This window comes from Megalobrama amblycephala, linkage group LG9 (assembly GCF_018812025.1).
Source record: "Megalobrama amblycephala isolate DHTTF-2021 linkage group LG9, ASM1881202v1, whole genome shotgun sequence".
Classification (NCBI taxonomy): domain Eukaryota; kingdom Metazoa; phylum Chordata; class Actinopteri; order Cypriniformes; family Xenocyprididae; genus Megalobrama; species Megalobrama amblycephala.
In genome coordinates this window covers 40,361,968-40,506,146 of record NC_063052.1, presented here as the reverse complement: position 1 = coordinate 40,506,146, position 144,179 = coordinate 40,361,968, and the positions used below count along the sequence as shown (strand labels likewise).

General features: G+C 41.5%; 3 protein-coding genes across 14 annotated transcripts in view; 2 read left to right on the top strand and 1 right to left on the bottom strand.

The window, feature by feature from the left end:
- LOC125276275 overlaps window positions 1-20,666 on the top strand; it is a 21,091-nt gene extending 425 nt beyond the window's left edge. The window contains exons 2-21 of the mRNA XM_048203776.1: window positions 2,784-2,913; window positions 5,538-5,577; window positions 8,150-8,342; window positions 9,852-9,983; window positions 10,100-10,243; window positions 10,486-10,624; window positions 11,362-11,515; window positions 14,416-14,493; window positions 14,946-15,009; window positions 15,105-15,311; window positions 15,456-15,601; window positions 15,734-15,852; window positions 16,804-16,928; window positions 17,072-17,166; window positions 17,551-17,687; window positions 19,151-19,275; window positions 19,494-19,639; window positions 19,745-19,847; window positions 19,936-20,078; window positions 20,254-20,666. Of these exons, the coding sequence (XP_048059733.1) occupies window positions 2,784-2,913; window positions 5,538-5,577; window positions 8,150-8,342; window positions 9,852-9,983; window positions 10,100-10,243; window positions 10,486-10,624; window positions 11,362-11,515; window positions 14,416-14,493; window positions 14,946-15,009; window positions 15,105-15,311; window positions 15,456-15,601; window positions 15,734-15,852; window positions 16,804-16,928; window positions 17,072-17,166; window positions 17,551-17,687; window positions 19,151-19,275; window positions 19,494-19,639; window positions 19,745-19,847; window positions 19,936-20,078; window positions 20,254-20,377 (2,544 nt within the window). The 3' untranslated portion in view covers window positions 20,378-20,666. The remainder of the gene's footprint in view (window positions 1-2,783; window positions 2,914-5,537; window positions 5,578-8,149; window positions 8,343-9,851; window positions 9,984-10,099; window positions 10,244-10,485; window positions 10,625-11,361; window positions 11,516-14,415; window positions 14,494-14,945; window positions 15,010-15,104; window positions 15,312-15,455; window positions 15,602-15,733; window positions 15,853-16,803; window positions 16,929-17,071; window positions 17,167-17,550; window positions 17,688-19,150; window positions 19,276-19,493; window positions 19,640-19,744; window positions 19,848-19,935; window positions 20,079-20,253) is intronic.
- A 4,529-nt stretch (window positions 20,667-25,195) lies between these two features.
- LOC125275915 lies at window positions 25,196-28,406 on the bottom strand. The gene is made up of 2 exons (XM_048203257.1): window positions 28,216-28,406; window positions 25,196-28,134 (listed from the first exon to the last, which is right to left on the bottom strand). The coding sequence occupies exon 2, from the start codon at window positions 28,005-28,007 to the stop codon at window positions 26,289-26,291; it is 1,719 nt and encodes a 572-aa protein (XP_048059214.1). The 5' UTR covers window positions 28,008-28,134; window positions 28,216-28,406; the 3' UTR covers window positions 25,196-26,288.
- A 17,872-nt stretch (window positions 28,407-46,278) lies between these two features.
- LOC125275914 (hereditary hemochromatosis protein homolog) lies at window positions 46,279-133,969 on the top strand. Of its 12 annotated transcripts, none has more exons than XM_048203248.1 (33): window positions 46,305-46,490; window positions 46,721-46,891; window positions 49,559-49,669; window positions 49,894-49,965; window positions 56,440-56,502; window positions 56,584-56,622; window positions 56,701-56,766; window positions 57,549-57,566; window positions 58,213-58,227; window positions 66,039-66,068; window positions 66,497-66,550; window positions 69,662-69,679; window positions 69,803-69,820; window positions 70,439-70,453; window positions 70,812-70,841; window positions 71,278-71,331; window positions 71,502-71,543; window positions 72,218-72,283; window positions 72,984-73,001; window positions 80,255-80,272; window positions 80,426-80,443; window positions 81,026-81,043; window positions 81,972-82,037; window positions 82,707-82,724; window positions 82,879-82,896; window positions 83,217-83,246; window positions 83,524-83,577; window positions 83,693-83,779; window positions 83,915-83,977; window positions 84,059-84,097; window positions 84,174-84,239; window positions 132,559-132,597; window positions 132,768-133,969. In XM_048203248.1, the coding sequence occupies exons 1-33, from the start codon at window positions 46,478-46,480 to the stop codon at window positions 132,800-132,802; spliced, it is 1,482 nt and encodes a 493-aa protein (XP_048059205.1). In that variant the 5' UTR covers window positions 46,305-46,477; the 3' UTR covers window positions 132,803-133,969. The 12 variants fall into 12 exon arrangements, 11 of the variants coding, with proteins under 11 accessions (XP_048059205.1, XP_048059203.1, XP_048059211.1 ...); XM_048203246.1 differs by lacking the exons at window positions 132,559-132,597; window positions 132,768-133,969 and adding exons at window positions 84,357-84,395; window positions 84,568-85,762; XM_048203249.1 differs by lacking the exons at window positions 132,559-132,597; window positions 132,768-133,969 and adding exons at window positions 84,357-84,395; window positions 84,568-85,762 and having other exon boundaries at window positions 46,306-46,490; window positions 46,651-46,891.
- Window positions 133,970-144,179: the final 10,210 nt, after the last annotated feature.

Genomic DNA, 144,179 nt, shown 5'->3' with positions numbered 1-144,179 from the left:
TTCATGTCTTTCTTTTTTCAGTCGAAAAAAAAATTAAGGTTTTTGATGAAAACATTCCAGGATTTTTCTCCATATAATGGTCTCCAAAAGGTCAAAATTACAGTTTCAGTGCAGCTTCAAAGGGCTTTAAACGATACCAGACGAGGAATAAGGGTCTTATCTAGAGAAACCATCGATATGTTAACGATCAAACTGTATATGCTTTATAAACAAATTAATTAACAAATTAACTTCCCTTTATAATGCGATATTTTTCCTTAGAATGACTTCCTGGAAATACCTATTATACTTTTGTAAGGACTTTTTTTCTAACCTTATTAAATGTCATCTTTTATAACAAATTCATAAATGTATGTTTATGAATTGAGTTAGAATAATAAGACACAATCAGGAAGAATAAGTTACTCAAATCATGCATCAACAAAATTCATCTGCACTGCAGAGTTGGCATAGAAGAACAAAAAAGGTATACAGATTGTTTAATGAGGCTCAGAAGTGGCATGAATGCATTTAAATTCATGATAACAATTAAGGGATTCATTTTTTTAAATAGAAAGTTTTTAAATAAATATTTTGAAGGAATATTAAATGATTTTAAATAACTGAAATTATACTTTAAAATGAAACTAAACCCGCCAGTAGGGGGCGTCAAATCACTGTCTTTGTCACTGAATCATTCATTCAGTCGATTCGTTCAAATGGCTGATTCATTCAGTAACAAAGCAAGTGTCTTACTGTTTATATGACTGGGTCATTGAATCATTGATTCACTGGATTTGTTTGAAAATGCAGATTCATTCACAAACTAAACAACTGTGTTTGCTCTGAGATGCACAGCGGTTCAGCTGTGATTTTTTTTTTTTTTAAATAACTATTTTCGTTGATGAAATAGAGCAAAATCTGACAATACTGTTGCTAAAATGTAAGTCACTTAATATTAACTTGATGTTTATTGAATTGAATTTATTGAATTGTTGTATAAAAGCAATATTACACTTCCATAATCATTAATAAAGGTGTCACTATTCTCAGTTCATCGCGATCTCACAAACTTCTGTTATAATGAAATTGTCTGCACAGTGAATTTACATCGTGTTTGTACTCTGTTTGTTATAATGAGGGGATTCGTGAGCTTGCATAACTCGGCTCTGAACAAACTCCAGCGTGTTGAGTGGCGTTACTTAAACACCTCTGATTGGCTCTTTCCACACTCTCCAGAATGCAAACACAAATACGCACTGGCGCGTTTGCAAATTCTGTTTGACCTTTTTTGCACCGTCTGGCACCCCCGCAGAACCGGTCCTGATCGGGTTAGTCTCGCGGGTGCTCCTAAATACTTTTTCACATTCGCACACATTTATTTTCTGTCGCAAAAATAAACTAGAAAGAATTTATTCATTTATTCTATGTAATGTTTTTTTTTAAACAGTTGGGTGAGGGCAATGTCAGCTCTTGTAATGGCGCCAAAAAAAGTCTGCTTGGACAGGAAAGTTCAATATACTAAATTTAATATCTAGTAAATGCATACAATTATGTACACTTATTCATGTGTTTATACTTGTTGGCAGTTGGCAAAAAGTATACAATTTGTTTAACGATTATGAACACAAATTAGGGTGCCATGGCAAACCAAATTAATAGAAAATTGAGTATCGGATGTATGAATATAAATACAACATAATTGGTTGTTATTTTATTGTAAATAAGCTAAATTATGTGACACTGACGTTGTTTCTGGGTCAGCTCTAGCTTTCTTACACACCAGTGAGCGATTTCAGACACTGCATTGAGAGTCGATTCCCCATCACTACTTTTGAGACTTTTTTTCAAAATCCTAGTGACAAATCTAGCAACTTCTTGGAAAAACTTACTCTAGATTATGTGACTCGCCCACTGAACTATATTTATATTAATATAGATCAGTGGACTCACCAGTATGACGTCATCCAGTGACAATTAACGATCAGTTTTGGCTACTTTCAGCAGAAAGCAATTGACAACACTGCCAACGATCCTGAGATCCATGGATAGTGACATGCTGCCAGGAATCGCATTTCCTGACATTTATATGATTTCAATGCGGGAGAAATACATAAAGCAAATTTGCTTGTAAACACTTTGCTTGTAAAATAAATACAATATAGGTAGGTCTAAATCCGGGTAACCACTTATATCAATGTTATATCCACTCGTCCAGCCCAAGTTTTTGTCAGTGTTTGTTTAAAAACATCCAATAATGCAGAATATAAGATGGTAAATATGTAATTGATGAGTTATCAATACAATATATTACAAAACAATATATAGGGTATGATTTTACCACAAAATTCAACATATTGACACAAAATGATATCTGCAAATCCATGTCTCACTCCCTTGAGTTCAGTTATTTCTGTGAATTGCAGTGATTCATTTGCTTTTTTCTGTAGCTTTCAGCAGTCTGTAAAAATATACCTCAGATTTCTTGTCAAATCCCAATTTAACCCCTGCATGAGAAGTACAATGAATAAGAAAAATAAAAATAAATAAATAATGAAACTTTCTATAAAATAAGTAGAGTAATTTGATTGTATAATGATCAAATTAATTAATAGCCAAACATGGGCAAATTTATTATCTAGAAGCCAAGCTATAAGAGTAAACTGTTACTGCATTATTGATATTCCTCACATGCAGCCCGTGTCTATAACATTAATACCAAAAATATGCATTTTTTTTTTAAATGTTGATATTTTCTGTAGGTAAATAAAATGCACTCATTATAAATTCAATGTGTATTTCAGATGGATAAAGTATTCAAGCTTTTGGAAAACTACAAACTAGAGAAGTTTTACAACCAATTTGTTGAACATGGGATTGAGGAGGTGCAGGATTTCATTGACGGGGTCACTGATGAGGACTTGGACAACATGAGTAAGATTTATGTACAGATTTATCTGGAAAAATGTATTGCTATATAAGTTGTCACATGACATTACTACAACAATTATTCAAATTATAAAAATTGTTACATTATTAAATTACATTCTTTGCTTTGTGCCTCCCAAGAGTTTAAGAAAGTTCAGAAGAACAGATTTAAAAGCATGATAGATAAGATTCAGAGACTTGGTTTAGCTCCTCCCCATGAAGGATCATTGAAGAAATCGCTACAGGCATATCGCCTGTATTATTCATTTCCAAAATGTCAAGGACACAAAGAAATACTTGGTAAGTATTTTGGTAAATCCCTTAAACTTGAAAGACATAATGACTTCTTTTGTGTGTGATCATAATTTTGAGTTGTTTGCACAGATATGGATCCATTACAAAACACAGTGGAGGATCTTATTCTGAGGATTAGCTTTCACGAGAACATTAGTGACAACATGACTGTGTGCCTGTTCACTGCTGATGGAATGCCTTTGACAGATGATCCATTTTTCAATACATGTTAGTGGTTATTGATATTTTCTTATATATATATATATATATTATTACTAATGTGCTACTGTAACTAGGGGTGTAACGATACACTCAGCTCACGATTGGATGCGTATCATAATACAGTTAGACGTGCTGATATTCAGTAATACAATATATCACGATAATGAATATGCACAATATTATCGCTCTTAAAAATACCATGAATATTTATTACGAATTATTAAAATTTTATATTCCCCTTCAACTGTCTAAAATGCACAACACCGCTGTATGCTGCGTCAAAGGGACACACGCACTCATATGTAAACAAGCCCAACGTGCACGAGAATCACATGGCTGTGAATCATTTTATTACTTTTAGTGTTAGTGTCGATCAATAGTGGATAATAATAGGCTGTATAATGTACTGACGATAACAAGTTTGCACTGTTGAGGCTCGCGCAAATGGAAACATGAGCGAAGCGCACAAAAAGAAACTCAGTTAAACATACTGAGGTAAAAATGTGGTAAAACTTGATATTGGTAAGCAAAATCACGACCAAGAATGATGTTTTCCTAAATAGACTACCATCATGATTAAAAACGTGATACTGATTTCATACAACAGTTCAGTTAACAAATAGTTAATGTCAAGCCACTTGCATTTTAGAAGGAACAGTGACTGTTTTTGTTCTATTTTAGCAGCAACAATAGTTTCAAACAAAGATCACAGCAGTACCAAAGCTCAACACTCAGCCTTGTTTTCATTACTGAATGATTCAGCGTTGAGTCAAAGATTCAATGACTCATTCATAAACAACTGCCTCATTCTTGAATGAATCAGCCATTGAAATGAATCGTTTGAATGAATCAATCAATGATCCACTCTTTAAGATGGTTAGTTGCCGCCACCTACTGGTGTTTTAGTTTCATTTTTAAAATTATCATTTCCCCCCAACATTTCATATTTGTATTTTCAAAAAATATTTAAAACAATCCCATAACATTAATGTAGTTGTAATCAATTAAAAATATGCAGATTTACAAATGTCATGAAACCTGTAGAAACCCTGGACTAGTAAACATCACTATACCTATAAGTTGCCTTGTGATATAGTTGCAGTACAAATAAAAAACATAGTTGTACTCAAAGTTTACTACTGTTACACTTAAAGTATACCAAAAAGTATAGTTTTAAACACTAATAAGTGAGCCAATTTAGTCCCAAGTAGTTTTGAAATGGTACACTTACAGGTGTATACTTCTAGTATAGTAGTACACTTACTACACAAAGTATACTTAAAAATATTCTTGAACTTTACTTAAGTATACTTAATAAAATTAACTTGAAGTATACTAATATTTTAGGGTTGGCTGACCAATCTTGATTCCAGGTGCAACTCACTCATGGTGCTCATTAAAACAAACCAAATATTTGAAATATTAGCAGTGGGTCAGAATTACAGTAAATAAAGACAAACCATTTGTCATGTTGTACTTGATCACAGTGTTTGTAGTGTGCATAATGGTGTTCCATTTGTACTTGGAAGTGGGAAATGTGTAGTTCCCAGTAGGAACTTTTAATTGGAAACCCCCTCAAGTCAGAGTTGGAACTGGGAAACTTGGGGAAAGTGCAACAACCCCAACTTCAGAATCTAATATTGCATCTCAGCACATCAACCATAATAAAACGGTAGTAATATCTATTGTTTATTACTGTAACGCCTCTGTCAACTCAGGTGTGACGTCATGCATAGCTCCAACATCCCTCTTCTGAGATAAATGGAACACGACATAATCTTTCCTTAAGAAAATGCTTCAGCATCCGTCATGTTGAGCCCCAATTACTTTTTTTCATGCAAGCCAAGCATTTGTGTAGCGGATATGAAATGCATTAACCAGAATCTGATGATTTTATAGACAGTGTTTTCAGCATCTGCTTTCAATTATTACTGAACGCAATTGTTCTGAACGGATTAATTGAATAACTTACAATCGATAAGCTTAAATGATTTAATAAAATTGTTGTTCAGTGATTAATCATCAATATCTCTATTTAGAGTGTTCAGACTGCTTTGAGATTCTCCATTTAATGTAACTGAAATTGTCTTTACATTTCTTTTTTTTTGTCACAGGGTCCCTGAAAGACCGGCACATTGAAAATGGGAGTGAACTGTATGCCATATTCACACCAAAAGAGAATTTAAGAGGAACTGCCAGACACTCCCAGAAAAATGACATAAGAAATGAAGGCCCAAATAGTGTCTTCTGTCATGTGATGCTTAAGGTAACAAGACAAAAAGAAATTTATCAATTGAAGTGCAGCTTAATACATTTTATATTTCATTTATTGAAAGTGTCACAATTTTAATTGTCACCCCTTCTTTGGGTTTAAGGGGTCTGACCATGTGCCACTGGTTAAATGTCATCCTACAGTGTGCACGATTCTTTGAAATTAATTTTCACACCTTTCCTTTAGATGTGATATATCAGTAATTTAAAGTCCTCTCAAAAATGAAAATTCTCTCATCATTTACTCACTCTCATTCCAGTTCATATATGGCTTTCTTTCTTCCACAAGACTGTAGGGCAGGGATGAGCCACTGTTCCACAGAGTTCCACAGATCACATACACATGAAAAATCAAAAACCAAAAATGGGCAAAAGCCGCAGGGACCAGGGTCTAAATTAAGTTCCATGTAAACATTTCCCCCTTCAAAAGTCCCTGCTCGTGAGGTAGTACTTCAGGGGTGGGACTTGGGCGCTGAACATGCTGATTGGTTGAATTCGCACAGTATTTTATTTCAACCACCATTTTTAAATGTCTGTTGCGGTGCAAACAACTCAGTGAGAGTTGTTTGCCATTTAAATCAACAATATGGGCCGACGCCGATGTTTATTAAGCTTATATGTGGAGGATAAAATCCAGGGGAAACTGGAAAGTTGTGCGCAGTCTTATGTCACCCGACTAATTTGGCTAATCTTCACAGTCCTTTAGACCGCAATGGAAACACAGACAGAAAATCCCAGCAAACATTGGTCTGATGCCAATGTTGTATCCCTGGCCAAAAAGGCGGTAGGACTGCATAAATCAGTAAAAATATGTAACAGATCATTTCCTAAAAATGCATTCAGATACGTTTGTACATGTATACAATTCACTGGGGTTGCATGTATAATTATGTAGTTTATGTAGTTAATGTAGTTTAATATATAATACTTAAGATAACGTCTAAGACTTAAGTTCAAATTTTATTTTGGAACTATTTTTCAACCATGACAGGATGTCAGAAGGACGTCTTTTCATCTGTCATTAAATGTCCAAATGTTTGCTGGGATGATAGGTGTGTGTATGGACGCTTTCGAAACACTTGTGCAAAACTTTTATTTTGAATAAGTGGTTTGGCAAAGACCATAACAGAATCTAATAAAAACAGGAACAAATTCAGTTTTATAATTTTAGATAATTTTTCATGAATGCAATTGTATAATTTGGTGTTGGGCCATTGTGGGCCAAGCGCCTGGCCCCCCTGTGGAGCCGGGATTGGTGTGTGTGTGTGTGTGTGTGTGTGTGTGTGTGGTCCCATAGACTGTAAAAAAAAAAAAAGACCAGGGGGAAATCTAAATGTTTTGGCTTCACTTTACAGGACTTGTGCTGCACTCTTATATATGCGTTATATGTTAAATATTGCTGTTTGGATGCTTTCGTTGGCTGGGTTTAACTGGAACGGCATGAGTATAAATGCTGAGAGAATATACATTTTTCAGTGGACTATACCTAATTGTGGTGTTTATCAAGAAAATGGGGTATAGTGCGAAAACACCTAAATTATACGGCATCAGCCATCAATAAACCATCATAGAAGGTTTATTAACACACATTTGAGTGATTCTGAGAATGTCTGATTGGCTCTAACCAACCATATACAAAATTATTCAACCCCCAAAATTCAAATTTTTACTCTTTATAACCTTAAATAAACATTGCCGCTGGTCACATGGTCTGTAGTACTATATATTTTAAACTTACAAACATTGCTGCCAACTGTGTCTCTAGAAATTTCTAGAGTCTTGAACATCCATAGCCTTTTTGTAGCTTTTTCTTGTAGCTTTTATGAGAGCTCCTTTGTCTGGGCCATATTTTCTATATTTTTTATACATGTATAGCAAATTAAGTGTTGTCAGAATTACCAAAGGCTTGTGTTTCAACACAATTTCGTTCTCTACCATTCTAGTAAGTGACTTAAAAATAGAAATGTTGAATAATTATCACATAAAAAAATCATATAATTCAGATGTATAACATTGACATTAATACTTTATAATTTGCCACACGTTATGTCTATTTTTTTTATTTTTTATCTCAGGATCTTTAGAAAAGCTTACATTTGTACATTTTTACAGTCTCTGTGTGGTTGAATAATTCTGATTGCAAGTGTATATGCATGTAGATATGGACAACTAATGTACATGTATATGTACACATACAACTATTAACAAACAGGGCAGGTTTGAAATCCATGTGGACTTGGATTGTGAAACATTGATTGACTTGAGAGGACGGCTTTCACTTGAGAGTGGAATACCTTCACATGTGCTTTACCTTAAGTAATTTGCTTCATTTTAATACAGAATATCAGAGATCAAAAGACACTACAAAATATCCTAAATACTATATTGTGGATTTTGTCCCAGTGGTTAAATCTCTCTAAATGTAATCAATATTTAATCTTGCTCTCTTTTATAGGGACTATGAATGGACTGTCAGTGAAACACTACATGATCTTGGAATCAGTGAAGACACAGTGCTGCAAATCTCTTTGTCTTCATTTCATGATAAAGTACCGCACATGATCGAATTCTGCCAAAGTGATATCACACCATCAGTGAAACAAACAGAGAAGGGCCTCAGTGCCTTTTTCTCAGCTTTGAATGCCATTGTAAGTTTCCCTTTATGATTACTCTTTACTTTTTTTTTAGTATTAAAGCAATTACCTCACATCACATTCAAAATATTTGTTTTAAGCTCTCATGTTAGTTCATGTTTAATGCTCTAGAATCAGAATCACACATTTACTATGGTGTATATGGCAATTGACAATGGTATATATGGCAAATATAGTGTACTATATAGGTGATAGGGAGCGATTCAGATAGTTTAAACATGTTAATTGAAGTGAATGTTGTCCGGTTATCTGTCAGTGTAACTCAAATCTCGGTGTGCTCTGGTAAAGAGACATGATAGCACAGAGTGGATCTTCACAAGTCAAAATGTGTCAGATTATTTTATTAATTAGTATAATAGAATTAATTATTGTCTTCATTCTAAACAGAATGATGTATATTAAAATGTAATAGAGATCAAACAGTGCATTATAAACAGCAGTGATGAGAAGAGAGAACACTGGTGCCATGCACCAGAAAATATTACTTGTTTTTCAAACTCATCGTCATCTTCATTACTAAAAATTATCACTACTTTTTCTAGTAGTAACAGTTCCATATATTAAATCTAAAGGGTGAATCTGTTACACTTCATTTTCAAGAAAACTGTAAGTGTCAAAAGCTGTAAAATGCTGCTTTGCCTCGCTGTGAAGTAAACAAAACACTATCTGACTTTTTGTTTCAGTGGAAATTATGTCAACAGAATGAATAATGCTGTGCATTTCAAACCATTTCAGTGGGATTTTTGAAAAGAATATAAAATATATTGAAAATAAGTATCACTTCTATACGGTGGCTGAGAGAGCTCAACATTCTGCAACTGGAGAAAACATGCAAATAGAAACATTAAGAGAACCTCTTCATCAGTTTGACAACATGTGTGTTTCTGTATTTGGTTGCGTTGTGAGTATTTTCAGCACACATTTTCAAACTAATAAATATGTTTTCTTAAAGGGTTAGTTCACCCAAAAATAAAAATTCTGTCATTTATTACTTACCCTCATGCCTTTTCACACCCGTAAGACCTTCGTTCATCTTCAGAACACAAATTAAGATATTTTAGTTGAAATCCAATGGCTCCGTGAGGCCTTCATAGGGAGCAATGATATTTCCTCTCTCAAGATCCATAAAGACACTAAAAACACATCTAAATCAATTCATGTGAGTACAGTGGTTCAGTATTAATATTATAAATTTTTATACTTTTCTGGGTCTTACGGGTGTGAAACGGCATGAGGGTGAGTAATAAATGACAGAATTTTCATTTTTGGTTGAATTAACCTTTTAACTTGTTGTTCTGTCTATTTGCGTGCGTTTTCTTCAGTTGCAGCACATTGAGCTGTCTTTGCCACACGTACTTCTGGCAAGCATAGCACAACAAAATACATGGTTCATAAATGGATAGCCTACATTAATAGTTAATAATATCATGAATAGGCTACTGTTTTGCTCATAGTGTATAATCTAATACTATGCTTTCACTCAATCTAATTCTGAACATCTAGAGAATGCAAAATGGAGGAGTTTGGTTCAAGAAAGTGATTGCATACATTCGGAAAATCAGTGGATGCAATGCCTTGGCTCAGAGCTTGTTTCAGGTTGTGTGCCAAAACAGGACTGGTACACGGGTCCAGAAGGTAAAAATATGCTTAACATTTTTCATTAAATAAAATTTAACAAACGTTTTTCTATAAATATGTTATATATGTGCATTTTATAATGTCTTAATTTGTTATGCTGCCTATACTTACAGATTGCCATAGTTGAAGGACTCTACTATCTCTTCCGGGAGTTGTTACCCAGCCATACAAAAAGATCTGATGACAGGATAATCGAGGACATTGATGTTTTTGAGTATGCCCCAGTTTGCTGGGCCTACCTCTTGTCTCAAGCAAAGGTATATTTGCATTGTATAATGCACAGGTGTTTTCAAAGAAGTGTTTTGACAAGTTTGATGGCAAGTGTTAAAAGGTCATGCCAAAAATAAATAAATAAATGCCTTTTTTTTTTTTTTCCAAAGAAGCTTTTTAAGTTTACAACAAAGACAAATTTTCAGTGTCTTAAATATATTCACCCAATTGATGTTTAATTCATACCAATATTATTCCCATTCCCAAATTCATACCATTCTCCCTGCAGGACGTGAGCACAGAGCATGAAAACTATTCTCCAATTTCCCTGAAGGCACAGTCAACAGATCAGCGTTTTTCTGAGCCGGTGCGTGTACCGGACGTGCCTGAAGTTTTTGAGAGAGCGTATGTGCTGGATTTAATTAGAGGTAAAAGTCTTCACTTTTTATTTGATTGTTTATGCTGTGTGGCAGGTTATGTATGTTAAATGGATAGTTCACCCAAAAATTAAAATTATCCCATGATTTACTCACTGTCAAGTGTGTATGACTTTCTTCATTCAGCCTAACGCAATCGAAGTTATGTTAAAAATATTCCGACTTTTCCAAGCTTTATAATGGGTGTGAATGGGGACATGATTTTGAAGGCCAAAAAAGTGCATCCAATATAAAAATAAAATCCATACATCTGCAGGGGGTTAATAAAGGCCTTCTGAAGAAAAATATCCCTATTGAAATCTTTATAGCCTAAAATAAGTAGCTTCCGCCGACGGCCTACACAAGTCGACTTAAGCCAACAGAGTAACTTCTGGCACGGAAACGTAGAGGATAGAGCAAAACAAAACACTTGAAAGTCTAAAATGGGAATTTTTAAAGAGAAATATCAGTATAAGAGAAGAGGAGCTTGGGTTTGTTGCCCAGCTCTTTGCTCTTCCATGAGAGCCGTCTAAGCTTACAATACTCCTACATCCTTAAGAATTTAAATATGGATATTTTTCATACAAAAACCATCCCTTCGCTTTAAAAGGCCTTTATTTATTAACTCCCTGGAGCCGTATGGATTCAAACTTGCTTAAGGAGAAAAATATTCCTAACTCTGTTAAAGCAGTCTATCCTATGACAATACTTTTGTGTATTATTTGTTTGTTTGTTTGTTTGTGTTTTAGAGGGTGGTAGAATTCCAAACTGTAATGAGCTGAATCTTAAGGAGACGTCACTGAAAAAAGCCACTGATGTTGAAAAGATTTTGCTCAGTCTACCGCCATTTATTGAATCCTTCCCCCTTTGGACTGACTGTGATGGTACTACTCCTGATTCCAGGTATGACACATTTTCATGTGCTGAATCATTTTATTTTTTACAGGAATTTATTTTTTATTTTTTTACAATTGCTAGGGCACGTTTCTCAATACTTGGGTCATTTGTTCAAAACTTTTCACAAATTTCTCCTAACCAACTTTCAGCTCAGCACAGCATTTAATTTCACGGTCAAAATGCACTAAAACTACAAAAACACTTATTTCATGTCTGAAATCAATTCATTCTTCCAGAACAGGCTTTTACCCACCAAACACACTTTGTCATTCATAAAACAACAACCTAAAAACATTAACATTAACAGGGTACCATTTTATCCAATGCCATATAATATATATATACCATATATATATATATATATATATATATATATATATATATATATATATATATATATATATTTTTTTTTTTTTTTACAAAACAGAATGACACTTAGGGCCCTTATACCTTGCACTAAATTAAAAATTGAAAAAAGTTAATTCAATTCATTTGTAGAAACCGACTGCCTTGAAATTGACCAACTGAGACCAAATAAGATCCGAAAGTTTATAAATATCTTCTTTTCGTTACTAAGACAAAATACAAACATAAAGGTGATCGAGCCTTCTCTCGAGCTGGTCCTAAATTCGTTTAAAAAAAAAAATGCTGTATTTTTCATATAACGATCTCCCTGTTGCTATTAGATCCATCAAATCTTTACCTGTGTTTAAAGCCATGTTAAAATCACATTTGCTCAACTCTGACTGCAAGTTCTAATGATGAAAAGAGAGAACCTCTGATGTTTATTGTGTGTATGTTTTCTCAGAGGTTATATGTTTGTTTTATACTGTTTTATCTGTTTTTTTTGTTTGTTTTTTTTTTCTTTCTCTTTTTTTTGGGACTGTGAAGCACTTTGGACAACTAACGTTGTATTAAACAAAAGTCCAACAAAAAACAAAAATACTGTCCAAAAGTCAGCTTGGTTCCTTTTGCAAGTTGGTGTGTAGAGTAAAATTAATGTACACTACCAGTCAAAAGTTTGGAAACATTACTATTTTTAATGTTTTTGAACAAAGTCTCTTATGCTCATTAAGCCTGCATTTATTTCATAATAAATACAGAAAACATTATTAACCAGTTTGACTTTATATCTATCATACATTCATTCATTGTTGATGATTAACAAATGTTTAGTTTGTCACATTATGGTGATCAGTGTTCGTTTTAGTTGGACTCTTAATCCTTTAAGACTTTATAACATCTTTTTTTTTTCTCTGGCCACCTTAACTGTGTGTTAAGACATTTATTATAGCAAAACAATGATGTGAATGATGGTTAACAATGATAATGACATAACCATTATGTTCTTGATTCACTTATTTCATCCAGTTTTTAATCCATTTTCAGCCAAATAAAAATAATGATCCATAATGCTAATCCTGATGACAATATGCTCTTTTAGTTTTAACATCAATCCAGAGGAAACATTTGCCCAAATGAAAAAGAAAGTGGAAGATTATTCTCATTTGATTGTAACTCCACCTTTACAACTCAAGGATGTCGGAATTAGCGGACCACGCTTGATCCTCCTCAGTCACGGTAACTGATGTCACACATTGTTAACCTATGATATAATGTTAGGAGTGTTAGAACAGAGATGCCCAAACTAGGGCCCGTGGGCCAAAGTTGGCCCATGATGTAATTAGATTTGGCCCGCCATGTCATGAAGGGAAGAAAAAACTATGCCAAAAAAGATATGCACCATTTATGAGCGCTCTAATGCAAAAGCAAACAAAAACAAAAGCTACAATTAAATAATGAAGCTGCATTATCATTTGTTTATGCCTATTATTACAGCGTACATCTCCTGATTACACGTGCCACTGCACCAACAAACGTGGAGCATGCAAGATTGAGGAAACAAATGCACAAGTTAAATTATGAAAAATCGCTCTGCCAAGTTTTAATTTCTGCATTATTATTCATAAATGTGTGTCAGTTTTTAACCAAGTTCATTTTTTTTTTCATCCACATGCATATTATGCATAAGCGAAAGCATTTGGAGAACACTGCTGTAGAGCTGCAATCACTCCAGCTCCTCGTTCAGCTCCCGCAACACTCGGTCCTGCTCTGCTTCATACTACAGTAACGTTAATAATCACATCCATGAACATGAGTTCTTCCCGACTCCAATCCCTATTCTTTTGCACCGTCCGTTGAGATGGAGACCACATGTCCCAAGTTTCCGCTCTAAAACTTGGCGTCATCAAACTACGACTTTGTTTTGAAAACGCTTCTAGCGACCTCTAGCGGGAAAAAAAATATTACAGATTGTACCTTTAATGCCATTGTTACGCCAACAGGTGGCGACAAATTAATGTTAAAAATGTATTTGTCATTGAATCATTCTTTCAAGAGATGCGTTCAAAAACGCTGATTCATTCAACCAGTAATGAAGCAAGTGAGGTCTTTATGAGCGAGTCATTGAATCATTCTTTCAAACTGATTTTTTTTAAAAAAACCAATTAATTCTAATTAAATAATTTTAAATATTTTTAAAATTTTGCAACAATTAACATTTGTCAGAACCTCTAGGAAATTACATGTTGTTTTGTTTAGTTATCTGTTCAGAATCGTGGATTGTATATAATGAAAATAATGTAATGTAAATAATGAAATCATAAATCAACCAAAGTTTACCACTTAATATAAAAGTTTGATATAATGCAACTTTTACTTTCGGCCCACGGACCTCGATCAAGTTTGATTATTGGCTCTTCCTTGGGCACCTCTGTGTTAGAAGAACTGATAATAATAATCCACACTTTATTATTAGTAATAATATTAATATTTAATCAGCAGTGGCATTAACTAATGTTTTACTGTTACAGACAAATTTGGTGTGTACAGCCATAAAGATAAAGAACTCCTCAAAGAATTAATGTTTTCGACCCTCTTGCTGGAGAATACACCAGAGTGAATATTGATGAACTGGCTAATAAGTAAGTGTTCTTCTTTATTCATCATTTTAGTCAAGGGATAATTCACTGAAAAAAAAAAAAAAAAAATTGTCATTCCCAAACAAGATTTTTTTGAGGGTTTTTTTTTTTTTCCATACAATAAAAATCAATGGTCACAAAAATGCTTTCAGTATTCTTTAAAATATCTTATTTTGTGTAAATATAAGAAAGAATATCACACAATATTAGAGTGAGTAAATAATGACAGAATTAGCATTTTTGGGTAAACTATACTTTTTTATTAAAATGCCAGGGCTCATCTTGTTGGACCATATTTGTTAAGAGGTAATTTTATGTACATAAAATATTCTAAATACAGCAGATTTACAGCAACCACTGTAGAAATACTGCATACAGCGAGGTGCATAAACGTTAATATCATGTAAGCTTTACAAATTGCCATTTGACTGGTTTGATTATATATGTCTCCCTAGACTGAGAGACGTCAGAGATGATCTAACTCTCAAAGTCACCAAGACTCCAAAAGAAGCTATTGTGGTACGTTCACTATTATACATAAATGCATCAAAAATAAGAAGGTTCCATAAATTGTCATATTTAATGTAATCTGTGTGGCTTCTTTTTTTTTAAAGGTACTTCTTGATTCAAGTTCCTCCATGGGTGAGGAGTGTTTTGACAAAGACTGCAAAATGAAGCGAATTGAAGCCGTCAAAGAAATATTTGATAGCTTTGCCAACCGATGCATGGCTTATAATTTTGAACAAGTCATCTGCCTTGTGAAATTCGACTCTATAGTGAAAACTCTTCATACATTCACAGAAACAGTGGAAACATTTAAGGTAAATTTAGTGTTTTAGATTTTAGTTTTTCTTTAATGATTTTATATTTATTTTAATATATTTGAAGTGCTCAACACCCATATGTTATAACAACTGAAACAAAGTTAATTACATTTAATACATTAGGATTTCCTTGTTTTTTAGGAGCATGTTCATGGACTTCAGGCATCTGGAGCCACTTTACTGTATGATGCTTTAAATCGGGGATGCAAAGAACTTAAGCAAATCAGACAGAGATTTCCAGATTGCCGATGTCGCATTTTATGCCTGACAGATGGAAATGATTGTGGGTGAGTTTTTAATAACTCTCAGACACCAGTTTTAAAACACATTGCAGTCCCTGTGTGTGCTATTGTATAATTATTAACTGAATAAGATTAATGAGTATAATATTTAAAATGACATAATTGTCTTAAATACAGATCAATGTGTACACCGGTTGACACTGCAAAAAGGTTGATGGCTTCAAAAATTGTCGTTGATGCTGTGCTGATTGGTACAGTGGATAACGCTGAGTTGCATGGGATCAGCAATGTTACAGGTAACTTATATATAAAATATAAAATGGATAAATAGGTTTTTTATATACAACTGTGCTTAAAGGGTTAGTTCACCAAAAAATGAAAATAATGTCATTTATTATTCACCCTCATGTCGTTCCAAACCCGTAAGACCTTCGTTCATCTTTGGAACACAAATGAAGATATTTTTGATGAAATCCGATGGCTCAGTGAGGCCTCCATAGAGAGCAAGATCATTAACACTTTCAATGCTCAGAAAGCTACTAAAGATGTATTTAAAACAGTTCATGTGACTGCAGTGGTTCAATGTTATGAAGCAACGAGAATACTTTTTGTGCGCCAAAAAACTAATGACTTTATTCAAATATTTCAGAAACACTGCTTCATGAAGCTCTGAAGCTTTACAACTCTTTTGTTTCGATTCAGTGGTTCGGAGTGCGTATCAAACTGACAAAGTCACATGATTACAGTAAATGAAGATTCGTTATGTCATAAGTGTTTTGAAACGTTTCGAAATTTCATGTGACTTTGGTGGTTTGATACACGCTCTGAACCACTGAATCAAAACAAAAAGATTTGTGAAGCTTCATGAAGCAGTGTTTTGAGATTGCCAATTACTAGATATTGTGGAATAAAGTCTTATTTTGTTTTTGTGGCACACAAAAAGTATTCTCATCACTTTATAACATTAAGGTTGAACCACTGTAGTCACATGAACTGTTTTAAATACGTCTTTAGTAGCTTCCAGGGCATCTGAAAGTGTAAAGTCTTGCTGTCAATGCAGGCCTCACTGAGCCATCGGATTTGATCAAAAATATCTTAATCTGTGTTCTGAAGATGAACGAAGGTCTTACAAGTGTGGAACGACATGATGGTGAGTAATTAATGACATAATTTTTATTTTTGGGTGAACTAACCCTTTAATTTTGTTTTCATTGGCTAATTATTACTGCTAAATGTTTTGTTTTTAGGTGGTTACTGTTTTAAGCCTGAAACAAGCAAAGCAGCCTTGCAACTCTTTGAGATGGAAACAGTCTTGTCACTGGAACTAAGGAAGGAAAAGAAACACTTTGATATTTCATCTATTAACAAAGTGGTATATCATTTAGGATCACTTTTATTTCAGTTATATTGATTATGAATGTAGTTTGCTAAAATGTATGAAAAGAATAACAATAGACTAAAAATGTGATGCAATTTTAAGCTTTCTCACAGAATGTTTTTGTATGTATTTGACAGGATGACCTGAACATTTTTGGGACCTATGGTTATGATGTCAAACCAGAGGTTAAATTGCCTCCTCAGATACACAACAAAGTGACACTGACAAAGAAGTAAGCTAACATGGAGTTGAGCGACATCTAAAGCACATCCAAATTTCACAGTCATTTTACTATATTTTGGAGAATTTAGTTTAATGTACAAAGACATTGATTTATCAGTCTTAAATTAAAAGATTTTGAAAGGAATTAAAAAATTTCCATTCAACATTGAAGGCACTAAACGTACATTACTTGATAAAACGTTTGATATTTTGTCTAAATGTTTTCTTTTTTAATTCAAATTTTAAAAAATGTGCCTACTGTAATTTAGTGGTTGGATTTCTTTACACTGAGTCAAATTAACTGAATGGGATTGCAATATTCATCTTGAGGAACAAATAATATTGTAGATATGAAAATGTAAGTGTCTCATCTTCTATGCCAAATTTATTGCAGTGCTTTGAAAAACCGGATCAAGGAATCCAAGAGAATGTTCGTTTTTGAGAAGGACAAGAGGATTTTGGAAGAGCTCAAGAATCTTCATTGTGACCCTCACCCTTTCTGCACAGTGCTGCCCTCTGAGTCCGATTTCAGTAAGTAAGAAGTGGATGTGGGTTAATATTAGGGTCAATGCAAATAAGGTTTTTAAAAGTGTTAAAAAACATAATGGAGATATAATTAATTTAAGTTTTATTAAGTGTTAATGAGATTATGTGGTTTTTATAATCAATTAACAATGAAATTTTTTCACTTTTTATAAAATTTTGGTTTTACCGAATGACACTTTGGGTTATACCGAATAATATTTTTAAAGAATATTAACAGGCTAATAGGTAGCTAGTTAGCTTGCTAGCAAAAGGACAATCAAACATTTTATATTTAGTACAATTTTTTTTAAATATTACAACATTTTCCATGTTTTATAGCGGTTGAACCAAAAGACCTGAAGTTTCGGGACATGCGTATGAGCAAGTGAAACATGAATTTATCAAATAGTTGAAAGAGTTAGTTACTTTGCTTCATGACCATGTGGTCCTTTTCAGGTGTCTGAATGATGTCACATCCTGTCATATGATATTGACCACATGACTTGATCCAAAATGGTCCCTTTATATTGGTTACTCCGAATGACATCAATGAAATTGTTTTTTTCAAGACACTCTCATATCAAAGCAATGACTTCTACACATAATTTGCACTATGTTGAGATATGAGGTTATAAAATCAAGCCAGATTTATTACATTTTAAGATATTTTAATCACAAATGAAATGTCTGTATTGGCCTTTGGACGGTTAAACCGAATGACCTTTTGACACTTAAATCTTTAAAATACCTTTATATGTAACAAAATATAATTAAAACCTTTTGGATTCAATAAAAGAGATCTAGCTAATTCTACCTTACATACTTTAAATGTCATATTTTTGTTTATTATTATTATTATTATTAAGGCCTTTGGACAAAAAAAAAAGTCCCATCATTGATCCATTAATAATAACGAATTAACTTTTAATAATGGCTTGCATGAATTAAATAATTGAATAATAATTACAAAAATAAATAATTTGTTTATATGACTTCACATAGTTCATGTAGTCTGATATAGCAGCTTGACTGATTAAAAAGCAATCAAAAAGTTCAGAACCAGATTATTCTTACTTGCAGTAATTATCTGTGTACTAATTTATCTGTTTAAGTTATGTTACACATTCCACTACACTACTGTGAAAACAAATAAATTAAATAATAATGGCACAGTGGTCTCAAACAAATTCTGTATATCTTATAAAGATTTGATTTCACAAACACATACTAATCCAGTCACCTTTTTTTTCCTCAAAGGGATATACTGTATCAATATATCTAGACTTTTTCTAGAGGGACTAATAACAAAGTTTGTGTGCTTACTTTCAAAAGCTGTGTAAAGAGAACCAATATCAGTAATCCGTATCAATATAGGTCTGTGATTAACAAATACGTTTAGTTTAAATGTGTGAAATGTACCTGCAATATAAGCTAGTGTGCTGTTAAATAATACAGTTTTTGTTTTTCAGCCTTTTGGAAGATCCTGATGAGAGGTCCACCTGATACCCCTTATGAAGATGGAGTCTTTGAGCTGTATTGTGAGTTTGGTCCTGAATACCCTGTGAAACCACCTCTCATGAGATTCTTCACCCCTGTATCCTTTTTTCCACTGCTGTCCTCAAATTTGGTACATCCATACAAGATCTGGATGAACTAATAGATCGATTTTGAGTCTTCTTTCAGCAGTTACAGAGAGGTGACATTCATAGACATTCATCCTGTTTAAAAACCACAAAATGAGAATATTCACTCGAGCATAACAATAAATGAACATAAACATTTTTATTACAGTCCCTTAACTTCTTTATAAAGGTGTACCACTGCAATGTGAACAATGTGGGAAGAATCTGTCACAACGTTTTTGATCGAAACTACTCAGCCCACATTACCATGAGAGAGATCCTGGATGCGATATTTGGGCTCTTGATCGCTCCTGAACCAGATGATCCTCTTGACAGGTAAACAGAAAATATAGGCTGTTACAGGTTTTGAGATTTTAAAGTAGTAGCTGTTTAGATGTTTCATAAAGTAGTCATTCGGTAAGCATTATACTCTTTGTTAAGCATTCTGGCAGAAGAATTCCTGAGCAACAGACACAAATATGAGGAAGAAGCCAGGAAAAGTACAAAGATGTATGCCAGTTCCTCTCTGGATGACTTGGAAAAGGTAAATTCAAAACTGCAAGAAATTAACAAAAGCCTCCTATTACTACTAACCATATAAAGAGTAAGCATATTCTTTCTTTCTTTCCTAGAAATATGTAGGTCCAGAGTTACAGAAAACTGTCATTCCTCCTACTTTAACTTGTCCTCTGTCACACAAGTTGTTTGTTGATCCAGTGAAAACTACAGATGGGATGGTGTATGAGCGCAGTGCTATTGAGGATCATGTGAAGCAGTAAGTTAAATGTTAAACATTATCTCTAAATATAAAGCAGATTATTCTTGAATGTTTTTTTTTCCTCCCAGGATTTAAATTGATGAATTTATTAGATATACCAGATATATTTTCAGTTGGACAGATCTACATTAGAAAAATCTCTACATTTTTGACTTTTACATTATTATTTTAGGCATGGAAGTACTGATCCACTGACAGAGGATGTGCTACAAATCGCACACTTAAAGCCAGACCTGAATACAAAGAAGGCTGCTAAGGAATATCGCATGTCACAGATCAAGGAAACGCCCGTTTAGGGTTTTTCATTCAGATGCACCATTATGAAAATCTTGCGAATTATCAGAGCAGTTTGAATTGTTATTATCCCTGAATGGGACCCTTTGTTCTCAAGTTTTCTAAATATGGGGCTTGTTCGATCTTCCAATGTAAGATTTTACCCCTTTTATTTTAGCAATATATTATTGCATGTCTGTAATTCAAAATGTTGATTTTGGTTTAATGTTGGTTTGTGTGCTTTATGACTCACTGTCAGTTCTCTGTTAGTAACTGCTAAATTACAAATCAATAAAAGTAATATTAAAACTATGTGGGCTATTTTATATTAACAGAATCAGGTTTTCTATGTCAGTATCAGAAGGTAGTTAATATTACATGCAGTCTTCCCTAAATTACACACCCACAAAGAATAACTAAATATTGCCTGCATGGGCAAATATTGTGTGGCATGAAGCTTATAAAGTCTCACCACTGTCATTATAGTAAATGCCCACATCTTATGGAAAGCTGTTTTAACATTTAATCCTTAAAGGAGTGGTAGATTAGTTCACTTTTTTAACCTTAGTTAGTGTGTAATGTTGCTGTTTGATCATAAACAACATCTGTAAAGTTACGACATGCTGAAATTGCTTTTTAAGGACTACAACAAAAGGCTAGTAGGGACTATACAACAAATTCTTAGTGACATCACAAACCCTGAAATTAACATAAACCCCGCCCCCACAAACACACAACAAATGTCGCATCTGAGGCAACAGTGTTGCCAAGTCTGCAGTTGAAGCGACCCCAAATAACATGATATTTAGCCCCTGGAATGCGACTTTTACCTGGGGAGTCCTGCCAGATATGGGACCCCTCCAACCACCCTCCATCCCCCAACCCCTACATAGATTTTGTGGCTCAGATAAGGTCCAATTCTGGTTTATTTCAACATCCGTTTAAAGGACTGTCAGGTCAGTCATAGCGCACATCCCTAATGTAAATACTTGAAATTGCAAAAAAAAAAAAAAAAAATTCATTTATATTAAATAATTAAATGTGATTCACTGCAATGCAATATTAATCATTAATTTGAAGAAAAAAAAATGGTTTTGAGCAGCTGTATTGATTTTTTTTTTTACTTTCACTGTATATAACCCAGCAGTGCAATTCAAATTTTTGAACTGGGCCAAATTCTACTTTCCACGGTGGCAGGTCTGCAACAAGCATTTGAAAGCATTTGACAGTTGACCGTTTTATGGCAGTTTCTGCAAATTAAGTTAATTAACTTCTAATTTAGTGCAACTATGCTGCCAGCATGTACAGATAAAGTAGGCCTACAGGACAATGTTTTATAGTAAAAAAAAAAAAAAAAAAAAAAAAAAAAGTAAAAACAACAATACTTTGCAGGTGAAGCTGCTGCTGGTTAATAACTGCAATTTTACACAACAAAGTTTTACAGTGTAGCTACATTACCATAATCAGCACAGGGACAAGGGGTTACGTGTCTAATGTAGCTGGCCTGAAAGTAGAGATGGGCAGATCGAGGCTTCGTGAAACACTGAAGCAGTTGAAGCAAATGTGCCGTCATGTGTCGAGGCTTAGAAACCCGTCTCCACAGTGACCCCCTAGTGGTCAGAACAGTGTAAATGCAACAAAACATGCATTAAAACACCTTTTACAAATGTATTGCAAAGGTTTTATTGAAAGTAAAATCGATCAAATTCAATTAAGTAATCATCTAATAACATTAAATATAGAATGTCTGTATAATATGTTCTTTTATCAATTTTCAGGGCCTGTTTCTCTGTCCAATGGCTCAAGCTAAACAGGCAAATAAGATATTAATAACTACCATTATTTATTTTTAAATATTGTAATGTCCAATTAAAACATCTACAAATGTATAAAACTGATCAGGTAAAACCCATTGTTCAAAAGTTCTCAGTAAATCTGCATGATTCATGGGTTCACTTTATCATCGCCCTCTACCGGTGAACTACTCAAATCTCTAACTGTTTTTTTTTTTTTTTTGCATCACACAATGAACAGATACAAAGACAAAACAGACAGAACCTCTACAGGAATGCAATTACATAAAATCCTCATGTAAAGTTCCGCAAACAAATAAGAGAAAGGGGGAAAAAAAATAAATAATAACATCATAAACACATACAGAGGAAACAATATGCATCAGAGGCATTACCAAACAAATTATCATAAGATTTCAAAAATCTGTCACTTTTCTTGATTTATATCAATCTAAGAGAATTGAGAAATGCATCAATTTCAATTAAGAAATGTGAAAAAGTAGGCTGTGAGTTAGAGAATTGTTGCTTATGAAATAAAATGTCCAAATAAAATTTAAAAATTAACAATATAATTTATTGGAGTATTAGTTAACTTTATAGTAACAAATTATATCTTTTAATTGAAAGGATTTGGAAGAATCAAGATGCTTAGCTATATGAAGATACAAACTATTCCAATAGTTGAGAGTTTTTCACATTGGAAAAATAAATGGATCAGTGTTTCCTCATTATTCCCACAAAATGAGCAATAAATGTTAATCTCCATATATTTTGCCACAGATTCATTCACAGGATATATGTTATGTAATATCTTAAAATTAACGTTTTTGGTCTTATTTGGGATGCAGTAATGAGGTGACAGCCAGGTTTCCTTCCAGTCTATAGATTCAATAAGAGATGCCCAGTGAAATTTGCCTTTAGGAATGTTACATGTTTTATTTTGAAGGATTTGTCGAATATGCTTATTACATTTTTTGGTAATTATATTTATTCCATCTAAGATCAAATCAGGTTCTTTTGTGTCACTTTTACTAAAGTTAGATGACATTTAACAAGTTGAGTTAGACCGGAAGGAACCGCTTTATATTCTTTAAACGTTAAGGATAAATTATGAACACATATAAACTCTTCATAAGACAAAAAAATGACCTGCTTTATCAAAAATTGAAAGAAAAATTGTAGGTGTAGTATAACTTCAGTAGTTATTATGCTGGACGGAATGACAAAAATGATTAATTACTTTGACCTTTTGACCTTTTGGAAATGAAATGGTGATTGACCTTTGGCATGGGTTATGAATATGTCCATTGATTCTCTGCATTTTGAAATATCTATGGTATTGACCTGTGGGTCATTTGCAGGTGGAACAAATGGATGATGGATGATTTTTGAACTTTGATGCCATATTTGAAGTCCTGATGGTGATTTAGGAACTTTCAGGGTCAGACATTGCTAAAATAAATATTCCTTTACTTACATGAACACATTTCGAACTAAAAGCGATTGTTAACCCAATGGACATTGTTTTTCTCAGGTTTTTATTTAACTATAATAATCAGTCTCTGTAAATTTAGTAACTGTCATTATTCAGCGTGTTATAATATTTTGGAGATGTGAAGGTTTTTCACTTTTTGAAATGTGTGTACGTGTGTTTGTGTGTGTGTGTGTGATTTATCTTTTGTCTGTGTTTTATCTATTTTATAAAATATACCATGTTTATTCTTTTGTTATTTTGATCCGGCTGTTTCTTCATTAAAATCTTATTTTTATATAACTCATGTCTGACCCTGAAAGTTCCTAAATCACCATCAGGACTTCAAATATGGCATCAAAATTAAAAAATCATCCATCATCCATTTGTTCCACCTGCAAATGACCCACAGGTCAATACCATAGATATTTCAAAATGCAGAGAATCAATGGACATATTCATAACCCATGTCAAAGGTCAATCACCATTTAATTTCCATAACCCCAAGGTCATGGAGTTCATATAACGGTCAACTATGGGGGGATGGGATATTATTTGGGTGGTCCTGTGGGGGAGGGGTCAAGTTCATACGTCAAAGGTCAAAAGGTCAAAGTAATTAATCATTTTTTTGTCATTCCATCCAGGGTAATTACTGCTTACCTACTCATTATTAGTTATCCCACATTTTAGAATAATGGAAAAGTCATCAGAACAATGAAACAAAGTTGAAGAACGGGAATTATTATAATAAATCAAAACTTTATTTTAGCTTCTTTAAAGTAGACAGTGGTTACATAAATTTGCAGAACTGTACAATTAGCATTTCCTCAAAAAGACTCAATAACAATACCAGACAGGATTCTTTTACAAAGCATCGGGGGTTTTGTGCTATTCCATCCATGTAAAAATAATACAAAATAGTTTTATAAAGAAAAACAGAAACACATAAACATATGTTTATCTACAAAATTAATTTCAAGCATTTAGGCATAAGCCCTCAGATCAAAAGGTTTAAGCATTATTGAATGGTTTGTATGTATATAGAAACGTACTGTACATATATGGGATTAACCATTAATGAAATCATTGCAGTCTTAGTCAAGCAGACTCTCTTTTCATTTACACATGTTCAGAAGATCAAACACAACTCATAATGCCATCATTTACTGTACACGTGTCAGATATAGGCAACCAAGTCCCAGACAGAGCTGTGAATCTAGATTCGATTCACGATTCATAGGTTTTCAAGAATTATTTTTTTGCAAGTTCAGAACAATTTGATTCAAGACGATTCTCAATTAAATTCGATGAGATTCGATTAATGATTTGATTCTGCATTGTTTAAGTGCATTCACAGGATTATTTAAAGTGATTGTCAATAGTTTGACCGAGAGAAAAGTAAAACTACCTCACTAAGTAAAACTACTTTACTTTAGCAGTAGTGGCCACGAGTAGCCTGAGGAGAGATTACACATTGGCTGCTCAGTCAGTGAGAACTATACGAACGGAGCGCAATCCTGTGACAGCATGCATTGCGGCATAAATAAAATAATGTGCTACTGAATTGTCTTATTTTCTTTTACTTGTTTTTATTTTGCTTTTATTTTTTTCTTGTTTTGTGATATTCAGAGTTGATCTGTTTATCCAAATCTGTTGATTGTCACCATTGTTGAGATTCATGATGTCTGCTTGATAAAGTAGTATAAACATTTTTGTTCAAATTAATCTTAACACTGTTATTTCTTAAGCTGCATCATGGACAATAACCTAAAACTAACTGTGGTGGTGTGGCCAAGAACAAACTGGACAGGTAGTAGGTGAAATGAGCAGGGTTTATTTGTTCCAACAAAAAGAATAAACTTAACAGGGAAGTTGAAAATCATTTCCAAAGTATATAAAATAAAATAACAAAAAATAAACAAGCAAAGTAAAGTAACTCTCCCCTGTAAATATCAAATAATAACTTTACCAAATAAACTCAAACAAAATAACAAAAATCACAGAATATATGCCATCATACCAAACATAATACAATCATCTAAAATAATCGAAGAAAATACTCAACCCAACAAAAAGATTGAATGACATAACAAAATAACATAACACCAAAGATCCCCTCTAACTCAAAACATGATGGTACAGTCCAACTTCCTCTGGCACAGCACAAATTAGGAGATTGAAGCACCGCCTCTCCCTTTGTCTGGTGCCACATGGAATGCGACCATCACTCCATGGACTCGAGCAATCTTGGACTCAGTTAAAGTTAATCAGCAAAGAATATGAGAAGTGTGCACCCATCTATACATTCAAGATTTTAATAAACTGTTAACTTGTTAAACTTGTTGTGTTTTTTTTTTTTTTTTTTTTTTTTTTGTAATAAGGGAATTTAACTCAATAAATCATCATTATCTAAACCTCTGTTCTAAGAAACTTTGTACACGTCTGACAGAAATAAAGTTAATAGTAATAATCCTCTGCTGGGATATTCAGAGATTTATTGTCTTCTCTTTTCTACAACTGATTTCAGGATGTGTGGCTTTTTTAATCAGTTGTAGTTGTGCAAGCATGATGTTGAGCCAACATCACATTGTAACATTGATTCAATGGCATTAAATTTCAACATTTATCTACATTAATTGCAGGTGCAAAAGTGATGTTGATTCAGTGTGGTTAATTGATCATTTTGATGTCTAGTGCAACAGTTTTTTTCCCTTGGTTTCCTGTCCACGTCCCCCTCTTTCTACAGTATGTCAGTTTGAGTTTGTTTACAGTAAATTTCAGTTTAGATATTTTCTGAATTTCTTGAATGGTCTTCTTGTATTTGCTTAATTCTTCTATTTTTTTTTCATATTTTTCCTTTGCGTTAGTTTGTTCTTCGCTGTCTTTTGATTCTTCTGGGTATTTTGATTCATCATTAGGCATCAGATAGCATTCTGGCTCTTCTACTGTCCCATTTTTATTCTCCACAATTATCACCTTAAAGTAGTGAGTTGGTACTACTTTATCAAATACCACCTTATATTCTGATTGTTCAGGTAGGTAAAGTGGTCCAGTGTACACATGGACATTATTGACTGAATCGATCAGTATTTTATTTCGACACTCCTTCTCCAGAAATTTCCACAAGCCCCTGTTTAATTTCATCACCTGTGGTGTGATGTTGCTCAAATAAAAAGTGTCCTTATAGGCTTCTTGACACCACTTGTGATTGGCAGCTGCAGCAAGATGACCTCTTTCATAGTTCTTCTCAGGTACTTTATTGCTTGAAACTGGATGGTGTGTTTCTGGTGTGTCCTCATCCTTAATAAATGCTTGTTTCTTTAAAACATTTAAAGTGTGAATGTTAAATATCTCATAGACCCATGTAGCATTATTTTTGTCTTTGTCGAATGACATGACATAAGATTTTCTCTTCCTTATCTCTGTTTCAGTACTTTCTTTAGTGTTTGAAGGTAATCCATCTATTAATTTATAGTTAGAGTCATCATCATCACAAAGCATTGAGATTTTTTTTGAATCACTGTCAAACAGTTGTGTGAATGGGATACGTATGCAGGTGGTGGATTTATCTTTTTTACTTTCTAATGCTGCACTGTCATCAGTCCTGGAGGGGCCTTTGGGAGCGCCACGATAACTCCCACTGCCATTTCTCCCGGCTGGAGATGCTTTTGCAGCCTTAATATTTTTAGAAAGCTTAGCTCCCCGAGCAGCTCTCCCTCTCTTCAGCACATTGCTTTGAGATGATCTGTCTTCTGAGTTTCTTTTCATTCTTGGTACTTTGCCATGAACTAGATTAATATTTGTTGACCGAAGAACATTTTCACAGCTTACATTCTCTTTATCATGCACATCTGCTACACACAACTCAAACTTTTCATGTAATGTTTGCTGCTCACAGTTGTTAACTGAATCATCCTCGTTCTCATTCACCGATTCAGAGTCACTGGTTTCACTATCGTTTGAATTTACCTCAGGATCTTTGTCTGTGCTAGACGTTATAGACTGATTTTCTGGTGCAACACTGGATTCCTCCTGTGCTGCGTTTTGTTCACTCTCATCACAAATGAATTGTTTTAACACCTGCAGCAATATCACACAAGCCCAGTGTTTTCTTCTGCTTGATTTCATATCCATTCTTTGTGTTTTTCCCCAAGCTCGTTTGATATCATCAGCTGGCCAGCAATTATGTCCATGCTCATTTTTAACATCGTATTTCTTTTCAATCTTTGTTTTAATCTCAGGTATTTGCTCAAACTCATTAAAATACAACAACAAATCCTTAGCTACATGATCTAAAGTGACATCAGGTGGGTTTTTACCCCCTTTCTCAAGAGTGGTTTTACTGTTTCCAGAAGATTTAGAAGGCCATTGGAAGCAGTTTAAACTCATGATGAAACAGAGCAATTTAGGAACAAAGTTATGGATTAATTCACCCTTCACTCAATCTGGTATTACTTCTTCAAGGTCTTCATCCACGGATCCTCTCTTCTTCCTGGCTAAAGTAATGTCTACACTTCTGTATTAAAAATAAACCTTTGTGTCAAAATTGTGCATAATTCAGGATTTCAGTTCATTAGAGACAGAAAGATATACTCACATTAACAGGTTGTGATCATCTGCTGCTCTGATTGATGTCAGATCTGTTCAACGCTGCACAAAACAAAGCAATTATTTTATGTACTGTTATTTTGTATTAAAACAGAACAATTTAAAAAAATTAAGACCATTGTCTCAGTGAAGGAACAACATTTACTGAGACTTACAATACATCCATCTCTTAAAATCCATTAAAGGGGAACTTATTCTAGAAGATTAAGAAGTTAAAATTTCATAACATCCTCTGAAATGCCTATGAATGATTTACCAACAGTGTTAAATGCTCTTTCTCAGTGTAGGTATGGAAACAAAACATAGTGTGGGTTTTATCTAGAAATCAGCCTCAAAAAAAGAGATAAAGATAATGGTTCTAAGCACACATATTTTATGTATATTTCTATATACTGAATATATATATATATATATATATATATATATATATATATATATATATATATATATATATATATATATATAATGTTAAAATGCATATTATATTTGCAGATTTTGAATTTGGTTATTTGTTGTGTGTGATGGAATTTTTTAATTAATCATAACTAACATTTATTTTTCCTTGCAGGAATAACATATGTTTTTGAAACATAAATGTACTAAAACTTTGGGCCTAAGTCAGTGTGTGTCTGAATCATGTCCAAAAATTAGAAAAGGGTGAATTAAACTTTGGGACAGCTAGACAACCAAATAAAATAGCCCCATGATATTGAGTAACCAACAAACTACTAAACAGATGATTTGGGCAGATCTTGCTTTAGTAACAGAAGGGTTTGACATATGAAGAACCAAACATATTGCAGAATGCTCCTATCCTATATAAACTGTTGTATTCTTCTTGCCGGTGGGATTCTCTGTGATTGATTCAAGGTCCTCCGGCCGTGAATAAAGCATATTCTACTTTGGAACTAATTACTTTGGAACTAAAGTCACTGTTTTTAATATTTTTCAGTGTGAAACATACACTTCAAACTTGACTGTACACTACACTTTTTCCACACTACAGTTTTCCAGAATTCTTCCAGAATTCCAGGTTTGTACTTGTATATGTACTTTTTGTAATGACCAAAACATATAGTATATTGCTGTGTGCTGCCAATATTTCAGTGAAACTAAACAAGGTGTTATATATTTATTCATTCATTCATTTACTTGCTTAGGACTGCAATCCTGAAGGAGCTGAGAGAGGAATTTCTGAGACCACTTTTTGTGACTTTTTGAAAACTTTCAAACTTCTGTAACAAATTGAAGACAGTATGATTGACGACACTAATTCAAATCAAGAGACTACACCTAATGCACCTTGGCTTCATTTAACTTCTGATATTTTTAAAGGGTTAGTTCACCTAAAAATGAAATTTCTGTCATTAATTACTCACCCTCATGTCGTTACACACACCATTTCATCTTCAGAACACAAATTAGGTTATTTTTGATGAAATCCGTGAGCTGTCTGACCTCAGATAGACTACAACACATCTACCGCTTTCAAGGCCCAGAAAGGTTAAAATGGTCAACGTGACTACAGTGGTTCAACCTTAATGAATAATGACTTTATACAAAATTTCTTCCCTTTTATGTCAGTCTCCTACGCAGTTGACGTTGTACACACATAATATCTTAATTTGTGGACTGAAGATTAATGAAGGTCTTAGGGGTTTGGAGCAACATTAGGGTGAGTAATTAATGGAAAAAAAAAAAAAAAAATTGGGTGAAGTAACCCTTTAACAGAGATTGTTAGCCCTTGTGCTATTCCTTGTCCAGGTTTGTACATCTGAATGTCTAAATGCTGATATGTGACAGACAACAGAAAACCTGTTATATGTAAGGTAAAATATAATCCTTCAGATTGCTTTTTTTTCCCCTAAGTGTCCTGATTGTGTCACGGTGCACACAAGAACAAGATGGTAAGATCCAAGTGCAGCATGAGTGTTTATTAAAGGGAACTCCAGAACACGTAATCCAAGGAACAGGCAAGAGGTCAAAATCACAGGAAATCAGTCCACAAAACAACAAGGCCAGAGAAACAAACAGTGCACGTAACAAATACAACAAACCACAACTGAGGACAGAAACAACTGAGATTAAATAGACAGACACTAATTACAAAACACAAATGACAGCTGGGTGCAATGAGTGATAAATGGATAATGAGTCCAGGGCAGTGCGTATATGGGAAAGTGTAGTCAATGGGGTGAAAACAGTCCAGGATGGAGTGCCCTCAAGTGGCTAATTCGGGCACTCTCACTGACGGTCGTGACATTACCCCCCCTCAAAGGAGCGGCTACCAGACGCTCCACCAGACAAAAAACAAAAACGAAAAACACAAACTCAGGAGGGAGGTGGACAGGAGGAGGATCAGGGGGAGGGATGGTGGGCCAGATCCAGGGTGCCCAACTGATAGCCAGGGCGGTGCTGGAGGAACTGACCAGGCTGGTTCCAGTGGTTCTGGAGTCCTGGCTGATTGCCAGGGTGGCGCTGGAGGAACTGACCAGGCTGGTTCCAGCGGGTCTGGAATCCTGGCTGATTGCCAGGGTGGTGCCGGAGGAACTGACCAGGCTGGTTCCAACGGTTCAGACGGCCTGGGCAGTGGCGGCAGGGCAGGAAGCCTGGACGACGGTGGCAGGACAGACGGCTTGGGACGGCGGCGGCAGGGCAGAAGGCTTGGACGGCGGCAGGGCAGTAGGCCAAGGGTGCTTCATGGCCATATCAGGGAGAGCGGGCAGCTCGGTAACGGTCTCCGTGGCCGTATCAGGGAGAGCGGAGGACTCAGGGACAGCAGCGGGCTCAGACTGGAACTGCTCAGGGACGGCAACGGTTCAGACTGGGGCTGCTCTGGGACGGCAGTGTGCTCAGACTGGGGCTGCTCTGGGACGGCAGCTGGCTCAGGCTGGGGCTGCTCTGGACGGCAGCGGCTCAGACTGGGCTGCTCTGGGACGGCAGCGTGCTCAGACTGGGGCTGCTCTGGGACGGCAGCGTGCTCAGACTGGGGCTGCTCTGGGACGGCAGCGTGCTCAGACTGGGGCTGCTCTGGGACGGCAGCGTGCTCAGACTGGGGCTGCTCTGGGACGGCAGCGTGCTCAGACTGGGGCTGCTCTGGGACGGCAGCGTGCTCAGACTGGGGCTGCTCTGGGACGGCAGCGGCTCAGACTGGGGCTGCTCTGGACGGCAGCGGGCTCAGGCTGGGGCTGCTCTGGACGGCAGCGTGCTCAGACTGGGGCTGCTCTGGGACGGCAGCTGGCTCAGGCTGGGGCTGCTCTGGACGGCAGCGTGCTCAGACTGGGGCTGCTCTGGGACGGCAGCGTGCTCAGACTGGGGCTGCTCTGGGACGGCAGCGGGCTCAGGCTGGGGCTGCTCTGGGACGGCAGCGGGCTCAGGCTGGGGCTGCTCTGGGACGGCAGCGGGCTCAGGCTGGGGCTGCTCTGGGACGGCAGCGGGCTCAGGCTGGGGCTGCTCTGGGACGGCAGCGGGCTCAGGCTGGGGCTGCTCTGGGACGGCAGCGGGCTCAGGCTGAGGCTGTTCTGAGAGCATCCTCCAGGCACGCAAGACCGCCAAAACATAGAACGTGAGGACAGCCCTCTTGGCTATCACCGGACTGATAGGGAGAGCATGCCGTACTGGAGCGGACTCACTGGCTGGAGCGGGCTCACTGGCTGGAGCGGCTCACTGGCTGGAGCGGGCTCACTGGCTGGAGCGGGCTCACTGGCTGGAGCGGCTCTGTAGTAGACTCACTGGCTGGAGCGGGCTCTGTAGTAGACTCACTGGCTGGAGCGGGCTCTGTAGTAGACTCACTGGCTGGAGCGGGCTCTGGAGTGGACTCACTGGCTGGAGCGGGCTCTGTAGTGACTCACTGCTGGAGCGGGCTCTGTAGTGGACTCACTGGCTGGAGCGGGCTCTGGAGTGGACTCACTGGCTGGAGTGGACTCACTGGCTGGAGTGGACTCACTGGCTGGAGCGGGCTCTGTAGTGGACTCACTGGCTGGAGCGGGCTCTGGAGTGGACTCACTGGCTGGAGCGGACTCACTGGCTGGAGCGGGCTCTGGAGTGGACTCACTGGCTGGAGCGGGCTCTGGAGTGGACTCACTGACTGGAGCGGGCTCTGGAGTGGACTCACTGGCTGGAGCGGACTCACTGGCTGGAGCGGGCTCTGGACTCACTGGCTGGAGCGGGCTCTGAGTGGACTCACTGGCTGAGCGGGCTCTGGAGTGGACTCACTGGCTGGAGCGGGCTCTGGAGTGGACTCACTGACTGAGCGGGCTCTGGAGTGGACTCACTGGCTGGAGCGGCTCTGGAGTGGACTCACTGGCTGGAGCGGACTCACTGGCTGGAGCGGGCTCTGGAGTGGACTCACTGGCTGGAGCGGGCTCTGGAGTGGACTCACTGGCTGGAGCGGGCTCTGGAGTGGACTCACTGGCTGGAGCGGACTCACTGGCTGGAGCGGGCTCTGGAGTGGACTCACTGGCTGGAGCGGGCTCTGGAGTGGACTCACTGGCTGGAGCGGGCTCTGGAGTGGACTCACTGGCTGGAGCGGACTCACTGGCTGGAGCGGGCTCTGGAGTGGACTCACTGGCTGGAGCGGGCTCTGGAGTGGACTCACTGACTGGAGCGGGCTCTGGAGTGGACTCACTGGCTGGAGCGGGCTCTGGAGTGGACTCACTGGCTGGAGCGGCTCTGGAGTGGACTCACTGGCTGGAGCGGACTCACTGGCTGGAGCGGGCTCTGGAGTGGACTCACTGGCTGGAGCGGGCTCTGGAGTGGACTCACTGGCTGGAGCGGACTCACTGGCTGGAGCGGGCTCTGAGTGGACTCACTGGCTGGAGCGGACTCACTGGCTGGAGCGGGCTCTGTAGTGGACTCACTGGCTGGAGCGGACTCACTGGCTGGAGCGGGCTCTGGAGTGGACTCACTGGCTGGAGCGGACTCACTGGCTGGAGCGGGCTCTGGAGTGGACTCACTGGCTGGAGCGGACTCACTGGCTGGAGCGGGCTCTGGAGTGGACTCACTGGCTGGAGCGGGCTCTGGAGTGGACTCACTGGCTGGAGCGGGCTGGAGGGACTCACTGGCTGGAGTGGACTCACTGGCTGGAGCGGGCTCTGGAGTGGACTCACTGGCTGGAGGACTCACTGGCTGGAGCGGACTCACTGGCTGGAGCGGGCTCTGGAGTGGACTCACTGGCTGGAGCGGGCTCTGGAGTGGACTCACTGGCTGGAGTGGACTCACTGGCTGGAGCGGGCTCTGGAGTGGACTCACTGGCTGGAGCTGACTCACTGGCTGGAGCTGACTCACTGGCTGGAGCGGGCTCTGGAGCGGACTCACTGGCTGGAGCGGCTCTGGAGCGGACTCACTGGCTGGAGCGGGCTCTGGAGCGGACTCACTGGCTGGAGCGGACTCACTGGCTGGAGCGGGCTCTGGACTCACTGGCTGGAGCGGACTCACTGGCTGGAGGACTCAGCTGGAGGACTCACTGGCTGGAGCGGGCTCTGGAGTGGACTCACTGGCTGGAGCGGACTCACTGGCTGGAGGACTCACTGGCTGGAGGACTCACTGGCTGGAGGACTCACTGGCTGGAGGACTCACTGGCTGGAGGACTCACTGGCTGGAGCGGGCTCTGGAGTGGACTCACTGGCTGGAGCTGGCTCTGGAGTGGACTCACTGGCTGGAGCGGGCTCTGGAGTGGACTCACTGGCTGGAGCTGGCTCTGAGCGGACTCACTGGCTGGAGCGGACTCACTGGCTGGAGCGGACTCACTGGCTGGAGGACTCACTGGCTGGAGGACTCACTGGCTGGAGGACTCACTGGCTGGAGCTGGACTCACTGGCTGGAGGACTCACTGGCTGGAGCGGGCTCTGGAGTGGACTCACTGGCTGGAGCTGGCTCTGGAGTGGACTCACTGGCTGGAGCGGGCTCTGGAGTGGACTCACTGGCTGGAGCTGGCTCTGTAGCGGACTCACTGGCTGGAGCGGACTCACTGGCTGGAGTGGACTCACTGGCTGGAGCTGGCTCTGGAGCGGACTCACTGGCTGGAGCGGACTCACTGGCTGGAGCTGGCTCTGGAGCGGACTCACTGGCTGGAGCGGACTCACTGGCTGGAGCTGGCTCTGGAGCGGACTCACTGGCTGGAGCGGACTCACTGGCTGGAGCGGACTCACTGGCTGGAGCTGGCTCTGGAGCGGACTCACTGGCTGGAGCTGGCTCTGGAGCGGACTCACTGGCTGGAGCTGGCTCTGGAGCGGACTCACTGGCTGGAGCTGGCTCTGGAGCGGACTCACTGGCTGGAGCTGGCTCTGGAGCGGACTCACTGGCTGGAGCTGGCTCTGGAGCGGACTCACTGGCTGGAGCGGACTCACTGGCTGGCTGGAGCGGACTCACTGGCTGGAGCGGGCTCTGGAGTGGACTCACTGACTGGAGCGGGCTCTGGAGTGGACTCACTGGCTGGAGCGGACTCACTGGCTGGAGCGGGCTCTGGAGTGGACTCACTGGCTGGAGCGGGCTCTGGAGTGGACTCACTGGCTGGAGCGGGCTCTGGAGTGGACTCACTGGCTGGAGCGGACTCACTGGCTGGAGCGGGCTCTGTAGTGGACTCACTGGCTGGAGCGGGCTCTGGAGTGGACTCACTGACTGGAGCGGGCTCTGGAGTGGACTCACTGGCTGGAGCGGGCTCTGGAGTGGACTCACTGGCTGGAGCGGGCTCTGGAGTGGACTCACTGGCTGGAGCGGACTCACTGGCTGGAGCGGGCTCTGGAGTGGACTCACTGGCTGGAGCGGGCTCTGGAGTGGACTCACTGGCTGGAGCGGGCTCTGGAGTGGACTCACTGGCTGGAGCGGACTCACTGGCTGGAGCGGGCTCTGGAGTGGACTCACTGGCTGGAGCGGGCTCTGGAGTGGACTCACTGGACTGGAGCGGGCTCTGGAGTGGACTCACTGGCTGGAGCGGGCTCTGGAGTGGACTCACTGGCTGGAGCGGGCTCTGGAGTGGACTCACTGGCTGGAGCGGGCTCTGGACTCACTGGCTGGAGCGGACTCACTGGCTGGAGCGGGCTCTGGAGTGGACTCACTGGCTGGAGCGGGCTCTGGAGTGGACTCACTGGCTGGAGCGGACTCACTGGCTGGAGCGGGCTCTGGAGTGGACTCACTGGCTGGAGCGGACTCACTGGCTGGAGCGGCTCTGGAGCGGACTCACTGGCTGGAGCGGACTCACTGGCTGGAGCGGCTCTGGAGCGGACTCACTGGCTGGAGCGGACTCACTGGCTGGAGCTGGCTCTGTAGCGGACTCACTGGCTGGAGCGGACTCACTGGCTGGAGCGGACTCACTGGCTGGAGCTGGCTCTGGAGCGGACTCACTGGCTGGAGCTGGCTCTGGAGCGGACTCACTGGCTGGAGCTGGCTCTGGAGCGGACTCACTGGCTGGAGCTGGCTCTGGAGCGGACTCACTGGCTGGAGCTGGCTCTGGAGCGGACTCACTGGCTGGAGCTGGCTCTGGAGCGGACTCACTGGCTGGAGCTGGCTCTGGAGCGGACTCACTGGCTGGAGCTGGCTCTGGAGCGGACTCACTGGCTGGAGCTGGCTCTGGAGCGGACTCACTGGCTGGAGCGGACTCACTGGCTGGAGCTGGCTCTGGAGCGGACTCACTGGCTGGAGCTGGCTCTGGAGCGGACTCACTGGCTGGAGCTGGCTCTGGAGCGGACTCACTGGCTGGAGCTGGCTCTGGAGCGGACTCACTGGCTGGAGCTGGCTCTGGAGCGGACTCACTGGCTGGAGCTGGCTCTGGAGCGGACTCACTGGCTGGAGCTGGCTCTGGAGCGGACTCACTGGCTGGAGCGGGCTCTGGAGCGGACTCACTGGCTGGAGCTGGCTCTGGAGCGGACTCACTGGCTGGAGCTGGCTCTGGAGCGGACTCACTGGCTGGAGCTGGCTCTGGAGCGGACTCACTGGCTGGAGCGGACTCACTGGCTGGAGCTGGCTCTGGAGCGGACTCACTGGCTGGAGCGGCTCTGGAGCGGACTCACTGGCTGGAGCGGACTCACTGGCTGGAGCGGCTCTGGAGCGGACTCACTGGCTGGAGCGGACTCACTGGCTGGAGCTGGCTCTGGAGCGGACTCACTGGCTGGAGCGGACTCACTGGCTGGAGCGGACTCACTGGCTGGAGCTGGCTCTGGAGCGGACTCACTGGCTGGAGCTGGCTCTGGAGCGGACTCACTGGCTGGAGCTGGCTCTGGAGCGGACTCACTGGCTGGAGCTGGACTCACTGGCTGGACTGGCTCTGGAGCGGACTCACTGGCTGGAGCGGCTCTGGAGCGGACTCACTGGCTGGAGCGGACTCACTGGCTGGAGCTGGCTCTGGAGCGGACTCACTGGCTGGAGCTGGCTCTGGAGCGGACTCACTGGCTGGAGCTGGCTCTGGAGCGGACTCACTGGCTGGAGCGGACTCACTGGCTGGAGCTGGCTCTGGAGCGGACTCACTGGCTGGAGCTGGCTCTGGAGCGGACTCACTGGCTGGAGCTGGCTCTGGAGCGGACTCACTGGCTGGAGCTGGCTCTGGAGCGGACTCACTGGCTGGAGCTGGCTCTGGAGCGGACTCACTGGCTGGAGCGGGCTCTGGAGCGGACTCACTGGCTGGAGCTGGCTCTGGAGCGGACTCACTGGCTGGAGCTGGCTCTGGAGCGGACTCACTGGCTGGAGCGGGCTCTGGAGCGGACTCACTGGCTGGAGCTGGCTCTGGAGCGGACTCACTGGCTGGAGCTGGCTCTGGAGCGGACTCACTGGCTGGAGCTGGCTCTGGAGCGGACTCACTGGCTGGAGCGGCTCTGGAGCGGACTCACTGGCTGGAGCTGGCTCTGGAGCGGACTCACTGGCTGGAGCTGGCTCTGGAGCGGACTCACTGGCTGGAGCTGGCTCTGGAGCGGACTCACTGGCTGGAGCTGGCTCTGGAGCGGACTCACTGGCTGGAGCGGACTCACTGGCTGGAGCTGGCTCTGGAGCGGACTCACTGGCTGGAGCTGGCTCTGGAGCGGACTCACTGGCTGGAGCGGCTCTGGAGCGGACTCACTGGCTGGAGCTGGCTCTGGAGCGGACTCACTGGCTGGAGCTGGCTCTGGAGCGGACTCACTGGCTGGAGCTGGCTCTGGAGCGGACTCACTGGCTGGAGCTGGCTCTGGAGCGGACTCACTGGCTGGAGCGGCTCTGGAGCGGACTCACTGGCTGGAGCTGGCTCTGGAGCGGACTCACTGGCTGGAGCTGGCTCTGGAGCGGACTCACTGGCTGGAGCGGACTCACTGGCTGGAGCGGCTCTGGAGCGGACTCACTGGCTGGAGCGGGCTCTGGAGCGGACTCACTGGCTGGAGCGGACTCACTGGCTGGAGCGGCTCTGGAGCGGACTCACTGGCTGGAGCGGACTCACTGGCTGGAGCTGGCTCTGGAGCGGACTCACTGGCTGGAGCGGACTCACTGGAGCGGACTCACTGGCTGGAGCTGGCTCTGGAGCGGACTCACTGGCTGGAGCTGGCTCTGGAGCGGACTCACTGGCTGGAGCTGGCTCTGGAGCGGACTCACTGGCTGGAGCTGGCTCTGGAGCGGACTCACTGGCTGGAGCTGGCTCTGGAGCGGACTCACTGGCTGGAGCGGACTCACTGGCTGGAGCTGGCTCTGGAGCGGACTCACTGGCTGGAGCTGGCTCTGGAGCGGACTCACTGGCTGGAGCTGGCTCTGGAGCGGACTCACTGGCTGGAGCTGGCTCTGGAGCGGACTCACTGGCTGGAGCGGACTCACTGGCTGGAGCGGCTCTGGAGCGGACTCACTGGCTGGAGCTGGCTCTGGAGCGGACTCACTGGCTGGAGCTGGCTCTGGAGCGGACTCACTGGCTGGAGCTGGCTCTGGAGCGGACTCACTGGCTGGAGCTGGCTCTGGAGCGGACTCACTGGCTGGAGCTGGCTCTGGAGCGGACTCACTGGCTGGAGCGGACTCACTGGCTGGAGCTGGCTCTGGAGCGGACTCACTGGCTGGAGCTGGCTCTGGAGCGGACTCACTGGCTGGAGCTGGCTCTGTAGCGGACTCACTGGCTGGAGCGGACTCACTGGCTGGACTGGCTGGAGCGGACTCACTGGCTGGAGCTGACTCACTGGCTGGAGCTGGCTCTGGAGCGGACTCACTGGCTGGAGCTGGCTCTGGAGCGGACTCACTGGCTGGAGCTGGCTCTGGAGCGGACTCACTGGCTGGAGCTGGCTCTGGAGCGGACTCACTGGCTGGAGCGGCTCTGGAGCGGACTCACTGGCTGGAGCTGGCTCTGGAGCGGACTCACTGGCTGGAGCTGGCTCTGGAGTGGACTCACTGGCTGGAGCGGACTCACTGGCTGGAGCTGGCTCTGGAGCGGACTCACTGGCTGGAGCTGGCTCTGGAGCGGACTCACTGGCTGGAGCGGCTCTGGAGCGGACTCACTGGCTGGAGCTGGCTCTGGAGCGGACTCACTGGCTGGAGCTGGCTCTGGAGCGGACTCACTGGCTGGAGCTGGCTCTGGAGCGGACTCACTGGCTGGAGCTGGCTCTGGAGCGGACTCACTGGCTGGAGCTGGCTCTGGAGCGGACTCACTGGCTGGAGCGGACTCACTGGCTGGAGCTGGCTCTGGAGCGGACTCACTGGCTGGAGCTGGCTCTGGAGCGGACTCACTGGCTGGAGCTGGCTCTGGAGCGGACTCACTGGCTGGAGCTGGCTCTGGAGCGGACTCACTGGCTGGAGCTGGCTCTGGAGCGGACTCACTGGCTGGAGCTGGCTCTGGAGCGGACTCACTGGCTGGAGCTGGCTCTGGAGCGGACTCACTGGCTGGAGCTGGCTCTGGAGCGGACTCACTGGCTGGAGCTGGCTCTGGAGCGGACTCACTGGCTGGAGCGGACTCACTGGCTGGAGCTGGCTCTGGAGCGGACTCACTGGCTGGAGCTGGCTCTGGAGCGGACTCACTGGCTGGAGCGGACTCACTGGCTGGAGCGGCTCTGGAGCGGACTCACTGGCTGGAGCGGACTCACTGGCTGGAGCTGGCTCTGTAGCGGACTCACTGGCTGGAGCGGACTCACTGGCTGGAGCGGACTCACTGGCTGGAGCTGGCTCTGGAGCGGACTCACTGGCTGGAGCTGGCTCTGGAGCGGACTCACTGGCTGGAGCTGGCTCTGGAGCGGACTCACTGGCTGGAGCTGGCTCTGGAGCGGACTCACTGGCTGGAGCGGCTCTGGAGCGGACTCACTGGCTGGAGCTGGCTCTGGAGCGGACTCACTGGCTGGAGCTGGCTCTGGAGCGGACTCACTGGCTGGAGCTGGCTCTGGAGCGGACTCACTGGCTGGAGCTGGCTCTGGAGCGGACTCACTGGCTGGAGCGGCTCTGGAGCGGACTCACTGGCTGGAGCTGGCTGGAGCGGACTCACTGGCTGGAGCTGGCTCTGTAGCGGACTCACTGGCTGTAGCGGACTCACTGGCTGGAGCTGACTCACTGGCTGGAGCTGGCTCTGGAGCGGACTCACTGGCTGGAGCTGGCTCTGGAGCGGACTCACTGGCTGGAGCGGACTCACTGGCTGGAGCTGGCTCTGGAGCGGACTCACTGGCTGGAGCTGGCTCTGGAGCGGACTCACTGGCTGGAGCTGGCTCTGGAGCGGACTCACTGGCTGGAGCGGACTCACTGGCTGGAGCTGGCTCTGGAGCGGACTCACTGGCTGGAGCTGGCTCTGGAGCGGACTCACTGGCTGGAGCTGGCTCTGGAGCGGACTCACTGGCTGGAGCTGGCTCTGGAGCGGACTCACTGGCTGGAGCTGGCTCTGGAGCGGACTCACTGGCTGGAGCTGGCTCTGGAGCGGACTCACTGGCTGGAGCTGGCTCTGGAGCGGACTCACTGGCTGGAGCTGGCTCTGGAGCGGACTCACTGGCTGGAGCTGGCTCTGGAGCGGACTCACTGGCTGGAGCTGGCTCTGGAGCGGACTCACTGGCTGGAGCTGGCTCTGGAGCGGACTCACTGGCTGGAGCTGGCTCTGGAGCGGACTCACTGGCTGGAGCTGGCTCTGGAGCGGACTCACTGGCTGGAGCTGGCTCTGGAGCGGACTCACTGGCTGGAGCTGGACTCACTGGCTGAGCTGGCTCTGGAGCGGACTCACTGGCTGGACTGGCTGGAGCGGACTCACTGGCTGGAGCGGACTCACTGGCTGGAGCTGGCTCTGGAGCGGACTCACTGGCTGGAGCTGGCTGGAGCGGACTCACTGGCTGGAGCGGACTCACTGGCTGGAGCTGACTCACTGGCTGGAGCTGGCTCTGGAGCGGACTCACTGGCTGGAGCGGACTCACTGGCTGGAGCTGGCTCTGGAGCGGACTCACTGGCTGGACTGGCTCTGGAGCGGACTCACTGGCTGGAGCTGGCTCTGGAGCGGACTCACTGGCTGGAGCTGGCTCTGGAGCGGACTCACTGGCTGGAGCGGACTCACTGGCTGGAGCTGGCTCTGGAGCGGACTCACTGGCTGGAGCTGGCTGGAGGACTCACTGGCTGGAGCGGACTCACTGGCTGGAGCGGCTCTGGAGCTGGACTCACTGGCTGGAGCGGACTCACTGGCTGGAGCTGGCTCTGGAGCGGACTCACTGGCTGTAGCGGACTCACTGGCTGGAGCGGACTCACTGGCTGGAGCTGGCTCTGGAGCGGACTCACTGGCTGGAGCTGGCTCTGGAGCGGACTCACTGGCTGGAGCTGGCTCTGGAGCGGACTCACTGGCTGGAGCTGGCTCTGGAGCGGACTCACTGGCTGGAGCTGGCTCTGGAGCGGACTCACTGGCTGGAGCTGGACTCTGGAGCGGACTCACTGGCTGGAGCTGGCTCTGGAGCGGACTCACTGGCTGGAGCTGGCTGGAGCGGACTCACTGGCTGGAGCTGGCTCTGGAGCGGACTCACTGGCTGGAGCGGCTCTGGAGCGGACTCACTGGCTGGAGCTGGCTCTGGAGCGGACTCACTGGCTGGAGCTGGCTCTGGAGCGGACTCAGCGGACTCACTGGCTGGAGCTGGCTCTGGAGCGGACTCACTGGCTGGAGCTGGCTCTGGAGCGGACTCACTGGCTGGAGCTGGCTCTGGAGCGGACTCACTGGCTGGAGCTGGACTCACTGGCTGGAGCGGACTCACTGGCTGGAGCTGGCTCTGGAGCGGACTCACTGGCTGGAGCTGGCTCTGGAGCGGACTCACTGGCTGGAGCTGGACTCACTGGCTGGAGCGGACTCACTGGCTGGAGCGGACTCACTGGCTGGAGCGGACTCACTGGCTGGAGCTGGACTCACTGGCTGGAGCGGACTCACTGGCTGGAGCTGGCTGGCTGGAGCGGACTCACTGGCTGGAGCTGGCTCTGGAGCGGACTCACTGGCTGGAGCTGGCTCTGGAGCGGACTCACTGGCTGGAGCGGACTCACTGGCTGGAGCTGACTCACTGGCTGGAGCTGGACTCACTGGCTGGAGCGGACTCACTGGCTGGAGCTGGCTCTGGAGTGGACTCACTGACACCTCTGAGTCCTAAACTTAACCTCAGTGTAAGTTTTTGGGATGTGCTGGAGGAGACTTTACAGAGTGCTTGACTCTTGCATTGTCAATACAAGATCTTGACCAAAAATTGATGCACCTCCTGATGGAAATAACATCACAACATTTATTTTCATCAAGAGGTGCATCAATTTTTGCTACATAAAACATGATATAAACATAATAATCACTGTAATAATGATCCATCCATAGACTCTCTAGTATTTGCCCATTAAAATCCAAACAGCGACTTTTTTTGTATAACTGGAAATATCAGAAGTTCAAAACACAATATACTCTTACATTCTGCAACACTCTCATGTAATCAGTCAAGTTGTGAATCAGAGATCAGGACTGTGTCATTAACCTTCATCTCTGTATCTTTTAGCCTTGGAATTAGATTGTCCACCTTCAGGTGAGTCCATGTACAGTATATAAAAATTTGAATATTTTAGGAAACTATTTGATAAATTCAGGTATATCAGTGCTGTTTTGATTTTTGTCAGATAAAAAAATTGTTTTAGTGTTCAAAAAGAATCAGAACTATCAGAATCATATTCTGTGCCAATAATGTTTCATATTTTGCATGAGCGGTTTATGAGTCAAGAATAAATCTTTACATCTCATAATGATAAACTGAAGTCAGATGAAGAGACTGACTGTTAAAATGTATTATTTCAGGTGATTTGCTGGAACTAACAATAGATGCGAGTAAATCGAACTCTTCAAAAGTACAAATCAGAATAAAATAACTTTTTTTGACAAATTAGGTGCATGAATTTGTGCTTTTAATCTTTTGCCATTGACATTATCATTTATAATCCTATATAAGATTCTGTAATGTATTTTACATCTACCTCACATTGATAATTCATTCTGTACTTTCATCCAGAGTGCTGACATGATCTTTTCTTTCTTTTAGGTTGTGACATTGAAAGATGTGAGTTTCCTGCACTAATATATATTTACTTTCTCTAATTGTTCAGTTTATTTAACTGCAACATAAAAATATATATATAGCATATATAAAGCAACATATCAATAAGAAACAAACTAAATCAATATTCACAACATTATTTCAGTCCATACAAACCAAAATGACTTTAAGTACAAAAATAACAAAAATGTCCTTAAACTCATCTTTATTTTTGGGTGTTTAGTTTCATTATGTCTCGTACATTTCAAAGGTGTTTTGCTCTTGATCTGTAATTCAACACTGTTTATATTCATTGTTTCAAGTGTTACGAGGCCTGTGGCTGGAACGTGAGTCTGAATTGTTAAAATTCTCAAATGTATTAATACATTTATTAATTTGTTATTATTTCCATGAGCAACTTTTGTGCGGACATGTTCATTTTTTTAGCTTATTTGAAAATGAAAATGTACGTTCACAATTTCACTCAACACAGACCAAAATTACTTTATGTACAAAAGTTAATCTTCAGAGATCACTCTGATCATAAACTGAAGTGGCAAGATATGATATAATATGTTATTTATTATTTCATGTGATTCTGCAGCGCTTCATAAAACACAGATGAAACCAGAACTGTTGGAGACAATAATTGAGTCTGAATTGCTAAAAAGCCCATAAATTAAAACCCTCTGATTTAAAAATGTTTGGTTTACTGTCACTGTACAGCTTCACTGTGTCCATGATGTTTAATAACCATCATTTGATTCATTTCATCATTTCATTCTGAACTCTCCAGCTTTAAACACTGATTTGGATGATAAAATCAGAGGAACAGAGGAGGTTCACAGTAGGTCCTGAACACACACACACACACACATGGTGTTTGGTACTCTGTAGTCACTGCATGGTATAAACAGAATCTTCTTCAGATGTTGTTCAGGTGTGTTTCATTAATGGTTTCTCTCTGTCTCTGTCAGCTGAGGAGGTTCATGACACTCAAAGTCTTTGTGACACTGAAGCGACTCCAGCAGCAGCTCGAGGTCAGAACATCTGAATTCATCTCTTATTCTTCATCTCACTCACTGAACGTGTCTGTAATGACTTTTCTAGGTGCAATGGGCTCCAAAATCATCTCTCTGCCTAACTTTGGTGAGTTACAGTGGGTTTAATGGTTTTTATTTTTAGTCAGACAGACACTGGATGTGATTTTTTTTTTCCAGCCATGGAGAGAGAAGACACTGATCAGAACACTGTTACCCAGAATGGTAAGAGCGATGACTCCAGTTAAAGATGTTCAGGTTGTTTTGAAGAATCAGATCTAGAGCTTTACTTCCATCATCAATGCCAAAAGAACATGGAAACCTGAACATCACAGTCATTTGTGCTTGTTTCATTATAAACCCGTGGCCATTAATGTGAGGATTTTACGTCTAAGAGCTTCAGGAGGTCAAACACCAGATCAACATCATGGACATTTGGACACATGCTCAATGAACCAGCAAAATGATGTTACATTTATTTACAGGAGTGTTTTTTAAACTCATGGCAGTCATTGTGTATGTTTGAATTAGAAATGTGTTAATTAATCACTAGTTCAAAAATCATTGATTTCAAAAGGTCATTTGTGTTTGTGTTGATTTATGTTCAAAAGAACTGCATTACATTAAGTCTATACATTATATTACACCTCAAAATTGAGTTTAAGAATTTAAGAACTGCTCTTAGTGCTCTAAGTTCTTTTTCATTTCCTGCAGCCTCTAAAAAGCTCTAAAATAAAGTTATGTTTTCTGAAAAAACAAAGACATTGTACATTTGGCTCATTATTGTGCCTTATTCACAGGAGTCATTTTGACTCGTTTAATTAACGTCACGCTCTTACTGTCTGTCTCAGTGAGTTTGTGTTTAGTTTAGTACCTTTGATGTAGAAGACTAATGCTGGAAACATCTTCTGGACCAATTTCTTTATTATAAAACTGAGATTAAATCATTAAATTCAAGCTGACCTTTCATGTCCCTCAAAATGACAAACTCTTGAAATGTTGAGTAAAATTAGAAGACTGATAAAAGTGAAGAAAATTCTCAGTAAATCTATTAGCTCAAGGTTTGTGTTCTTTGTTTCTTCTATTTTATGCACTCAAAAAAAAAATTAAACCTTTTTTTCGATTAATAGTGAATTCTATCAAATTAAATTGGATAATCCTTACATATTATGAATTAAGAATTTTAAATGAATAAAAAAAAGTAAAGTTTAATTAAACATTTTATATAAATATATATATATATATATATATATATATATATATATATATTAACTTTTTTTGTTTTGTTTATGAATTAATCACAAACTAAATGGTCCATTGCCTTGTTCCATTCAGATGTATTTGATTCTGTATTCAGTTCTGATTGTAACCAGCAGAGGGCAGCATGAATCTGTTTGTCTGAGAGTCCTGAACCTGCAGCTAACAAAAATTTTGTAAGAATGTTTTGCTGTCATTCCCATTACAGTCTGCTAAACACAGTTCTCTACATTAGATACATCACTCAAAACTAACAGCTGCTGTTTCATTTAGAAAACAAAACTTTCTAATTGAAAGTTTTCACTTAGAAATCAAAACTCAGTGTTTTGAGAAACAAATACATGTTTAACCCGTGCATTTTTTTTCATTTTGTAAATCAGCTTTATTTCTGTAGCACTTCACACGATACAGATGTTTCACAATAGTAACAAATTCAAATTCTGCTGTAAAGCAGCTCTAACATGCCAATATTGTCATTCTACAGCTCAAGTCAGTTCAGTGTTGATTCAGTTCAGTTCAATAACTGTAGTTTATCAGTTGTGCATACATATACAGTGTATTTGTGCATGTACATGTGACAAACTACTGCACTCTGAACAAGCAATAGAGAGTAGTGTTTTACATTTTTAAGTTACTACACAAAAACATCATTTTTAGAATACTTAAAATAGTTTTGAATTAAGTGTTTCTTTTGAAAGATATGTGTGATGTTTTACATTGTGTGCATGTTTTATGTGTAGAATTTTGAGAAATGGAGCCATATTTCAGAAATTGCGTTCTGAAAGCGTTCTGTATTTATGAATGTCCTCTGAATGTTCAAAATTCCATTTTTTATGTTTTCTGAACGTTATGAAACAAGTAACATTTACAAACGTTAGAAGGATGTCTAACATTGGAGGGTGAATAGATCATGTTTGTTAGAATAGATAGAATGTTAGAATATTAGAATGAATAGATCACTTTTGTGTTAAAGTTTTGAGAACATAATTAAAAACAACTTTTAACATTACTAATGAACATTGCCAGAACGTTAGTTTAGTTTTAAGAATGTTCCCTGTTCCCTAACTCAGCTTTGCGGGTTAGGCTAAAGTCCATGTCTGACGTTTTGAAGTCAACTAAAACGCCTAGTGAAGGCTAGTAAACATTTTTCGTGTTAAACAGGTTTTCTATGGTGTTTTGTCCACTCAAATACAAGTCTTGTGCATTGAATGTGATTTAAAGTCACCAGTTTCTGAAAATGTAAGCTATTTACATTTTTTTTTTAAGAGAAATATATTAAGGTAGCCTAGCCTTTAAGATCCTTGTCCTTCATTCTTTGTGAAAACAGAAGACACACACTCCAGTTTAACTGGGTTACAAGTCTCTGTAGTTCAAATGGAAATTTGAATATGCACGGGTAAAGTTACATGCACAGGTATGCGGATGTCCTGCTGTATCACATTCAACCCGAAACACGAGTATTTGTTCCTCAAAGTCAACGATTTCCGCTATTTTGCTGATTCACACTATTTCGCAGGAAAATATGAAAAAAAATGGTAAGAAATCTTCAATGTCTCCGTTATTTTAACTACATGAAACTTTGCATTCACCTGTAGTTGTAGTGGATTATGCTATATCCAAACTTTACAGCATTCTCTCAGAGCTCTTGAATGTGTTATGATCTTCACATAATAAGGCTAGCTGTTTGTTATATAGGCTATAGGCTAATTAATTACTAAAGCGTCTGGATCATCAGTCAAGCAGCTGCTGGTGTGTTTGGCCACAGGCTTCTACCCTAAACATGTGCAGATGGAGATCAGACACAATCAGACGCCGTTACCTGATGAGCAGCTGATCTCAGACTCGAACACGGAGTCTGGAAGACCATTGCGTCCACATTATAGTAACACGCCTAAACCACCCATCACCATCGGGGGAAACCATGATGATAGGACGGGTAGGTCAGAGTTTATCTTTCATAAATCAGTTCATTATAAGTGCCCGAGCACCGATGCTGTGTGAGGACTCTATTGCTGTCAGTTATTCTTCTTCTCCGAAATGTAGTGATGGGCAGATCGAGGCTTCGTGAAACACTGAAACAGTTGAATCAAATGTGCCGTAATGATTCGAGGCTTCGAAACAATCTGACACCCGTCTCCACGGTGACCCCTAATGGTCAGAATAGTGGAAATGTAACAAAAACACAGGCCAAACATGCATTAAAAATACCCTTTAACAAATGTATTGCAAAAGTTTTATTGAAAGTAAAATCAATCAAATGGAATAACTAATCATCTAATAAGATTAAATATAAAGTGTCTGTATAATATGTGTTCTTTTATCAATTTTAAAGGCTTGTTTCTTTGTTCCATGGCTCAAGCTAAACAGGCCAATAAGAGACTAATAACTACCATTATTAATTTTAATTATTCTAATGTATAATTAAAACATCTATAAATGTATAAAACTGATCGGAGATCAGGTAAAACCATAGGGTAAAGCCCTAGACACTTGTTCAGTAGTTCTCAGTGAATCTGCATGATTCATGGGCTCACTTTATCATCGCCCTCTATCGGTGAACCATTGAAATTTCAAACTGTTTCGAAACAGTGATGACGTTTACTAAAATCACGTGACTTTAGCAGTTTGATACACGCTCCGAATCACTGATTCGAAACAAAAGATTCATGAAGCTTCGGAGATTCATGAAGCAGTGTTTCGAAATCGGCCATCACTACCGAAATGATTCACACTTTTGAGGGCCTAAACATGTTCGAAAACTCACACGCGTCAGAATCTGATACTGGTTTCAGAATAAGGCCCCAAGTATAGGTGTGGCAAAATGGCTCGATAGCGCCACCTACAAAATTTAAATTAAGCGCCATTCGAGCAAGTATGAAATTGGGTAGACACATCTAACAATGCAATACCTACAAAAAAAGTCCCTGGGAGCAAAATCTGAAAACCCAACAGGAAGTGAGATATTTTTAATTTTCTCTGCAAAATTTGTGCATTTTTTGCCATTTCCAGATGTTGTACTTTGACGAACTCATCCTTGAGCTTTAATCGGATCAACATCATATTTGGTCAGTGTAATCTAAAGGCTTTTGCGAGGTAAAATTGCAAAGATCTTGAGTTTTTGTTAAACGGCGTGTCTGTGGCGGCCTGAAAAATTTATTAATATTTCTCCGACTGTGTTCATCAGAGAGAAGAGAGTCATATATAAATATTGGCTAATTTTCTTTTGAAAGTTAAGTAATCCTTTAACGCCACAAAACAGGAACTTTGTAACTCAAACATACAATGTCCAATCATCTTCATATGTTTGAGTAAGTGCCCGGGGGCCTGTACCATGAAGACGGATTAGCTGGCTAGGTAAGTTTCAGATTAATTTACTCCAATCCTGGGTTTTAGGTAAAATGACAGTGACTTGGCATTTAGCGGTGATTATCGCCATAGTAACTTACACTCCACAGCTAACCTGCTCCAACAGAAATTGGACCAATCAGATGTGAGCAAAGTGACACTGACACATCCAACGCAATAAAGTCACTCCCCCAGTTTCTTTTCCTCCAAATTAAAGGTCACTATAAATATATTCAACAATGAAATTGTCTGGCTTTAATGGTAATTACAATTATTTTATAATTTATATATGATTTATAAAAATACTATATGATCTATATTACTATTAATCCATTACAGATTAGTTTAACAGTTATTGTTAAGCATCTAGCATCTATTAATATATACAGATCATGTGTAATATAAATAAGCTGTAAATAAACTTTAAAAATGACTACATGTGACCTTACATGTTTGAGTCTTTATCGCTATAAATTATAAACTATACTTGCACTGACAGAGCAATTCCTTTTATTTGTCCTCTTTCATGGACAAGTATTTTCTTTAGTGTAATTGTGTTTAAATTCTTAATTTTCTTCAATCTCTTAACCTCAAAAGAGTTTTGAATGGCGCTGGCGCTCTCGCGAGAAGTGAATCATAGTTTCTCTCTGTTGCAAGGCATGTGATTGGCTGTTCACCACTGATGTCACGGATTCATGTGCACGCGCTCCACAAACTCAGGATCAAAGCCTAAGTCGACAGAGAAAGTTGATGATCAGCATCATGGTATCAACAAAGCCAGATTGGAGTGGTTTGGTTTTGTCAACTTGAAAACTAATCCTATAACCCTGAGTTTGTTTAACTACCATCATGCCCTGACAGCAACATAGTGTGGCCCAGATCCGGCCCACATCTGGTACATGTGGATTACATGCGGATCAGATGTGGGCCAGATCTGGGCTGACACTATGTTGCCGTCAGGGTGGTACAGGCCCCTGGTCTAAAGACATCTACATGCCAAAATGTAGTTATAGCGCCTCCAGCTGGTAGCAGGAAGTGTGGCAAATACAAATGACTGATGTAGTCCTCCTATATTTATAAACTTCAATACATATTGCCCACCGTGCTCTGTTTTCCTAAAGCCACCAGGTGGCGGTGGCACGGGTACGAGGGCTCTTTCATCATTGCTTGCAGCTTTAATTAATATTGCATTTGATTTTGCTCCATTATAACCGAAATAAATGTTGATGAGTGATGTATTTTTGTTTTTCTGTGACAGATAAAGTGAATGTCCTCCTGCCGCTGCTCATTGGATTTATAGTTGCTTTAGTTGTTCTTGCCATCATCATTCTTGTTTATTATCTGCTGAGAAAATGTGTTAAACGTAGAAGTGAGTATTATTCCTGTAAGTCCTTTATATGATGAATAGAAAGACAGAATGACTTAATATTTATAAAAAGCAGAATATAACTGGAAGCTTCAGTTATGACAGTTGTCTTGAGTGTGAAGTCTGTCAAGGTGTGAGTTTGACCTATAAGCGTCAGACATACATTCAGTCATGATGTGAATCAGAGAACAGGCCTGTGTCATTAAACATTCCTCTCTGTCTTTTAGACTTGTCAAGTATAACATCAATGTGTCTAAGAAAACCAGTTAATGAACCTACAGTCCCCCAAACACCTACAGGTGAGTCCATGTAACCTATATAAGTATTCTGTGCTGATAATGTATGTTCCACTTGCTGTTTAGCCACTGCAGTAAACATTAGAATACATTTGATTTAAAGTGCTTGATAAGATTATAGTGTATGTGATCATTCATTCCCTTTTATACTTTCACACAAAGCCCGAACCCCGAAAAGAATAACAAATTGTACAAGAATAATCAAAAATGTCTTTAAATTCAAACACTGGTGTTCAACAGAAGTGTCTTTAGTGCATATTGCAAGTTAAAAAAATTTTTCCAGATGAATATATAACCGTGTACGAAAATACCATATAAAAAGGTACTGCAGGATTTAAAAATGTTTAGCAGGACATAAGGGCATGAATTTAGTAGATAAAGTGACGGTCTCTGTAAAAAACACTTTTTTTTCCAGCGTCACGTCATTTTACGTCACGAGAGGGAGTCGTTCGCCGAGCTCTGTGTTGACTCAGTGCAGAGTAGATTGGTATTCACTGACAGCGGTCGTGAATAAGTGTGTTTTCGGTCATTTTTGTATTCTATTTATCTCGACATGGTAAATTATTGTGTTTGTGGAGGCTGCACAAACTCCAGCCTGTCAGGACAATGAGTCCAGAGGTTTAATAATAATAAAAAGGACGGTGCTATCTCGCTATCTTCCATGCCGGGGTGTGTTTTGTGCAGGTGAAGAGACGGGATTTCACTTCTGCATCTGCTTCGATAAACGCGTTCACTTTAGACTGGAGGATTATCATCCCGGCGATATGATGGAGTTCAACATTGTAATACTACTGTAAATTATTGAACGTATAGCCTATACATTCAAGTTCACACAACTATAATCATGACGTCATATACATCTTCACACTATCAGTGAATGGGCGTGGAATAAACTCATAATACAGAATTAATGAATAAAGGATAACATGAATCACATACAGTAACACTACGTTCGTCCACCGGCGGGAGACACGATCACGGATCCGTCAGAGATGCAGCTCGATGAAAACGTGAATTGACCCTTTGCCGGGAGTTTGATTGACAAGCGATCCAACCAATCAGAACGCAGAATCCGCCATTTTGTCCGACAAAGCAGTCAGGAGTTAGATGATTAACCTCGGTGGAGTTAAAACTTGAAAAACTGTGAATATTGACGTCTTTCTGCATTTGAAACAACATTCATTCTCATGTTCATTCATGTTTATTTGATGCTATAAATGGACCAGTAGGAAGATATGATCGGTTTACGAGCCTCTTGAGCCGAGGCGCTACAGCAATCTGTCACGACCATGGTCACGACACATCAAAGAGCCACAAAACGGTTTTTATTGTTTGAATTTCTTAAAAAAAGGACACAGTTTGAAAGCGGGGTCTTTGTTTAATATCATAAGTATCCTGCTCTGTCTTGTCTGTCGACGTGTTCTCAGTATCCTCTTTGCTCCGCGATGTATTTTTCACTGCGTGTGGCGTGACGAAGGGTCAATTGTGCAGTCTTGTTGTTTTTTTTTGTTTATTTGTTTGTTTTTGTTTGTTTTGTTTTTTACATTTGCATACTACCAAATCAGTCGTGATGAGAAACCGCTATATCACGTAACGTTAGTGTGGACGTATATTAACGAGTGTGACATACGCCTGATTTGTTTCTGTTATTAGTAATCAATAATGTTACTCCAGATGACCAATACCAGCTTTGCTGTTGCCTGATTCATGATAATAATCTGTACAATATTGTGATCTGAGCACAGTAGTTAACTAACGTGTATATACAGTGGGTACGGAAAGTATTCAGACCCCCTTAAATTTTTCAGTCTTTGTTATATTGCAGCCATTTGGTAAAATCATTTAAGTTCATTTTTTTCCCTCATTAATGTACACACAGCACCCCATATTGACAGAAAAACACAGAATTGTTGACATTTTTGCAGATTTATTCAAAAAGAAAAACTGAAATATCACATGGTCCTAAGTATTCAGACCCTTTGCTCAGTATTTAGTAGAAGCACCCTTTTGATCTAATACAGCCATGAGTCTTTTTGGGAAAGATGCAACAAGTTTTTCACACCTGGATTTGGGGATCCTCTGCCATTCCTCCTTGCAGTTCCTCTCCAGTTCTGTCAGGTTGGATGGTAAACGTTGATGGACAGCCATTTTTAGGTCTCTCCAGAGATGCTCAATTGGTTTTAAGTCAGGGCTCTGGCTGGGCCATTCAAGAACAGTCACGGAGTTGTTGTGAAGCCACTCCTTCGTTATTTTAGCTCTGTGCTTAGGGTCATTGTCTTGTTGGAAGGTAAACCTTCGGCCCAGTCTGAGGTCCTGAGCACTCTGGAGAAGGTTTTCATCCAGGATATCCCTGTACATGGCCGCATTCATCTTTCCCTTGATTGCAACCAGTCGTCCTGTCCCTGCAGCTGAAAAACACCCCCACAGCATGATGCTGCCACCACCATGCTTCACTGTTGGGACTGTATTGGACAGGTGATGAGCAGTGCCTGGTTTTCTCCACACATACCGCTTAGAATTAAGGCCAAAAAGTTCTATCTTGGTCTCATCAGACCAGAGAATCTTATTTCTCACCATCTTGGAGTCCTTCAGGTGGGCTTTCATGTGTCTTGCACTGAGGAGAGGCTTCCGTCGGGCCACTCTGCCATAAAGCCCCGACTGGTGGAAGGCTGCAGTGATGGTTGACTTTCTACAACTTTCTCCCATCTCCCGACTGCATCTCTGGAGCTCAGCCACAGTGATCTTTGGGTTCTTCTTTACCTCTCTCACCAAGGCTCTTCTCCCCCAATAGCTCAGTTTGGCCGGATGGCCAGCTCTAGGAAGGGTTCTGGTCATCCCAAACGTCTTCCATTTAAGGATTATGGAGGCCACTGTGCTCTTAGGAACCTTAAGTGCAGCAGAATTTTTTTTGTAACCATGGCCAGATCTGTGCCTTGCCACAATTCTGTCTCTGAGCTCTTCAGGCAGTTCCTTTGACCTCATGATTCTCATTTGCTCTGACATGCACTGTGAGCTGTAAGGTCTTATATAGACAGGTGTGTGGCTTTCCTAATCAAGTCCAATCAGTATAATCAAACACAGCTGGACTCAAATGAGGGTGTAGAACCATCTTAAGGATGATCAGAAGAAATGGACAGCACCTGAGTTAAATATATGAATGTCACAGCAAAAGGTCTGAATACTTAGGACCATGTGATATTTCAGTTTTTCTTTTTTAATAAATCTGCAAAAATGTCAACAATTCTATATTTTTCTGTCAATATGGGGTGCTGTTTGTACATTAATGAGGAAAAAAATGAACTTAAATGATTTTAGCAAATGGCTGCAATATAACAAAGAGTGAAAAATTTAAGGGGGTCTGAATACTTTCCATACCCACTGTATCTACGAGCTCTGCCCTGTTCTCCACTGGTTCTCCTCGCACAACAGCTCAGTTTGTCTCTTTTGACCGCTGTTGTCTAATTCTGGCCTGTCGCTGCTCTCTTGACCACATAGCAGGCTAATTGTATGGCTGTGGTCTGTTATACAAGTATGAATAAACATTTACAATTTCCTCAGCGTCCTGTCACTGCGATCCATTGTTTTCCTATTGTTTATATTGATCGCACTCCCTCCCATTACGTCACTTCTGATTTGGAATTTTTCAGATGCAGAAGTAAAATGTTCTCACAAAAAATGACTCCATAAGCCTAATTAGCAAATGTATACGTGTATTTTAAAGAAAATCTAATTCCTACACTATTTTTCTATACATTGAATCACTGAAGCTCTAACCTGCAATATGCCCTTTAAGTGTCTTCAGGTGTTCGGTTTGTGATACATTTTCCTGATTTTAGCAAATAATTCACCACACAAAACAGACATTAATACTAACATCAGATTAGAGGTCACACTTTATATTAGGTATCTTATACTATACTTATTTTTAGTATCTTCACTATAAATCAGACTACTACTTGAACTGAGTTTTGTCACGGTGCACACAAGAACAAGATGGTAAGATCCAAGTGCAGTGATGTTTATTAAAGGGAACTCCAAACACGTAATCCAAGGAACAGGCAAGGGTCAAAATCACAGAAACAGTCCACAAAACAAAAGGCCAGAGAAACAAACGGTGCACGTAACAAATACAACAAACCACAACTGAGGACAGAAACAACTGAGATTAAATGGACAGACACTGATTACAAAATACATGACAGCTGGGTGTAATGAAGTGATAAATGGATAATGAGTCCGGCAGTGCGTTATGGGTAGTGTAGTCAATGGGGTGAAAACAGTCCAGGATGGAGTGCCCTCAAGTGGCTAATTCGGGCACTCTCACTGACGGTCGTGACATTACCCCCCCTCAAAGGAGCGGCTACCAGACGCTCCACCAGACAAAACAAAAACGAAAAACACAAACTCAGGAGGGAGGTGGACAGGAGGAGGATCAGGGGGAGGGATGGTGGGCCAGATCCAGGGTGCCCAACTGATAGCCAGGGCGGTGCTGGAGGAACTGACCAGGCTGGTTCCAGTGGTTCTGGAGTCCTGGCTGATTGCCAGGGTGGCGCTGGAGGAACTGACCAGGCTGGTTCCAGCGGGTCTGGAATCCTGGCTGATTGCCAGGGTGGTGCCGGAGGAACTGACCAGGCTGGTTCCAACGGTTCAGACGGCCTGGGCAGTGGCGGCAGGGCAGAAAGCCTGGGCGGCGGCGGCAGGGCAGAAGGCTTGGACGGCGGCAGGCAGTAGGCCAAGGGTGCTTCATGGCCATATCAGGGAGAGCGGGCAGCTCGGTAACGGTCTCCGTGGCCGTATCAGGGAGAGCGGAGGACTCAGGGACAGCAGCGGGCTCAGACTGGAACTGCTCAGGGACGGCAACGTGTTCAGACTGGGGCTGCTCTGGGACGGCAGCTGGCTCAGGCTGGGGCTGCTCTTGGACGGCAGTGTGCTCAGGCTGGGGCTGCTCTGGGACGACAGCTGGCTCAGGCTGGGGCTGCTCTTGGACGGCAGCGTGCTCAGACTGGGGCTGCTCTGGGACGGCAGCGTGCTGAGTGCTCGACGGCATTGTGGGCTGCTCTGGGACGGCAGCGTGCTCAGACTGGGGCTGCTCTGGGACGGCAGCGTGCTCAGACTGGGGCTGCTCTGGGACGGCAGCGGGCTCAGGCAGCGGGCTCAGACTGGGGCTGCTCTGGGACGGCAGCTGGTGCTCAGACTGGGGCTGCTCTGGGACGGCAGCGGGCTCAGACTGGGGCTGCTCTGGACGGCAGCGGGCTCAGACTGGGGCTGCTCTGGGACGGCAGCGGGCTCAGACTGGGGCTGCTCTGGGACGGCAGCTGGCTCAGACTGGGGCTGCTCTGGGACGGCAGCGTGCTCAGACTGGGGCTGCTCTGGGACGGCAGCGTGCTCAGGCTGGGGCTGCTCTGGGACGGCAGCGGGCTCAGGCTGAGGCTGTTCTGAGAGCATCCTCCAGGCACGCAAGACCGCCAAAACATAGAACGTGAGGACAGCCTCTTGGCTATCACCGGACTGATAGGGAGAGCATGCCGTACTGGAGCGGACTCACTGGCTGGAGCGGGCTCACTGGCTGGAGCGGACTCACTGGCTGGAGCGGACTCACTGGCTGGAGCGGACTCACTGGCTGGAGCGGACTCACTGGCTGGACACTCATGGCTGGAGCTAGGACTCACTGGCTGGAGGAAACACAGGGTTTATATACACAGAGACATGAGGGGCTGTAGTGACTCACTGGCTGGAGCGGGCTCTGGAGTGGACTCACTGGCTGGAGCGGGCTCTGGAGTGGACTCACTGGCTGGAGCGGGCTCTGGAGTGGACTCACTGGCTGGAGCGGGCTCTGGAGTGGACTCACTGGCTGGAGCGGGCTCTGGAGGGACTGGAAACTGGCTGGAGCGGGCTCTGGAGTGGACTCACTGGCTGGAGCGGGCTCTGGAGTGGACTCACTGGCTGGAGCGGGCTCTGGAGTGGACTCACTGGCTGGAGCGGGCTCTGGAGTGGACTCACTGGCTGGAGCGGGCTCTGGAGTGGACTCACTGGCTGGAGCGGGCTCTGGAGTGGACTCACTGGCTGGAGCGGGCTCTGGAGTGTACATGTAACAGCTCTACAGCATCACTGGCTGGAGCGGGCTCTGGAGTGGACTCACTGGCTGGAGCGGGCTCTGGAGTGGACTCACTGGCTGGAGCGGGCTCTGAGTGGACTCACTGGCTACTGTGGAAAACTCATTGGAGCTGTAGCGGAGCTCTGTATGGACTATTCTGGAGCTCACTGGCTGGAGCGGACTCTGGATGTCACTGGCTGGAGCGGACTCTGGAATGGACTCACTGACTGGCGGGCTCTGGAGCTCACTGGCTGGAGCGGACTCACTGGCTGGAGCTGGCTGGAGCGGACTCTTCAGGCTGGATGTTCTGACTGAAGCGGGCTCAGATGTTGTGGAGCGGGCTCAGGTCTGTTTCATTAATGGTTTCTCTCCGTCTCTTTCAGCTGAGGAGGTTCATGACACTCAAAGTCTTTGTGACACTGAAGAGACTCCAGCAGCACCTCGAGGTCAGAACATCTGAATTCATCTCTTATCTGACGCTGATTCTTCATCTCACTCACTGAACGTGTCTGTAATGACTTTTCTAGGTGCAATGGGCTCCAAAATCTTCTCTCTGCCTAACTTTGGTGAGTTCAATTGGGTTTAATAGTTTTTATTTTCAGTCAGAGAGACACTGGATGTGAAATCTGTTTTTGTTTTTTCAGCCATGGAGAGAGAAGACACCGATCAGAACACTGTTACCCAGAATGCCCTGCTGTTACCACCGCCAAGTAAGATCAGTAGTTTCCCCTTAAATTACACTGACTTCATTGTTTTTAGAAACAGATTGTTTATATTAGCAATTTGATATATTTTCCTTTTATATTTTTTATATCTTCAATATAAATCAGACTACTTCTTGAACTGAGTTTAAGTTGACACTTGTCTCTCACATGGGACATCATCTTCATCTAACTGTCCATGTAAGAACACACAACATTGTAAACCTAGTGGTTACTCCAGGATACTACATTATTGTGTTGATGTTGTACTGTACTGTACTGTTTTACTGCTAGTGAGGTGTGATACTGGTCAGGTGAGGACAGGTTTGGTGGTATGGGAAGGTTTAAGGTGGGTTAAGGGGTAAAGGAAGGGTCAACAGTGTAATTGCAGAAACTAATTACAGATTATAGGAGATTATGCCTAGCGGATGAATGTGAGTCTGAATTGTTAAAACGACCAAAAATGTATTTTAAAAAGTCTCTACAGCATCACTGTTGTCACATATGATTTCTAGTACTGTAAAACATTCTTTAATGTATTTTACATCTACCTCACATTGATAATTCATTCTCTACTGTACTTTGATCCAGAGTGCTGAGAATGATCTTTTCTTTCTTTTAGGTCCTCCCATGAGAAGACATGAGTTCCATGCACTAATATATATTTACTTTGTCTAATCATTTATAGTCCTATATAACATTCTGTAATGTATTTTACTTCTACCTCACATTGATAATTAATTGTCTACTGTTTCAACCAGAGTGCTGACATGATCTTTTCTTTCTTTTAGGTCCTCCCATTAGAAGAGGTGAGTTTCTTTTAGCTTACTTGAATACGGAATGTGAGTTTCCTGCACTAATATATATTTACTTTCTCTAATTGTTCAGTTTATTTAACACAACAAAGCAACAAATGAAGAAGTATCAAGTTCAGAATTGCTAAAAACACAAACGACATTAAAAAGTTACTGTCAGTGTACAGCATCACTGTGTCCATGACTAAATGCATGAACATGTTTTTATACTGTACAAACTACATTCTCTCCCCCTACAAACCTACCCATCACAGGAAACTGTGCACATTTTTATTTCCTCAAAAACACTCATTCTGTATGATTTATAAGCTTTTTGAAAAATGGGGACATGAGGTAATGTCCTCATAAGTCACCATCTCCTTGTAATACCTATGTCATACCCATGTCATTATACACATTTGTCTCCTGATGTCACAAAAACTTACACACACACACACACACACACACACACACACACACACACACACACACACACACACACACACACACACACACACTGTTTGTTCTCTGCAGTCACTGGTATAAACAGAAGCTATCTTACATTCTATCTTACACTCTCATGTAATCAGTCAAGTTGTGAATCAGAGATCAGGACTGTGTCATTAACATTCATCTCTGTGTCCTTTTGCCTTGGAATTAGGTTGTCCACCTTCAGGTGAGTCCATGTACAGTATATAAAAGTGTGTATATTTTAGAAAACTATTTGTCATTTTGATAAATTTAGGTATATCAGTGCTGTTTAGGTTTGTGTCAGAATAAAACATTGTTTTAGTCTTCAAAAAGAATCAGAACAATCAGAATCATATTCTGTGCCAATAATGTTTCATATTTTGCATGAGCAGTTTATGAGTCAAGAATTGATCTGTCATTAAATCTTTACATCTCATTCTGATGATGATAAGCTGAAGTCAGATGAAGAGACTGACTGTTTAAATGTATAATTTCAGGTGATTTGCTGGAAGTAAATCTAAGTCTTTTCAAAAGTACAAATCAGAATAAAATAACTTTTTTTGTCTAATTAGGTGCATGAATTTGTGCTTTTAATCTTTTGCCATTGACATCATGATGTTACGTATTGGTGTACAGGTGCTGGTCATATAATTAGAATATCATCAAAAAGTTGATTTATTTCACTAATTCCATTCAAAAAGTGAAACTTGTATATTATATTCATTCATTACACACAGACTGATATATTTCAAATGTTTATTTCTTTTAAGTTTGATGATTATAACTGACAACTAAGGAAAATCCCAAATTCAGTATTTCAGAAAATTAGAATATTACTTAAGACCAATACAAAGAAAGGATTTTTAGAAATCTTGGCCAACTGAAAAGTATGAACATGAAAAGTATGAGCATGTACAGCACTCAATACTTAGTTGGGGCTCCTTTTGCCTGAATTACTGCAGCAATGCGGCGTGGCATGGAGTTGATCAGTCTGTGGCACTTCTCAGGTGTTATGAGAGCCCAGGTTGCTCTGATAGTGGCCTACAGCTCTTCTGCATTGTTGGGTCTGGCATGTCGCATCTTCCTCTTCACAATACCCCATAGATTTTCTATGGGGTTAAGGTCAGGCAAGTTTGCTGGCCAATTAAGAACAGGGATACCATGGTCCTTAAACCAGATACTGGTAGCTTTGGCACTGTGTGCAGGTGCCAAGTCCTGTTGGAAAATAAAATCTGCATCTCCATAAAGTTGATCAGCAGCAGGAAGCATGAAGTGCTCTAAAACTTCCTGGTATATACGGCTGCGTTGACCTTGGACCTCAGAAAACACAGTGGACCAACACCAGCAGATGACATGGCACCCCAAACCATCACTGACTGTGAAAACTTTACACTGGACCTCAAGCAATGCGGATTGTGTGCCTCTCCTCTCTTCCTCTAGACTCTGGGACCCTGATTTCCAAAGGAAATGCAAAATTTACTTTTCATCAGAGAACATAACTTTGGACCACTCAGCAGCAGTCCAGTCCTTTTTGTCTTTAGACGCTTCTGACGCTGTCTGTTGTTCAAGAGCGGCTTGACACAAGGAATGCGACAGCTGAAACCCATGTCTTGCATACGTCTGTGCGTAGTGGTTCTTGAAGCACTGACTCCAGCTGCAGTCAACTCTTTGTGAATCTCCCCCACATTTTTGAATGGGTTTTGTTTCACAATCCTCTCCAGGGTGCGGTTATCCCTATTGCTTGTACACTTTTTTTCTACCACATTTTTTCCTTCCCTTCGCCTCTCTATTAATGTGCTTAGACACAGAGCTCTGTGAACATCCAGCCTTTTTTGCAATGACCTTTTGTGTCTTGCCCTCCTTGTGCAAGGTGTCAATGGTCATCTTTTGGACAACTGTCAAGTCAGCAGTCTTCCCCATGATTTTGTAGCCTACAGAACTGGACTGAGAGACCATTTAAAGGCCTTTGCAGGTGTTTTTAGTTAATTAGCTGATTAGAATGTGGCACCAGGTGTCTTCAATATTGAACCTTTTCACAATTGTAACGTCTGGATGGATCCGTTCAGAGTCAATAAACTTTGGAGTTTTCAGAACGCTTTTAACCTGGTGAACTTTGTTTATAAATCACTAAATCGGCGCCGGACGGCTGTGACTTTCGGCAGGTTTGTGGGCCTGCGATGGTAAACAAAAAAAGTCCAACTTCCTCACTTTGGTGACTTCAAAGGAGCACCCCCCCCCAGAGACTGACCAGATCCACATTCCAACACCCCACACACACAGGGACACACAAAAACACACACACAGACACATACAGAAACACACAATCATACATTTTTAACTGTATATGTGAACTACCACTATGCTGGAATATATATATGATATATTTTAGAGCCTATGCATGTTTCCTAGTGTTTAAATGAGTGTATTTGTGCTAGTGTGCATTTTAATAGGGGAATCCCGTCTGTAAACCATAACTTCTTGTCTATGCGTTTCTGATCTGTCGAGTTTGATCTCGTTTTAAAGCTCCGGACTTGAGCTATTCATTGAGACATGTCACAAAACGGACAAATGCATTTTTCTATGTGTTTAATGATCCTGTGAAGAACACACTCCATCTCGAAATCCGATCTGATAGCCATTAAGTATGCAAATTCAGCTAGGAGACCAAACAAAGCAACTTTGCCCGCCAAATAGTGCTGCGCCTCTATTGGCTGCTACAATTCAGGAGGTGTGTTAGCTTGGGTTTCCATAAAGACAACGACACACACCTTCGCTCGCTCTCTTGTCTTTTCGCGCTTCGCTCTTCTTCTTCGCCTTTGTCTCCCGACTGACTCACGAGCACCTCGTGCACGGACGCCTCAGGTGACCGCGCTTCCCAACCACGCGCGCAGTTCGGGAGGACCACTTCCTTAGACTTTCTCTCTTTTTGGCTAAGTTACTTAAGCTTAAACCTCTTTTGAAAAGAGGTAGAAAGGACCAACCCAGCCAGGCGCATTGAAACTGCTACACACGGACTTGAACCAATAAGCAAGTATTATCATTTATCTGAATTTGTCTAAACTGATTTCTGTGCTGGCTCTCTCTCTCTCAAAAGGGTTTACGTTAACTGTGTAATTTGCCATCCTTTGATCATCTTTCTTTCCATGTCTTTTCTTCATTCTCACTCTTGTGTATATATATGTGTATACTTCTGTATATATTTTAGACGTATAATCTCGGTAGCCGTAGCTGCATATATTAAACACATAATTCATGCTCGATTGTTCTGTTGTTCTTTCAACTGAAGACCAAGTCACTTTAACGTTTTTCGATCGCTTTATGCTTTAGTTATTTTCATGGCCAGAAAATAACTCTGTTTATAATATTCTGTGAGGGACTTAGTTTTTTATTTTTATTTTTTTTTTATTTTTTTATTTTATTTGTTTATTTGACAGGGACAATGCAATCAAACATAGTTACAGAACAATGTTTGCAGCCGATGTGATGCACATAGAGTTTATAGCAAGTGCTAATTTTCAACTCCCGTCCCTGGATGGGCCTTTCTACTATAAAAACACAATATTCAGTTCTAAGAAAAAATACACAATGCCATTTTACATGTTCAGAACTCACTCATTCTAAAAACTCATTCTAAAAAGTACACAGTGCAATTTTACATATTCAAAACTCACTTATTCACATTCAGACATCTACAAAATGGGTACAGTTTTGGTTTGTTTTCAGCCAAGCCTTAAGCCTAGAGGTGAACATTTTAAACTCAGAAATGATCTTAATCTCTGTGGGCAATGAGTTTACAAGTTTACAGTTTACAAGCCCTGTAAGAAAAGGCTGATTTGCCAAAAGATGTTCTGCACTGTGGGATTTTACAGTTTTGATTTGAGGAACCTCTTGTCACTCTACTGCTGTTTGGTCTCTGGATAAATGTACTCAGGGGTTCAGGAGCCAAACTATTGATGCACTTAAATAACAATTTGAGAAAACATAAATTGCTAAAGCTTTCAAAACTTAATAAATTATATTTCTTAAAAATGTAGCAGTGATGAAAGCGAATAGGTTTTCTATCCATAATTTTAATTGCTTGGTTGTAAAGTGAACCAATGCGCTTTATTGCTGAGGGTGCTGCCTGGGCCCATGCTGTCATGCAGTATGAAATATGAGAAAAGATCATAACATGCATGTACAGCATGGCTGCCTGGTTCGGAATGTAATGTCGGATTATTTTGAAACAATTTAAATTTCGTTGTATTGTTTTTGATATTCTCTCAATATGTTTATCAAATTTTAGTTGGGGGTCAAGGACCAACCCAAGATACTTAAATTGAGTTACTAATTGTATTTTATCATTTTGCAAATGTATTTGAAATTTTTGTTCTAAATTGTGTTTTTTAATTGAAAAACACATAGAAACTGTTTTTGTAAGATTTAGAACCAACTTATTTTGAATGAGCCACTGACTAACCTCAGCCATGCATGCGGACAAAACCTCTGCAGCCTGCTCTGGTGTCTTGGCAGATACATAAAAAACGGCATCATCTGCATAAAGCTGGCAACGGACACCCGGGCAGATCAAGGGCAAGTCATTTATAAAGAGACCAAACAACAATGGTCCTAATATAGAACCCTGTGGTATGCCCATACGAATGTTTAAAAATGAGGATTTGTCCCTGGCCACTTTAACACACTGTTCCCGCCCCTGAAGAAATGAGGCAAACCAACCCACTGCCTCAGGGGAGATGTTAAACAATGACATTTTGGATAAAAGTAGGTGGTGACTGACCGTTTCAAAGGCTTTTTTAAGATCGAGAAATACTGCTCCTACCACCTCACCCCTGTCCATGGACTTCTTTAAGTTTTCAATGAAGCAGCAGTTTGCTATTTCGGTTGAGTAACCTGATCTAAAACCAAACTGCTGTGGGTGGAGGAGCTGGTTGACCTCAAAATGGTTAGTCAGCTGTATTGCTACGACTTTCTCCAGCACTTTAGATAATACGGGTAAAATTGATATTGGCCGGTAGTTGCATATAGAATCTTGACTTCCTGATTTAAAAATTGGCACAATCACTGCTTTTTTCCAGCCTGAGGGAAATTTACAATTTCTTATGGACAAATTGACAAGGTGTGTTAAAGGTTTAACAAGTTCTCTACTGTATTGTTTGAAAAAACAACAATTCAAATTATAAATGTCAGTTGATTTGGAATTTGAAAATTTTTGAATAATCTGCATGACTTCTGTCTCATTAACCTCTTCTATACAAAAGGAATCAGCAGAGGGTATTAGACATGGTTCATTCCCACCAACAATTTCTTTAAAATCTCTTGTTAATTCTTCTACTGACTGTACAAAATAGGTATTAAATCCATTAGCCATAGTTGCACTCTTATTAGTCCTCTTGCCATTTATGATGAGTTCTTGAATTCCCTTAGTCTTAATTGTTTTATTAGTTAGTGCATTTAAATGTTTCCAAAGGCAATTACTGTTACCCTTTGCGTTGCCTATAAGATTAGTATAATATGAAGCTTGTGCTTTTCTCAATTCTTGTACCACTTTATTTCTTAAACCTTTGAAGGCTAAATGATCGATGTTAAGTTTTGAATGTAAAAATTTCTTCAAGGCCAAATCTCGCTTCTTCATAAGTTTTCTTATTTCATTATTTATCCAGGGAAGAGTACCACCTTTTTGTTTGCACTTTTTTTGTTTCGTAAACTTGTCCACTAGTTTTGTGATGGCTGTCATCATAGAATTACAGCATTCGTCCACATCATCCATGGCAATAATCTGCTCCCAACTGAAATTTTTTAGTTCTCTTTCAAACTGTTGAATTTTAGATTTAGGGATGACTAACTTTATATCCTTGTCGGCATTACATGATTTACCAAAGTATTGTAGTCTTTTTTTAGTCAATTTCCTAACAGTCAAAGTCAAGTTATGATCTGATAGCCCTGTTATTAAATTATAAGTTCTTGTAATACGATCGGGTTTATTTTTAAAAGCCATGTCAATTAGAGTCTTAGTCTGTCTAGTAATCCTAGTGGGTCCTTTAATCATTTGTTGATAGTTAAATTTTGTCATTATTGTTTTCAGTTTGAATTTATAACTTTTATCGGACCAGTTGATATTATAATCACCATACAATATAGTTTCTCTATATACCTCTAGTTGTTTAACTACATGACTTAGTTCATCATAAAAAGACACATTAAAAGAAGGAGGATTGTAGAGAACAGCAATATTAAAATTCATTGATGGTGACAAAATTATATTCAAAGCTAAGCATTCAAGAGGAGTATTCAATTCAACTAAATCACATTTGAATTTATCTTTGATATAAATCAATACACCTCCACCCTTCCCAAACTTTCTGTCTTTTCTGAAGCATTGATATCCCTCAATTTCTATCATATTGGTTGGTATACTACTATGCAGCCAAGATTCAGTTAAACAGAGGTAGTCCAAGTTCGTTTGCTGGACAAACGAACAGTTTCTCTAGATAATTATTAAACCAGAACTAATCATATATGTAATTGATTATAATTCGTTGTAATTGATTCACAATATATGTTTAACTCCCCGTTGGGTTGATATATGAATCATAATTTATTCATAACCTTATGAATTATTATATTCATATTTCATCCATAAATTAATTAATAACTGTACGAACCGCTACATTCGTTACAATATTCTAATTTTCTCAGATACTAAATTTGGGATTTTCCTTAATTGTCAGTTATAATCATCAAAATTAAAAGAAATAAACATTTGAAATATATCAGTCTGTGTGTAAATGAATGAATATAATATGCAAGTTTCACTTTTTGAATGGAATTAGTGAAATAAATAAACTTTTTGATAATATTCTAATTATATGACCAGCACCTGTAGTAGAGATGAGGCGTTCACGGAAATCCACAATTAACGGGTATTTATTAACATCAAAAGAGAAGACACAACCAAACACATGTAACATAACATTAAGAACAGACAAAGAGTGAAGGGATGATGAAGTCTAGGTGCAGGTGATGAGTGCTGATGGGGAGATGACGAGGAAGTGAGTGCAGGTGTAGAAACAGGAGGATCATGGGAAATGAAGTCTGAGAACAGAGGGAACTGTGACAGTACCTCGCCCTCCCGGTAGGCGCGGCCTCGCGCCGTTGATGGAACAACTGGGGAGGGGGGGTGGGCGCCCTGAAGACCTCACGCAGGGGAAGGGAGAGGAGAGGACGAGAACGGAGGTCTCCAGGGCGGGTCTAGGAGTTCAGGCAGCCATGGCGGGTCTGGAGCCTTGGCAGGCCATGGCGGGACTGAAGCCTCGGCAGGCCATGGTGACACTGAAACCCCGCCCATGAGTTCCCCACCCACGGGCTCGTGGAAGCCTGGAGCGCGCTCGTGGGAGACTGGAGAGGGGTCTGGAGACGGAATCCATGACATACCCTCGTATTCGATCAATAGCCCCACTGGTACTGGGGGCTTCGGTGAGACAGCGGCCACCCTAATAGGCTGTCTGGACCTCGCGGTGGCTCTCCTCCTGGATGGCTTGGGTCTGGGGTCAGACAGGAACGCCGGGGAATGCCCACTGGAGCGGTAGGTGGAGGAAATCGGCGGCAGGTGAACTGGCCAGGCCACCTGACTTTCTGAGAGGGCTGGATGAGGAGAATACAACTCTTTTTGAACCTCTTGAATTTTGAACTTGGAACCATTAAGAAAGAGAATCAGATTAATAGACTCGACTAGGGAAAAGAGGCATTCTGGTTCAAAATACCAAATTGTATCCTTGTCAGTATCCTTAATGTTATGCTACATTATTTCAGTAATGTCATACAAACCAAAAAGACTTTAAGTACAAAGGTAACAAAAATGTCCTTGATTGCAAAGGTTTACATTTATTAATATGAACAGCTTTTGTAAAACTCATCTTTATTTTGGGTGTTTAGTTTCATTATGTCTTTTACATTTTAAAGGTGTTTTGCTCTTTGTCTGTAATTCAACACTGTCTGTGTTAATTTTCATTGTTTCAGATCAAGAGTTTCGAGGCCTGTGGCCAGAAAGTGAGTCTGAATTGTTAAAATCTTCAAAAAAAGTCTTAATGAATTTATTAATTTGTTATTTCCATGAACAGCTTTTGTAAAACACATCTTTATTAAAGTGAGTCTGAATTGTTAAAATTCTCAAATGTATTAATAAATATTAATTTATTAATTTGTTTTTATTTCCATGAACAACTTTTGTGTTCAGTTGTTTTCACAATAAGTAAGTTTACATCCAGTATTGTTTACTTTAATTGTTATATTTAGCACAACAAATCTAAATCTGAATATGATCAAATACAACATCATTTCACTCTCAACACGGATCAAAATGATCTTATGTGGAAAAGTTAATCTTCTGAAATCTGTACATAGATCACTCTGGTCATAAACTGAAGTGGCAAGATATGACATGAGGAGACTGACTGTCTTAATATTTCTTATTTCAGTTCATCCTACAGCCACTGTTACACCAATAGAACCAGAACTGGTGGAGGAAATAAGTGAGTCTGAATTGCAAAAAAGACCATAAATTAAAACCCTCTGATTTAAAAAGGTTTGGTTTACTGTCACTGTACAACCTCACTGTGTCCATGACTAGATGTTTAACAACCATCATTTGATTCATCATTTCCAGTACAGAGAAGGTTCACAGTAGGTCCTGAACACACGTTCACACACACACTGTAACGAAGCGGAATTGAGGGTAGGATCCATTTGCAAGCTTTTATTAAACACAGTTCAAAGTCAGACAGGCAATGGTAGAACAACAGCAGACAGGTATGGCAGAGAGCAGGCAATAGGTCAGGGCGGGCAGATAGCAATCACAAGTCCAAAACAAAGCAAATATTCCAAAGGGCAGGCAGCAGAGAATCATATACAGGGAACAAACAGGGTCAACAACAGACAGGCAAACAAGATAACAGACGCTCAGAAATGTAACCGTAGTAAACAAGACCTTGCAATGAGTGTGAGGATGTGAATGGCTTAAATAGTCTGGGTAATGTGCTGCAGCTGGGTGTGGTGATTAGTGATTGGTGGAGTGAGTGCAGGTGATTGCCAGGGAGGATGATAGGAACTGAAGTCCGGGAATGGCTGGAACTGTGACATAACGTCCCCCTTCCCGGAAGGCGCGTCCTCGCGCCGTGGATGGCACAACCGGGGAGGGGGGGTGGGTGCCCTGGAGACCTACTGGCAGATGAGGGTGGATGTACAGACGGGTAGGGAGGTCTCCAGGGCAGGTCAAGGGACTGTAGACGCTAAGGCGGTTCTGGTGCCTTGGGCAGCCACGGCGGGTCAGGTACCTCGGACAGCCACGGCGGGTCAGGTGCCTCGGGAGGCCACGGCAGGTCAGGGGCCATGGCGGGTCAGAGTTCGCAGGCAGCCTCGGCGGGTCAGAGTTTGTGGGCGGCCATAGTGGGTCAGAGTTCACGGCCGGCCATGGCGGGTAAGAAGTTGGCTCGTGGTGGGCCGGAGCTGGCTCGTTGAAGGCCGGAGTGGACTCGTGGGCTGCTGGAGCGGAGTCTGGAGCTGTCTCTGGTGCGGAGTCTGGAGCTGACTCGGGCTCTGGTGCGGAGTCTGTAGCTGACTCGGGATCTGGTGCTACCATCATGTCCGTAGACACTGGCGGAGCGGCCATCTTGTCCGTAGGCACTGGCGGGCTTGAGTGCGAAGCGGCCGGTGGAGGCTTCGGAATTCCAGCTGCTCGTGCTGAAGTCAGTGGTGTATCATCCATACTGGATAACCATCCTCTCCGCTCTCGGACGGGTCCAGGGACGCGACGTGACTCTGGGCGATCAGCGGAGACATGATGTGTCTCTGGAAGATCCAGAGTGTCTCTTCCTCTGGAAGATCAGCGGAGACGCAACGTGGCTCTGAAAGAGCAGCGGAGACGTGACGTGGCTCTGGAAGATCTGCTGAGACGTGACGTGGCTCTGAAAGAGCAGCGGAGACGTGACGTGGCTCTGAAAGGGCAGCGGAGACCTGACGTGGCTCTGGGCGATCAGCGGAGACATGATGTGTCTCTGGAAGATCGAGAGTGTCTGGAAGATCAGCGGAGACGTGACGTGGCTCTGAAAGAGCAGCGGAGACATGACGTGGCTCTGGAAGATCTGCTGAGACGTGGCGAGGCTCTGAAAGAGCAGCGGAGACGTGACGTGACTCTGGAAGATCAGCGTAGACGTGACGTGGCTCTTGAAGATCAGCGGAGACGTAACGTGGCTCTGGAATGTCAGCGGAGACGTGATGTGGCTCTGGAAGATCTGCTGAGACATGGCGGGGCTCTGGGAGGTCTGCTGAGATGTGGCGTGGCTCTGGGAGATCAACTGCGACTTGACTTGGCTCAGGAAGTTTAACTTGGACTTGACTTGGCTCAGGAAGATCAACTTTGACTTGATTTGGCTCACAAAGATCAACTGTGACTTGACTTGGCTCACGAAGATCAGCTGTGACTTGACTTGGCTCACGAAGATCAACTGTGACTTGATTTGGCTCACGAAGATCAACTGTGACTTGACTTGGCTCACGAAGATCAACTGTGACTTGACTTGGCTCACGAAGATCAACTGTGACTTGACTTGGCTCACGAAGATCAACTGTGACTTGACTTGGCTCACAAAGATCAACTGTGACGTGACTTGACTTGGCTCATAAAGACCAATTGTGGCTTGACTTTGCTTATGAAGATCAGCTGTGACTTGACTGGGTTCACGAAGATCAACTGTGACTTGACTCGGTCTGCGTCTCAATGTGCATACTATCCATCCTAAATAGTATGTGACACTAGTAATATTCCATACCATTTAGGGCAGATAGGGTGGATAGTATGCACATTGGGATGCAGGGTTGGTGTTGTTGTGGCCGCCATTTTGTGAGTGCTTTCTAGTACGGCAGCAATTACATGAATAGCTGAAGTGTTGCATTCCTCTGCGACACCCACAGTAAATGGAGAGCCAACAGTCAATAGCAATTGAGTGATGAACACGGTCCCTCTCGTCTAAGTTTAGTCTGAAGAGGTTGGTTAACGGCATCACAAAAAAAGTCTATCAGCTCACAGTCCGGTAGATCTGAACAGTACGCAATGACCAAATATTATCTAATGTAATCCTCCAACAATCGTGTGCCCTCCTTCAGCCATAAAAACAATTGTGCAATGTTCCTACCGGGCCAGTGTTCTCCAGAAAAGCTGTTGGATCCTTGTTTTGGCGAGGTCTTCTGTTTATACCAGTGACTGCAGAGAACAAACAGTGTGTGTGTGTGTGTGTGTGTGTGTGTGTGTGTGTGTGTGTGTCAGGTGACCACAGGTTTGGTGGTATGGGAAGGTTTAAGGTGGGTTAAGGGGTAAAGGAAGGGTCAACAGTGTAATTGCAGAAATTAATTACAGATTATAGGAGATTATGCCTAGCGGATGAATGTGAGTCTGAATTGTTAAAACGACCAAAAATTTATTTTAAAATGTCTTTACAGCATCACTGTTGTGATGCATATCACTGCATATGTGATTTCTAGTACTGTAAAACATTCTTTAATGTATTTTACATCTACTTCACATTGATAATTCATTCTCTACTGTACTTTGATCCAGAGTGCTGAGAATGATCTTTTCTTTCTTTTAGGCCCTCCCATGAGAAGACGTGAGTTTCATTCACTAATATATATTTACTTTGTCTAATCATTTATAGTCCTATATATGATTCTGTAATGTATTTTACTCCTGTTTCACCCAGAGTGCTGACATGATCTTTTCTTTCTTTTAGGTCCTCCCATTAGAAGAGGTGAGTTTCTTTTAGCTTACTTGAATACGGAATGTGAGTTTCCTGCACTAATATATATTTACTTTCTCTAATTGTTCAGTTTATTTAACACAACAAAGCAACAAATGAAGAAGTATCAAGTTCAGAATTGCTAAAAACACAAACGACATTAAAAAGTTACTGTCAGTGTACAGCATCACTGTGTCCATGACTAAATGCATGAACATGTTTTTATACTGTACAAACTACATTCTCTCCCCCTACAAACCTACCCATCACAGGAAACTGTGCACATTTTTATTTTCTCAAAAACACTCATTCTGTATGATTTATAAGCTTTTTGAAAAATGGGGACATGAGGTAATGTCCTCATAAGTCACCCTCTCCTTGTAATACCTATGTCATACCCATGTCATTATACACATTTGTCTCCTGATGTCACAAAAACTTACACACACACACACACACACACACACACACACACACACACACACACTGTTTGTTCTCTGCAGTCACTGGTATAAACAGAAGCTATCTTACATTCTATCTTACACTCTCATGTAATCAGTCAAGTTGTGAATCAGAGATCAGGACTGTGTCATTAACATTCATCTCTGTATCCTTTTGCCTTGGAATTAGGTTGTCCACCTTCAGGTGAGTCCATGTACAGTATATAAAAGTGTGTGTATTTTAGAAAACTATTTGTCATTTTGATAAATTTAGGTATATCAGTGCTGTTTAGGTTTGTGTCAGATTAAAACATTGTTTTAGTCTTCAAGAAGAATCAGAACAATCAGAATCATATTCTGTGCCAATAATGTTTCATATTTTGCATGAGCGGTTTATGAGTCAAGAATTGATCTGCAAAGGTTTACATTTATTAATATGAACAGCTTTTGTAAAACTCATCTTTATTTTGGCTGTTTAGTTTCATTATGTCTTTTACATTTTAAAGGTGTTTTGCTCTTTGTCTGTAATTCAACACTGTCTGTGTTAATTTTCATTGTTTCAGAGCAAGAGTTTCGGGGCCTGTGGTCAGAAAGTGAGTCTGAATTGTTAAAATCTTCAAAAAAAGTCTTAATGAATTTATTAATTTGTTATTTCCATGAACAGCTTTTGTAAAACACATCTTTATTAAAGTGAGTCTGAATTGTTAAAATTCTCAAATGTATTAATAAATATGAATTTATTAATTTGTTTTTATTTCCATGAACAACTTTTGTGTTGACATGTTCAGTTGTTTTCACAATAAGTAAGTTTACATCCAGTATTGTTTACTTTAATTGTTACATTTAGCACAACAAATCTAAATCTGAATATGATCAAATACAACATCATTTCACTCTCAACACGGATCAAAATGATCTTATGTGGAAAAGTTAATCTTCTGAAATCTGTACATAGATCACTCTGGTCATAAACTGAAGTGGCAAGATATGACATGAGGAGACTGACTGTCTTAATATTTCTTATTTCAGTTCATCCTACAGCCACTGTTACACCAATAGAACCAGAACTGGTGGAGGAAATAAGTGAGTCTGAATTGCAAAAAAGGCCATAAATTAAAACCCTCTGATTTAAAAAGGTTTGGTTTACTGTCACTGTACAACCTCACTGTGTCCATGGCTAGATGTTTAACAACCATCATTTGATTAATTTCATCATTTCATTCTGAACTGTCCATCTTTAAATACTGATTTAGATGATGAAAACCCAACAGATCCCAGTTCAGAGGAGATTTACAGTAGGTCCTGAACACACATTCACACACACACTGTAACGAAGCGGGACTCAGGGTAGGATCCATTTGCAAGCTTTTATTAAACACAGTTTGTAGTCAGACAGGCAATGGTAGAACAACAGCAGACAGGTATGGCAGAGAGTAGACAGAATCGTGGTCGGAGAACAGGCAATAGGTCAGGGCGGGCAGATAGCAATCACAAGTCCAAAACAAATCAAATATTCCAAAGGACAGGCAGCAGAGAATCGTATACAGGGAACAAACAGGATCAACAACAGGCAGGCAAACAAGATAACAGACGCTCAGAAATGTAACCTTAGTAAACAAGACCTCGTAATGAGTGTGAGGATGTGAATGGCTTAAATAGTCTGGGTAATGTGCTGCAGCTGGGTGTGGTGATTAGTGATTGGTGGAGTGAGTGCAGGTAATTACCAGGGAGGATGATGGGAACTGAAGCCCGGAAATGACTGGAACTGTGACACACAGGTTTTGTACACTGTAGTCACTTGTATTAACAGATCTTCCTAAGATGTTGTTCATATGTTGTTCAAATGTTTTTCAGATGTTGTTCAGGTCTGTTTTATTAATGGTTCCTCTCTGTCTCGTTTATTGGGTTTAATAGTTTTTATTTTCAGTCAGAGAGACACTGGATGTGAAATCTGTTTTTGTTTTTTCAGCCATGGAGAGAGAAGACACCGATCAGAACACTGTTACCCAGAATGCCCTGCTGTTACCACCGCCAAGTAAGATCAGTAGTTTCCCCTCAAATTACACTGACTTCATTGTTTTTAGAAACAGATTGTTTATATTAGCAATTTGATACATTTTCCTGATTTTAGCAAATAATTCACCACACAAAACAGACATTAATACTAACATCAGATTAGAGGTCACACTTTATATTAGGTATCTTTTACTATACTTATTTTTAGTATCTTCAATATAAATCAGACTACTTCTTGAACTGAGTTTAAGTTGACACTTGTCTCTCACATGGGACATCATCTTCATCTAACTGTCCATGTAAGAACACACAACATTGTAAACCTAGTGGTTACTCCAGGATACTACATTATTGTGTTGATGTTGTACTGTACTGTACTGTTTTACTGCTAGTGAGGTGTGATACTGGTCAGGTGAGGACAGGTTTGGTGGTATGGGAAGGTTTGGGGTGGGTTAAGGGGTAAAGGAAGGGTCAACAGTGTAATTTGCAGAAATTAATTACAGATTATAGGAGATTATGCCTAGTGGATGAATGTGAGTCTGAATTGTTAAAACGACCAAAAATGTATTTTAAAAAGTCTCTACAGCATCACTGTTGTCACATATGATTTCTAGTACTGTAAAACATTTTTTAATGTATTTTACATCTACCTCACATTGATAATTCATTCTCTACTGTACTTTAATCCAGAGTGCTGACATGGTCTTTTTTTCTTTTAGGTCTTCGCAGTTCAGAACGTGAGTTTCCTGCACTAATATATATTTACTTTCTCTAATTGTTCAGTTTATTTAACACAACAAAGCAACAAATCAAGAAGCATCAAGTTTAGAATTGCTATATACGACATTAAAAGTTACTGTCAGTGTACAGCATCACTGTGTCCATGACTAAATGCATGAACATGTTTAATAACCATCATTATATTAATTCTGAACTCCATCAGTGGTGCTCAGATGTGCAGCTTTAAATGATTCAGATGATGAAAACACCACAGATCCCAGTGTAGAGAAGAACACACACACACATACACACACAGTTTGTTTTCTGCAGTCACTGGTATAAACGTCTCGGGTTACGAGTGTAACCCCTGTTCCCTGAGTAAGGGAACGAGACGCTACGTCGAATGATGTGATGGGAACCCTCTGTATTTTGTGTTCGTGAAGCACCTCTGTATCCAACCAATGAGAAAGACGTGACGTCAGAGGCGGGTGACGTCACGGACCAGGAAGCTATAAAGCATAACCGGAACAAAGCACGCTAGCTTCTGTAATATGTCTGAAGCAAGCGCTCCAGGTATGTAGGAGGTACGGCAACGTGACGTAGCATCTCGTTCCCTTACTCAGGGAACAGGGGTTACACTCGTAACCCGAGACGTTCCCTTTCGTGGAAACTATCGACGCTACGTCGAATGACGTGATGGGAACGCTGTCCCATCTACGCCGTGTCTCCAAGTGCCTGGCTGTTATCTTGTAGAACTCTGGCACCCGGAGTAACACTTAAATTAAGATTATAAAATCTGATGAAGGTGTGCTGGGATGACCATCCAGCCACACCACATATGTCATCCAGGGCAGAACACCTCAAGTATAATGGGACCTGGGACCCTCGTTGGTACTTTTGGGACATAGCCCGGTCTGGTGTGTAGAAAGGCCTTAATCATACCAGGCGCAAATTCTAAACATGATGGAGCGACTGACAGCGCTTGTAAATCACAGATCCTCTTTAAGGATGAAACAGCTAACAAAAGGATGGTTTTTAGTGTAAGGAACTTATCCGACACTTCTTCTATTCGTTCAAAGGGAGCCTCGGCTAACCCTTGGAACACAATAGTTAGATCCCAGGTAGGGGTTTTTGTGCGCACCGCAGGTCTCAACCTGAGTGCGCCACGGAGGAAGCGTATAACTAGGGGGTCTTGGCCCACCGAGGAACCCCCCTACAGGGTTATGATAAGCCAAAATGGCTGCAATATAAACCTTCAGTGTTGAAGGAGTTAAACCTTCCGAAAACTTTTCTTGAAGGAACTGTAGCACGTAGCTGATAGGAGACTGGACAGGGTCCAAATTATGTTGTCCGCACCATGTAGTGAACAACTTCCATTTGTAAGAATACAGCTTCCTCGTGGAGGGAGCTCTGGAGTGAAGGATGGTCTCCACAACCTCAGTTGGGAGACCAGATTCTATGAGCCTAGCCCCCTCAGAGGCCAGGCCCACAGTTTCCACATTTCCAGGCGGGGATGGAGAATCGTGCCGCCCGCTTGAGACAATAGATCCTGTCTGAGAGGAAGCTCCAAAGGAGAGCCGCGAAGTAGTGATATTATGTCTGAAAACCATATTCTGGTCGGCCAGTAAGGGGCCACCAATATTAGGTCGACCTTCTCCTGGCGAACCTTCTCCAGAACTCCCGGGAGCAGTGCGACTGGGGGAAATGCGTACAGGCGCAGCCTCGGCCACGTCTGTAGCATAGCATCCAGCCCTAGAGGTGCTGGGTGCTGCAGGGAATACCACAGAGGGCACTGAGATGACTCCTCTGTGGCAAATAGATCGACTTGAGCTCAACCGAAAGTTTTCCATATTAACTCCACCACCTCTGTGTGGAGTTTCCATTCCCCCTGTCTCACGCTCTGCCTCGACAGAGCGTCCGCCCCCACATTCAACCGCCCAGGGATATAAGCTGCTTTCAGCGAAAGGAGCTTTCCCTGGGACCAGAGGAGGATGCGACTGGCCAACTTGGATAATAGGCGAAACCGCAAGCCCCCCTGATGGTTGATGTATGAGACCACCGCAGTGTTGTCCGTACGGACCAACACATGGTGATCTCTCAGGTCTGGGAGGAAGTGTTTCAGAGCAAGAAACACCGCCATCATCTCCAGCCGATTTATGTGCCAGGAGAGCTGATGGTCCTCCCAAAGACCCTGAGCCGAGCGACCACTCATGATCGCCCCCCAGCCCGTGAGAGAAGCATCTGTCGTAAGCATTACGCGACGACAAGAAGTCCCCAGCATGGGTCCCTGGGACAGGAACCAAGGCTTCTTCCACATGACCAGAGCACGAAGGCATCGCCGCATGACTTTGATCATGCGAAAAGGATTTCCCCTCAGAGAAAACCCCTTGGTCCTGAGCCACCACTGTAAGGGTCTCATGTGCAGGAGGCCAAAAGTAATAACATTGGACGCGGCTGCCATCAGACCCAACAGTCTCTGAAACTGTTTTACAGTGAGTGACTGGCCTAACTTCACCCCATTCACAGCCCCGAGAATGGAACTCGCACAAGCAGGGGACAACTGCGCCTGCATCGTGGTGGAATCCCAGATTACTCCTAGATAGTTTACAACCTGACTCGGGACCAACACACTCTTTTTGGCATTGAGCCTCAGCCCAAGCCTTTTCATGTGCGACAGAACAACATCTCGATGTTGAACTGCCAACTGTTCTGTTTGAGCTAGTATCAACCAATCGTCGATATAGTTCAGCACGCAGATGTCCTGGAGTCTCAGCAGAGCCAGTGCTGCATCCACGCACTTCGTGAACATGTGGGGTGAGAGAGATAGGCCGAAGGGAAGAACCTTGTATTGGTAAGCTTCTCCCCCGAAAGCAAACCTGAGGAACTTCCTGTGAGAAGGATGGATGGATACATGGAAGTATGCGTCTTTCAGATCTATCGCTACAAACCAGTCCTCGGACCTGATCTGAGGAATGATCTGTCTGAGTGTAAGCATTTTGAACTTCAATTTTCTTACAGATCGATTTAGTACACGTAAATCTATAATCGGACGCAACCCTCCAGCCTTCTTTGGAACAATGAAGTAGCGGCTGTAAAAGCCCGACATTTTGCTGGGAGGGGGAGCCCTCTCTATAGCCCCTTTTTGCAAAAGCGCCGTAACCTCCTGTTCCATCACCAGAGACTGGGGGTACCACTGTGGGAAGCACTCCTTTGAACTTGGGCGGACGAGAACCGAACTGAATTCTGTAACCCTGTTCTATCATGAGCAGCACCCACTTCGAAATGTTCGGGAGACTTTTCCATTCTTCCAAATATTCTACTAAGGGAACCAGCCTCTCGAGACTCTGGTGTTTTTTGAGCACTTGGCTCGTCTATATGACGCGGCGCACCGGCAGACAAACGAATCACGTGCTGACCGACCCTCCTCGGAGGATCGGCGGAGACCGCTGTGCTCTGACGCACACTGGGTGGCAGGGTTGACAGGACGGTCCCCTGAGGGCACCGGGAAGGACCCGATATCCGAATCCTCCCGGAGGGGGCTGCCCTCGAGAGATCCTGCACTACAAATGTCAGGACCTCTTCTTTGAAGCCTTCCGGGAGATAATGACGGTCCTCAGATCCGTCCTACCTCCGGAAGGCTTCGCCTGTGCCGCCCAACCCGGTCCCCAAGATCTTCATGGGGGAGTGCGGGAGGCGACACTGGCCTTCTGTTGCGCCCTGTGGGCTGAGGAGCTGACTGTCGACGACAGTTGACATTGCATCGCCGAACAGGCCATCAGGAGACAGCGGCGCGTCCAAAAGCATATTTTTATCTCTCTCCTTGATGTCAGAGAGATTAAGCCATAGGTGTCTCTCCGTGGCCACCAGGGCTGCCATAGAGCGGCCGATGGATTTGGCCGTCTCCTTGGTGGCCCGGAGAGCTAGATCTGTCGCCTTTCTTATCTCGTGCAACGCTTCAAAGGACGCTTCCCCGCTCTCATCAATTTCCCCTAGCAGGTCGGCTTGATATGCCTGCAGGATTGACATTGTGTGAAGGCATGCAGCCGCCTGACCTGCCGCTGAATAAGCCTTGCCCACCAAGCTAGAGGTTGTCTTTAGGGGCTTGGTGGGCAGCGTCGGAGTCTTATGGGACGATGCAGACTCGGGCGAGAGATGGCTCGCAAGCGTCTCTTCGACCCAAGGCATCGCCCCGTAGCCATGACGTTTCAGCCCAACTATATTGCTGTATAGTGATGTTTGTGGGCTATACAGTCTGTACTGAACTGGTCTCTTCCACGACCTCGACACCTCGATGTGGAAGTCGGGAAAAAACGGCAGACCCCGACACTGAGGTAGTGACCGCACTGGAAGAAACCTCTCATCTAACTTGCTTTTGGTTTTACTTTCAGCTTTCTCCGCGGGCCTGTCAATATTCAGCTTTTCTACTGCCCTGGTCACTACCTCTAATAGCTCCTCATATGCAGGGGATGAGGATGGCGGTTCCTCATCGACGCTCTCCACATCAACCTCCTCGGAGGAAGATATGTTGAGCATCGGTGTCTCCCTTCGGGGGGAAGAAACCACTACGCGTGCTTCCGCCACCAAAGGAGAGACACTGGGTCTAGCAGGTAAGGGAAGCGATAGGGCAGCGCCCGTCTCTTACCCCTCTACTAGATCCATCTGTGAACCCCACGAGTGCAGCCTTCGCTGTGCCTCGGCAGCAGGTGGACAGGTGGACCAGACCCGCGGGGAACACTCGCCTCGGCGCCCTCCTCAAAGAGCGCCCGGCGAGATCGCAGCGCTCTGAGGGTGAGCCGCTCGCAGTGTACACAGACAGCTCCCTCGAGAGCCGCCTGTGCATGCTCAACCCCCAGGCATTTCACGCACATCTCATGTGTATCTCCCGTCACAATGAAACATGGGCAGGGAGGAGTACACTTTCTGAACTGCTGCTTTTCCGCCATTTTATATATGTGTGTTTCTTATTGTGCTTGGAAACTCTTGTTCTCAGACGAAGAGACCACAGTGTGTATAGACAATAAAACAATAAATAAGACAGACAAGATACAGATAGCGCTTGCTGAAGACAACAGAAGCTAGCGTGCTTTGTTCCAGGTATGCTTTATAGCTTCCTGGTCCGTGACGTCACCCGCCTCTGACGTCACGTCTTTCTCATTGGTTGGCTACAGAGGTGCTTCACGAACACAAAATACAGAGGGTTCCCATCACGTCATTCGACGTAGCATCAATAGTTCCCACGAAAGGGAACAGAAACTATTTCAGATGTTAAATTATGTTTTGATTTTTGTCAGATCAAAAAAATGTTTTAGTCTTCAAAAAGAATCAGAACAATCAGAATCATATTCTGAGCCAATGTATATTTTGCATGAGCTGTTTGTCAAGACATTGATCTGTCATTAACACTCTGAGGTCTGAAAACGCGCCGGCGCGTTTTGCAGGTTTTTTTTCACATTGCAGCAAAACAGACTTAAAATACTCCGTCATTTTTTGTCATAGAGACATAAGTAATATATCAATTGAAACTATAGAATATCTTCTTTTATTTGTATACACTCAGAGTAAAAACACAATGTTGTGCTTTTTGTAAAATAAAGAAAACTAACATGATGCGTGATTTCTCCTCTCCCTCTGAACGAAGTCCAATCTGATAGTTCTCAGAAAATGAACTGTAACTTAGTGAATACTAATCACAGAAAAGTTAAACTTATGTCTAAAAAAACGTTAAGATGTCAGATTTTAAATCATTTAAGTCAAATCGAAAACAAACCTTCTGTGTTTATGTAATCTGTATGAAAAGAGAGGCATGTCAGAAGTCCGTGATTCAGCTCATTATCTGCTAATGCAGCCACGCCCACGGAGCCAGCGCTATTTAGACGCAAATTCAGAGGCAATACATGCATTCATCGTCTCAATCGTGTATTTATTGTCTTGAAAAGTGTTTATCTGGATGTAAAAGTCATGGTTAGGGAGCTCTAGAAGACATGCAGTTAGTTCCTGTTTTCGTTTCTTCTACAGATGAGTTTTTGTTTCTTTAGCGCCCTCCGGCTGCAGTATGAATTGGAAACTCCATTCATGGAATAGCCTCTTCTTCTTTTAGATGAATTTGTGGACTAAAAATGCACAGAGAGCGCCCTCCGACTTCAAGGATGAATTGAAAACACCAGCGCTCATAGTAATGACAATGAATATTAAATAAATATAACTCCTCTGTATAGAAAATTGACATAAGCATATGAGAATCCAATATTTCTCCAAATGTGCATGCTTTTAAACTAAAAGCCTATATTCAGACTCTTTGCATCACAGAAATACATTATATTTTAAAGTATAATATAAAACCATTACTTTATATTGTAATAATATTTTTCTGTATGTTTCATATATCATGATGAGCTTGAGACATCACAGAAGGTTTTTTTCACAGCCTACCTGACTGAAATGCCTCATTAATATGCAAGTCATTTCAGCTCATTACTATCCAATTCTTTTGTCTTCTCAGGTGAGAATGGCCCATTTTTCAGTGGTGATTCACGCCTCCATGCATACTGTGTTTCTTGGCAAAAAGTGTCTTACAAAAACTAAATCAATATATTGTTTTATATGAAGGAGTAGGCAGCATAATTTTTACATAATTTTGAAGCAAAAACTCTAGTCTACAACCTCCAATACCCAAAAGTCTTGTGAACACAGATTTAATATACTTATTTTGGCCTTATTTCAGTGACTTAAGTTTTTTGTTTTTTCAGTAACCACGCATAAACATTATTCCTTCAAAAACACAAACATGTACATACATGTTCCTCACATATTATTGTAGCCTAGTTTGTGCTGAATACAGTGTAATTACACTTTTGTCATTTATATGTTTATGAACAACTGAAAAAAGCACAAATGTCAGAGCATATCAAAACTTCTCCAGGCCCCAAATCAGCCTCAGACTCCAGAGGGTTAAATCTTTACATCTCATTCTGATGATGATAAGCTGAAGTCAGATGAAGAGACTGACTGTTAAAATGTATTATTTCAGGTGATTTGCTGGAAGTAACAATATATGCGAATAAATCTAACTCTTTTCAAAAGTACAAATCAGAATAAAATAACTTATTGACAAATTAGGAGCATGAATTTGTGATATTAATCTTTTGCCATTGACATTATCATTTATAGTCCTATATAAGATTCTGTAATGTATTTTACTCCTACCTCACATTGATAATTCATTCTCTACTGTTTCAACCAGAGTGCTGACATGATCTTTTCTTTCTTTTAGGTTCTCGCATTGAAAGACGTGAGTTTCATGCACTAATATATATTTACTTTCTCTAATCATTTATAGTCCTATATAAGATTCTGTAATGTATTTTACTTCTAACTCACATTGATAATTCATTCTCTACTGTACTTTAATCCAGAGTGCTGACATGGTCTTTTTTTCTTTTAGGTCTTCGCAGATCAGAACGTGAGTTTCCTGCACTAATATATATTTACTTTCTGTAATTGTTCAGTTTATTTAACACAACAAAGCAACAAATCAAGAAACATCAAGTTCAGAATTACTAAAAACACAAACGACATCAAAAGTTACTGTCAGTGTACCGCATCACTGTGTCCATGACTAAATGCATGAACATGTTTAATAACCATCATTATATTCATTCTGAACTCCATCAGTGGTGCTCAGATGTGCAGCTTTAAATGATTCAGATGATGAAAACACCACAGATCCCAGTGTAGAGAGGAACACACACACACATACACACACACACACACACACACACACACACACACACAGTTTGTTCTCTGCAGTCACTGGTATAAACAGAAACTTCTTCAGATTTTAAATTATGTTCTGATTTTTGTCAGATCAAAAAATTGTTTTAGTCTTCAAAAAGAATCAGAACAATCAGAATCATATTATTATATTATCATTTATAGTCCTATATATGATTCTGTAATGTATTTTACTTCTACCTCACATTGATAATTCATTCTCTACTGTACTTTCATCCAGAGTGCTGACATGATCTTTTCTTTCTTTTAGGTTGTGACATTGAAATATGTGAGTTTCCTGCACTAATATATATTTACTTTCTCTAATTGTTCAGTTTATTTAACACAACAAAGCAACAAATCAAGAAGCATCAAGTTCAGAATTGCTAAAAACAGAAACGACATTAAAAGTTACTGTCAGTGTACAGCATCACTGTGTCCATGACTAAATGCATGAACATGTTTAATAACCATCATTATATTCATTCTGAACTCCATCAGTGGTGCTCAGATGTGCAGCTTTAAATGATTCAGATGATGAAAACACCACAGATCCCAGTGTAGAGAGGAACACACACACACACACACACACACACACACACACACACACACACACACACACACACACACACACACAGTTTGTTCTCTGCAGTCACTGGTATAAACAGAAACTTCTTCAGATGTTAAATTATGTTTTGATTTTTGTCAGTTAAAAATTGTTTTAGTCTTCAGAAAGAATCAGAACAATCAGAATCATATTCTGAGCCAATGTATATTTTGCATGAGCTGTTTGTCAAGACATTGATCTGTCATTAAATCTTTACATCTCATTCTGATGATAATAAACTGAAGTCAGATGAAGAGACTGACTGTTAAAATGTATTATTTCAGGTGATTTGCTTGAAGTAACAATATATGCGAGTAAATCGAACTCTTTTCAAAAGTACAAATCAGAATAAAATAACTTTTTGACAAATTAGGTGCATGAATTTGTGCTTTTAATCTTTTGCCATTGACATTATCATTTATAGTCCTATATAAGATTCTGTAATGTTCAGATGTTGTTCAGATGTTGTTCATATATTGTTCAGATGTTCTTCAGATGTTGTTCAGGTCTGTTTTATTAATGGTTCCTCTCTGTCTCGTTTATTGGGTTTAATAGTTTTTATTTTCAGTCAGAGAGACACTGGATGTGAAATCTGTTTTTGTTTTTTCAGCCATGGAGAGAGAAGACACCGATCAGAACACTGTTACCCAGAATGCCCTGCTGTTACCACCGCCAAGTAAGATCAGTAGTTTCCCCTCAAATTACACTGACTTCATTGTTTTTAGAAACAGATTGTTTATATTAGCAATTTGATACATTTTCCTGATTTTAGCAAATAATTCACCACACAAAAGATTAGAGGTCACACTTTATATTAGGTATCTTTTACTATACTTGTTTTTAGTATCTTCAATATAAATCAGACTACTTCTTGAACTGAGTTTAAGTTGACACTTGACTCTTGCATGGGACATCATCTTCATCTAACTGTCCATGTAAGAACACACAACATTGTAAACCTAGTGGTTACTCCAGGATACTACATTATTGTGTTGATGTTGTACTGTTTTACTGCTAGTGAGGTGTGATACTGGTCAGGTGACCACAGGTTTGGTGGTATGGGAAGGTTTAAGGTGGGTTAAGGGGTAAAGGAAGGGTCAACAGTGTAATTGCAGAAACTAATTACAGATTATAGGAGATTATGCCTAGCGGATGAATGTGAGTCTGAATTGTTAAAACGACCAAAATGTATTTTAAAAAGTCTCTACAGCATCACTGTTGTCACATATGATTTCTAGTACTGTAAAACATTTTTACATCTTATTTTACATCTACCTCACATTGATAATTCATTCTCTACTGTACTTTGATCCAGAGTGCTGACATGATCTTTTCTTTCTTTTAGGCCCTCCCATGAGAAGACGTGAGTTTCATTTACTAATATATATTTACTTTCTCTAATCATTTATAGTCCTATATAACATTCTGTAATGTATTTTACTTCTACCTCACATTGATAATTCATTCTCTACTGTACTTTGATCCAGAGTGCTGACATGATCTTTTCTTTCTTTTAGGTCCTCCCATGAGAAGATGTGAGTTTCATTTACTAATATATATTTACTTTGTCTAATCATTTATAATCCTATATATGATTCTGTAATGTATTTTACTCCTGTTTCAACCACAGTGAACAACATTATTTCAGTAATCTCATACAAACCAAAAAGACTTTAAGTACAAAAGTAACAAAAAAGTCCTTGATTGCAAAGGTTTACATTTATTAATATGAACAGCTTTTGTAAAACTCATCTTTATTTTGGGTGTTTAGTTTCATTATGTCTTTTACATTTCAAAGGTGTTTTGCTCTTGATCTGTAATTCAACACTGTCTGTGTTAATTTTCATTGTTTCAGATCAAGAGTTTCGAGGGCTGTGGCCAGAAAGTGAGTCTGAATTGGTAAAATATTCAAAAAAGTCTTAATTAATTTATTAATTTGTTATTATTTCCATGAACATCCACTATTGTTCACTTTAATTGTTGTATTTAGCAGAACAAATCTAAATCAGAATATGATCAAATACAACATCATTTCACTTTCAACACAGATCAAAATTACTTCATGAACAAAAATTAATCTGTACACAGATCACTCTGATCATAAACTGAAGTGGAAAGATATGACATGAGGAGACTGACTGTGTGAATATTTCTTATTTCAGTTTATCCTACAGCCACTGTTACACCAATAGAACCAGAACTGCTGGAGGAAATAAGTGAGTCTGAATTATTATAAAGACCAAATGAAAATAAAAAGTTACTGTCACTCACTGTACAGCATCACTGTGTTGATTATTAAATACATTAACATGTTTAATAACATGATCTCAGGCGCAGAGAGATGTGCAGGTTTGGGTGCAGCTGCAAATGATGATTCAGATGAAGAAAACACCACAGATCCCAGAATGGAGGAACACAGTAGGTCCTGAACACACACACACACACACACACACACACACACACACACACACACACACAGTCACTGATATTCTTCATGTTGTTCAGATGTTGTTCAGGTGTGTTTCATTAATGGTTTCTCTCTGTCTCTTTCAGCTGAGGAGGTTCATGACACTCAAAGTCTTTGTGACACTGAAGCGACTCCAGCAGCAGCTCGAGGTCAGAACATCTGAATTCATCTCTTATCTGACGCTGATTCTTCATCTCACTCACTGAACGTGTCTGTAATGACTTTTCTAGGTGCAATGGGCTCCAAAATCATCTCTCTGCCTAACTTTGGTGAGTTACGGTGGGTTTAATGGTTTTTATTTTTAGTCAGAGAGACACTGGATGTGATTTTTTTTTTTTTTTCCAGCCATGGAGAGAGAAGACACTGATCAGAACACCGTTACCCAGAATGCCCTGCTGTTACAACCGCCAAGTAATGTTAATAGTTTCTCATTCATTCTCATTCAAATGTCACTTCATTATTATGTCAAACATAACAATATCTGTGCTGATTATGAAGACATTATAATGCTGTTATTCTGTGTTTCAGGACGCTGCAGATCCAAGATCGTTTCACTGCCAAACCTCAGTAATGTTTCAGTTCATTTCAACTAAAGATGAACAACATATTCATGCTTTAATTCATTTACACTTTAAATATTTGCTGTTTAATTTGAGTGTTTTTATAATCAGAAACACAACTTCTCAGGTTTTAAATGGCTGTGAGTTCAAATGAAATCTTGTTTTGTTGTTTTCTTCAGCTCAAGACAGAAAGGACAGCGATGACTCCAGTTAAAGATGTTCAGGTTGTTTTGAAGAATCAGATCTAGAGCTTTACTTCCATCATCAATGCCAAAAGAACATGGAAACCTGAACATCACAGTCATCTGTGCTTGTTTCATTATAAACCCGTGGCCATTAATGTGAGGTTTTTACGTTTAAGAGCTTCAGGAGGTCAAACACCAGATCAACATTTGGGCACATGCTCAATGAACCAGCAAAATGATGTTACATTTATTTACATATTAACATATTTGAATTTATTGTTTCACTTGTATTAAAATCCCGGTGAGCACCATCTACCTCTGGAGGAGTGTTTTTTTTTTCAAACACATGACAATTATTGTCTATGTTTGTATTAGAAATTTGTTAATTAATCACTAGTTCATTAAAGCATTGATTTCAAAAGGTCATTTGTGAAATGACATTGCTAGACCTTAATAGTAATGATCTGTCGTTAAGTTACAGTATCATCCTTCCCTGTCCCCGACCTTCGGCTCAGATTCCCGCAGGAGACAGAAATGTTGTGACATTTTATTTCAGTAACACTCTGGATGTGCCTCAAATTTAGTTTACATTTATCTGCTACAAATGACAATAGTTTAGAAATCCTCTACGTATCTCTGTACAACAGAATAAATGGTAAACCTTCCTCACTAACAGAAAACATTTTGAGCATGAATTTATCGTGTTTAAATCATGCCATTCCCATTTTCATTTCAAGCATTTAATGTAAAATTGGCCAAAGAATTAAGCATCAGATTATAAACCAGATGTAATAGTTTGATTTCTGACTCTAAATACTTTTTATCCTTTAAATCCTTTAAATGGTTAAACAGATTTTTCAGGAGGATCTCTCCCATTTCACTGCAAAAACATAAATGCTCTGTGTCTTATTTAAATGTCATTATTTTCAGTGGAAACACTTCTTTGTCAGTGTTATTTGACGGGTTTAATTAACATCACGTTAATCATCACTGTCCATCTGAATGAGTTTCTGTTTAGTATCTTTGATTTTAAACCCATAATGCTATAAACTTCCTCTGGTTTAGTTTTTAAAGGGGAAAAATCCTGATCTTACAGAAAGTATGCCTGTTTTCAGATTAATTGTGTGAATGAGAAAATCTAAAGTTATGTTGCTGAAACATGATTAATTAAAATATTCCCCTTTATAAAGCTGTTAAAGCATGTTGCATTTATTTAAACTGCAAATGTAAATGGGAATTTAAAACTGTTTTGGCAAATGTGAAGTGCATCGCTCTATATAGAGACTTTCTTAATAAGAAATCCATAAAGATCATAAAAGCTTATTTGCTTTTTGCAGTTTTTTAAATATATATTTAGGCCTATATGGTTGTAGCCTTATTTTTATTTTTATATTATTACCTTTGATTGACACCTGTATTTTATGTTATTTATGCATACGTAACTGTAAGTGTAATATATGCAATTGAACGAAAGTAAGTAATGTTAATATTTCTTGAATTATTTATACAGTATATGCACTCTGGCCACTTTATTATGTACACCTGTTCAACTGTTCATTAGCTCAAATATCTAATCAGCCAATCACACTGCAGCAACTCAATGCATTTAGGCATATAGACATGGTCAAGACGACCTACTGAAGTTGAAACTCAGCATCAGTATGAGGAAGAAATGTGATTTAAATGAGTGTGAACGTTGGAAACTGCTGATCTACTGGGATATTCAATAACAACCATCTCTAGGGTTTACAAAGAATGGTTTGAAAAAGAGGAAATATCCAGTGAGTGGCAGGAGAAGATGCCCTGTTGATGCCAGAGGTCAGAGGAGAATGGCTGGACTGGTTCAGCTGATAGAAAAGCAACAGAACGTCTAATACCGAGGTCTGCAGAAGAGCATCTCTGAACAACCTTGAAGCAGATGAGCTCCAGCAGCAGAAGACACACCGGTGACACTGAGAATAGCAAACTGAGGATACAATTCACACGGACTCACCAAAACTGGACAAGATTGGAAAAACTGAGTGTCGAATCCTGCTGCGACGTTCAGATTCAGAATTTGGGGTTAACAACATGAAAGCATGAATTATCCTGTCTTGTATCAGCGGTTCAGGCTGCTGGTGGTGTAATGGTGTGTTATATATTTTCTTTGCACACTTTGGGCCCTTATGTCACAGACACGTCAGGTTCCAACATCCACCAATCACAGCGCACGCCATCCCCAGAGTACTGATCACCGCCACCTGCACCTCATCATTGCACTCATCAACAGCACTATAAAGAGCACACACACACAGCACTCCATGTCCGGTCTCGTTCGCATATACTTCAGTAAATGCTTACCTCAAGGACTCCTCATTCCATACCTACCTGTCTCCAGCGTGTGTGCCTCGTCTTCTGTGTGGGTGTGCTCCAGTCAGCTCCAGTCACCTCCAGCGATCTCCAAGCTCCAGCGTGTACATATCTGAAAGGAAAAGGACAGTAACTATCTCCATCATTATCATCAAATCATCCATTGACTCTACTCTGCTTACCTGTTTCATGCACTATGCTCTACTGGTGTCAATAAACGCAAGTTACCTGTTTACATCTGTGTCTGCCTCCTGTGTACCGTAACAGAAGACCGGACCAACACCGCAGACCCAGTATGAGCCAACCGGATCCATTTCAGGCCCTGGTGGATGCTCTCCGGCGAACCCTCATCGCCAATCCACCGCCACCATCTCCAGTCACTTCTCCCTCACCTGCACCAGCGAACACCACAGCCAGCACAACAGGATCTTCTTCACCACCACCGTACGCCAGTCCCATGGCCAAACCGGCGCTCAGGATTGGCGGAGGATTGCAGCGGAGATGGTCCTGGAGATGCAGCCGCACCTGTACCCGAGCGAAACATCCAAAATCGCCTTTATCATCTCTCAGTTAAGCGGCAAAGCATTGAAGTGGGCCAATTCCATCTGGTCACAACGTGGTGCAGTGACACAGTCCTATCCGGCGTTTATTTCCCACTTCCGGGAGGTGTTCGGAAAGCCGATAACGGACTCGTCTGCTGGTGAGAAACTCTATAATTTAAAACAAGGATCAATGTCTATTTACGAATATGCTATGCACAAAGCCCTTTGTGGATTTTTATGTTGATGTTGTTGTGCTCTGCACAGCCTTTCTGTTGAACTTTATTCTCAATAAAAGCTCAGTCAGCAGTTGTTCGTCGACCCAGACCTCTTCCTTCCCAGACACGAACTTTAACTGTACTACACTGGTGCCGAAACCCGGGAAGGAAGACGGGAGTACGCCGCCATGCAGTCATCGTCCTCCACCCCATTTGCGGACGTCATCGCGTCCCTCGCGGTCCTGCACCAAGAGCAACAACAAGCCCTGCTGGGTCTGCGCCAAGACCAGGAGGGGTGTTACCAAGCCATCCTCCGGACCCAGCAGGAGGACCGCGAGGCGTTCCGGAGCTGGATTGACCGGGAGGTTCCTCGGGAGCCCCGCAGGCAGCCAGCTGTGCCTGCCCACCTGCCGTTAAATAAAATGGGCCCACTGGACTATCCAGAAGTTTTTCTCGAGCTCTTTGAGAGGTCCACCGAAGTGTGTGAATGGCCGCGGGACCAGTGGTCTATGAGGTTGGTCCCGCTCCTCTCGGGTGAATCACAGGTGGCGGCACAGCAGCTGCCAGTCCAGAACCTCCTGGTCTACGACGACCTGCGACGGGCCATCATCCAGCGGGTTGGCCGGACCCCGGAACAACATCGACAACGCTTCCGTTCCCTCGACCTGGGTGAGTCCGGCCGGCCCTTCATGATGGCCCAACAGCTCCGGGACGCGTGCCGCAAATGGTTGCTGGCTGAGGGAAGCGACGTGGATCTGGTCATCGATCGCGTGGTGCTGGAGCAGTTCATCACTCGGCTCCCGGAGAAGACGGCCGAGTGGGTCCAGTGCCACCGCCCCACGTCGCTGGACTCAGCCATCCAATTGGCGGAGGACCACATGGTGGCGTGCCAAGGGGTCGGCGAACCCCTTCCAGCTGTCTCTCTCTCTCCTTCTCTTTTGTCCCCCTCTCTCTCTAGACCTGTCCCTCTTCCCAGGTCTCGTCCGCCCGACCCACCTCGCGTTCCGCCCCGGGGGCGGGGCGGAACGGCCCCAACACCGCTCTATGGCCCCAGGGGGGCGGGACTCACTGCCGCCGGGACGGGCCCCACTCCTGCTTCTCCCCTTTTTCCGCGTCAGTCGTTCAGCCCACTCTCTGCCACAGGAGCGGCGGGCAGGTCTGGGCCGGCTTGTTGGCGGTGTGGGGACCCGGATCATTTTGTGGATAAAGGTCCGGTTATGGAAGTTGGGACCATGATCCGGATCCCCGACCGTCCACAAGCTGCCCCTGGTCAAGCTGGCGAGTACCAGATACCTGTGGGTATCAAGGGGGGTACCTATCAGGCCTTGGTGGACTCGGGCTGTAACCAAACCTCGGTCCATCAAAGCCTGATTTCATCCGGGGCTTTGGATACAGGCCGCATTGTTGGGGTTCGGTGTGTGCACGGGGATGTGGTGAAATATCCTGTAATGCCCGTCATAATTAAATTCCGGGGACAAAAGCATAGTGTTGAGGTTGCAGTTAACCCGCACCTCCGGCATCCGATAATTTTGGGAACAAATTGGCCTGCGTTCAGTCAATTATTGGGTTATTTATGCTCGGATGCCTCTTGGGAAAAGAAAATGTGGGGTAAGCGGGCGCGAGTGCAGGCAGGAGAGACTGATCAGGTACCGGAGAGCGCTGCTGCAGGGGAACAGAGTGAAGCCAGAAGACTAATTCTTCCGGAGCGCGATGATTTTCCCGCTAAAACATGCGTTTGAAAAGGTCTGTGTGATTGATGGTCAGCCTCTCCAGCCTGCATGTCCGCTTGCTTATCCATATTTCGCGATTATAAAAGATAGGTTGTACCGAGTGACCCAAGACACTCAGACAAAAGAGGATACAACCCAGTTATTAGTTCCAAAGAGCCGCAGGGAAATGCTTTTCCACGCGGCTCATTCTAATCCAATGGCGGGGCATTTAGGACAGACGGCGACACTAAATCGGCTCATGACCCGATTTTTCTGGCCAGGCATTCACGAGAATGTACGCAGGTGGTGCGCGTCTTGTCGTGAATGCCAGCTGGTAAACCCACCGGCCACCCCAAAAGCGCCATTGCGCCCACTCCCATTAATGCAGGTCCCCTTCGAAAGAATTGGTATGGACCTCATCGGGCCATTAGAACGATCAGCAAGGGGACATCGCTTTGCATTAGTCATTGTTGATTATGCAACGCGATATCCTGAGGCAGTGGCGCTCCGCAACATTTCCGCTAAGAGTGTTGCGGATGCACTGTTTCGTTTAATCTCCCGAGTGGGGATTCCAAAAGAAATCCTCACTGATCAGGGCACGGCGTTTATGTCACGCACGTTACGCGAACTGTACGAATTACTGGGCATTAAATCGGTTCGTACCAGCGTCTTTCACCCACAAACGGACGGGCTGGTCGAACGTTTTAATCGCACGCTTAAATCCATGATTCGTAAGTTCGTTCAAGAAGACGCCAAAAATTGGGATAAGTGGTTAGAACCTCTGTTATTCGCAGTGCGAGAGGTCCCGCAAGCCTCCACGGGGTTTTCCCCCTTCGAGCTTCTCTTTGGACGCCAGCCTCGGGGGGTGCTGGATGTCCTAAGGGAGGCTTGGGAGGATGGACCATCTCAGGCCAAAAACGAAATTCAGTATGTGCTGGACTTGAGAGCAAAACTCCACACTTTGGGGCGGCTATCAATGGAGAATTTGTTACAAGCCCAGCACAGACAGAGCCAGCTGTATAACAGACGATCTAATTTACGCAAATTTGGACCGGGAGAGAAAGTACTTGTATTGCTCCCTACTTCAAGTTCGAAATTACTTGCAAAGTGGCAAGGACCCTTTGAGGTTACGCGGCAAGTGGGCGAGCTCGATTATGAGGTAGTACGGTCTGACAGGAGGGGGGCACGTCAAATTTATCACCTCAATCTCCTTAAAAAATGGAATGAGGCAGAATCAGTGATGCTGGCGACGGTGATTAGCGGGGAGGATGATCTCGGGCCAGAGGCGAATGTAAAAATTCAATCCCTCGCTCTGACCCCAGGAGGAGATCACCTCTCGCCCTCCCAGCTCACTGATCTATCTAAGTTGCAAGCGGAGTTTGCAGACGTGTTCTCTCCCCTGCCGGGGCGTACCAACCTCATTCAGCACCACGTCGAGACGGAGCCAGGCGTGGTTATTCGCAGCCGGCCGTACAGATTACCTGAGCACAAGAAAAAGGTAGTTCAGGGCGAATTAGAGGCAGTGCTTAAGATGGGAGTAATAGAAGAGTCCAGCATTAACTGGGGGGGTAGTGGGGCTGCAGGCCGGACGGCTCCCCGGCCTGAGTCGGGCGGTGGGGGTATGTGGCGAGGGGGGCGTGGTTCAGTGAGGTCTGCAACCGGAGAGAATAGCGGGAGACGCTTGGTAAGTGAGTGGGTTGTATACAAATCACGAACACCTGTGTCTCGTTCTAGTGATTGGCGCGGAGACGGGATAAGATGCCGTGAGAAGCAGGAGTTGGGGAGAGAGAGGGGAACTGCTGACTGAGGCACAGCGCGCTACTTAGAGTGAAGCCCTTGTGGATTGTGACTACCGAATCTGGAGTGAAGCCCTTTGTGGATTTTTATGTTGATGTTGTTGCGCTCTGCACAGCCTTTCTGTTGAACTTTATTCTCAATAAAAGCTCAGTCAGCAGTTGTTCGTCGACCCAGACCTCTTCCTTCCCAGACACGAACTTTAACTGTACTACACACATATCGTCAAGGATTGGAACCTCGGGTACGGCTGCATCTCGCTGCATGCGAGGACTCCATCGGCCTCGAGAAGTTCATCCAGCTTTCCATCCGCTGTGCCACTCGCATGCAGGCGTGCCTCCAAGAGCACCAGGACCAGTCACTTCCCAACACGCTCCTCTGCCAATCCGAACCCGTCAGCCCCCCAGAACCAGCCAACGAACCCATGGATGTTGAGAACTCACGTTTATCACCTACTGAGCGCTGCCGTCGGCTGACCCTGAACTTATGTTTGTACTGTGGCGCTCCTGGGCATGCGATTGCGGCGTGCCCCACACGACCTCCTCGACCCATGGTGAGTGCCATCATTCCTTCTACTCAAAGGATGAAACCACTCACCACTGTCGTCAATCTTACTGATCTCTCCCTCTGTGCTACATCCATCGAGAGTCCAGTTGAACAACGCTCCATCGACATCCCCAAGTGTTACGCCCCCTTCAGCAATGTCTTCTGCCCACAGAGGGCTTCCAAGCTGCCTCCACATCGGCCATGGGACTGTGCCATCGACCTGCTTCCGGGTGAACCAGTGCCGAAGGGTAAGATCTACCCACTATCCATCCCGGAGGAGAAGGCCATGGAGGATTACATCAAGGAGGCCCTAGCCCAAGGATACATCAGACCGTCTACTTCCCCTGCTGCTTCCAGTTTCTTCTTTGTGGCTAAAAAGGACAGAGGCTTGCGGCCATGTATTGACTATCGCTCTCTCAACAAGATCACCGTCAAATTCAGGTATCCCCTTCCTCTCGTCCCAGCGGCCCTGGAACATCTCCGTGGTGCCACTGTGTTCACGAAGCTGGACCTCCGCAGCACGTACAACCTCATCCGGATACGTGAGGGGGACGAGTGGAAGACCGCCTTCATCACCCCTACTGGTCACTATGAGTACCTTGTCATGCCGTATGGCCTGGTCAAGGCCCCCTCCGTATTCCAGGACTTCATACATGAGGTGCTCCGGGAGTTCCTCAACCGCTTCGTCCTAGTCTACATCGACGATATACTCATCTACTCCCGGAGCCAGGCCGAACATCGGCGACACATTGCAGAGGTCCTCACCCGTCTACGCCAGTTCCATCTATTCCTCAAAGCAGAAAAGTGTTCATTTCATCAACCAACCGTCTCCTTCCTCGGATACATCATTGACCACAGTGGCATCCGGATGGACGAGAGGAAGGTGGAGTCCATCACCAACTGGCCAGAACCCACTACCATCAAAGAGTTACAGCACTTCCTTGGATTCTCAAATTTCTACCGTCGATTCATCAAAGACTACAGCTCCATCACCCATCCACTCACCAGCCTTCTCCGAAACAAGCCCAAGTCTCTGTCTTGGAACCCAGCAGCAACCAACGCCTTTAACCGCTCCCTTACTCCTTCACCCCGATCCAGAACAACCCTTCATCGTAGAGGTGGACGCCTCTACCACCGGAGTGGGAGCGGTGTTGTCGCAGCAGCAGGGGACGCCAAGTAGACTCCATCCATGCGCCTTCTTCTCCCGCAAGCTCAGCCCGGCAGAAGTCAACTACTCCATCGGTGACAGGGAACTCCTAGCTGTAAAGCTTGCCTTGGAAGAGTGGAGGCATTGGCTGGAGGTAGCCAAACATGCGTTCCTGGTGCTAATCGACCACAAAAACCTGGAGTATCTTCGTTCTGCCAAAAGGTTAAATCCTAGACAAGCCCGCTGGGCCATGTTCTTCTCCCGATTCAATTACACCATCTCCTATCGCCCAGGTTCAAAGAACATCAAAGCAGACGCTCTCTCCCATCTCCATGCTCCAGAAGAAAGGACAGAAGAACCCGAGCCTATCATCCCGAGCTCACTCATTGTAAGCCCCATCACTTGGTCAGAGGAGACCATTCCCTCCTCCAATGCCTCCACAAACCCTCCGCCGGGCTGTCCACCTGGCTTGCTATACATCACCCAGACACGACGCACTCCAACCATCCACTCAGCTCACACGTCACTAGGCACTGGTCACCCAGGGGTAAATGAAACCCTCTCGTTGCTGAAAGAACACTTCTGGTGGCCAGGGATGGCATCTGATGTCAGAAGGTACGTGCAGGGCTGTCGGGAGTGCGTCATCTCCAAGAGTCCTCGTCATCTGCCAGCTGGGAAACTCCTTCCTCTGCCCGTTCCCAACTGACCATGGTCACACCTAGGAGTGGACTTCATAACTGATCTCCCTGTTTCAGATGGAAATACCTGCATCCTAGTCATCATAGACCGTTTCTCCAAATCTTGTCGTCTCATTCCACTACGAGGATTGCCCACTGCCATGGAAACCGCAGAGATGCTCTTCAACCATGTGTTCAGGTATTTTGGGATACCAGAGGACATTGTATCTGACAGAGGACCCCAGTTCATCTCCAGAGTGTGGAAGGCATTCCATTCCCTCCTAGGTGTGGCCGTCAGCCTAACTTCGGGATACCATCCGCAGTCGAACGGGCAGATGGAAAGGAAGGTCCAGGAGATCGGCCGCTTCCTCCGTACCTTCTGTCATGACCACCAGGACTGTTGGAACCAGTTCCTGGGTTGGGCCGAGTACGCCCAGAACTCTCTCCGGCAGTCGACTACAGGACTCACACCATTCCAGTGTGTACTCGGCTACCAACCCCCACTGTTCCCCTGGACCAGGGAACCCTCTAATGTTCCGGCAGTGGATTACTGGTTCCGAGAGAGCGAGAGGGTCTGGGACTCAGCGCACCATCAGCTGGAACGAGCCCTGCGCAGACGCAGAATGACAGCTGACCTTCGACGTTCCAACACCCCTGTCTTCCAGCCCGGTCAGAAGGTTTGGCTGTCCACCCGGGACATCAGACTGCGTCTGCCCTGCAGAAAGCTGAGTCCCAGGTTCATTGGCCCATTTCCCATCATCAAGCAGGTCAACCCAGTCACTTACCAACTCCAGCTACCACAAGGGTACCGCATTCACTCCACTTTCCACGTCTCACTCCTCAGACCTTACCACCCTTCTGCTCTCTCCACAGGACCTGACGTGGCTCCCGCTGAACCCCCCCTTCCACTCATCCTGGAGGATGGCGCGGCATACGAGGTTCATGAGATTTTGGACTCCCGGCGTCGTGGTGGTCAGCTGGAATACTTAGTCGACTGGGAAGGATACGGCCCCGAGGAACGCTCATGGATCCCAAGAAACGACATCCTTGATCCTAACTTACTCCAAACCTTCCACGACAACCACCCTGACAGACCGGCACCGCAGGGAAGAGGACGACCACCACGGCGTCGGGGTCCTCGGCCCTCAGGAGCGGGCCGTGGAGGGGGGGGTACTGTCACAGACACGTCAGGTTCCAACATCCACCAATCACAGCGCACGCCATCCCCAGAGTACTGATCACCGCCACCTGCACCTCATCATTGCACTCATCAACAGCACTATAAAGAGCACACACACACAGCACTCCATGTCCGGTCTCGTTCGCATATACTTCAGTAAATGCTTACCTCAAGGACTCCTCATTCCATACCTACCTGTCTCCAGCATGTCTCCTTCCCTCTGTGTGCCTGGTCTTCTGTGTGGGTGTGCTCCAGTCAGCTCCAGTCACCTCCAGCGATCTCCAAGCTCCAGCGTGTACATATCTGAAAGGAAAAGGACAGAAACTATCTCCATCATTATCATCAAATCATCCATTGACTCTACTCTGCTTACCTGTTTCATGCTCTATGCTCTACTGGTGTCAATAAACGCAAGTTACCTGTTTACATCTGTGTCTGCCTCCTGTGTACAGTAACACCTTAATGTAATGTAAATATTAGATTAAGCTGATAAAGAGAGCAAACAATAATGTTTCCTTCATTCCACTGCAGCTTTGAAAGTGTTTTATTATATTCTTAAACTTTTACCGTCTAGTAGTTTGCCACATGTCAAAGGGAAAAAAAGAGGGGAAAATGAATTCCTGACTATTTCTGATTTGTTTACCCGATTAATCAATTTAATTTCCACCCACTATTGTCTTTCAGAAGTGATTTTTTTGAAAAGCAAGCATAACCAGGTAATTAATATGTCAATCAAATGAAAGAATAGACTGGAGTGAAAATATAATGTGGGTAGATCCAATGCTAGATCCTCATTATCTAGCCTATCCAAGTTTGTACTGTCCAAAGTACAGGACTCCTTCCAAAGTGTTGGCACAGTGAAGGATGTGGACTGATTTAGCTGGTGGTTTTTGGATTCGGTTTTGGATTAAGCAGTTGTAATTGCGGAAGAGTCTTGAGCAAAGGCCCGAACTAAACTACAGTCACATGAATGATCTAATCACCTCAGACACGTGTCAGTTTATATAACTGCACTCTGTGTGACCCACTATAATCTGGATTAGAAATGTGATCTTTGGATTGAAGTGTTTGGGAATGTTTGACATTCATAATGACACTGTTCACTGGAGAAGATGGTAAATGACACAATGCTGGCCTCTGCTGTACAGACAGTGTCAGTGCACATGTGTAAAGACTATTGTAGAGACACTATTATAAATGTGTCAGATATTATTAGGAAAATATTTCAATTTTATTACATTACATTATTACATCATTGTTTCTACTCACTATTCACTATAGCACTGTGCTGTTTGATGTATTATTTATTTATTCAATGTATTTATATAGTTTAAAATAAAGTAAATAAAATTGTATTCTTATTTAATAAATACATTAAATATCATATTTTTATTAGTATTTTTTATTAAATTAATATTTAATGGTATTAAATGATTTGTTAAATGCATTTAATAGATTATGTTTTTAACATAAGATTTACAATTGGTTTATTAAAGGTGTTTTTATGTATGTGAAGCTGAGTTTAGTTTTCGTTGCATTTACAGTTTTGACCAGCAGGCGTCTGCATTTTAAACTGACTTTTTTTGAGCAGTTGATTCAAAGATTCAAAAAGTTTTTTTTCCTCCCATTATGTTACACAGGTTGAAACTTGCCAGGTTTGCTGTTTTCCCTTTTAAACTGTATTGAAATGATAAACTGTGCTTTTGTGACTGATTATTATTTTCTTTATCTCTCAGCAGCGCCTTCAAATATTCTCAGCCCTCTTTAGTCAATAATGCAATCTGTGGGAAGAAATGGCCAAGCTTCTTCAAAGTTTATGTGTCGGTTTGCATTTGCTGACAATGGTAAATGTGGTTTCCGTCTTCTCTCATCATGACATTTGTTGCCCCATACATGACGCATCTCTCCACATCTAAAAACCAATGCTTGCCACTGTGGGGAAAAAAAAAAAAAAAAAACACTTTCAGACTAGATACATTTCCTGTTTAATTCATGTGCCTGTATGACACGTGACGCTTATGAAATGTATATTTTCCTGTGTGGGCAATGACCCGTCACGTTATGTTTGGTATATGGTGACTAGTGAAATTGTGTAAGTATAACAGTTTATCTAAGCTGAGTTTTGATATTTGGCTGGTTTTGGTCTATTTTTGGTCTATTTTTGATTGGCCTTTGGGCTGGTTTTGTTCCACAGACATGTCAAATCATTTTTATTTTCACATTTGTGAGTCTGTGAGTCTGCGAGAACACGGTTTTACAGTTTCACACTGAAACCCAAAGATCAGGAATGGCCTCAATCAAAGTTCTTCTTCTGATTTCAGCTATATCTTCTTCTCACAGTGGTAAGGAACTTTTTTTTGACTCTGTTTGTTTCCATATTCTTACATGCACATGTGTCTGTATTACTTTTAGACTGTAAAGATTATTCACAAGGTTCAAAACGATCTGTGCCGAGAGAATGCTGAGAAGTTGGCTTACAATGAGCAATACATTTGTTACAGTATTTATTAATCTTTATTTATGTTAGTAAAAATATGAATACAAAGTTCTGTCATGAAACTCTAGATGGCACAGGCTGATAACTCAATATGCTCGTAATCACATCGTTATCTATAGGGCACAGCTGATTGGTTCCTGCTGTATCAGTAGCCAATGAGCTCGCTGCACAACCTTCAGATACTTGGTTAGCATTTGCCTTAGCAGTGTGGTGGGCTTCAGAAACCCTCCACCTTCCCCAGCTCCACCTGTATAGATCTGCTACAGGCAATTCATGTACGCTTTATTGTACAGCAGCAGCATGTCTTTCTTACTCACAGCAGCATGTTATGTGTGTATTAGCAGTAGCATGTCCCGTACTTACTCTGCAGCGGCAGCAAACAGACATTAAACACAGGACAGAGCAAAGAAAACAGAGGGCTTAAATACACTGATCATTAACGAAAACAAGAAATAAGTAAAGCAGAGATGGCACTTAAAAACCATAACCTAGAAACTAAACAGAACAAGATACAGAAATTAAATGACATGATTGTGGCATTAATGTAGTTAACTAATGTTAACAAATTAAACCTTTTTCTTGTTTTAACAAAATTCTTCCTTCTTCCATTTCAGAAATGCTTTCTCTATACTACATGTACAGCGTCATATCAAAATCTCTGATGTCTGGAGAAATGTCTGAATTCTACACCTCAGTTGAACTCGATGACATTCAGATGAGTTTGTGTCACAGTGTGAATAAAGCAGATTTCATGACTCAGTTGTGTGAGGAATCTGAGAGACTCTTTAGTGAAAGTGATGATCTGCATTATAAACAACAGTGGCTTCAGATCAACCTTAAAACACTGATGAGGATGATGGAGCACAAGAGGAAGAACAGCACACGGGACACAGGTGATTGTGTTGAGGGACAGTGGGGTCAGTTGGGGGTAAGATGTGCCATGTCAAGTAATTTGAATAATTGAGGAATGCATGAGGGATTTTCACTTCCAATAAAAATGAACAGTCATGAGAACAAACAAATCACTGATCTTAAAGTCTAATTATTCACATTTTCTTAAACCAGTTAAACAACAAATTCAATATTCGTAGTATTTGAATGTAGTTAAATGTTTTCAACATTTTATTATAATATTTATTCTGCATGTATGAGCATATATACAAAAATGGTGTAGAATTTACTTTTCACTTTAAATAATTACAAAGAAATGACAAAGAAATCATAATTTAATACATCCTTGGCAGGTCTTTAGCCAAATAATTCACATGGCTTTATAAATGTTTACATGCAATCAACTATCATGTAAACTGACATAAGTTACAAGGACATGCAAAATCACTTTTCTCTTGTGCATCTGTCACAGGCAAATGTGATGTTGTACAAATGTGGTACATTACCAAAATTCCGCTCAGTTTCCTAGACAACTCTCCTCCACTTGTAATCCTTTTGAATAATATCACTGTCAGATTTAGTGAATTCTGTCTTCTTTTCTTAATCTTCTGTGTTCCAGATCTTCATGTTCTTCAGTGGATTCACGGCTGTGCAGTTGAACGTCACTCTAATGGTTCAGTGATGTTTCTACAAGGCACTGATGAATACGCCTATGATGGCCAGACCTTGACCTTTGACCTTTCAATGCACTGGAAGCCTTTAGTCCTTGACCATGACATCATCTGGGACAGAGAATCAGTTTCCAGCCTAGAGAGGAAATGTGCAGAAATGTTAACCAGCTTCATTGAGCTTCAGCTTGAGAGAAAGTTCATCATGGAATGTGAGTTTAAATAAGATTCTATAGTGTTGAGTTTATTTGACATAAAAAAGTAGCAATACATCATTGTTATAACTTCATTGTCAAGGAGAACACAAAGTTGCATTAACTTATTTCCATTGTGGTCCTTGGTTTTGTCAACAAGACATTTTTCATGACGACAGTTTTGTTGGCATATACTACTGAACTTACATCCAAATTTTACAAACAAATCCATATCTATTTAAACCATCCTGTCTAAAAAAATCTCTTTACTCTTATGCTAAAACCAACATTATCTATTTAAACCTTAATGTCCAATGGCAACTTATTCCACTCCTTTGCACCTGTATATTCAAATGTCCTATGACCATACAAAGGCTTATGCATACATAGATTAAGATCCATAATACTTTGTCTAGTGTAATGATCATGTCTTACATTAACCCGTGATAAATACGAATTAAAATACACTGGGGCCCTACTATTAATAATTTTATGTACTTTTTTATGTACCATTTTTAGTTTCAGGAATCCTAACCATCTTTCAATTGGTAACCATCCAAGCAGCTGAAAGTGTATATTATCCACATGAGTAAATCCATGAAAACATCTTGGGTTACTTGTGTAACCCTGGTTCCCTGAATAGGGAATGAGACGCTGCGTTGAGACGCATTGGGAACGCTCCTGCGTGATTGCGTCATGAAGCACTTGTGAAATTGAACCAATGGCGTGACAGAACGTCAGAGGCAGGTGACGTCACAGACCAGGAAACTATAAAGCATACCCAGAACAAAGAACGTTAGCTTCTGATTGGCTGAAGCAATGCACTCATAGGCACACAGGGAGTATGGCAAGGTAACGCAACGTTGTAAGGACTTAGCCTATTTATTAGCTCAATTTAATTGTTACAGGGAATAAGAATTGAATCAACTGTAAATGATTCACTGTAAATGATTCAGAATTAATATTTAACACTTCATCAATTATTCGTCCAGCGAAAATTGAGGTTAGAGTATTTTACCAATTCTGGACAAAATATTATTCTGCGGCCAACAGTAACAATATTTTATTATGATTATTGTTATTATTGTAATTATTATATTATAAGCAAGAGGTAACTTGATCTTTGAGTTTAAGACAGTAATTTGATACACAGCACAAGAAACTCGTATATGTGAAAATCAAAACAAGATTTATTGACTACTTCTAATGATTACAGGAGACTAAGGCTAAACACACACACACACACATACATACATGCACACACATTCGCGGAGTTGATGAGTTATGAAAAGTCCCAAGTTCAGTGCTAACTTAACTCATAACCTGAGGAAAATCACAAAAGCAGAGCTTTGGCTTGATTCTTTAGGTTTAAAGGAGTTTCACCAGTTTCCAGCAAGAGAGAGAGAAGTTTGCTTGTACCTGCGTTTGCTGTGACAGCTGAGGTAATCGGGTTGTTCCGTGACTCGTGTACAGCGGAATCCCGTTCTGGATTGGCTGTCTTTCAGGTGACGTCTTCTCGGGAAAGCCCTGTGGGTTGCGCGGAAGCTTTGAAGGATGCTGCTGGCTGAGCGTCTGGCTTGAGCGGCTCTCTTCTTGGGAGACTTTGGTCAGATATTTCACGAAGTGTTTTGGAGTCTGGATGTGACGGCTGTCGAATGATCAGCGGCGCAGCTCGTGGTTGAAATCGGGTGTTAGATGGAAAATCAGCCCCGGTCAATCAGTTATCAATGACCCATGCGACTTTTCCGCCGTGGTCAAAGTAGCGGTGTTTCGGCTACCGGCTTCTGACCGATTTCGAGCGATTTCTGACCGACTTCTGGCTTCCAGCTTCTGACCTCCAGATTCTGACATTAGCTTGTTCGGACAGCATAGTTTTAAGGGAGCGATCCTCCAATGAGACGTTGCTACGGAGATTAGACACGCCTCGTCTATTGTCTATTGATCACATCGCGTGATATCTGCAGAACATTCTCCTGTTTTATTAACAACAATATAAAGTTTCTTAATATTTTCCTGATACTGAATTTCAATGTTTAATTCACACAGAATTACAGAGAATTATAAATTCTGCATTTAGAACTCAAACATGGCACACTTCTTACACACATATTACTAGACTGACCTAATTAAAACAATGATTACAATAATGCATTTGAAGAAAACCCACATATTGAATACATTGAATAGACATGTTAGTAATTACATCATGGCATGTATTATTCTGTATATAGTTAATACTTTAAGTAATCGACAATTGTCCCTTTTGAGATTCAAGATTGAGTCCTTAAGCATAGTTTAAACTTTGACCGGAGTCACGAGTGACCGGGTCACGATGGACGGTCAACACAAGGGAGGTATTGATAGGACAGATTCGTCTTTAAATCCGTTGATGGGTATTTTCCTGTTCCGTCCGATAATACAAGAGGGTTTTGTGAGAGAATCAATAGATTTAATGTGATCAAATCCACGTGATGGGTTCTGATTAGTTTATTGCTGATGAGCTAAGAAGTCCTTTAGACAGAGTCCTTTGTTAAAAGAAGTCACGTCATCACTCCGGTTAAGGCTAGGCGTTTCCTGTCAGGAAATGGATCTTTTGGACCAAAATGAAGCTTTGTTCAATCATGTTGTTCATTGATAAAGTCATTGGTAGGTTCTGTCGAGCAATGCCCTACAACGTCTCGTGAAGTATCATGCCACCCGCTTGAGACAGGAGGTCCTGAGAAGAGACACAAGGTCCGCAAACCAGACTCGGGTTGGCCAGAATGGGACTACCAATATGAGACGTACCCTGTCCCGGCGAACCCTCTCCAGAACTCCTGGGAGCAGAGCAATCGGGGGAAATGCATACAGACTTAGCCTCGGTCACGTCTGCACCATGTCATCCAGACCCAGAGGGGCTGGATGAGTGAGAGAAAACCACATTGGGCAATGAGTCGTTTTTTTCAAAGCAAATAGGTCGACTTCTGCTCGACCAAAGTTTTTTCCATATGAGTTCCACCACCTCGGGGTGGAGTCTCCATTCCCCTGGCCTCGGCCCCTGCCTCCACAGGATGTCTGCCCCCACATTTTGATGCCCCGGGATGTAAGCCACCCTCAGGGAGAGGAGCTTCCCCTGGGCCCACAGGATGATCCGATGGACCAGATTGCACAGGTGGCGAGACCTCAGACCCCCCTGATGGTTGATGTAGGAGACCCCTGACATGTTGTCCATGCGGACCAAGGAGGAAGTATTTGAGAGCTCGAAATACCACCATAATTTCCAGCCAATTTATGTACCAGGAAAGTAGATGGTCCTCCCAGAGACCCTGAGCTGTCGTTAGCATTACACAATGACAAGGAGCTCCCAACACAGGTCCTTGGGACAGGAACCAAGGCTTTTTCCACATGACTAAGGCATGAAGGCATTGCCGCGTGACCTTGATCATGCAAAACAGATTTCCCCTCGGAGAAAACCCCTTGGTCCTGAGCCACCACTGTAAGGGTCTCATGTGCAGTAGGCCAAAAGGTATCACATTGGAGGCCATCAGACCCCACAGTCTCTGAAACTGTTTTACAGTTAGTGACTAGCCTAGTTTCACCCCATTCATGGCTGAGAGAATGTAATTCACACGAGCAGGAGATAGATGTGCCTGCATTGTGCCTGCATCATAGTTGAATCCCAGACTACCCCTAGCACACTCTTCTTGGCATTGAGTCTCAGCCCTAACCTTCTCATGTGAGACCGAAGGACATCTCGATGTTGAACTGACATGCGCTCGGATTGAGCTAAAATCAACCAATAGTCGATATAATTCAATACGCAAATGCCCTGGAGTCTTAGAGGTGCCAGAGCTGCATCCATGCATTTTGTGAAGGTGTGGGGTGAAAGTGCTAGGCTGAAAGGAAGAACCTGGCATTGATAAGCTTTGCCCCCAAAAGCATATCTGAGGAACTTCCTGTGCTGAGGATGGATACATGAAAGTCAGCGTCTTTCAGATCTATTGTCACAAACCAGTCCTCGGACCTGATCTGTGGGATGATCTGTTTGAGTGTAAGCATCTTGAACTAGAGCTTCTGAACAGAGCAATTTAATATGCGTAAATCTAGAATAGGACGCAACCCTCCATCCTTCTTTGGAACAATGAAGCAACGGCTGTAAAACCTTGACAGCTTCCTTTCTATAGCTCCTTTTTGCAAGAGCGTCAGAACTTCCTGTTCCAATACCAGAGACTGCTTGGGGTCCACCACCGTAGGGAGGACCTCGTTGAACTGGGGCATGCGAGACCCGAACTGAATTCTGTAACCCTTTTTTGTTGTAAGCAGTACCCATTGAGAAATATTCGGAAGAAGTTTTCATTCTGCCAGAAATTCTACTATGGGAACCAGTCTCTCGAGACTGGCCTCTGGTGTTTTTTGAGCATTCGACTCAGCGCCCTGAAGCGGCGAACCGGCAGGGAACAACCAAATCAAATGTCAGCCGGCCCTCTTCAGAGGGTCGGTGGAGACCGCTGTGCCCTGAAGCACACAAAGTAGCAGGGTTGGTAGAATGGCCCCCTGAGGGCACCGAGGAGGGGCGGATACCATGGAGTGTGATATAGAACCCTCTTCGGAGGGGGCTGAGCTAAAAAGTCCCATGCCACTGGCGTCAGGACTTCTTCAAAGCCTTCTTGGCAATAATGACAGTCCTCAGATCTGCCTTATCCCGTGAAGACTTTGGCTGTGTCACCCGTTCCTGTCCCCAAGTCTTCTGCAGGGGAGCACTTGTGCTGAGGAGCTTGATGACGGCCGAGGCTGCTCTCGCTCAGCAGCCTCGGGGGGTTGAGAGCAGCAGGGAAGGAATCTTTGGAAGGCCGCAGACTGTTTCTTTGTCTCCTGGAATCTCAGTTACGGATGTAACTGAGTCGCCGAAGAGGCCCAGAGGAGACAGCGGCACACTCAGGAGGATGTTTATATCTTTTTCCCTGATAAATCTTTACAGATTTAACCATCTTTGGCCGTCTCCTTGGTGGCCCGGAGAGACAGATCAGTAGCCTTCCTTAACTCCTGTATTGCTTCAAAACTAGCTTTCCCGCTCTCATCAAATTCCCCCAGCAGGTCGGCCTGGCAGGTCGGCCCGGCTCCTCATATGCTGGAGATTGAGATGGCGAGTCCTCATCATTCTTCAGCATCAACACCCGCAACATCCAAATCCTCAGAGCTGGATAGTTGAAGCACCGGTGTCTCTCTCCGGGGAGATGAAACCGCAGCGTGTGCTTCCACCACCAGAGGAGAGACACTGGGTCTGGCAGGTGATGGCAGAGAAAGGACTGGGCCCATCTCTAACCGCTCTGTCAGATCCATCTGTGAACCCCACGAATGAAGCCACCGCTCTGCCTCAGCAGAAGCGGGACCCGATCCGCAGGAAACACTGGCTGAGGTGCCCTCTTTATTATCAAAGAGCGCCCGGCGAGAACAGAGTGTTCTCAATGAGAGCTTCTCGCAATGCACTCAGACAGCTCCCTTGAGAGCTGCCTGGGCATGCTCCACTCCCAGACAAACTACACAGATCTTGTGTGTATCCCCACCCGTAATAAAATGAGGGCAGGGATGAACACACTTAATGAACTGTTTTTTGTCTTTACTCACCATTCGTGTCTTTATATATATATATATATATATATATATATACATATATATATGAATATGTGGTGTCCTCAAACAAAGAGATCGTTTCTGTATATGTAACTGACAGACAACACCAAATAAGACACTTCAGCACTTGCTGAAGACACAGAAGCTAGCGTTCTTTGTTCTGGGAATGCTTTATAGTTTCCTGGTCCATGACGCCACCTGCCTCTGACGTTCCGTCACGCCACTGGTTTGATTTCACAAGTGACGCAATCACGCAGGAGTGTTCCCAATGCGTCTTTACGCAGCTCGAATTTCCCATGAAGGGGAACATAAAACTACTCTCAACAATTTATTTTGTGACTATTGTAACTTTGCCATCCACATTCTGGATACATCAGTCATCCATGAGCAACATGCATACTCAAGTTGACTTCATACTAGGCCTGTAGCAAGTACCTTTAAACTTTCATTATTTAAAAAACTAGTATATCTAACTATAAATTCAATTTGAGCATTAAAACTTTCCAGGCCATACTTCGACCACTTAAGTTATTATCCAGAACACAACTTTGACTACTAAATTGTCTGCCTTTCTTAACTTATTTACACCGCAAGAGAATAGTTTCTGTTTTACCAAGATGTAATAAAAGCCTCTATTTTCGGTCAGCCAGTCCTTATCCTTAACAAGCTCCTCACCTAATTTCTCCTGAATTCTATTAGTCTCCTTATCAGAGACTAATAAACCAGCATCATCTGCATATAACAACATATTACACTCACACACCTCCTGTATATATAACAAAAATAAAAGAGGGCCAAGTACATTGCCCTGTGGGACTCCATTATTCACATTTTTAGATGCAGAAAATTTCCCTCCAACTTCAACCTTTTGCACTCTCCCTGTTAAATATGAGGCAATCCATGAATTTACAGTACTCGAAAACCCTATAGCACTTAACTTCACTGTATCAAATGCTTTTTGTAGATCCAGCAGAGCGATTCCACACAAATATCCTCTATCAATCTCTTTTCTAATAAAATCTGCCAAATATAATTAGCAAGTACCTGTTGAATATGTCCTTCTAAAACATCTACAACATTAAGAAATAAATCTTTGAATATTAGCCAAGCCCCTTCAACTTCTAAAACATTATGTAGGCTATACTGACCCATTCAATTTTGTCACCCATTTCACTTTTCAAACTCTTCAACATTATAATGTTTCAGTATCAGACAAAATCAGTAACAGCACTTCTTGACAACTCCTGCAAATTTTCTCCATTTGGTCCCCTGTTATTGCAAGAGGTATTGTTAATTCTAACAATTAATTCAACATTCATACGTACCACCTCAATTGCAGCTTTGCATTCCCCCAAAATAAATCCAGATTCGATAACAGTAGGCCTACTCCTTGTCCAAACTTGCGAATTTTTTCCATTTAGTCCTGGACATGGGTGGATATCTCCCGACATCAATAAGCATAACATTATAATAATTTATAGGCATTTGTTTGGCATTTAGACAAACAAAACGGTTTGATTGAATTCATATTTAAAAGGGAAAAAATAATACTCCGTCCATAGCCTAAGCATGCCCCGTTAAAGCAGTCGCTCTTTAAATACAAATAGTTCATTGTCCATATGTCCACCAGAATCCTAAAAATCTCTGCTAAATGGATAAAAATTTATTAAAATCACAAAAACTAAAACTGCTAATACAATGCCAGTCTTAATTGAATGCATTCTTTCATGCTGATTTATTATTTAATCGTCTGTCCTGCAGCTCGTCCTGATGTTCACACTCTTGTAAAAGCGTCTGGATCATCAGTCAAGCAGCTGCTGGTGTGTTTGGCCACAGGCTTCTACCCTAAACATGTGGAGATGGAGATCAGACACAATCAGACGCCGTTACCTGATGAGCAGCTGAACTCAGATGGAATCAGACCGAACGCAGACGGATCCTTTCAGCTGATGAAGAGCCTGGAGATCCTGCCGTCTGAAAGATCACAGTATCAGTGTGTGGTGAAGCACCAGAGTCTGAGTGAACCACAGATCATCATCAGGGGTAAAAAGATCATTCATACAGGACTGTTGATCAGAGTTTATCGTTCATAAAATCTCTTCATTATCAGTGTTATGTTTGATGTTGCTCTATTATAACTGAACTAATGTTGATGAATGATGTTTTTCTGTGACAGATGAAGGGAATGTCCTGCTGCTGTTGCTCATTGGATTTATAGTTGCTTTAGTTGTTTTTGCCATCATTCTTCTTGTTTTTTATCTGCTGAGAAAATGTGTTAAACGTCGAAGTGAGTATTATTTAAAATCACTGTAGGATGGATAGAAGGGCAGGATGACTGTTTTAATGCTTATAATTTCAGAATATACCTTGAATCATCAGAAGGTACAACTACTACAATCACCAAGTAAGTCTGACTCTTCTAAAAGTCAAAACACAATATACTCTTACATTCTGCAACACTCTCATGTAATCAGTCATGTTGTGAATCAGAGATCAGACCTGTTTCATGAAACATTTCTCTCTGTATCTTTTAGCCTTGGTATTACATAATCCAGACAATTCACATATCGTGAACCCAACACCTACAGGTGAGTCCATGTACATACTTTTATTGTATGTATATTTTGTATATTTTGGTCAACATGTAGAAATTTTTGTCATGTATTTCAGTGCCATTTTGATTTTTGTCAGATAAGAAAAATTGTTTTAGCCTTCAAAATATTTCAGAACAATCATATAATTCTATTCTGTGGCAATAATATATTTGTATACTTGCAGTTTATTTTAAGATATCTATCTGCCATTACATTTTTACACAGCTCATTCAAATGATAATGAACTGATATGATTGTGATGAAGCGATTAACTGTCTGTCTTAATATTTATTGACAAAATTTTTTTGCTTCAGGACTTCAGGCCAAACACAGACGAAATTTTCTTTAATTGAATTATTTAAAATTATTAATAAATTTATACACTTATTAATATTTCCATGAACAACTTTTTAAATAATAATTCTCTACTGTACTTTCATCTAGAGTGCTGGCATGTTCTTTTTTCTTTTAGATTATGAACAAATATGTGAGTTTTATGCACTAATATATTTACTTTCTTCAGTTGTTTAATTTATCATAAAAAAACGACATGTTAGTATGAAGCAAACTAAATCAATGACCTGGCCACAGAACACAAACCCAAATTATTCATTGTACAAAAGTAAATCTATTGAAATGTTTACACAGATCACTCTGATCATAAGCTGAAGTGACATGAGATAATACTGTGTTAATATCTGTTATTTCAGATTATGACAATATTGTAAAATGGTGTAACGATACTGGTGAGTATGAATTGCTAAAAAAGCTCAAATGAAAATAAAAAGTACTGTTATTGTACAGCATGGATTGTGGAAGCGGGCCTGGGCCCGGGTTACTTTTGATTTCTGGTACAAATATGACATATAATATATATGTGAATATATACAGTGATGTGAAAAAGTGCTTGCCCCCTTCCTGTTTTTTTTTTTTTTTTTTTGTGCATGTTTGTCACACTTTAATGTTTCAGATCATCAAACTACTTTAAATATTAATCATAGATAACACAAGTAAACACAACATGCAGTTTTTAAATGAAGGTTTTTATTATGAAGGGAAAACAAAATCCAAACCCACATGGCCCTGTGTGAAAAAGTGCTTGCTGTTAAAACATAACTTAACTGTGTTTTATCACACCTGAGTTCAGTTTCTCTAGCCACACCCAGGCCTGATTACTGCCACACCTGTTCACAATCAAGAAATCACTTAAATAGGACCTGCCTGACAAAGTGAAGTAGACCAAAAGATCCTCAAAAGCTACACATCATGTTGAGATCCAAAGAAATTCAGGAACAAATGAAAAAGAAAGTAATTGAAATCTATCAGTCTGGAAAAGGTTATAAAGCCATTTATAAAGCTTTGGGACTCCAGCGAACCACAGTGAGAGCCATTATCCACGAATGGCGAAAACATGGAACAGTGGTGAACCTTCCCAGGAGTAGCCGGCCGACCAAAATTACCCCAAGAGCGCAGCGACGACTTATCCAAGAGGTCACAAAAGACCCCACAACAACATCCAAACAACTGCAGGCCTCACTTGCCCCTAGTTAAGGTCAGTGTTCATGACTCCACCATAAGAAAGAGACTGGGCAAAAATGGCCTGCATGACAGAGTTCCAAGACGAAAACCGCTGCTGAGCAAAAAGAACATAAAGGCTCATCTCAGTTTTGCCAGAAAACATCTTGATGATCCCCAAGACTTTAGGGAAAATACGCTGTGGACTGACGAGACAAAAGTTGAGCTTTTTGGAAGGTGTGTGTCCCATTACGTCTGGCGTAAAAGTAACACAGCATTTCAGAAAAAAATAACATCATACCAACAGTAAAATATGGTGGTGGTAGTGTGATGGTCTGGGGGTGTTTTGTTGCTTCAGGACCTGGAAGACTTGCTGTGATAAATGGAAACATGAATTCTGCTGTCTGCTAAAAAAAATCCTGAAGGACAATGTCCGGCCATCTGTTCGTGACCTCAAGCTGAAGTGAACTTGGGTTCTGCAGCAGGACAATGATCCAAAACACATCAGCAAGTCCACCTCTGAATGGCTGAAGAAAAACAAAATGAAGACTTTGGAGTGGCCTAGTCAAAGTCCTGACCTCAATCCTATTGAGATGCTGTGGCATGACCTTAAAAAGGCGGTTCATGCTCGAAAACCCTCCAATGTGGCTGAATTACAACAATTCTGCAAAAATGAGTGGGCCAAAAGTCCTCCACAGCGCTGTAACAGACTCACTGCAAGTTATCGCAAACGCTTGAATGCAGTTGTTGCTGCTAAGGGTGGCCCAACCAGTTATTAGGTTTAGGGGGCAAGCACTTTTTCACACAGGGTCATGTGGGTTTGGATTTTGTTTTCCCTTCATAATAAAAACCTTCATTTAAAAACTGCATGTTGTGTTTACTTGTGTTATCTTTGATTCATATTTAAATTTGTTTGATGATCTGAAACATTAAAGTGTGACAAATGCAAAAAAATAAAAAATCAGGAAATCACCACTGTATACACCATATATGTATTCTGACCATATATAATTATTCTTATATATAATTATTCCCCATTCTTTTAATATGCTCCACATTCCATTGCTGTACAGCCTCACTGTGTCATTGACTAAAAGCATTAACATGTTTAATAATCATCTGTACAGTCACGTTGCTCTAGTTGATGATTATTTGTCATTAAATCTTTACACTGATTATTCTGATGATGAACTGAAGTGAGTGTGATGAAGAGATTGACTGTCTGTCTTAATATTGATTCACACAAACCATCAAATTTCTCAACCGGTTTTGCTTCAGACGCCCAACACGGGCCAAATTGCTTATTTTACAAAAGTAGCAATTTTCTTTAATTCAACATTTAAATGTATTTATGGATTTATTAATTTGTTAATATTTCCATTAACAACTTTTGAAAAATGATCAGATGTGTCTGTTTGGATGATTGGTTTGCTAAATGTCTTGAAAGTTCTAAGTGAATGATTCACATTTATTTATTTTAGGTGAAGATGACACATTCTCATTTTTGGTGGGATGTGAGTTTGAATTGCCAAAACACCATTATTATGACTTAGTACTATATATGATTCTGTAATGTATTTTACATCTACCTAACATTGATAATTCATTCTCTAATGTTCATTCGTCCAGAGTGCTGACATGTTCTTTTCTTTCTTTCTTTCTTTCTTTATTTCTTTCTTTTAGCTGGTGAGGAAATTAGTGAATGTAAATTCACACATATTTTTGTCTTTGTCCTGGTTATCGTGAGTACTATAATCCACAGAGCAGACACAGAATGACATATACAAGTAAACTTTATTAAACACCACACCCAGAGAACTTCAGAACTAACTCTACACATCAAACACAGATGTTAACGAGGGCTTAATTACACTAGCCCTGCGTCCTAATTCGCCTAGGGACACACCAAACTGATGCCAAAGAACTAGTGCTGATGAAAGCCGACTGTGTTGTCGCAGAGCGTTGCCTGCGTTGGGGAAAGAAATCCACTTGAATGAACCGAAAGGACTACAGGCGACTGTCTGCTAGATCGCACGTTCTGCTCCTCCTAAAGGAGATAAATGTCAATTAAAGCAGATATATTTGTCTATATTCATCATTCAAAAAGGGAACGTGAAGGTATACAAACTATAAAGAAAGCAGCACTTGCTTACCATATCAGTCATGCTGATCACGTTCTTTATTCCACTCCACTCATTTGCTGAACTGAATAGCCAATCAGAGTTTTCTCCCTCCGACGGCCCGACACGATTCTACATGTTGAATTGGCAAAAAAACGATTGCATCTGACTAGAGCCAACAGTGCGGAACACGCGTAAAAATAAAACGTCCGACCCTCAAAAATGACCCAACATGTCCCTTTAAAGGTGCCCTAGAACTTTTTTTTAAAAAGATGTAATATAAGTCTAAGGTGTCCCCTGAATGTGTCTGTGAAGTTTCAGCTCAAAATACCCCATAGATTTTTTTTTTATTCATTTTTTTAACTGCCTATTTTGGGGCATAATTAGAAATGAGCCGATTCAGGGTGTGTGGCCCTTTAAATCGCGTGCTCCCCGCCCCAAGAGCTCGCGCTTGCCTTAAACAACATAAAAAAAGTTCAAACAGCTAATATAACCCTCAAAATGGATCTTCACAAAGTGTTCGTCATGCAGCATGTCTAATTGCGTAAGTACTGTATTTATTTTGATGTTTACATTGATTCTGAATGAATTTGACGCTATATGCTCCGTGGCTAATGGCTAATGCTACACTGTTGGAGAGATTTATAAAGAATGAAGTTGTGTTTATGAATTATACAGACTGCAAGTGTTTAAAAATAAAAATAGCGACGGCTCTTGTCTCCGCGAATACAGTAATAAACGATGGTAACTTTAACCACATTTAACAGTACATTAGCAACATGCTAACGAAACATTTAGAAAGACAGTTTACAAATATCACTAAAAATATCATGTTATCATGAATCATGTCAGTTATTATTGCTCCTTCTGCCATTTTTCGCTGTTGTTCTTGCTTGCTTACCTAGTCTGATGATTCAGCTGTGCACAGATCCAGACGTTAATACTGGCTGCCCTTGTCTAATGCCTTTCATAATGTTGGGAACATGGGCTGGCATATGCAAATATTGTTACGTAACAGTCGGTGTTATGTTGAGATTCGCCTGTTCTTCGGAGGTCTTTTAAACAAATGAGATTTATATAAGAAGGAGGAAACAATGGAGTTTGAGACTCACTGTATGCCATTTCCATGTACAGAACTCTTGTTATTTAACTATGCCGAGATAAATTCAATTTTTGAATCTAGGGCACCTTTAATATAATATGTACTGTTTTTGTAAAGAAATTTAGGACAGATAGTATGCAAATTGGGACACAGTGTAGGATAGATCAATAGTTAAACAGGGAACAAGTGTGTAACTAATCAGAAACCATGGAAACATTAATATTGATTCACACAAACCATCGAATTTCTCAACCGATTTTGCTTCAGATCTCAACGCACAACACAGGCCAAATTGCTTATTTTACAATAGTAACAATTTTCTTTAATTCAACATTTAAATTTATTAATGAATTTATTAATTTGTTAATATTTCCAGTAACTTTTGAAAAAAAAATGTTGATTGGTTTGTTAAATGTCTTCTTCACCAAGATACTTTATTTATTTTAGGTGATGACGAGTCAGTAGATCTGCCAGGAGACTGTGAGTTTGAATGGCTAAAATGCCCAAAAATAACATTTTAAAAACCCTTATCAAGACTTATTATGATTTATAGAACTATATAAGATTCTGTAATGCATTTTACTTCTACCTCACACTGATAATTCACTCTACTGTTCTTTGATCCAGAATGCTGACAATAGCTATTTCCATCACCCATAGCTGCGTCCCATGATGACACACTATACACTATGCACTTAAAAGACTATGTACTTGTGCACTACATACTCATCCATGTAGTGTGTGAATTGTATAAGGTTATTTTGTCATTTAACATCAGAGTCTGATACCTCCTTCCCCTCCACTATGTAATTAAAGCTGCGACAGTCGAGTGCATGAAGTGTCCAACATTCCACACTTCGTTTTTCCTGTTAATTTAGTGCATCATCTGGGTATTTAAAGTGTACATTTTCTTTTTGGAATTTTCAGTGTAAACACATTACTTACTATTTATACTTAAAAACGGCATGAAATAGTGCATAAGTACGCAAATTGGGATGCACCTCCTGTTTTTATGGCCATTTTGAAGTATCGCATCAGAAACAAATGATGGAAATGCCTAATTTCAAGAGAGAAAAAAACTCTTAATTTGCAAGAAAGTTTTTATGCTCACTTGAGGTGTTTTTTGACTTGTGTGGAAAAGATTTTATGTGAATAATGGGCGATGGAAACGCATTTGCAGAATACATTCTGACATAGTGTACATTAAACCCATGTGACTAATCAGCTGTTTCCGCTGGTGGTGTTTTATTTACTGTTGGTTACTAGCTTACCAATACCACCGTCATCCTCTTGAACAAAACTTGATGGAAACGTGTCTAATTCACATTGGTTTTTTAATTTTTAATTTTTTTGTGAACTTTAAAAAAAGATTCACTTCAAATTTGGATGGAAATGTCCTGGTTAGCGTGCAAAAGTAAATATTTCGAAATGTTTACCCAGATCACTCTGATCATAAACTAAAGTGACATGAGATAATATGAGGAAACTGACTGTGGTAATATTTGTCATTTCAGATGCAACTGTATTGCCTGAGTTTGTGGAAAGAGGTGAGTATGAATTGCTAAAAAGCCCAGCATGGATCAGCATGGAACGTGGTACTTTAACATATTCAAATCATGTCCATGATTTGTTTGTGTGTGTTCAAATAGCTAATGCAACAAAAGTCACCAAGTGTCATCCTATTCGACGTAACACCACCATATGCCATATATAATGTCATATGTGTAGTGAGTTAAAATTACACCACCTTCTTTTGATACGTTCCGCGATCCATGCCGTACAGTCTCACTGTATCAATTGGTTTGCTAAATGTCTTGAATTTTCTTGCTCTTAGTGAAGTAGTCATCATATTTATGTAATTTAGGTGTAAAGGAGTCAAATCTGTCAGAGGACGAGGAAGATTGTGAGTTTGAATTGCCAAAACACCCAAAAATTTCATTTTAAAAACCCTTATTATGACTTAGTACTAAATATGATACTGTAATGTATTTTACATCTACCTAACATTGATAATTCAGTCTCTACTGTTCTTTCACTCGTTCGCTAAACTGAAAAGCCAGTCAGAGTTTTCTCTCTCCGACGTCTTCATGCAGTGAACTCTCCTCATGTGTTTGAAATTTGCTTAATGATGCATTTAAAAGTTAATGACCAAATCTTTACAAAAGTTCACAATGCTGTTGCAGATAAAATATAATATGAATAACATTGAATAAAAGTCTTTTCATTAGGTTATAGATGCTGGTTAGGTTAGATCAAACCCCTTTATCTAAACCTCTCTACTTAAAGGTGGGGTAAATAGATTTTCAAAACAGCTGTTGGACATGGTTGATATTTGAAATCAACCCAAACAAACCCACCCCTCTCTTCATTGCTCTGCCTCCAAAACTCACACTCCAATCCTAACCACCCTGATCCGAGTCCGTCTCGAACCCCAGCCCATTCACTGCTGCCAGGCGAGGCGAGTGCACTGACAATGACGCTAAACATCGCATTCTCTAGCGGTCATCAGTATGCTGCAGTTTAACAGCAAAACTCTCACTATCTGTCCTCTGTTTCATACGCAATGCGAGAGTGGATGTGTTTATCACAGCTGACGCGCTACAAAATGCTTCATGAAAAATAAAGCGCAGATGATGAACGAATGACAAGGAAGCACAAAAAATGAACGTACAGTACACAAGAGGAAATACAAACAAATGTTTGTTGTTAGTCACCAACAGCACAGCAGCTCTAGACAATCAAACCCAGTGTTATTACATGTGGAGCGGGATCAAAGCAGCCTCCGCGTCTGTTGTCAGGACTTCCTGCTTAGCTCTCTTCAGCGCTGGAAAGCATATCTAATATAATCGCAGTCCTAAAGCACTTGCCCAGTCATAAACCTTCATTCCAGTGATATTCTTTTGAGCTCTTTTGTGTTGTCATCATCTCTCTTTCTGCTGTTTTTTTTCTTTCAAATCTCCCTCTTGCTCATTCTCTCTCCTCGACCGTCATACGACCTCTAATGCTGATTGTTTACACGTTTATTGTTGGTGTCGGCCTGAGTAACTTCCAAACAGTGTTTTTGAAAAAATACAAACTACCACCTTTATCCGTTGGACTCACACATCCACCATGTATGTTTGTAGTTTTTTACACTTTTCATTTGTGTTTGTCTGATCATAAACTGAAGTGAAAACTGACTGTGTTAATATCTGTTATTTCAGATTCTTTAAATTATATAAACAACTTGGAGTCAACGAGTGAGTATGAATTGCTAAACAGCCCAAATGAAAATAAAAAGTTACTGTTATTGTACAGCATGGATCACGGAAGTGAGCCTGGGCCCAGGTTACTTTTGATTTCTGGTACAAATATGACATATACACCAATCAGCATATATGATTTGTCTAGAATGCATCAGGCCATTTTAATGCTATTTCAGTTTCAACAAACATTTCCAACAAACAACTTGTGACTTTGCTTTGCTGGGTTTGCTTTGGATGACTTTCATGAGATTCATGATAATCCCATAGGAGCAAAAACTGATTCTCACACAATTGTCAGTGTAATAAATGACCGCTGCAGCATAATGTCTGATTTGTGCAGAGGACAGGCATTCTAAAACTCGAGAGGTATCGCTGCAAGCTTTACAGTGCACAATCCTGTGGCTCTACATGTGCATTGTTTAGCACATTGCTTGAACTTATGCCTTGACGACACTGGAAAAAAAATGTAAGCTGATACCAGATGCATTGGATATTGTGCAAGAAGTGACTCGCTTAAAACAGTCTCCAAAACGAAACCATGTATTTGAAGCATTAAAAACTGAAATGAGATCCAACATTCAACCTGAGAAGCCTCTGTCCTCCGTCATGGACTGCAGTAAAATCTAGACAAAGAAGTAAGAACTATTCTGTTCTGGTAAACCCTAATGACAGAAATCACAGAAGAATCCCATGATGAATGCGGTAGGACAGCTGCTGGTGTTTTGGTCTTTCTAAAAATGTCTTGCTTACAGGATTTTCTCTCCAACCGAACAGTTATTCAAGACATTACAAAAACGTGATGCTACAAGATTCTAAAGCTGCAGTTGCGGTCACACAAAGTTTTATTTAGACGGCAAAGTTCTCATTATGCATTTCAAACTTTTTTTTACATCAGTGCTAGAGGCCTCAGATGCTCCCAGGTTGTCAGTGCAAAAGAAACTGGCGGAAGTAACAATGAGAATGAATTTCAGAGTCCTTCAGAATATTACAGACAACAGTATTTGGACTTGTGAACTTGGTCATTGTTTTGATCAGAAAGACTTTAGAAAGAAGGAAGTGGTGGACTTGTGGGAATTCTTTTCACAGCTGCCTGTGGGAAGGAGACAACTCTCCAACTTTCTAACGCCTTTGTACTCTGAGGATTTTGAGGATTTATGTGCATAGTTGAGCATGTTGCCAGACATTATCAAGGCATCCGGCATTCAAGATAAGTCTGGAATATCAGTTAGGTTCACCAGTTAAGCTACTGTCCCTGGTTTACTATCATAAGTGCACAAACTAATGAAACTGTTTTTCACAATTCCCGTCAGAACAGCATCAACTGTAAGACTGTTCTCAATGCTAAGACGTATTAAAACATATCTAATCTATATCTATGACTATGACACAGAGAAGGCTTAATGACTTGATGTGCCGCCACACACACACACACACACAGAGAGAGAGAGGGGTCCTGGAAAAAGTGGACATGATTATCATTACCACTCAAAACAATTTTTAGGAAGTGACTCTTAAAATATATATATATAAATTTATTTAACATTTTTTTTACAAGTATTGCTTTCGTTGTGGTAGTTAGATTTTTTTATACTATGTTGTGTGTGGTGGAATTACGGCACCTTCTTTTGATACGTTCTGTGATCCATGCTGTACATCCTCACTGTATCAATGACTAAATGCATTAACATGTTTAATAATCATCTGTAGAGTCATGTTGCTCTAGCTGATGATTATCTGTCATTAAATCTTTACACTGATTATTCTGATGATGAACTGAAGTGAAGAGATTGACTGTTAATATTTATTAACACAAACCATCAAACCGGTTATGCTTCAGGACTCGAAGCCCAGCACAGAGCAAACTGCTTATTACAAAATTAAACATTTTCTTTAATTCAACATTTACAGTTATTGATGGATTTATGGTAACACTTTAGTATAGGGAACACATATTCACTATTAATTATGACTTTTCCCTCAATAAACTCAGAATTTACTGCTCATTAATAGTTAGTAAGGTAGTTTAGTTATTGGCTAGGATTAAGAAAGTAGAATAAGGTCATGCAGAATAAGGCATTAACTAATAAACAGCCAATATTCTAGTAATATGCATGCTAATAAGCAACTAGTTAAAGACCCTAAAATAAAGTGTTACCAAATTTATTAATTTGATAATATTTCCATGAACAGCTTTTGAAAAAATTATCAGATGTTTCTGTTTGTGAATTATTATTATTATTTATTTATTTTTGCTATATGTCTTGAATTTTCTTGCTCCCAGTGAAGGGTTTATTGCATTTATTTATTTATTTTAGGTGAAGAGGACTCAGGTTCATCAGTGTCGGATTGTGAGTTTGAATTGCCAAAACGCCCAAAAATCAAATTTTATATTAAGACTAATTCTGATTTATAGTCCTATATATGATTCTGTAATGTATTTTACTTCTACCTCACATTGATCATTCATTCTCTACTGTACTTTCATCCAGAGTGCTGACATGATCTTTTCTTTCTGTCTTTTAGGTGGTGAGGAAATGTGTGAATTTACATTTACTAATATTTTTGTCTTTGTCCTGGTTATCGTGAGTACTATAATCCGCAGAGCAGACACAGAATGACATACACAAGGAAACTTTATTAAACACCACACCCAGAGAACTTCAAAACTATCTCTACACATCAAACACTAGGAAAGATAATTAACAATACAGGGAACAGGGGCCTGTACCATGAAGCTGGATTAGCTGGCTAGCCAGGTAAGTTTCAGATTAGTTTGTGCCAATCCTGGGTTTTAGGTACCATGAAGGTGGCTTGGCTTTTAGCGGTGTTCATCACCATAGTAACTTACACTCCACGGCTAACTTGCTCCAGGGCAGGTTATGTTCTGGGTTAGAGATCTCAAACAGAAATTGGACCAATCAGATGTGAGCAAACTGACACTGACACACCCAACACAAAGTCACTCCCCCAGTTTCTCTTCCTCCAAATTAAAGGTCATTATATAGTAAAAACAAATATTTAACGATGAAATTGTCTGGTTTTAATGACAATTACTTAGAATGATTGTATGATTTATGTATGATTTATATAATAATTCAATGATATATATTATTATTAATCCATTACACAAGCGATTTTAGTTTAACAGTTATTATTTAGTTTCAATGAATATTAATATATATAGCTCATATGTAATATAAATAAGGTGTAAATAAACTTTAAGCATGACTACATGTGACCTTACATGTTTGAGTCTCTATCGCTATATATTATCAACTAAATAAACTAACTTCACAAGTTTCACTTGCACTGATAGAGCAACATCATTTCTTTTATTTTCTTTAGTGTAAATGAGTTTATATTCTTCATTTTCTTCAATCTCTTAACCTTCAGCAAAAGAGTTTTGAATCACGCTGGCTCTCTCGCGAGAAGTGAATCAGAGTTTCTCTCTGTTGCGAGGCATGTGATTGGCTGTTTGCCACTGATGTCATGGATTCATGTGCACACGCTCCACAAACTCAGGATCAAAGCCTGAGTTGACAGAGAAAGTTGATGATCAGCATCATGGTACCAACAAAGCCAGATTGGAGTGGTTTGGTTTTGTCAACTCAAAACTAATCCTATAACCCTGAGTTTGTTCATCTACCATCATGGTACAGGCCCCAGGTGTGTAACTAATCAGAAACCATGGAAACAAACTACAAACTAGAACTCAGGCAAAGACACTGAAACTAAACAGAGCAAGATAATTAAGCTTTGAACTGGACAAAACATGAACGTGACAAACTTCTATTAACTGTTTAATTTATTGATCTTAAAAACTAAAATATCAGTAAGAAGCAAACTAAATCAAAATTACCCGTTCACATACAACATTTCATTCAAAACAAACCAAAATTTTTCATCATACAAAAGTAACAAAAATTGCCTTAAATGCAAGCTTTGAAATTTATTAATAAATGTATTAATTTATTATTATAATCAACTTTAAACTCATCTTTATTTTTTGGACGTTTAGTTTTATTATGTCCCTTAAATTTCAGAGGCGTTTTGCTCTTGGCAGCGAGTCTGTAATTCACCACACAAAACTCACCGTCTGTGTTCATATTCATCATTTCAGATGAAGAGTTGTCAGGCCTGTGAGGAAAGAGTCTGAATTGTCAAAACGCCCAAAACTGTATTTAAAAAAGCCTCTGCATTTAAAAACATTTGATTTGATGTCACTGTACTCACTGTGTCAATGACTAAATATATTAATGTTTAATAACCACTGCTGATGTGTTATCTGTCATTAAATCTTTACACTGATTATTCTGATGATAAACTGAAGTGAGTGCGATGAAGAGAATGAAAGCCCAAATGAAGCCCAAATGAAAATAAAAAAGTTACTGTGAATTCTGGTACAAATATGACATATATATATATATATATATATATATATATATATTGAGAGAGAGAGAGAGAGAGAGAGAGAGAGATGCAGGGCCTAAAACTAACTTTTTGCCTGCCAATTGTCAGGAAACACAGACTTAATTGCAAGAGGTGAGTAGAATGTAGTAAACTGTTTATTGACAAATAGTGATGGCTGGTGAAGAAATGAACACAACCAGAGCAGGTGAGAAACGTCTCGGGTTACGAGTGTAACCCCTGTTCCCTGAGTAAGGGAACGAGACGCTACGTCGGATGACGTGATGGGAACCTTCTGTCTTTTGTGTTCGTGAAGCACCTCTGTATCCAACCAATGAAAAGACGTGACGTCAGAGGCGGGTGACGTCACGGATCAGGAAGCTATAAAGCACACCTGAACACAAAGCACGCCAGCTTCTGTAAAATGTCTGAAGCAAGCGCACCAGGTATGCAGGAGATACGGCCACGCGACGTAGCGTCTCGTTCCCTTACTCAGGGAACAGGGGTTACACTCGTAACCCGAGACGTTCCCTTTCGTGGGAACTATCGACGCTACGTCGGATGACGTGATGGGAACGCAATCCCAACTACGCCGTGTCTCCAAGTGCCTGGCTGCTATCTTGTAGCACCCTGGCCCCCGGAGTGATGTTAAGGTGAAGATTGTAAAATCTGATAAAAGTGTGCTGGGATGACCATCCAGCCGCACCACAGATGTCGTCCATAGAGACACCAGATAGGAGAGCTCTGGACGCGGCCATACCTCTCGTGGAGTGAGCACGCACCATCAGAGGACACGCACTCAAAAAAATATTTCAGGCTAAACATAAGTTTTATGTAATTGAATTACATATAAAATTTCCATCCATTTGGATTAAATAGTTTTTACATAAACAAAATAATAAACTTAATGTGATTCATATTTGTAAGTCATATGTAAATGAAATAGGTAAGATTTATCTAATAGTATGCCCAGTCTATATAACACTGCTTAGTGTTCACGTGTTTGCGCACTACTGAGTTAAAGTACCATTGAAGCATGTGTCAGAGTTAATGAGATAATTAAGTGATTAATTGAGTGATGATTGAGCATTATTGAAAACACCTGATGATAACAAGCAGAATCACCAAAGGAGAAAATCACAATTTTTAAGCCACCATCGTGGAGATGAGGGTTTGCTTTAGTTGGGCTCTTGACCCTTCACTCTTTAATATTAGTTTTTGTTTGGGCTGTTGTAACAGCTAGTCAAGCAAAGAGAAAAGATGATCAGGTGGTGTTGGTTATGTTTTCACATAATCATTATTTGATCTGAATCATTGAACTCATTTAGAGATCAATCTCTGAATTAGATTTACATTATTGATTGCAGCAGCACTGGTATTCTACAGTAGAAAACCAGCTTTATACAACAACATAATCTGAAAAATCTCTCAAAAGTTCTGATCAAAAAAAAAAAAGTTACATGTTTAGAGACACAGACATCAAGAATCAGCCTGTGAATCTCAACAATGGTGACCATCAAAAAGCATGTTGCAATGCATTCTGGGAGCCACCAATCAAAATCCATCCATGGCTCCCATCATGCATTGCTGCATGAATAAATTATGAGCTGAATTGTCTTAGTAATTTCCTTTATTGTCACTATTTTTTTTTCTGTTTTTCTGTGACTTTTTAGTAGCTTGTTTTCTAATGTTCAGAGTTGATCTGTTGATCAGAATATGTTGCTTGTCACCGTCATTGAGATTCACAGGCTGATTCTTGATGTCTGTGTGTGCCTAAAAGACAGACTTTTCTTTTTTTTTATTCTGAACAACTTTTGAGAATAACTTTGGATATATTGAATCACAGTGCTGCTGCAATCAATCATGTTAATTTATCTCAGAGATTGAGCTCTAAATTAGTTCAGTTATTCACACAAATAATGATTACGTGAAAACATAACCAACACCACCTGATCATCTTTTCTCTTTGCTTGATTAGCTGTTACAACAGTCCAAACAAAAACTAATATTAAATGGTCAAAGGTCAAGAGCCCAACTAAAGCAAACCCTCATCTCCACGATGGTGGCTTAAAAATTGTGATTTTCTCCTTTGGTGATTGTGCTTGTTATCATCAGGTGTCTTCAATAATGCTCAATCATCACTCAATTAATCACTTAATTATCTCATTAACTCTGACACATGCTTCAATGGTACTTTAACTCAGTAGTGCGCAAACACGTGAACACTAAGCAGTGTTATATAGACTGGGCATACTATTAGATAAATCTTACCTATTTCATTTACATATGACTTACAAATATGAATCACATTAAGTTTATTATTTTGTTTATGTAAAAACTATGTAATCCAAATGGATGGAAATTTTATATGTAATTCAATTACATAAAACTTATGTTTAGCCTGAAATATTTTTTTGAGTGCGGGCACCCCACCGTCTCATACGCAAGTGAGATGGCCTCGACCACCCACTTGCTCATCCGCTGTTTAGATGCTGGTCCCCCCCTCTTAGGGGACCCGTAACATACAAACAATTGTTCTGTTTTCCTCCACAGGGCAGCTCTGTGGACATAAGCATCTAATGCTCTTACAGGGCAAAGCAGATTCTTCCTTTCCTGATCCGAACTCGCAAAAGGAGGCGGGCAGAAAGCCTCCAGTACGATGGGACCTGGGACCCTCGTTGGAACCTTTGGAACATAGCCAGGCCTGGTATGCAAAAAGGCTTTCACCATACCTGGCGCAAACTCAAGGCAAGATGGAGCGACTGACAGCGCTTGTAAATCACCGATTCTCTTCAGGGAAGAGACAGCCAGAAGAAGGTTTTGAGTGTCAAGAACTTATCTGACACCTCCTCTATCGGCTCGAAGGGAGCCTCAGCCAGCCCTTGGAGCACAATAGCGAGGTCCCAGGTCGGGGTCTTCGTGCGCACCACAGGTCTCAACCTGAGTGCACCACGGAGGAAGCGTACTACTAGGGGGTCTCGACCCAGCGAGGAGCCCCCTACAGGGATATGATGAGCCGAAATAGCGGCCACATATACTTTCAGCGTGGAAGGGGTTAAACTTCCGAGAACTTTTCCTGAAGGAACTGAAGCACGTCAGAGACAGAAGAATGGACCGGGTCCAAATTATGCTGTTCACACCACATAGAGAACAGTTTCCATTTATATAAGTACAACTTCCTCGTGGAGGGAGCTCTGGAGTGAAGGATGGTCTCCACAACCTCGGTTGAGAGACCAGTTCCTATGAGCCTTGCCCCCTCAGGGGCCAGGCCCACAGTTTCCACATTTCTGGGCGGGGATGGAGAATCGTGCCGCCCGCTTGAGACAGGAGATCCTGCCTGAGAGGAAGCTCTAAGGGAGAGCCGTGAAGTAGAGACATTATGTCCGAAAACCATACTCTGGTCGGCCAGTAAGGGGCCACCAATATTAGGTCGACCTTCTCCTGGCGAACCTTCTCCAGAACTCCCAGTAGCATTGAGACTGGGGGGAACGCATACAGACGCAGCCTTGGCCACGTCTGTAGCATGGCATCCAGCCCTAGAGGTGCTGGGTGCTGAAGTGAATACCACAGAGGGCACTGAGCTGACTCCTCTGTGGCAAATAGATCGACTTGAGCTCGACCGAAAGTTTTCCATATCAACTCCACCACCTCGGTGTGGAGTTTCCATTCCCCCGGTCTCGCGCCCTGCCTCGACAGGGCGTCCGCTCCCACATTCAACCGCCCGGGGATATAAGCTGCTCTCAGCGAGAGGAGCTTTCCCTGGGACCAGAGGAGGATGCGACTGGCCAATTTTGATAATAGGCGAGACCGCAAGCCCCCCTGATGGTTGATGTACGAGACCACCGCAGTGTTCTCCGTACGGACCAACACATGGTGATCTCTCAGGTCTGGGAGGAAGTGTTTCAGTGCAAGAAACACCGCCATCATCTCCAGCCGATTTATGTGCCAGGAGAGCTGATGGTCCTGCCAAAGACCCTGAGCCGAGCGACCACTCATGATCGCCCCCCAGCCCGTGAGGGAAGCATCTGTCGTAAGCATGGAACTCACACGAGCAGGGGACAACTGCGCCTGCATCGTGGTGGAATCCCAGATTACACCTAAGTAGTTTGCAACCTGACTCGGGACCAGCACACTCTTTTTGGCGTTGAGCCTCAGCCCAAGCCTTTTCATGTGCGACAGAACAACATCTCGATGTTGAACTGCCAATCGTTCTGTTTGAGCTAGTATCAACCAATCGTCGATATAGTTCAGCACGCGGATGCCCTGGAGTCTCAGCGGAGCCAGCGCTGCATCCACGCACTTCGTGAACGTGCGGGGTGAGAGGGATAGGCCGAACGGAAGAACCCTGTATTGGTAAGCTTCGCCCCCGAAAGCAAACCTGAGGAACTTCCTGTGCGAAGGATGGATGGATACATGAAAGTATGCGTCTTTCAGATCTATCGCTACAAACCAGTCCTCGGACCTGATCTGAGGGATGATCTGTCTGAGTGTAAGCATTCTGAACTTCAACTTCCTTACTGATCGATTTAACACACGTAAATCTATGATCGGACGCAACCCTCCATCCTTCTTCGGAACAATGAAGTAGCGGCTGTAAAAGCCCGACATTTTGCTGGGAGGGGAAACCCTTTCTATAGCCCCTTTTTGCAAAAGCGTCGTTACTTCTTGCTCCATCACCAGAGACTGCTCTGGGGTTACCACCGTAGGAAGCACCCCATTGAACTTGGGCGGTCGTGAACCGAACTGAATTCTGTAGCCCTGTTCTACCATGAGCAGCACCCACTTCGAAACATTCGGGAGATTTTTCCACTCTTCCAAATATTCTACTAAGGGAACCAGTCTCTCGAGACTGGTCTCTGGTGTTTTTTGAGCACTTGGCTCGTCCATCTGACGCGGCGCACCGGCAGACAGGCGAATCACGTGCTGGCCAACCCTCCTCGGAGGATCGGCGGAGACCGCTGTGCCCTGACGCACGCTGGGTGGCAGGGTTGACAGGACGGTCCCCTGAGGGCACCGGGAGGGACCCGATATCCGAATCCCCCCGGAGGGGGCTGCCCTCGAGAGATCCTGCACTATAAAGGTCAGGACCTCTTCTTTGAAGCCTTCCGGGAGATAATGACGGTCCTCAGATCCGTCCTACCTCTGGAAGGCTTCGCCTGTGCCGCCCGCCCTGGCCCCCCAGATCTTTGTGGGGGAGCACGGGAGGCGACACTGGCTTTTTGTTGCACCCTGTGTGCTGAGGAGCTGGCTGTCGGCCGAGGCTGCTCCCGCCCAGCAGCCTCAGGGGGATGAGAGCGGCGGGGAATAATTTTAGAGAATGCCGCTGTCTGCTTTCGTGTCTCCTGAAACCTGTCGACGACAGTTGACACTGCGTCGCCGAACAGGCCATCAGGAGACAGCGGCGCGTCCATGAGAACATTTTTATCTCTCTCCTTGATGTCTGAGAGGTTGAGCCAGAGATGCCTCTCCAGGCCACCAGGGCTGCCATAGAGCGGCCAATGGATTTGGCCATCTCCTTGGTGGCCCGGAGAGCTAAATCTGTTGCCTTTCTGAGCTCATGAATAGCCTCAAAGGACGCTTCCCCAGTGTCATCAATTTCCCCCAGCAGGTCGGCTTGGTATGCCTGTAAGATAGACATAGTGTGAAGGCATGCCGCCGCCTGACCTGCCGCCGAATAAGCCTTGCCCACCAAGCTGGAAGTTGTCTTTAGGGGCTTGGTGGGCAGAGTCGGGGTCTTAAGGGACGATGTGGACTCGGGTGAGAGATGGCTCGCGAGCGTCTCCTCGACCCGAGGCATCGCCCCATAGCCGTGACGTTTCAGCCCAACTATATTGCTATATAGTGATGTCTGCGGGCTGTATAGTCTGTATTGTACTGGCCGCTTCCACGACCTCGACACCTCGGTGTGGAGGTCGGGAAAAAACGGCAGACCCCGGCGCTGAGGTAGTGACCGCGCGGGAAGAAACCTTTCATCAAGCTTACTTTTTGGTTTATTTTCAGCTTTCTCTGCGGGCCAGTCGATTTTTAACTTTTCTACTGCCCTGGTCACTACCTCTAATAGCTCCTCATAAGCAGGGGATGAGGATGGCGGTTCCTCATCGACGCTCTCCACATCAACCTCCTCGGAGGAAGATATGTTAAGCATCGGTGCCTCTCTTCGGGGGGAAGAAACCGCTACGCGTGCTTCCGCCACCAAAGGAGAGACACTGGGTCTAGCAGGTAAGGGAAGCGATAGGGCAGCGCCCGTCTCTTCCCCCTCTGCTAGATCCATCTGTGAACCCCACGAGTGCAGACTTCGCTGTGCCTCGGCAGCAGGTGGACGGTGGACCAGACCCGCGGGGAACACTCGCCTCGGCGCCCTCCTCAAAGAGCGCCCGGCGAGATCGCAGCACTCTGAGGGTGAGCCGATCGCAGTGTACACAGACGGCTCCCTCGAGAGCCGCCTGTGCATGCTCAACCCCCAGGCATTTCACACACATGTCGTGTGAATCTCCTGTCACTATGTAGCGTGGACAAGGAGGAGTACACTTTTTAAACTGTTGCTGCTTTTCCGCCATAATGCTTTTTGTCTTATTTTTGTGCTTGAAACTATTGTCCTCGGACGAAGAGATCACTGTGTGAATATATATATATATATATATATCAGACAGACAACAATAAATAAGACAGACAAGATACAGAGAGCGCTTGCTGAAGACAACAGAAGCTGGCGTGCTTTGTGTTCAGGTGTGCTTTATAGCTTCCTGATCCGTGACGTCACCCGCCTCTGACGTCACGTCTTTTCATTGGTTGGATACAGAGGTGCTTCATGAACACAAAAGACAGAAGGTTCCCATCACGTCATCCAACGTAGCGTCGATAGTTCCCACGAAAGGGAAAAGTCCAATAAAGCACAGAGCACCACACACACCTTTTATGATCACTGTAGAAGAATGTATACAATATCTCTTGTCTCTGCAGGTGGATGTCGGACGGGATATGAGCAACAGGGATCCAGGAAGTGTGCTCTCAAGTTCAGAGGATTTGAATTTCCGAGATACAGGAAAGGTAAGTAGCATGAAGATATTCGGGTAGTCCTAGTCATAGACCAGACAAGGAAGGTGTGTGTGGTGCAGGCTTAAATGCAGGAATGGTGATGAGATTTTTGTGATGATGACTTTTTTACTATTTTTTACCAGATATGAAACAAAAACGGGCAATTATGAGACCAATATTTTAGATGCTAGTGAAAATGTACAATCCTCTATTCCAATTTCGAGACCACGGCTAAAAACTACTAGCTTATCTAATATAATTTTAATAGCCTACATTTTTAAAGACAAGTAAACATTCATTAATAAAAAAATAAAAAAGTAAAAATAAATTACTAAAAAAAGTACAAAAAGTATAAATAATCAAATTAAAGCAATAAGCACAAATATATACAAGCAACAAAAATACAAATGAAGTAAACTGTGCTTTTCAGGCAGGTCTAACAGTCTAACAGTAGTTTTCAGGTACAGACATTTAATAAACTAGGCTAATCAAATAAATAACACTGCACAGACTTCATATCCTTTTTAAAGTTCAAGAGCAGTGAGTGACTTTTTTTCCCTTTGTTGATTGGTTAACATTAAGGGCCCTATTTTAACGATCTAAACGCAAAGTGTAAAGCGCAGGTGCACTCAGGGCGTGTCCAAATCCACTTTTGCTATTTTAACGACGGAAAAACGATCCGTGGGACAACCCATTTTTGAAATGGGTTGTCCCTATTCTCTTAATGAGTAATGGGCGTAACGTTCAATAAACCAATCAGAGTGTCATCTCCCATTCCCTTTAAGAGCATTCCCTTTTTCTTTGTCAACAGAATACCATCTGGCGACAGACAGTTTCATATACTTGCTTGGCGAGTGTTTATTTTAGGCCCTGTATATACAGTATGTGTGTGTGTAATATCAAATATTAAGGTAAAATGTCATTGGTTCATTCAGCCTATGCTCATTTAAGAGCCACTCATCAGCGTGTATGATTTGTCTAGACTGCATCAGGCCATTATAATGGTATTTCAGTTTTCCCCGTGGTGTAAATGATAATTGCGCAGAAATATGAAGAGACACCGGCCAGTTTCTGATTACTTTAAAGGTAAGCAGACCAGGGACACTGTATTATCCTACAAATGATAGCACTGCTGTTAACCCTTTGACTCCTGATGATGCAGTTCATCTGGATGAAACATCTATCAGTTGATCTCCCTCAATTGTCTCCTACTATCTCCTCTATTCCTACAACCAGCATGACTGAAATCCACTGTTCAAGTGAGTTCAAGCTGCAGGGATCTAATAAGATCTAATCAAACTTTAAATCCTGCTGTACTGAGTCAAACTACACAGATACAGTGAACCGGCTATTCACAATAAAAACAGTCAATTCACCCACAATAGTTGAAAGATTTTCCTTGGCTGACCTTATGTGAAACGCGGAGAAAACTTTTCGGCATTGTGCAGTCAGTGGACTGGCACTAAATAAGAAACATGAACCTGCATTTGATGTTCAGGGTTTCTGTATTTGGAAACCTGCTTTAATGTCATTCAGGGAACATACAAAAAGCAAACATCATAGAGAATGTCTGGCTCCAGTTCAGATGTTTGTCTCATATACCCCTTTTCCACCAAGGCAGTTTGAGTGCTGGTTCAGAGCCAGAGCCTAGTTTCAAATCAGTTCTTTGTCTTTCGACACCCAAAGCACCAGCCCCGAACCAGGAAAAGTGGTTCGTAAGTAGCACCAAAACATAAATCAGACAAAATCAGGGGCTGGGGGCGGGGTTACCGTGACCAACAAGAAACTTGAGACCGCCATGTTTGAAATAGCAGCTAATCGAGCTAATAGCAGCTCGATCGTAATCTCCGTCTATATACAAATGGATGTAGGTTAGCAAAGCCATGAGCATCAACATTAGTGAAACATCTGCGATTGTTAATGGAAGGCTTGTTCGAAATGCATCGGAGCAGCGTGGACCGATTCGGCGGGTGACATCGGAGTGCCGCGGGTCCACGGGTGTGTTTGTAGAGCATATGACTCCTTGTCCCACTGAGCAAATTACGTCCAGAAGACGTCTTTTTGAGGTCTTGTCTCAGGTTGAAAAGACGTCCACTGAGGGGCCAGAATGAAAGTTTTTATGACGTCTTTTTTGGACGTCTTCTGAACATCCGATATAGACGAACACGCACAATCACCAAAGGAGAAAAATCACAATTTTTAAGCCACCATCGTGGAGATGAGTGTTTGCTTTAGTTGGGCTCTTGACCCTTGCCTTATTAATATTAGAATTTGTTTGGGCTGTTAACTCAGTCATAACAGCCAGACAAGCAAAAAGAAATGATCAGGTGTTGGTTATGTTTTCACATAATCATTATTTGACCTGAATCACTGAACTCATCTAGAGCCCAATCTCTGAGTTAGATTTACATTATTGATTACAGCAGCACTGTGATTCTATAGCGAAAGATCAGCTTTATCAATGCGATTCACATGATTTCAGAAAAGGTGTGTTGAACAAAAAAAAAAGCTTCTAATTTAGGCACACACAGACATCAAGAATCATCCTGTGAATCTCAACAGTGGTGACCATCAAAAAGCATGTTGCAGTGCATTCTGGGAGCAACCAATCAAAACTCATCCATGGCTCCCATCATGCATTGCTGCATGAATAAATTATGAGCTTAATTGTTTTAGTAATTTCCTTTATTCTCATATTTTATTTTGTTCTGTTTATGTGACTTTTTAGTAGCTTGTTTTCTAATGTTCAGAGTTGATCTGTTGATCAGAATATGTTGCTTGTCACTGTCGTTGATTCACAGGCTAATTCTTGATGTCTGTGTGTGCCTAAGAGAAAATTTTTTTACCATGTGAAATCCTTTATATTATATTGATAAAGCTGATTTTGTGCTGTAGAATCACAGCGCTGCTATAATAAATAATGTAAATCTAACTCAGAGATTGGGCTCTAAATGAGTTCATTCAGGTTAACTAATGGTTATGTAAAAACATAACCTACACCTGATCATTTCTCTTTACTTGTCTCGCTGTTCTGACTCAGTTAAAACAGCCCAAACAAACTCTAATATTAACAAGGCAAGGGTCAAGAGCCCAACTAAAGCAAACACTCATCTCCACGATGGTGGCTTAAAAATTGTGATTTTTCTCCTTTGGTGATTCTGTGTGTTCGTCTATATCGGATGTCCAGAAGACGTCAAAAAAAGACGTCATAAAAACTTTCATTCTGGCCCCTCAGTGGACGTCTTTTCAACCTGAGACAAGACCTCAAAAAGACGTCTTCTGGACCTAATTTGCTCAGTGGGGTGCTTTTGGATCGTTCTCGCGGTGCTTTGACATCATGCGCCGATCGCTCTGCGGGAAGCCGATGCATCTCGAACAAGCTTGGTGTGTTTGTGTTTGGCGCTGCAGCACTAGCTTTGCTGTGAAATATGAGACGTATACAGTGACGTAAGACCTGGCTCTGTGCTGGCTCTCTAGCCCGTGGAAAGGCAAACTGGTTCTTAGAAGGCTCGTTAGTTGAACTAACTCCGAACTGGCACTAGCACTAGCTCTGAACTAGCACCTGGTTCGTGCTGGTGGAAAGGGGGTAACAGTGTGGCAGTACAGCTAGACTCCCAGTTAAAAGCAAATCAGAGATGCTGTCGAGAGATGTTAAAAGTTGAGCAGATGGGTTTCCCCTCTTTTTTTCCTTCAACTGCTTGAAATTATGTGTGTTTATACGTGATGTCATGATTTTTATTTGAAAATGTACACTGGCTCTGTTGTGAGCAAGCTCCAAGAGGGTAGATCAGATGTGGCCACCTGTACAACGCCCTTTGAGAAGCTGGGGATCGGCTAGGTAGGCTAAACTTTAGACGAGGGGAAATCTGAGTACTGTCATCTCAGAAAAGAAGGCCTAAAAATTTGCTTTGATGTCCGAGGGCCCAAAGAAATTTTTTTTAAAAAAATAATAAGCGGCCAGTATCAAATTTGGTGCTTCTCTCAAAGAGGTTATGCATCGAGGGCTTTGTACCCATCATACAGTATGTGGAAAACCTCGGTTTTGATCTTGGGTCCTACGCTTGGAGCATATTGCCATTGCAAATGTTACGATGAATGTCCCTTTCATGGCCAGTCCGAAATTAATCTGGTTCTTAGATCCGGTGGTTGTCCTTGACGGCGCTTCTTGGGAGCTTCCCATTCTGAGAGAACTTCAGTCTCAAGTCCAAGGGTAGATTTTTCACCACCGGCTAGAGATTTGGAAACTTTGTGTCTGAACTCTGAGGGTACCAGCTCATAGATTATGGTTTTCTTAACTGAGGCTTTTGAGACACAACAGGGGCTAAGGCCCGGGGAATGGTGCAATTAATTACCGAAGTTATGTTTGTACAATTACCCAATACTTTCTGTTTCTAAGGACTTTCAGCAAGATCTGAAATGGTGGTTGAAAGGTAATAGCTTTGAGCTACAAAGATCCAAGCTCTGTGCTACATCGTCTTTGTACCACAGGGCTTGGGTCTCCCACCACTCGCCAAGAACACAAATTGTTTCTGCCCCTGAGGGAGGACAATCTCATGGGATCTGGGTATTTTTGACTGAGGTCATTAAACTACTCATATTTTTAGAGGTCTCTCTATTGGAAACTCAGTGTTGTGGCAGGTTGGAGCTTTCTGCACTAATCAGGGTCTTAACCCCAGGCTTAGATCCTTCTGGGTTAATAATGCTTTCTTAAGTCCCGTATGGAGTCTAGTCTTTTTGACTGAGGTCATAAGATCACTCAGCTTTATAGAGCTTCCCCTCTCTGTGATTCAGTCCTGCGGCAAGCTAGACCTTTCCGCACATTACTGAAATCAGTGTTTAAGCAATGTCTTGAAGCACAAGGCGTGGTCCTGTCGCCCCTCTGAGATTGAATGATCTCTAATTGAATTCAGTGATTAGCTTTTGAATAGCATCAACACCATGATGCAGCACGTCTTCCTTCAGACAATTAGAATCTGAGATTCCATGACGTAGGTGGCCTTTCATGTCTTTTTATGGTCATCAAAGAATTTGCTTTTTTTCACACATGCTTCAGACACCGGTTCTGAAGCATGTGTGTTCCCATAGCATCAACACCATGACGTAGGATCTTGTTCCCTTCTCAGGGAGCTGGGTTATATTCCTCACCTGAGATGTCTTAATGTCACTGTGCAGCCTCACCTTGTCAATGACTAAATTCATTAACATGTTTAATAACCATCTGTGCCATCATTATATTAATTCTGAACTCTCCATCAGGACCAGAAAGATGTGCAGGTTTGGCTGCTGCTTTAAATGATGATTCAGATGATGAAAACCCCACAGATCTCAATATGGAGGAGGAACACAGTAGGTCCTAAACACACACACACACACACACACACACACTTACACACAGTGTTTGTTCACTGCAGTCACTGGTATAAACAGAATCTTCTTCAGATGTTGTTCAGATGTTGTTCAGGTGTGTTTCATTAATGGTTTCTCTCCGTCTCTTTCAGCTGAGGAGGTTCATGACACTCAAAGTCTTTGTGACACTGAAGCGACTCCAGCAGCAGCTCGAGGTCAGAACATCTGAATTCATCTCTTATCTGACACTGATTCTTCATCTCACTCACTGAACGTGTCTGTAATGACTTTTCTAGGTGCAATGGGCTCCAAAATCATCTCTCTGCCTAACTTTGGTGAGTTAAGATACACTTTCTTATGTTTTGTGGTGTAATTCATGCAGACACATAGATGTGAAACTATAGATGTTTTTTCAGCCATGGAGAGAGAAGACACCGATCAGAACGTTACCCAGAATGCCCTGCTGTTACCACTGCCAAGTAATGTTAATAGTTTCTCATTTATTGTCCTTCAAATTCATCATGTCAAACATAACTATTCAAATGGTTGCAATATCTGTGCTGATTATGAAGACATTATAATGCTGTTATTCTGTGTTTCAGGACGCTGCAGATCCAAGATCATTTCACTGCCAAACCTCAGTAATGTTTCAGTTCATTTCAAAGATGAACAACATATGCATGCTTTCATTCATTTGCAGTTTAAATATTTGCTGTTTAATTTGAGTATTTTTATAATCAGAAACACACAAGTTCTCAGGTTTTAAATGGCTGTGAGTTCAAATGAAATCTTGTTTTGTTCTTTTCTTTAGCTCAAGACAGAAAGGACAGCGATGACTCCAGTTAAAGATGTTCAGGTTGTTTTGAAGAATCAGATCTAGAGCTTTACTTCCATCATCAATGCCAAAAGAACATGGAAACCTGAACATCACAGTCATCTGTGCTTGTTTCATTATAAACCCGTGGCCATTAATGTGAGGTTTTTACGTCTAAGAGCTTCAGGAGGTCAAACACCAGATCAACATTATGAACATTTGGACACATGCTCAATGAACCAGCATCAGAAAAAAAATGGCATTACATTTATTTACATGATTTGAATTTATTGTTTGTATGAAAATCCCGGTGAACACCATCTACCTCTGGAGGAGTTTTTTTTTTTTCAAACGCATGACAATTATTGTCTATGTTTGTATTAGAAATGTGTTAATTAATCACTAGTTCATAAAAGCATTGATTTCAAAACATAGCCATTGCTAGACCCTAATAGTAATGATCTGTCGTTTAGTTACAGTATCATCCTTCCCTGTCATCAGTGTCAGACTCGACCTTCAGCTCAGATTCCTGCAGGAGACAGAAATGTTGTGACATTTTATTTCAGTAACACTGTGGATGTGCCTCAAACTTAGTTTACATTTATCTGCTACAAATGACAATAGTTTAGAAATCCTCTACGTATCTCTGTACATTAGAATAAATGGTAAACCTTCCTCACTAACAGAAAACATGGACATTTTAAATTTTGAGCATGAATTTATCGTGGTTCAATTATGCCATTCCCATTTCGTTTCAAGTATTTAATGTAAAATTGGCCGCAGAATAAAGCATCAGAGGCAATAGTTTGATTTCTGACTCTAAATGCTTTTTTAACATCACATTAATCACTGTTTATTTTAAATCCATAATGCTAGAAACTTCCTCTGGTTCAGTTTTTAAGGGGAAAAACAACTCTGGTTAAATCTCTGATCTTAAAGAATGTATGCCTGTTTTCAGATTGATTGTGTAAATGAGAAAAACTAAAGGTATTATTAGGTGTTTTCAAATATTGCTCTCCTAGATCCTCCTCGGATGCAAGGAACGAAAATGAGGATGGAGGAATTGAAGGAAGACATTTTTTGTGAATTGTAATATTCTTGATCACTCAAACACCACTTCATCTCACTGTATTTGCACAGGTGCAGATCTGCCGTTATGTTGCTGAAATATGATTGATTAAAATATTCCCCTTTATAAAGCTCTTAAAGCATGTGACATTTATTTAAACCACAAATGGAAATGGAAATTTAAAACTGTTTCCACAAATGTGAAGTGCATCGCTTTAGCAACTTTTTGAATAAGAAATTAACATTTTTCATGCTTTTTTAATATATATTTATATAGCTGGTTGTAGCCTTATTTAGATGTTTATATTGTTACGTTTAATTGGCACCTCTATTTTATGTATTTTATTTTATTTTACATATTTATGCATACATAATTGTAAGTGTAATATTTACAACTGAATTAAATTATATAATGTTAATGTTTCTTGAATTCTTCATATATATATATATATATATATATATATTGCCAAAAGTATTGGGACACCCCTCCAAAGGATTGAATTCAGGTGTTCCAATCACTTCCATGGCCACAGGTGTATAAATCAAGCACCTAGGCATGCAGACTGAAAGAATGTCAGTCTGCATGCCTAGGTCAGGGATGGACAACTCCGGTCCTGGAGGGCCGGTGTCCAGCAGAGTTTAGCTCCAACCCTAATCAAACACACCTGAACCAGCTAATCAAGGTCTTTAGGATTAGTACACAGCAAAAACTGCAGTGTTAAATTAACTCTCCTGGGAGTACATGTGAGACCATACTCAAGAGTGTTAAAGTGTTAAAATAAGAGTGTTAAAAGAACACTGAAAAGTGTTAAAGTTAATAAGATAATTAAGTGATTAATTGAGTAATGATTGACCATTATTGAAGACATCTGATGATAACAAGAAGAATCACCAAAGGACAAAATCACAATTTTTAAGCCACCATCGTGGAGATGAGGGTTTGCTTTAGTTGGGCTCTTGTCCCTTGACTTTTTAAAATAATATTTAGTTTGGGCTGTTTTAACTGAGTTATGACATCCAGACAAACAAATGGAAAAAATGATCAGGTGGTGTTGGTTATGTTTTCACATAATCATTATTTGGTCTGAATATCTGAACTCATTTAGAGCCCAATCTCTGAGTTAGATTCACATTATTGATTACAGCAGAACTGTGATTCTACAGCACAAGATCAGCTTTATCAATATAATCTGAAGGATTTCACAAACAGTTGTTCTGAGCAAAAAAAAAAAAGAATCTTTCTCTTAGGCACACACAGACATCAAGAATCAGCCTGTGAATCTCAATGACGGTGACAAGCAACATATTCTGATCAACAGATCAACTCTGAACATTAGAAAACAAGCTACTAAAAAGTCGCATAAACGGAACAAAATAAAATATGAGAATAAAGAAAAATAAGACAACTCAGCTCATAATTTATTCAGCTCATAATTTATTCAGCTCATAATTTATTCATGCAGCAATGCATGATGGGAGCCATGGATGAATTTTGATTGGTGGCAACCAGAATACACTGCAACATGCTTTATTATTCTCACCACTGTTGAGATTCACAGGCTGATACTTGATGTCTGTGTGTGCCTAAGAGAAACATTTTTTTTTGCTCAGAACTGTTTGTGAAATCCTTCAGATTATATTGATAAAGCTGATCTTGTGCTGTAGAATCACAGTGCTGCTGTAATCAATAATGTCAATCTAACTCAGAGATTGGGCTCTAAATGAGTTCAGTGATTCAGATCAAGCAATGATTATGTGAAAACATAACCAACACCACCTGATCATTTTTGCCATTTGTTTGTCTGGATGTCATAACTCAGTTAAAACAGCCCAAACTAAATATTATTTTAAAAAGTCAAGGGACAAGAGCCCAACTAAAGCAAACCCTCATCTCCACGATGGTGGCTTAAAAATTGTGATTTTCTCCTTTGGTGATTCTGCTTGTTATCATCAGGTGTCTTCAATAATGGTCAATCATTACTCAATTAATCACTTAATTATCTTATTAACTTTAACACTTTTCAGTGTTCTTTTAACACTCTTATTTTAACACTTTAACACTCTTGAGTATGGTCTCACATGTACTCCCAGGAGAATTAATTTAACACTGCAGTTTTTGCTGTGTACTAATCCTAAAGACCTTGATTAGCTGGTTCAGGTGTGTTTGATTAGGGTTGGAGCTAAACTCTGCTGGACACCGGCCCTCCAGGACCGGAGTTGTCCATCCCTGGCCTAGGTGCTTGTGAAAGAATGGGTCGCTCTCAGGAGCTCAGTGAATTCAAGCGTGGTACCGTGATAGGTTGCCACCTGTGCAATAAGTCCATTCATGAAATTTCTTCACTACTAAATATTCCATGGTCAACTGACTACGGTAAACCTCGGGATAAAACGAGAGATTAATGTTAGTGTAGATGCCATTCTTCTTCTGATGTAACGAGTATTATGGGAAGTGTTCCCGATTCTGGCTGACCTAATTTATGCAGCCTAATAATCCTTTAACAGATGTGAAAATATACAGTAAATTGATAATGTGTTATGTGTATGCCAGGTCAAAGAGATGCATTTTTAGTCTAGATTTAAACTGACAGAGTGTGTCTGCTTCCCGAACAATGCTAGGAAGATTGTTCCAGAGTTTAGGTGCCAAATAAGAGAAGGATCTACCGCCTGCGGTTGATTTTGATATTCTAGGTATTATCAGCTGGCCTGAATTCTGAGATCGCAATAAACGTGAAGGACTATAATGATTTAAGAGCTCGCTCACACAGCAAAATCCCCAGTGTTAAATGAACACCCAAAGTGTACATATGACTCCATCTTGCCGGGTGTTAAAAAGTAACACTGAAGCAGTGTTAAAGTTAATGAGATAATTGATTGATGATTGAGTGATGATTGACAATTAGTGGTGACACCTGATGATGATAAGCAGAATCACTGAAGAAACAACAAGAGAAAAAGAGAGAGACACAACAACTACAACTGACTTCCAGCCATTAAACATTATTACACTTATTATTAACCAGTTTGATTTGATTTCTGTCATACATCAACAAAAGTTCTTATTGAGAATTAACAGATGTTTAGATGTTAATGTTTGAATGAAAGTTTAGTTTGAAGTCACCATGATGGTGAAAAGCATTTCCTTTAGTTGGGCTCTCGTCTCTATTTAATAACATTAATTTATCTCTGGCTGCTCCAACTTTGTGTTTGTAAAGCACATTTGTTATGGTCAGAGAAACTATGATCTGAGCTGTGTTTCCCAAAAGTGCTGTGAGACAAAATTGATCAATTTAGGTTTGCAATGCTTTGGGAAGCACAGTCATAATGGTTGTGTTTTCTCATTGTGAAATGGCCAGATTCATTGGTGACATCCAGTATTAACTGGTGATATAGATGTTATATTATTTCTTAATAGTAAATCTCTTTTACCGTTTGAGATCCAGCAGAGCTTTTATAATCTGAAGGGTTTTTTTGAAACACACACAGACATCAAGAATCAGCACATGACCCTCAACAATGGTGACAATCAAACAAAGTGCTTCATGTTGCAGTGCATGATGGGAGCCACCAATCAAAACTCATCCATGGCTCCCATCATGCAATGCTGCATGAATAAATTATGCAGCTGAATTGTCCTGTAATTTTCTCAGATTGTTCATGTTTGCTTTATTTCTCTGTTGTTTTGTTGTGACAGTAGCTTGTTTTGTGATGTTCAGAGTCGATCTGTTTGTCAGTATTTTGTATTTATTTATCATCACCGTTCTTGAGAATCAGATGCTGATTCTTGATGTCTGTGTGTGTTTAAACACTGAAGCTTCAGTGCATAATGTATTATTCTTAAAGGTGCCCTTGAGTGATTTGAAAAAACATTTTAAATTGCTCCCTGATATCTACATAGAGGGTATGTGGCTTTTTTATGGTTGAAAATTGTCCAGATATGGTTTTACAGCTCCATTTATAACCCCACAAATAGCCCCTAGAATGAAAAGGTCTGTTTTTGCCTTATTTGGAAGGGTCATGAATAGTAATATGGTGCTCCGCTCTGATTGGCTGTTTCACTGTTCGGCTCCTTCCAGTAGCTCACACTGATATCGAACAAATCTGTACTGTACGGCGTGAACGATGGAGAGTTTTGGTATTCAACCTTATATGTTTGAGCCGGTTTCTGTCAAAGATGCAGATGTAGAGGAACAACCAATTTTGTTGCGATTGGCCATGGACGTTTCTGAGTGGTAAGTTTGTCTTTATTTTCAGTATGAACCTGCAAAACGTAACTGTTACGTCAATGGAACTAGAATATAGCGTTAACTTTACACTATAACTCATAACGTCAGTATTTGCAACTTTGTTTTTAGCATTGTAAAAAAAATTAATTGTAATAATGTGTCGCTGTATGGTTTTACAATGATAGCTTCTTCACTTTGCAATAACAACTCTAAACAACAAACTGTGTAGCGTGGAAATTTGTTTCTAATATATTGACATTACCGATATGATTTTAAATTTGATTTATTTAGCCAATAAACTTACATAGTTAGCTTCGGTGTAATGTATTGTTGGTTAAATATAGGTCAAATTATAATTATATCCGACAAAAGAGAATTGGCATATGTATCTACGGTTATGTTATAGATTTATATAACAAAGACAGTAATAAATTTTAACCTCACCGTTAATAGTAGTTACGTAAACTTTGCTATTTGTTACTGTACTAGCATCTTGCATTGGATCTAGACATCACTGGGTACATGGTCGTTAATGTTGTTAGCTCACTAAGAAACTTTACATTTAATCAGAAATAGTTTCTACAGCCAAGATGTGGATAAAAGCACTACTTACTGCTTGTGGGAATATAGTTGGAATTGCCCCTTTCTTCAGTGTCAAACGCTGAGCAAAGCCTGCTTGATATTGTCCCAGGTTAGAAAAGTTGTCCGCGGTGAAATGGGCAGAGCAAACTAACAACTTTGAGTTAAATTGTTCCGGTATCCGGTTATAGATAAACATCAGCCATGCCTTTTGACAGTTTTTTTCTGGAGGAAGACTATGAAAAGTTTTCACATCCCCTGCACAGCCTGGAACATAACATTTATTTCCATGATCTGCCATTTTCACTGTTATCCTCGCTTGGCTTGTTTCTCCACTCTGCCTGCAGAACTTCCGATGATTCCGCTGGGCGGTTCCGCCTGGCCTGGATCATGAGCATATGCAAATATTGGGGGCGGAGTCCCCGACTGTTACGTAACAGTCGGTGTTATGTTGAGATTCGCCTGTTCTCCGGATGTATTTTAAACAAATGAGATTTATATAAGAAGGAGGAAACAATGGAGTTTGAAACTCAGTGCATGTCTTTTCCATGTACTGAACTCTTGTTATTTAACTATGCTAAGGAAAATTCAATTTTTGATTCGAGGGCACCTTTAAAAGAAAAAAAAAATTCATACTATTGTTGTATCTCAAGCTGTAAAATCACAGGACTACAATCATTAATACTAAAGCTACACATCAAGCACACAGAGAATTAGACTCTAAACGACATCAGGCCATCACATGATGATTATATCATCAAATTATATTGTGACCAGATGCTATCTTCTCTTACCATAACAAATGTGCTTTACAAACACAAAATTGGAGCAGCCAGAGAAAAATTAATAATAAAAGGTAAAGAGTCAAGAGCCCAACTAAAGCAAACGCTGACCTCTTTCATGGTGACTTGAAATGAAACATTCATAAAACATTAATTAACAGCTTTTTTCTCTCTTTCCTTCAGTGATTCTGCTTATTATCATCAGGTGTCTCCACTAATTGTCAATAATCATTCAATCATCAATCAATTATCTCATTAACTTTAACACTGCTTCAGTGTTACTTTTTAACACCCGGCAAGATGGAGTCATATGTACACTTTGGGTGTTCATTTAACACTGGGGATTTTGCTGTGCAGGTACTGGGGAGCTAAACCAATTAGTGCTTTGTAACTAATTAAAATCTATACGATGTTTAACAGGAAGCCAATGCAGTGTTGACAGAACTGGGCTAATATGGTCATACTTCCTTGTTCTAGTAAGAACTTTAGCTGCTGCGTTTTGTACCAGCTGGAGTTTGTTTAAGCATGCAGGGCAACCACCCAGTAGAGCGTTACAGTAATCTAGCCTTGAGGTCATGAACGCATGAACAAACTGTTCTGCATTTTTCATTGAGAGCATGTGTCGTAGTTTAGATATAGATATTCAAATGAAATGAAAGACATCCAACCTTGAAGCAGATGAGCTCCAGGAGCAGAAGACACACCGGTGACACTCCTGTCAGCTGAGAACAGAAAACTGAAGCTACAATTACAGTAACACAGCTCACCAAAACTGGACAATAGAAGACTGGAAAATGTTGCCTGTCTGATTAGTCTGGATTTCTGCTGTGAAATTCAGATGGTCAGGTCAGAATTTGGTGTAAACAACATGAAAGCTGCTGGTGGTGTAATGGTGTGTTATATATTTTCTTGGCACACTTTGGGCCCCTTAGAACCAGCATTGTTTAAACACCACACCCTCTGTCTTTTTGTTCTTTGTGAAATTAGAGAATTGACACATTCTTCATCATGGTGGGGTTTGATCGGTTTACGCTTTGCTAATTCATGTGAGTCCCAAGAAAACTGCATAATAATTTCTACAGCTTTAAATGCAGGTTCTAACATGGTTGCACAGGTATGTGGACATTCTGCTGTTACACATTCAAAATGAAACAAAAGGATCTGCAATGTATTCTGTCAAAGTTATCCTCCTGATTTCCTCTATTGTGCCTTTTCAGAGTGGTAAGAACTCCATATGTATGATTATATTTACTAAAGAAATTGTGCATTCACCTGTAGTTGTACTAGCACATTCAACTAAAGTAAATGTGTTTATGGCAGGGATGGACAACTCCGGTCCTGGAGGGCCAGTGTCCAGCAGAGTTTAGCTCCAACCCTAATCAAACACACCTGAACCAGCTAATCAAGGTCTTTAGGATTAGTACACAGCAAAAACTGCAGTGTTAAATTAACTCTCCTGGGAGTACATGTGAGACCATACTCAAGAGTGTTAAAGTGTTAAAATAAGAGTGTTAAAAGAACACTGAAAAGTGTTAAAGTTAATGAGTTAATTAAGTGATTACTTGAGTGATGATTGAGCATTATTGAAGACACCTGATGATAAGCAGAATCACCAAAGGAGAAAATCACAATTTTTAAGCCACCATCGTGGAGATGAGGGTTTGCTTTAGTTGGGCTCTTGTCCCTTGACTTTTTAAAATAATGTTTTGTTTGGGCTGTTTTAACTGAGTTATGACGTCCAGACAAACAAATGGAAAAAATGATCAGGTGATGTTGGTTATGTTTTCACATAATCATTATTTGATCTGAATCACTGAACTCATTTAGAGCCCAATCTCTGAGTTAGATTCACATTATTGATTACAGCAGAACTGTGATTCTACAGCACAAGATCAGCTTTATCAATATAATCTGAGGGATTTCTTAAAAGTTGTTCTGAGCAAAAAAAAAAAGAAAAATCTTTCTCTTAGGCACACACAGACATCAAGAATCAGCCTGTGAATCTCAATGACGGTGACAAGCAACATATTCTGATCAACAGATCAACTCTGAACATTAGAAAACAAGCTACTAAAAAGTCACATAAACGGAACAAAATAAAATGTGAGAATAAAGGAAATTACTAAAACAATTCAGCTCATAATTTATTCATGCAGCAATGCATGATGGGAGCCATGGATGAATTTTGATTGGTGGCACCCAGAATGCACTGCAACATGGTTTATTATTCTCACCATTGTTGAGATTCACAGGCTGATTCTTGATGTCTGTGTGTGCCTAAGAGAAAGATTTTTCTTTTTTTGCTCAGAACAACTGTTTGTGAAATCCTTCAGATTATATTGATAAAGCTGATCTTGTGCTGTAGAATCACTGTGCTGCTGTAATCAATAATGTAAATCTAACACAGAGATTGTGCTCTAAATGAGTTCAGTGATTCAAATCAAATAATGATTACGTGAAAACATAACCAACACCACCTAATCATTTTTTCTCTTTGTTTTTCTGGATGTTATAACTCAGTTAAAACAGCCCAAACAAAATTTTATTTGAAAAAGTCAAGGGACAAGAGCCCAACTAAAACAAACCCTCATCTCCACGATGGTGGCTTAAAAATTGTGATTTTCTCCTTTGGTGATTCTACTTGTTATCATCAGGTGTCTTTAATAATGCTCAATCATTACTCAATTAATCACTTAATTATCTCATTAACTTTAACACTTTTCAGTGTTCTTTTAACACTCTTATTTTAACACTTTAACACTCTTGAGTATGGTCTCACATGTACTCCCAGGAGAGTTAATTTAACACTGCAGTTTTTGCTGTGTACTAATCCTAAAGACCTTGATTAGCTGGTTCAGGTGTGTTTGATTAGGGTTGGAGCTAAACTCTGCTGGACACTGGCCCTCCAGGACCGGAGTTGTCCATCCCTGGTTTATGGGCAAAAAGAGCTGTGTTGAGAGAATGCTGAAAAGTTTTGATTATCTTGATATATACTGAATCATAATTACTAATGTTTCATTAATTTATTTACCTTTTATTCCATATTACCTTATTTTTTTATTCTTTATTCTTTCAGTGTTTTCATTTTGCCTTTGAAGTGTGCAGTTTATCTGTTACTTTCTTGTTTGAACAAGTTTCTTCTCTCTAATAATAATAATAATAATACATTTTATTTATAATGCGCTTTTCTTAAACCCAAAGCGCTACAGTAATAGAATAAAACAAAAACAACAAAAGCAATACAATTCATTAGAGAAAGACAGCCTTAAATAAATGTGTCTTAATCAACTTTTTAAAATGATCCAATGTTGGTGCATTTCTGATGGGTAGAGGAAGCACATTCCATAGCTTAGGGGCTTTGTATGAAAAGGCTCTTTCCCCATGGTCTTTAGCTTACATGAAGGCTGGTGAAGTGAAAGAGAGTTAGAAGAGCGAAGAGAGCGTGATGGAGTATAAGGACTGATGAGATCACAAAGATACTCAGGTGCAGTCCCATGAAGTGCCTTGTATGTTAAAATAAGAATTTTAAAATCAATTCTCGCATTTTATGGGAAGCCAGTGTAATTGTGAAAGAACCGGTGTAATGTGTTCACGAGGGGAAGTACGAGTGAGCACACGAGCGGCAGAATTTTGTATATACTGAAGCTTTCTCAACGATTTAGATGGAAGGCCAGAGAACAAGGCATTACAGTAATCTAACCTAGTTGTTATGAAGGCATGTATAAGCCTTTCTGTGTCTGCAAAAGAGAGAAAAGGTCTAAGTCGAGCTATGTTTCTCAGGTGGAAAAATGCAGTTTTAGAGATGTGTTTTATGTGTGCTTCAAATGTTAATTGTGGATCAAAAATTACACCAAGATTTCGCACCTGTGAAGTGGGGATTACCGTGCTGGAATCAACAATCAAACTGATCTGCTCGGCCTTGCGAGTAGCCGCCACTGTACCAATCTGCATCAGTTCAGTTTTGGAGCCATTCAGCTTCAGGAAGTTATTATGCATCCAGATACTGATCTCTGCTAAACAACCACGCAAAGCTATTAATGAGCAATGGACATCAGGACTAGTGGTGATGTAAATCTGCGTATCATCTGCATAACAGTGATACCCAAGACCATGTTTCCTGATAATCTGCCCAAGTGGAAGCATATAAATGTTAAATAATATTGGACCCAATACTGAACCCTGAGGAACTCCCTGTCGAACAGGCACGGTATCTGATTTGTAGTTACCCAAGCCAACGAACTGGGCACGATTCGTTAAATAAGATCGAAACCAATTGAGGACAGCTCCAGAAAGACCCAACCAGTTTTCCAGCCTGTCAAGGAGAAAAGAGTGACATATAGTGTCAAAAGCAGCACTGAGGTCTAATAAGACCAAAATACTGCATGCACCGGAATCTGCCGTGATAAGAAGATCATTTACGACCCTAATTAAAGCGGTTTCAGTACTATGCCCTCTTCTGAACCCAGATTGAAAAGGTTCAAAGAGACTGTTCAGTGCTAGGTGATTATTTAACTGAATGGCCACAACACGCTCAAGAACTTTAGCCAAGAATGGGAGGTTAGAAATCGGCCTGTAGTTGGATAAATCAGAAACATCACATCCAGTCTTCTTAGGGACTGGTGTAATGGCAGCTATTTTTAGTTCTGGAGGAACAATTCCAGAAGTCAATGACAAGTTCACAATTGAAGTCATAAAAGGGCAGATTGATGCAAGGCAGTTCATAATAACCGAGCAGGGAACCGGATCTAAAATACTGG

Excerpts from the sequence above, each read along its gene's own strand:
- LOC125275914 (XM_048203244.1), top strand. The coding sequence starts at position 97,020 with ATGGCCTCAATCAAAGTTCTTCTTCTGATTTCAGCTATATCTTCTTCT. Across the intron at positions 106,880-106,951 it reads AAAATGTGTTAAACGTCGAA|AATATACCTTGAATCATCAG; the intron begins GTGAGTATTATT and ends TTATAATTTCAG. Across the intron at positions 117,519-126,534 it reads GTTCATCAGTGTCGGATTGT|GGTGGATGTCGGACGGGATA; the intron begins GAGTTTGAATTG and ends CTTGTCTCTGCA.
- LOC125275915 (XM_048203257.1), bottom strand. The coding sequence starts at position 28,007 with ATGAGTTTAAACTGCTTCCAATGGCCTTCTAAATCTTCTGGAAACAGT.